Source organism: Lemur catta, chromosome 3 (assembly GCF_020740605.2).
Source record: "Lemur catta isolate mLemCat1 chromosome 3, mLemCat1.pri, whole genome shotgun sequence".
Taxonomy (NCBI): Eukaryota; Metazoa; Chordata; class Mammalia; order Primates; family Lemuridae; genus Lemur; species Lemur catta.
This window is the reverse complement of record NC_059130.1, coordinates 109,212,505-109,356,683: the sequence shown is the minus strand read 5'-3', so window position 1 is coordinate 109,356,683 and position 144,179 is coordinate 109,212,505. Positions and strand designations below refer to the sequence as shown.

General features: G+C 42.7%; 1 protein-coding gene, 3 non-coding genes and 1 pseudogene across 4 annotated transcripts; 3 read left to right on the top strand and 2 right to left on the bottom strand.

The window, feature by feature from the left end:
* The first annotated feature begins 28,589 nt into the window (after window positions 1-28,589).
* CLIC4 (chloride intracellular channel 4) lies at window positions 28,590-102,518 on the top strand. Its single transcript, XM_045545961.1, has 6 exons — window positions 28,590-28,941; window positions 68,472-68,581; window positions 75,638-75,763; window positions 87,421-87,527; window positions 98,029-98,210; window positions 98,970-102,518. The coding sequence occupies exons 1-6, from the start codon at window positions 28,870-28,872 to the stop codon at window positions 99,132-99,134; spliced, it is 762 nt and encodes a 253-aa protein (XP_045401917.1). The 5' UTR covers window positions 28,590-28,869; the 3' UTR covers window positions 99,135-102,518.
* LOC123636117 lies at window positions 44,442-44,559 on the bottom strand. The gene has a single exon (XR_006734331.1). It is a non-coding gene; the product is annotated as a U5 spliceosomal RNA (small nuclear RNA).
* On the bottom strand, window positions 52,652-52,757 carry LOC123636200. The gene has a single exon (XR_006734403.1). It is a non-coding gene; the product is annotated as a U6 spliceosomal RNA (small nuclear RNA).
* LOC123636207 lies at window positions 66,554-66,664 on the top strand. The gene has a single exon (XR_006734409.1). It is a non-coding gene; the product is annotated as a U6 spliceosomal RNA (small nuclear RNA).
* A 25,029-nt stretch (window positions 102,519-127,547) lies between the features above and the next one.
* Window positions 127,548-127,702, top strand: LOC123634878 (annotated as a pseudogene).
* The last annotated feature ends 16,477 nt before the right edge of the window (window positions 127,703-144,179 follow it).

Sequence of the window (144,179 nt, the reverse complement as noted above, 5' to 3'; positions counted from 1 at the left end):
TGGTATTTGAACCTTGTCTGGCATTCCAGGATCCCATCGGGCCAAGAGGTCAAGGGGAGAGGTCAAGAGGGAGGCCCAGGCGGGTGAGTCACAGGGCAGGTGGGGCAGCCCCCAGGCCAAACAGGGAGGGCTGAGCGGCAGCAGGTGAAGGCCAGCTGTCTGGGAGGCCCAGTGGCCGGGAATGGGGCTGTGGCCAGACCAGCTGGCAGGCCCGGCCGAGCCTGCAACACGAGCCCAGCAGCCATCGCCACCCACCCACCTCCCCTCTCTCAGGTTCCAGGTCTCTCACCCAGCCCCCTCCAGGAGCCTGAAGTGCAGATTCAGGTTTGATGGGCAACAAGTGCTCATGGGACAGTGCAGCAAACCACAGACACTTACAGCCCAGAGGCACCTCAAAGAGTTTTGGTCCAATGCCCATTTTCCAGATGGGGGAAACTGACACCAGTCATGCATAAAGGGTTCATGTTTGTTTATTTTTGTCTATCTTATTCACTGCCTCATCCCAAGCCTAGAACAATGCTTGGCACACAGTAGGCACTCTAAACATTTAGAATGACTGACTCGTGGAAGGAATGTGGTTTATCCAAGGCACTTAGCATTGCACAGCAGGCAAAGGCTCATGCAACAGAAGTCTGCTGTCAGAACAGAGCCTCTTCTCCAGCCCCTGATGTCAAGTGAGGAGACCAGGGATCAGAGGAAAGAGGCTATAGACAGTCAAGAACATACTTTCACAAGGACAACAGGCTCTCACAGGCATACAACACTTAATCCATTTCCTCAACACCCGGATGTGTGCAACACACACACACAGAGGCCTCACTTGAGTTACAAGGGCAGACCCCACTCAGCCAGCTTAGGCATAAGTGAGGCACAGAGAAGGGTTACTGGAAGGATCTTTGTGCAACTCAAGGGCAGGAAACTCAGCCAGAGTTTTCTAAGGGGCCAGAAACACCCAGAAAATAAAAAACAGCATTACCCGCCATCATCCTGTCCCTCTGCTCTACATGACTTTCTTCTCTTCGGGGCTCTGAGATTTCTTAGGGCTCCCGGTTGCCTCAGGCCCAGCTTTATGGGTCCTCCCAGGTCAACACCCATCAGAGAACTTTTCTCCATCACAGGTTCTCAGGAGAGTGCACCTGCCTGGCCCGCTGGTCAAGCAGCCACCGCCACCACCCGGGGGGCAGACTCCGGAGAGGGCGAGGCTGGGCAGGCTGGGCAGCTCGTCTAACTCCTTCCCAACCCCCGCCTTCCCAGACTGGAAGTCTTGACTCTCTCCCAGGACGGCGCACTTACTACCCACACAAGCACAACATCATCCATTGTCCCTCATTACTCATGGTGTGAGGGCTCTTAAGTCATCTTTTCTCCTTGTGAACTAGCCATTGCTCATCTGCTCCTGTCTGTGGCTGCGAAACTTACGCAAGCCTCAGTCAAGGCAACGTAACCGCTCCCTCATTTTCCTGCTTTGGCGGCTATAAATAATTTTTACACCTTGATCCCATAAAAGAGAGAACCTGATTGGTTCTCCCGCTCACCAACTTGTCAGGGCTGCCCCTGTTGGCCAGAGCAGTCACACCAGCGCCCCCATTGGCTGCCAGCCAACCTATAGAATGGCTGCCTGAGCAGCAGGGGCCCGCCCATCCCTGGGCAGCCGTGGTTGGGGGCATTTGAGGCTTTGAAAAGTTTTTGCAGACATTTTCTTAGCTCGCTCTGATTTTTCCCTGGGCTTGGGCCAGTTCCCTGTGCTCCTACCCCCACCCCAATTCTTTGTTCATTGTTTACTGAGGCTTATTCTTCTTCTTCCTCGCGTTTCCCCACCTTTTTCCTGCTGATTGCTCACTTTGGACACAGCTCTGCTAGTTTCAAGCGGAGGCCACATATATTACTTTGGGCAACTGCCCTCTCCTTTTTGAGCCTCAGTTTCCTCATGTGTATATTTGGGGTTACCAATTCCCACCTCACAGGGTTATAAAAGAAGTCGATGCACGTGCAAAGCAAGCACTAAGCACACACTGCCCTTCTTTTGGCTTTGGCCGTTACTTAAAGCTGTCGAAAAACCCGAGAGGCAGAATTGGACTAGGAGAGAAGAGACTTGAGTTCAAGCCTCAGCTGAGCACTAACTTGCTGTGTGACCTTGTGACCTTGCAAGTCCCTTTCCCTCTCTGGGACTCAGTTTCCCCATCTGTCAAATGAGGATTGGACTACAAGAGCATTTCCCAAGCTGAAAAACAGGAGTTAATAGCACACCATACAAAAAAGGTAAAGAGAATCTTTGACCACACAATTTGGAAAAAGCCACTTAATACACATTAGGATATTATAAGCTCTGAAACTGTGCTGTCCAATACGGTAGCCACTAGCCACATATAACTATTTAAATTAAAATTAAACAAAATTTAAAATTCAGTTATTTGGTCTCATTGGCCCCATTTTTCTTCCTTTCCTTCTTCCTTTTTGTTATTTATTTATTTATTTATTTTTGAGACAGAGTCTTGCTTTGCTGCCCGGGCTAGAGTGAGTGCCGTGGCGTCAGCCTAGCTCACAGCAACCTCGAACTCCTGGGCTTAAGTGATCCTATTGCCTCAGCCTCCTGAGTAGCTGGGACTACAGGCATGGGCCACCATGCCCAGCTAATTTTTTCTGTATATATTTTTAGTTGTCCAGATAATTTCTTTGTATTTTTAGTAGACAGGGTCTCGCTCTTGCTCAGGCTGGTCTCGAACTCCTGACCTCCAGCAATCCACCCGCCTCGGCCTCCCAGAGTGCTAGGATTACAGGCGTGAGCCACCGCGCCTGGCCACTCTTTTTTTTTTGTTTGTTTGTTTTAGAGACAAGGTATCACTTTGTCACTTAGGCTAGAGTACAGTGGCCTGATCATAGCTCACAGCAGCCTCAAACTCCTGGTCTCAAGTGATCCTCCCACTTCAGCCTCCCAAGGAGCTGGGACTACAGGTGCTCACCACCACACCTGGCTAATTTTTTGCCTGTTTTTTGTAGAGACTTGGTCTTGTATGTTGCCCAGGCTGATTTCAAACTCCTGGTCTCTAATGATCCTCCTGCCTTGGCCTCCCAAAGTGCTGAGATTACAGGCATGAGCCACCGTGCCTGGCCACTAGCCACATTTCAAATGCTCAGTAGACACATGTGGCTAATGGCTGCAGTATTGCACAGAACAGATTAGAGCATTCTGTTTATCACAGAAAGTACTATTTGATGGTGCTTCAGTCAGAGGAGTCCTGTTTCACTTTAATCAAACATTTCCCAAACGCATTTGGCAACACACTACCTCTATGGACTATGACCAACATAAAAAAGAATACCGCTCCCAGAAATGTGGGCTGGAAAATGTTGAGCTAGAGGATCTCTCAGTGAACTTCCAACTCCGAGAGTAGAGGAGGAAACATTCTGGGAACCGAATTCCTTCTAGGGGAGGGAACTACCTATATTCAGCAGTTTTCATGGCTAAAAGGACATTATAATTGTAGAAATAGAACCCCTCAGTGTGCCTGGGATGCACTGGGAAGGAGAGGGGACAGAGAACTTAATTGTTCAAGGTAAAAAAAGTAAGTAGAATTTGGAGAGGGAGATGAAAGAGGAAATGAGAGTGGGCTGAAGGTCAGAGAGGGTCTGGCCACCAGGTGGGGGGATGGTGCCAGGGCAGAAGAGAGGACCACAGGCCAGGATGGCTGAAGGACTCTTGAGAACAGAGAACTCTGATGTTGGGTCTTAAGTCATCTGTACACAGCTGCATTGCAGTGCAACTCCCCTCCCCCATCACCCACATATCAGTAGCTGCCCACCTCATCTTGACACATGGCCTTGGAGAAAATCAAGAAAAAGGGGCTATGCTCTGCCTTTGGGGTGCCAGTGGGGTGGAAAGGGACTTCAAGGGAGTTGAGAGCTGAAGGAGATCGAGAATTCAGCTGAAGCAGGTTATATGGAAGGAGAAACGGTAGAGGATGGCTAGGAGAAACCGACTGCCCTCCCAAAAGTCCCCAGAGAGACTGGGAAATGCAGTGGTTCGAAAACATGGCCCCACAATTCTTTGACACTCTTCCCATCGATATGTGGGGTTTTTTACACCCTTCCCTTGAATATGGGCTCTGTGACTGCTTGACCAATGGAACACTGTGGAAGTGACCCAAAGTTTAAGAAACTGGTAGGTTTCACTTTCTGTTTCTTGGGACACTTGTTCTTGGAATTCAGCTGTCCTGCTGTGCCCAGGGCACATAAAGAGGCCATAGGTAGATGTTCTGGCCAACAGTTCCAGCTGAGTTCCCAGGTGACAATCAGTCAACTGCCAGCCATGTGAGTGAGAAAGCCTCTAGATCACTCTAACCCTATTCACTGTCTGACAGCAACCACGTGAAAAATCCCGAGAGAAGACCACCTTGCTGAGACCAGCCAACCTGCAGAACCATGAGAAATAATAATAAAATGATATTGTTTTAAGCCACTAAGTTTTGGTTAATTCCTTTTGCAGCAACAGTTAAACTGGAATAGGATACGGCCATGAAACCCCTCATAATGGGATGAAATATTAGAGCCAATTTCTCCTGAAATCTTAAAGCATAAGGGTGCATCAGCAAGCTATAACACTTGGAATATGACAGAGGACAACATCTGGATGACCTTGGCGTCAGATAAAGTTTCTACTGTGACCTTGAGGAGTTGGTACAAAGATTATCCAGGTCAGAGAGAAAAAGTTATTTATCAACAATGATTCAGAAATTTCTAGCTTGGGCAGCTGTCCTCAATGACAGCATGAGCTGAAATTGAGAGGAGAGGAAGAGAAGGAACGGGTTTGGAGGAAGACAATGAGACCGATTTGGACATGCTGTTGCCTTTGCAAAATATCTTCTGTAAATGCCAGAACCTGCTTATAGATTAATAAAAAGGAGGAAGGAATTCTTGCTGAAAGCTTCGGCCCATGTTACTAAAGCAAAGGTTTAAGGAGTCTAAATCCCAGATTTCATTCATTCATTCATGCATGTATACATCCATTCACTGAGTCCCCTGTTCAGCAGGGGACTGAACAGTTATGCTTGATAGTGCAGACCCTAGAGCCAGATTGCCTGAGTTCAAAGTCTAGCTCTACCTCTTACTAACTGCATGGCCTTGGGCAGGTGACTTAATCTCGGTTTCTTTATCTCTAAAATGGAGATGACAATAACAGTACCCACACTATTGTAAAGATTAAAGGAGTGCATATATGGAAAATAAAGAGCACTGGGCATGGTGGCTGGCACGTACCTATAGTCCCAGATACTCAGGAGACTGAGGCAGGAGAATTGCTTAAGCCTAGGAGTTCAAGGCCAGCCTGGGCAACATAGCAAGACCCTGTCTCTAAAAAAGAAAAAAAAATCAGAGCAATGCTTAGAACATAAGTACCTATTGTATGTTAGTTTACACTTTAGTTATTAATACACAACACATAATTTTGGGGCATCTACTATGCGCTGGACCCCATGCTGCACGGGGGTGCGGCATGAGGATACAGCAGTGAACAAGACAGGTAGAAGAAGCCCTGCCCCACCAAGCTTATGTTCTAGTCCTTATTCAGCACCTGGGTCCTAAGTTTCCTCGGGTTTTCTTCCAGATATATTGTCCCATTTGATCCTCAGAAAGACCCTGTGAGGTTGGCATAACAGTGATCTTACTTGACAGAGGTGGAAACCGAGGCCCAGAGAGGAGAACTGAGGTCTTTGCACAGTGCCTCAGTCTACTGTCATAAATCTGTCTGTCCCTTAGACAAAGGCACTGGGACATGAGGGGAGGCTCTTTATCTTCTGGTGGCCAGCTGTGCTTCCTCCTCCTGGACCCCCTCAAGGGAATGAACTCTTGCATGTGACCAACCTCTTGCCCCTGAGCAGGATCTCCGGAGCCCTCTCATGGCAGAGGATTTGGCAGTGTGAGGTTGGGGCACTGCATCCATGCTACCCCTCTTCCTCCTCTCCTTGGCGCCGTGGGTGTTTTTCCTCTTGATGTGACTGCACAAAACCCCACCCAATGTCATCTTCATGGATGCCTGAAATTCCACCATTGACGATTCATTCTTTTGGGTTGAGCAACTGCCCCCAGGAATGTCTACGTCTTTTAATATCCCAGGCTCCCTGGAATGGATTACAAACACCTTAGTGAGCTAAGAACTGGCCTTAAAGATAATCGCCTTCCTTCTATAGATAAACTCTGGTCCAAAGGGAGAAGTGACTTGCCCAAGGCCACATGACCTTGGGCAAGCCAGGACCAGAAGCTGGCCCTACTCACACTGCTGCTCCCTGGGACACACACGATGCTCCCAGGTGTCACGTGCTATTTTGCAGCCAGCAAAGAGCCTCCACCCCAGATCTTATTTAATTCAGGCCATGCCTCTGAGCTGGGCATGAATTCCCCTCCCTGACATGGACGTGGGAATGCCACACTATGCCCTCTTTTTCTGCCAACAGGACTTGGCTTATTATTTCAGGGAACTAGCCCAAAGGTGCTGGATCCTTGGAGTGGGGTTTCTGGCCTTCCCAAGGCCTAGTTCAGCTCCTCCTTCAGATCCTTCCACTGCATTCCTTCTTTGTTTACGTAGCGAAAGTGGTTGCTCTTGCTTACTTCTAAAGAACTGTAATTGAAATTCCCACTTTACAGATAAGGAGACTGAGATGTGAAGAGGAGATGTGAATACTAATAAGACACCACACTGTCTATCATGAGCAGCTGGGTCTGAGGAAAGAGATAAGCAGAGAGGAGTGTAAGTGAACGAGCCTAAACGTAGAGAGTATAGTGGTTAATTGAGAGGTTTTGGAGTCAGCAGATCTGTTTGAATCCCAGATCTGTCACTTGTGGGGACTTGGACAAGTAATTTCATCTCCTCAGAGCTTCACTTCCCTCAGGTGTAACATAAGCAAAATAAGACCTTCTTATAGACAGGGACCCATGTGAACATTGTTGGTGAGTAGAGCACTGGGTGGATTTTAGCTTTCACACACCCACCCTTTGTGCAGTGAAAAACCGGGGCAACTGTACATGACAGCCCTGGAGATAATGATACCTGCCTTATATGGATGTTATAAGGACTAAATGAGATAAGGTATGCAGGGTTCTTGGCACTGTGCCCAAACACTTAGTAAGTCCTCAATAAATAGTAGCTCAGTATTGTTACACTATCGCCACAGGCTCAGTCTGGAAGGCTCTGGCGGTCTTTGTGGTGAAACAGCAAATCCCAAGCTCACCCTTTCTCACCACCCACTCCCAAACCTCCCAGCCTCTCCTGGATGGCCTCAGTGTCTTGCCTCTCCCTCCAGGGATCTGTAGGGTTGGCTGGGCCACCAGGAACAGGGTTCTGGCTGTTTCTATCACATCACAGCTCTCAGTTTGGTGAAAACCCCAAAGATGGCAGGACCCAGCTGGAAAACCCTTCCTGCTCCTGAGTTCTAGAGGCTTCAGGGATGAGCCTTAGCTCCCAGCCTCCTCCTTTAGACCCATGGCAGGTGGAAATCAGACCGTAGCAAATTCAGGGGCCCAGCTGTAGCAGGTCCCGAAGCCCCTTACGGCAGCCCAAACCCCCTCGAGCCACCTCCCTCCCCTCCACACAGGCCCAAGTAGCCAGAGCCAGGAATGGCTGGACTCGGGGCCTCTGGGAGAGCCACGTGTGCCAGCCCAATGCCTGCCAGCTCTCCGGCTGATCTCACAATGGCTCCATTCACCAGGGAGCGGAGCTGGCCTGCCTGGAGCCCACAGGGTGATATTCCAGGCCCCAGGGGGATGGGGTGGGAGGTCAGAAACTAAGAAAGGGGCTGCTAAGACTGGGAGAGGAGAAGTGCTCAGCCCCCACCACTACCCCCACCTGCTGACGAGGTGACCACCCCACAGCCAGGGCCACAGAAGATCAGATTCCCTGGGGTCCAGTGGAGGTAAGTGTGGGAGCAGATGGAGGGAAAGAATTAGTCATGGGGTGCTGGGGGGAAGGGAGGCTGTGCCCTTAGCCCACGCTCTTGCTGGCAGCTGCAGGCCCACGGCCAGGGTGTGACGTGGTCTTGGTCCTTGAAGCAGCCTTTCCAGTAACAACTGGGGCATCCCAGCCAGGCATCTCTTGTATCTCCCCTCCTCTCCACGCCTCCTGCCCCAGGCCTCCAGGACCTTTCAAAGAGACTTGCATCTTCTTATAAGAATCTCTGTCCCCATCCCCAAGTGTCTCTGTCTCCACTTACAAAGCCAAGATCTAATCCAAGCTGCTGTGTCCCCAAATTAAAGCCCACACTGGCTCCCCACTGCATAAAGGACCAGACCTGAAATTCCAGACTATCATCTTTGCCCACCCAGCAACGATTCTTTTCCAACTGACCTCCAAATCTCCTTATTGCTGGGACACCAAACCCAGCCGCACTCTCGGCCCATGTGGTTTCGGGGCTTGGGTCTAGGGATAGTCCAAATTGCCAGTTAAGTGTGCCACCCCCCTCTCCTACCACCTCCACACAATGATTGGTTCAGGCACAGTCACATGACCTAAAACAATCCAGTGAGATTCAATTTCAGAACCTGTATATAAGTATTTGAAGAAACGCTTGGAACTGGGAGCCTGGCAGCCTGGAGCTGCTTCCATTTGCAAAGGGCTTGCTCCAGAGTGACGCCAACACAAGGAAAAGCAGAGACATCGGAAGACCAAATTTTGAAAGCATCACTTAAGCCCCTAGATCCAGCTATACCTGAAGCAGATAAATTGAAATTTTGAGATTCTTGCTTCAGTAAATTTCCTTTTCATCTAAGCCTCTTGAAATTGGGTTTTCTGGGTCATGCAACCCAGGAGTTCTGATCAGTGCAGAGGTCCTCCCTACTGTGACCTTAAATTACCTCTGCAATCCCATCTCCCTTGCTCCGAACATGTGGAACTTGTCACTCCCCTGAACACCCCATGTGCCCTGTGACTCCCTACACTTGCTCCTGCTCGGCCCTCTGCTGGGGGTGAACTCACATTTCCCCTCTTGCACTTGCTCAGCTCTTTTTTTTTTTGAGGCAGAATCTCACTCTATTGCCTGGGCTAGAGTCGCGGGGCATCAGCCTAGCTCACAGCAACCTCAAACTCCTGGGCTCAAGCAATCCTCCTGCCTTAGCCTCCCGAATAGCTGGGACTACAGGTACACACAACCACACCCAGCTAATTTTTTCTATTTCTAGTAGAGATATGGCCTTGCTCTTGCTCAGGCTGGTCTCTTATTTTATTATTATTATTTTTTCTTCTTTTTGGTAGAGACGGGGGTATGGGGGTGGTCACACTCTTGCTCAGGCTGGTCTCGAACTCCTGACCACAAGCAATCTTCCCGCCTCGGCCTCCCACAGTGCTAGGATTACAGGCGTGAGCCACTGCGCCCGGCCCATACTCAACTCTTAAGGGTCCAGTTCAAATGCCAGTTTCCCCACAGAGCCTTCCCCAGCTCCTCCCTAAGGGAGATTTACTCTTGCTCTCGTCCACGGCACACTATGGAACCATTATCTGGCTGTATCATAGTGACCTGTTTGTACATCTGTCTCCCTCACTGGATTGTTGAGCTTACCGAGGGCAAGAATTGTGTGTGATTTCTCTTTTTTTTCTCAATGCCTAGTACCTGGCCTGGCACACAGTAAGTGCTCAGGAAATACTTGTCAAATGACCCAAATTGCTGTCAGACTGGGTAGGCCCCAGCTGGGTGTTGGCACTGTGGGGATGAGGTGCTGACTCCGGATCTACGACTGGTTGCTATGTAGCCCATTCCCATCTCTGTGCAAATGCTGTTCCCTCAGCCTGAAATGTCCGCCTCTCTTCAATCTAAACATCCTACTCATCTGTGAAGGAGCTCGACGCCCTGAGTATGTGGAGAGAGGGCTGCTTTGGAGTTGGACAGACTTGCATGCAAGTCCTGGCTCTTCCACGTGGTAGTTTTGTGTGGGGGGCCTCTCGTGTAACTTCCTTGAGCTTCAGTTTCCTTGCAATGGCAAACACGTAGTGCTCATTATATGTTGTAGCATCGTTCCAGGCGCTTCACATGTCCTAGCACTTCTAGTTCTTTTATCCACCCTGTGAGGTGTAGGTACTAGTCTCGTCCTCATCCTAGTGATGAGGAAACTGAGGCCCAGACAGGTTAAGTGTTACCCGAGGCCACGCCTAGGACAGAGCCTTGGGCAGAGCTAGTGGCCAGGCTGCTGCTGGGACCCAGGCAGCCTGGCTCAGAGTCATTGCTCGAACCATCCCACCGTCCTGCCTCCTGCAAAATGGGGATAATACTAGAAGTTTCTTCCTAGGGTTCTTGTGAAGTTTAACCTTCCCATAATGTGCGTGGAGGGCCCAGTGGAGCTGAGCTCTGCTGTTATCACTGGTGTGTTCTCAGCCCAGTGGAGCCCAGTCTTCTGAAAGAATCTCGGATTTTGGGGTCAAGCTAGAGGGAGGGGGGATGTGGCTAGCCCAGGACGGCGTCCACTTGGCTCTGGCTGCTTGGCAGGAGGACTCTCTTCATAATGCTCATTTGTCCAGACTGTGGCTCCATGACTTCTGCATTCTCTGCACACGCGCCCCAGAAGGAATGGAGAGGGGACAGCACAGGCGCCAGGCAGGCTGGGCAAAGCCAGCTGGGCATGAGAGGTCTGGGGCGTCGGGATAACCCAGCGGCAAGAAACCCCAGCTCTACCATTGCCTGGTCATGAGACCCTGTGCAAATCACACAACCTCCTTGCACCTCAGTTCCTTCATCTGTGACATGGGGACCCTACGGGTACTTCATCTGGTAGTGTGAGGATAAAGCAGATGAGGTATTACTCAATAAATGACAGTTAATTATCAGTCTCATTCTGCTGTTTGCTTAGTCAGGCTGCCTGGGCTTCAGTCCTGGCTCTCCTGTTTCCTAGTTGTGTGACTTCAAGTAAATTATTTACCTCTCTGTGCTCGGTTCCTCACAGGTAAATTGGGGACAATGACAAAACAGTAATAAAACAGCTATGTGTCTGGCACATAGAAAGCGCTCTTTCAGTTTTAACACTTATTATCCTTCAGCTGTAAGAACTCAAGCAACTCCCTGTCCTTTCCCAGGTCTCAGTTTCCCTATTTGTTCAGGGAAATTTAGACTTCACTGTACGAGCCATTTGCTAACAGATTCTCGGGCTCTGCCCCACCCTACCGAATTGATACCTTTAGGGGAGGCTGTAATGCCCTTTCTCTGAGGGCAGCTGCTGTGTTCATCTTGTTCACCCTCATGTCCCCAGCACCTGGCCTGCGCCCACGCATGGTGGGCCCTCAGTAGATGTTTACTGAATTTATGTTTTTCATGTAAAAGACACAGACTTAGTGCTCATCATGTGCCAGTTACTCTCTTGAGTGCTCTATGGATACAAACGCATTTACTCTTTCATAATCTTGGAGGGAGCGACTATTATTATCACCATTTTTTTTTAAACAGATGAGGCGATTGAGGCAGAGTTAAAGTAAAGTGCCCAGGATTCGAACACAGGCCCTTCGTCTCCAGGGTTCATCCTCTGACCTTCTTTGATCCTGTCCCCTCTGCTCAGGAGTTGGGGTGCACTGTGTACCCACCCATCCACTGGCATTCATTGCTCATCTCCTGGGACGGGATTCCCCCATCCTCGGGGTGAGAGGCGGTGGCTGGCTGTGGGATGGGGGAACTGAGCGATGGGCCTGGCCTCCACGGGACAGCCTGCCAACACCTGCCACTCCGCCAAGTCTAAAAACGGCCTGGGCGCAGCTCACATCCTGCTGTTCTTCCTGAGCTGGAGACGAGAACAGGAAAGGCCAAGAGGCCTGGCTTCAACGCTGACTCATCGGGAGGTGGGGCCCGCAGCCCAGAGGAGACGGGAAGGCCGAGGGGTGCGCCAAATCCATCCTCCTTTCCTTGGACGCTCACTGGAATTAGGCTGGGCCCTGGAGCCACGGGCCAGAATCTACCCAACTCAGAGCCTCAAGATGCTCACAGACTCCCCGGGGAAGAAAAATATGTGAGATTCAAAACCTGGCCACAGCATCCCTCTGGGGAGATCAGGGTCTTTGCATGGCCAGATATGTTAATAACTTCCTTGAGTAGGAAAGGCACTGCCCTCTCCTTGGCCACAGCCTGGAGCCTGAAGGCTCTGAGAAAGGAAATAGGGCAGGAGGGTGGGAACCTCGGGACCTGAAAGCCGGAGGGACGGATGACAGTGGAGAAATAGGTCCCGAAGAAATAAGCAGCCCGTCTAGAGGCCGTGGAGAAGGCTGGCCCAGGAGAAGTGCCTGGGCTGGAAATGTCTGCTGGACTTTGGAGAACAAGGATGTTTATATTCAGATGTGAAAACTCAGGAGGTCTCACCGCAGAAAATATGCTACGAACGATGTCACAGGTCCCATCTATTTCACAAAGCTCTCAGCACAGTACCTGGCACACAGTAAGCACTCAGTAAATTAAGTGTGAGTTCTGGCAATGTGATCAGGGCAGATGTGAATACCTGACTCAATTAGCCTAAACATTAAGAGAATTTATTATTTCACCAACAGGAAGTCCCAGGGCCTTCCTGTCCTTGGGATTGATTGATTCCGTGGTTCAATGATAGCATAAGGACCCAGGAACTTTCTGTCTCCTCTGTCCGAGGGTAGCTACCCTCTTGGTGGCAAGACAGCTGCCAGCAACACCTGCCAGACCAGGCGTCCAGGCTCTCACCAGCAAGGAAAGAAGCCAGCCTCCTAAGCGACATTTAAGTTCTTTCCTTCAGTCTGATTGGGTGAGCTGGGTTATGTGGTCATCTCGGGACCAATGACAGCACGAGGACAACTCCAGGAACTGACTGGCTTAGACTCCTTGGGCTCCATCCCTGGAGCTGGGGCAGGGGTGGCTTTCCCAGAAGCCGGGGCTGGTGGGGGAAGGTTCTGTTGGGAAGGCCCTGGGGGGCTATGGGAGCAACTTTAAAGGGCCAGTGACCCCTGTTGAGTGGGGACGTGAGGGGGTCACCCCTAGGTTACACAAATAATTTTAATACAGCGTGCCCTCCAGGGTCCAGCGGTGCCGGATCCAGAGGAGGAAGCAGTTTATTTGGACTGAGGGTGGAGGTGTGTTTGTGGGAGATCCCTGGAGGCTTTGCCTCTGCATTCTGAAATATGAGAGATTTCTCCGGCCTGAAAAGCCTGAGAAGGGGGTCAGAGGGCACAGCACAAGTGAAGATCTGCGGGCTTGGCGGAGGGGGTGTCCTGGGAGTGGAGGAATGTGGAGACAGACGGTCCCTCAGAAAACAGAACTGCCTCCTCCCCACCACCTCCTGGCTGAGAGCACAGTACTAACGACGCTGACCTCACCGAGGCTTTCTATGTGTGCACACTTCCCGGGCATTGGATCCTCACGAAAGCTCTATCCATGGGGGAAGTATTGTTACTTCCCCCTTTTACAGATGGGGAAGGTGAGATTCAGAGAGGTTAAGTAATTTTCCCAAGGTCACACAGCTGACAAGGGCAGAGCTGGGTTATGAATCCAAGCAGTCTGACCCCAAAGCCAATGCTTTCAACATGCTCTCTACTGCCCTGGCCAAGCCCCCATCCCAGCAGGGAGGAGAGAGAGGAGTCCCATCAGACCAGTGTGTCATGCTGTGAGTTACAGCAGCTGATGGTAGCCTCAGCAGAGGGACGCATGTCTGGCAGACAAAGGCCGGAATCCAGGTTTTGTCTCTGATGGGCAGGGAGGTGGCCATTGTTTAAGCCTAGCCCCCTCCTCTGGCCTGAGAGCCGGGGACACGGATGTGTAACAGAGGATCTAGGAGCCAGGAGATCGCGCTTCAGAGGACTTAGGTTCTCCAAGTCTCCACGTCTCACTTGAAGAAGTAAGAAAAAGATTAATAATTCTCATTCCTTCAAGCACCACACCATTAGGAGGCGACCAATGGATCGCTGTAGAGAATACAAAGCTACCTTCTACCATGTCATTCAAAGGTTATTTATTTTTCTTATTAAAGCAGAAACCCTGGGTTGAAAATGTGAGCAGGGATTGCCTTTACAGCTTGGCTTTTTGTATGGCTTTTCTACTTTTTTTTCCCCAAAATTCTCTACAACAAACATATTTTACTTTTTAATGAACTCTCAGCCAAAAAAAGAACAATAAAATCCATTATTAAAATTCCTCCACAGGCTGTATGTACATAAACCTATGCATAGATGCACGGAATGTCTTTGGAAGGCAACCCAGGGAACCAGTAAGCAAGCGTGTCGGCCTCGGGGAGGAGAACCGAGAGGGGCTGCCCTTGTGCTGCAGGCTCCATGGAATTGCTGGAAATATTTATATACTTATTGCACCACATGCTTGCTTAACCTCTTGGAAAAGATCTTTTTCTAAGAAGACAAACCAGACGATAACCTGAAATCCCCACTGAGTCCCCTCTTGGCATCCTTGGGATCTATCTCTGGCCCCCGACCCCCTGCCCCATTTCACTGGTCTGGCTCTTTAAGAGACACCCCCTCTGGAGAGACTCCGGCTCTGCCTGGAAGGCCAAGCCAAGCCTGGCTTACCCTGGGGAGCCTCCCAGCCTAGTGGCTGTTTCCACAGCAGTGGATGCCTCTGTGGGGGACAACACTGCGAAGAAGGCCCTCTGCCTGTCCTGCCGTGTGCCTCCCTGCACCTCCCCACCCAGGGAGGCCACACGTCTCAGGGCAGTACAAGGCCCTGCCTGGTTGGCCCCCGCTCGCTGGCCCCTGCCCTCTGGTCCAGCCTCATCCTCCACTCCCCGATCTCAGACCCATGGCTGGGCGTGGAACAGGCCTGCTTTCACTCACCTCAGGCCTCTGCCCAGGCTGTTCTCGAATAGTCCTTCTCCCCACCCTCCTGCTAATATCTACTCATTGTGCAAACCTCATCTTAGATGGGCCCTTCTCCAGGAAGCCTGATCGGTCCTGCCAGGGGCCCCTCCTCTGGGCTCCGATAACACCTTGGCCTTCCCTGGTGCAGAAGTCTAGCTGTAGCCCTTCTACACTTACTGCACATCTCTGGGCTAATGACCTAACTGCTCTGTGCCTCAGTTTCCTCATCTGTAAAACAGTGCTTAGCTTATAGAGTTGTAAAGGTGACATGACTTAATACAGGCAAAATGTTCGAAATAGTGCCTGGTACTTAGTAAACACACAGTAAACATAGTAAAAACTCTCGGTTCTTATCACAATATTTGGAATTGCCTGTTTTTCTGTCTTCACCATTAGACTTTTATGACCTTCATGAACACTTGTCTGGGTCATGGCATCCTGATGTTGGTTTGGAGCCTGGTACATGCTAGGCTCAAAAAAATGTTTGTTAAACAAATGAAACAATCCATTCAAATCAATAAACATTTCTTGAGCCTTTGCAAAGCAAGTGAAGTATCTAACACTTATTCCATGTCAGATACTGTGCCTCTAAGTACTTTCTATGCCTTCATTCTTGTGATGAGGGTTTGAGTTAGGTACTTATATCCATGTTTCACAAACAGGCAGACTTTCCATCTCCTTACCCTATTTTATTTTTTTCATCATAGCACACCTCTTGACATATGTATTTATCTGTTTGTGATACGGCCTGACTTCCCACTAGAATGGAAGTCCTGTGAGAACAGAGACTCTGTTGTGTTCACTGTGGTGTTCACGGGACCTAGAACAGTCTCTGGCACATCCAGATGCTAAGTTTATATCTGTGTTAAACATCCCTGCCTCTGAAGAAACCTCCCCGACTCTCCAGATTAGATAGATGCCCCTCCTCTGTGCTCCCATGGCCCTGGGAATTGTGTATATTTTCCCTAACCTACCAGTTTCATTGATATTGCTTCTTAAATCTGTGATTTTCTTGATGCCCCGGCCAACTCTGGGAGGACAGGGCCTGTGATTAGTAGTAATAATAACCAACATTTGTCGAGAAGTTGGCATGTGCCAGCTCTTTACGTGAGGCATCCCATTCAGTAATTTCGACAAGCCTGGGAGGTAGCGTGTTGTCCCCACTTACGGAAGGAAGGACCTGGGGCTCGGGGAGGTGAAGAGGTGGCTCTAGGTCTCTATTGCTTGCGGACTAGAGACCTGGGGCTCTAGTGCTGGCAGTGCCGGGCCCCAGCAGCCTGAATTTAGAGTTGGGGCCCTTAACCACCACACACACACTGCCTCTTCAAAAAAGCAACAGCTATTTGACAAGTGTCTTCAAATGCTCGCTGACAAGCTGGAAATAGCAAAGGTGGTTCTTGGTTCAGCTGATTCCCAGGCCCACCCAAGACGATGGGGCGGTGGGGAGGGGAAGCGCTGGACCAAAGTATCTGCTCAGGAAGAAATCATCACAGCGTTTCTTCCTCCTCCATTTTCAGACTTGGGGCTCAGAGGCTGAGTCCCTTGTGGGTTTCACTTTGGAGAGATGCAGTGGGTGAGCCGTTGCCTCCTGGTTCCGAGCTGGCCTGCCCGGGAGGCTCAGCCCCCACAGCCAGACACTGTGGTTGGCCCCGGGATGATGATCTAAGAGGGCTGGAGCATCTTCCTGGCCATTAGCAAAAGGGAAACCAACCAACCCACAAAAAGTCCTTGAAAAGAGAGAAGTAATAGAATGAGTTCTGCAATCTCACTTAGCTCAAACAGGAAGGGGGAAACTCCCAGGATTTCAGTTGGGGTCCAGCTTTCCTCTCCCTCTGAACCTCTATGATGTTTATTATAGATTTTAAATAATTTCAAACTAACAGAAAAGCTGCAAGAATAATATAAAAAACTCCTAAATACCCTTTACCTAGATTCATTAATTTTTTTGCATTTTGCCACATTTATTGTTTTTTCTCTCTCTCTCTCAATAGATAGATGAGATATGTAGCTAGATATAGATATATAAATAGATCAGTAGAGAGCTATACATGTAGATGCACACACATATAATTATTTCTGTTTTTTCTGAAAAATTTGGGAGTAAAGTGCAAACATCATGGCCCTTTACCCCTTAACACTTCAGTATGTGTTTTCTGAGAACAAAGTTATCCTCTTACGTGACCACAATATAGCTATTAAATTCAGGAAATTGAACATTGATCCAATATTTTAATCTATCATTCAAATTCCAATTCTGTCAATGGACCCAGTAACACTCTCTATAGCATTCTTTTCCCTCTAGTGTGAGATCCAGTCTGAGATCGTGTATTGCACTTAATAGTCATGTCTCTTTCCTTTAATCTAGAACAGCAACTCTACCTTTCTCTGCCTTTCACGACATTGAACTTCTGAAGAACGCAGACCAATTATTTTATAGGATGTTGCTGGATTTGCGTGTGTCTGCTGTCTCCTCCAGATGCAGCTATGCATTCTGAGCTGGAATATCACAAAAGTGATGTCGTGTGTTTTGCAGGGCATTGCTTCCAGAAGTGCCTGATGTCTGTCTGCCTGAAGAGGGTGATGTTAATTTTGATCACCTGGTTAAGGGTGGGCTGGTTTTTCCACTGTACAAGTCACAATTTTTCCTCTATGCAAGTAATAAGCAATCGGGGGAGGGGAGAGGGACACTTTCAGGCCATGTAAATATCCTTTTCCTCCTGATTCTTTTTTTTTTTTTTTTGAGACAGAGTCTCAGTCTGTTGCTGGGGCTAGAGTGCCATGGCATTAGCCTAGCTCACAGCAACCTCAAACTCCTGGGCTTAAGCAATCCTCCTGCCTCAGCCTCTCGAGTAGCTGGGACTACAGGCATGTACCACCATGCCCGGCTAATTTTTTATATATATATTTTTAGTTGCCCAGGTAATTTCTTTCTATTTTTAATAGAGACTGGCGTCTCGCTCTTACTCAGGCTGGTCTCGAACTCCTGAGCTCAAACCATCTGCCTGCCTCGGCCTTCCAGAGTGCTAGGATTACAGGCGTGAGCCACCTGCTGATTCTTGTAGTGTTTTTTTCTTATCAGCAGGAATTGGTCCTTGACATCCTCACCCCATGTGGGGACTGGGATGGGGGGTGACCTATCGGCATTATGCTATATGAGGCCATTGATGTTAGCAAGAGACGGGTTTGTGGTGGTTGGACCTGCTCACCTGCCCCAGGAGCCTTACGGGGTGAATCCAGGGGCCCTGGTCCCTACACTGGAGGGTGGATCCAGCAGTTGAAGGGTATGGGCAGGTTCAGGGGAAGAACAGACTCCTTCCAGAAACACCTAAAAACTAAGAGGTGAACCAGATGGGAAAAAAAGACAAGCACTGGGTTCAACCCTCAGGACCCTGGCAACATCTGCAATCAGCTCTAACTAGGCTGATGTCCTTCCATCATGGACTGTCCGTGGTGTGCTTGCAGACACAGGAGGGCACCACGCACCAGTACCCAGTGTTCTGCACGAGGACCTGAGGTCCTGGTTCAAATACAGACATCACAATAGGAAGCTTAACTTTACGTGAGGAGATTAGTGACTACTCCATGTGGGAAACAAACAAACAAACAAACCAACCAAGCCAGAGACTCCAAGCGTCATCCAAACCACCAGCAAGTGAGCCAGGTAGACCACCAGGACACAGGACACAGCTGGGAAGACATCAGACCTGCTGCCTTTCCAGGTCCTGTGCTTGCTGCGTCTCTGGCTGCTGAGATGCAGTCCAGCTCGGAGCCAGGGAACTCATTTATTCTTTTGAAGCGTAAAGGGCACTTGTCAGCTTTGAGAAAATACATTTGCCAGCTTGAATTTCAAGCAGCTTAACGTCCCCTCCACTACCTAGCTGTGATCTAAAGCACTGATTGTTCAGGCCTCAAAGTACCAAATAAATGAACCGTGAGCATCCAGTGATGGAGAAGAAATGTCCTTATTCAAACCAAACTTTATGACTGGAAAGTATTGCCAGTTTTTGCTCTGATGTTGCAGGGAAGCAGCTGGGAATGGACCACCCCTGGGATTCTCCTGCAGCAACTGCTGGCTGTCTCTGCGCCGTTAGGCATAGGAAATGGCGCCTCCTCTGAGGAAGGGCCCTCGGCTTAGTGGTGACAGCTACTTCTCTGTGTCGAAGGTCGTACCCATACTCCGAGGTCCAAGGGCAAAGGGCAGAGCAGGCATGTGGGGGAAGACTGCTGTTCGCAGGGCACTGCCCACAGGTGGAGGTGGGTGATGGGAAGGGGGCAGGACCGGACAGCAAAGTGCACCATCTGGAGTCAGAATAGACTTGGGTTCAAATCCCAGCTCTGCTGCCTACTTACCAGCTGTTTGATTTGGGCAAATGATTTAATCTCTCTAAGCCTCAATTTCCTTCTCTGCAAAATGGTAGCAACAATAATGTTCAACCCCTTATTACAGGTATTAAGTGAGATTATATATGCAATGCACTCAATTAGACACATATTAAATGCTTAGTACACCTCTAATAATAATAGTAATGGTGATGATGATGATGATGATTACTCTTCCTGAGCCTCCAGGCTGCTATGCTATAGTTGGCTGGGAAGTTGGAGCTGGGGTGGGGTTGGGGCGGGGATGGGGGCCAATGGAGTAGTTAGTGGGTGGCACTGAGCTGCGGCCACCAGACACAGAATGTCATCATCCTGGTGGCCAACTCCATCCGTGCCTATCCCGTCAGCAGCTCCATTTCCAGCAACCTCCAACATCATTTTTGTTTATGATTCCACTATATAGATGAACTGTGTTTTACTTAAGTGAACTGTAATTTTTAGTAGCTGCAGAATATTTCAATGACGGTGTGGACCATATTCTGATAGGGAAGGAACGTATTATATTGGATTCAGAACAGGCTTTGAAGTTAGAGATCTTCAAGCACTTAGTCAACCGTTTTTGAGCACAAACTTTGAGCCAGGTTGTGTGCTATGTGCTGGCCATACAAAGGGGACGAAGATAAACATGGGCCTCATGGAGCTTACGGTCTAGAGGGGGAACAGGCGTGTAACTAGTCCTAAGTTTAAACCCTTGGCTGTGTGATCTTAAACAAGTCACACATGCTCCCTGAGCCATAGTTCCCTCATATGTGGAAGCTCAGTGTAGACGCTAAGTGTACACTGTAGAGTGTTACAAGTATCATAGGCAGCCAGCAAACATTAGTTCTCTCTTCTAATGATTTGCAGTCTTAAATATTTTTTCTTAGTCTTTTGCTTTTATAAATAATATAGTCATGGATATCTTCCTAAATGCCATCTTTTTCTTTTGGGGATGGGGTTATTGTTCATTCATCATGGGGTGATTTCTATTATCTAGCTAAGTAAAACCCTCTGCTACTCTTCAGTATTCACTAGGCAGGGTGGTGGACAAAAACCACTGAATTGGTGGCAGGAGTTCTGAGCAAACAAATCACCCAAACTCTGGGACTTCAATCTCTCATTTGCATCTTTGCTGTTCCTCCAACATGCCAAGGAAGTTCCTGCCTCAGTGCCTTTGCACTTGCTGTTCCCTTTGCCAGAGCACTGTCCATATATATATAGTTCTAACTTTCTGCAGGTCTTTACTTGAAAGCCAACTTTTTGGAATGGCTGTCCCTCCTTCCTGCCCCTCCCTTCCCTCTGATTTACTCTGCCTCATAGCTCTTATCACTTGCTGACTTAGACATACTTACCTGGGTATTTCCTTATTGTCTGTCTTCACAAGTAGAATGTAATCTTCATGAGAGTCAAGATGCTGTCTGTCCTGGGCCTGGAACAGTGCCTGGCACATGTAGGCCCTCCGTGAAAATTTATGATATTAGTGAACAAAGAGAGTAAACAAGACTACTCATAATACTTAGCGTTTTTACTAGTGTCTGGAAACAGCACAGAGCTGTTCTAATGAAAAGGAGAGTAATAGTAATTGGAAACTTAATACAGTACCTCATGTGGGTGGTAGGCCATGGAAGATCTTGGCTGGGGTATGTGAGTGGGGGCTGGGGTGGGGGAGGAAGTATTTCCTCTCTGCCAAGCTGCAGCAATGGCCTCCACAGGAATCCAATCCAATTAGGGCCCTGGCTTTCAGTCAACTCGGGTTCCCTTCCTGGCTGGAGCAGCTTCCAAGTACAAAATGAAACCTGTAACTTCCCCAAGATGAGACAGTCTGCAGACGAGCAAGCAGGGCAGAAAGGGGCTGAGGGTAGGATTTCTGCTCCCCGGGGAATAGATCTGCATTGCGCCCAGATGGTTTTAATGCAGAGAGAGAGAGAGAACGCCAGGCACAGAAGCTGGATCCTCAAGTTGGCGATGAGAAGACCAGTCCCTCACAGGGAATCAGTTAGATGCCAGGGAAAGGAGTCAGATGCAAAGTGAAGAGATGTGGGTTCTAGTCTTAGTTCTGCTCCTACCAAATTGTGTGACAGGGAAGGAAACCAAATATGGGGCAGGGGGGACAAGGCTTGCCTGAGGTCACATAGCTCCTTATGGCAGAACTGGAAAGGTGACTGTCCCTGAGTTTAGGCTTAATTGCACCCAGAAGGCTCTTTCAACTGTTGTCTTTTTTAAACCAACTTTTGGGTAGATAATACATACCCACAGGACAGAAGTTACAAAATAAAACAGTATATAAGTAAACAGATGTACACCTCCATCCCCAGTAACTCAGTTCCCCTCTCTGGGAGTAAACACTGTTACCGACGTCCTGTGTATCCTTCCAGACAGAAATGAATAGGTAAAATACATTTATGCCAAGACGACACATAGGGATGCAAATGTGATATACAGGTATCACATTAAATATTCTTTTTTTCCTTTTTATTTTTTGAGACAGAGTCTCACTCTTTCACTCAGGCTAGAGTGTCGTGGCATCAGCCTAGCTCACAGCAACCTCAAACTCCTGGGCTCAAGTGATCCTCCTGCCTCAGCCTCCTGAGTAGCTGGTACTACAGGTGCGCACCACCACGCCTGGCTAATTTTTTCTATTTTTAGTAGAGACGGGGGTCTCGCTCTTGCTCAGGCTGGTCTCGAACTCCTGAGTTCAAATGATCCTTCTGCCTCAGCCTCCCAGTGTGCTAGGATTACAGGTGTGAGCTACTGCACCCGGCCTAAATTTTAGATTAATATAGAAAGATCTTTTATCGTAATGATTTTGAGTATCTCTATCCATGAATAGATTATGCCTTTCCATTTATTGAAGTATTTTCAAAGTTTTTTTGTGTGAATATATATATTCTGTCGTATACATATGTTTCTCAAAAGCATTAAAGTTTTTTCAAATGGAACTTGCACATATTAAGATACTTTCCCATTTCTTAGATATTTTTATATCTTTGGTTGCTTTTAATAAGTATGATCTCTTCTTCCATTACAACTCCTAACTGGTAGTACTTTGTCTGTAGGAAGGTACTAATTTTTTTTTAAATATTAACTTTATATGCAGTCACTTTTCTGAATTTTCTTATTGTTGGTAATAGATTTCCAGTTGTTTTTCTTTGGAACTAATGTTGAAGACAGCTAATCCAGTAGATCCTGTGCCCATGGATGCTTTGTGAATAAATTCTTTTTGATGTGAATAATGAACTCTCATATGTGTGTAAACTTTCCCTTCTCTCCCTGCCTCAATACAAATTTTTGATGTATATATTATTCCCCCACTTGATGGGAGAAGAAACTAAGGTGAGACCAAAGATTAACTGAGCAACTATTATATGATAGGTGCAGTGAGAGAAACAATATGAAACTTGGGAGATGGGAGGTTAGAAGGTAATACTGAAATTTATTTTATTTATTCTTTCATCAGTCTGATTTGATTGAGTTCCTATTATGTGCCAGGCACTGAGTTAGGCATAGGAGAGCATTAATAAAAACTAACATTATTGAGCACTCACTATATATCAGGCACAGTGTTATGTGCTTTATATCTATTAACTTGTTTAATATCCATAACAATACTATGAGGTAGACATTATAATTATTAGCACTTTATATGAGGAAACTGAGGTAGAGAAAGGGTAACTTAATCAAAAATGACACAGATGGGAAGTTAAATATTTTAAATAAAGATGTATATGACAAGGTTCATTACCCTCCAAGAATCTCACAGTATACCAAGGAAGAAGACTTTTTTATTTTTATTTTTTTGAGACAGTGTCTTGCTCTGTTGCCCCAGGTAGAGTGCAGTGGCATCATCATAGCTCACTACAACCTCAAACTCCTGGGCTCAAATGATCCTCCTGCCTCAGCCTCCAGAGTAGCTGGGACTGCAGGCACACACCACCACGCCCAGCTAATGTTTTCTATTTTTAGTAGAGATGGGGTCTTGCTCTTGCTCAGGCTGGTCCTGAACTCCTGAGCTCAAGCAATCCTCCTGCCTTGGCCTCCCAGAGTGCTAGGATTACAGGCATGAGCCACTGCGCCTGGCCAAGATGACTTTGACATGAATAGTAATGAAGATTGAGTATCCCTTACTCAAAATACTTGGGACTAAAAGTGTTTCGGATTTTGGATTTTTTGGGGTTTTGGAATATTCTTGGGGATGGAACCCAAGTCTAAACACAAAATTCATTTATGTTTCATATACACCTTATACACGTAGCCTGAAGGTAATTTTATATAATATTTTTAATACTTTTGTTCGTGAAATAAAGTTTGTGTTAAGAACTTACGTGTGGAATTTTCCACTTGCAGCATCATGTTGGTGCTCAAGAATTTTTGGATTTTAGAGCATTTCCGATTTTGGATTTTCAGATTAGGGATGGTCAACCTGTAATAGCTAACACATTAAATGCTGATTAAAAGCTTTATATGGATTATCTCATTTAATCCTCACAATGACTGCTCGAGTTAGGTTCTATTCTTGAGTTTTCCCCCCTTGTCTCTGGTTTTGCTTTCTGCAGTTTCAGTTATCTGTGGTCAACCATGGTCCAGAAGTAGCAAACGAAATATTCCACCATTTATTAGTTTTAAATTGAGAGCCATTCTGAGGAGCGTGATGAAATCTCACGCCATCCTGCTCCATCCTGCCTGGCATGTGAATCTTCCCTTTGTCCATCGTCTCCAAGCTTTTTATGCCACCTGCCCCTTAGTCACTTAGTAGCCTTCTTGGTTACCCTCTTGGTTATCAGATCACCTGTCATGGTGTCACAGTGCTTGTGTTCAAGTCACCCTTATTTTACTCAATTATTCTATTTTACTAGTTGTTAATCTCTTACTGTGCCTAATTTCTAATTAAAAAAAATTTTTTTTTTTAGAGACAGCCTCTCGCTCTGTCACCTAGGCTGGAGTGCAGTGGCTTGATCATAGCTCACTGTATTCTTGAATTCCTGGGCTCAAGCGATCCTCCTGCCTCTTTCCTCAGCCTCCTGTGTAGCTAGGACTACAGGTGTGTACCACCAAGCCCAGATAATTAAAAAAATTTGTTTAGAGATGGGGGTCTCACTATGTTGCCCAGGCTGGTCTTGAAATCCTGGCCTCAAACAGTCCTTCCACACTGGCCTCCCAAAGTGCTGGGATTACAGGTGTGAGCTAGTACTAATTTATAAACTAAACTTGATCATAGGTATGTATGTATAGGAAAAAACATAGTATATATAGAGTTCAGTACTAACCATGGTTTCAGGCATCCACTGGGAGTCTTGGAATGTATCTCCCATGAATAAGGGACTGTATCTGCCATGGATAATACATGGACTATTGTATTTCCTGTTATAGTGGTGAGGAAGCTTACTTGGGTTGAATAACTTGCCCAAACTGGGCATCAGCAGTTTCCTAGGGAGGCCCACACTAGGAACTGCAATATCATCATTAGGTGATGTAGAATCCAGACTAATGCTGCAGAGTGGTAAGAGGAAAGAAGGATAATGCCCCTCTGCATGGTGCATGGAAGCCTCTTAAAGTTGGGGGATATCTGAATTGGGCCTTGAAGGATGGGTAGGAGCCTGCCTTTCCCCACACCCACTTAGTATAAAGTGTAGTGAAGAGGAACACAGGCTCCTGGACAGCCGTGGGTTCACATCCCAGCTCCACCATCTTCCCAGAGGAATGACTTGTGGTAAGTTGTCCTCTGACCATTAGTTTCCTAATCTGTAAAATGGGAACAATAAAAACTATGCCTTGAAACACCACGACGAATAAATATGATTGTATATGAAAGCACCCAGTTAGGTGTCTGGCATGCAGCATGGGAGCTCAGTGACTGGTCGCGAATATGGACAGATGGGTATAATACCAATAGCTAGTGCCTACAGAGTGCTTAACATTCCAAGCACTTAACATCGATTAACTTATTAGATAGGTACTCATTTTAGACCCATTTTACAGCTGAGAAACTGAAGCACAGAAAGGTTAAATAAGTTATCCTGAGCTAGTAAATGACAGAGGCAGGACTGGAACCCAGCCAGTCTGGCTCCAGAGTCCATGTGCGTAGCACCTCACTCTACTGCTGAAATCACAGAAAGTGGGGCTGGGACAGTCAGCAAGCAGCACCACAGAGTCAGAGCCAGGAGGAGGGAAGTGAGTCATCAGGGGAGGCTTGCTGGAGGGGCCATATTGTCCTTTGGAAAACCTGACGCCTTGTGAAGTGACAATCACCAGCACAAACCACCTGGCTTCTGGCTCCTCAGACTGGGAGAACAGGATGGTCCAAAGGGTATGCCAGGGATACATGAAACCATAGTGCAAACAAGTCATGGTCACTCACTCCATAAGTTTTTACTGTGTACATGAGCTGTTCTATGAGCCTGGAATATAGCCATGAACAAAACCAAACTAAAATCACTGCCCTCCTGGAGTTTATGTTCTTGTCGGGGGTGGGAGTGGGGGTGGGGGCGGGGAGACAGATAATCAGCAGATAAATAAGCAGATATATGTAAGAGGGTGGGACAAGTATTATGGAGAGAAAGTGGAGGGAGGAGTGAGACACACCTTGTGATGTTGCATAGGGTGGTATGTGGAGTGTGCTCTCTGAGAAGGTGACATTTGAGCAAAGACCTGAAGGAGGCAAGGGAGTGGGAGTTTCAGGAATTCTGGGGGTAATATGTTCCAGAGAGGGAGAAGAGCAAGTGCAAAGGCCCTGAGGCAACAGTGTGTTTGGGAGATTTGAAAAATAGCAAGGAGGCAGGTGTGGCTCAGGTGGAGAGCAAAGGGGAGAGCAGTAGGAGATGAGGTCAGAGGGGTGTGTGCTGGAGAAGGCCACATCTCCACCCATCTTCAAGATTTCTCTGTGTGTTATAAAAACAAACATGAGGAAAGAATGCAAAATAGGCATGCATGTCAAAGTGCTTATGGAACCTCCCCTGCACAGATATCCTCTTTCCCTTTCTCTCCCTCCCCAGTCTGGCTCTGCCTATCTATGTGAGCCTCACGAGGGTGGAAATTGGCAGACCATAGGTGTGACTGTGACCAGGTTTCTGGGTTGAGCCTCTGCCACCAGGTCAGGAGGGATCCTGGAAATCATTACCATTGCAGGGCTCTGTGGAGGAGAATGCCACTGGCTTCCTCCAGGCTAAGATCTGTGTTTAGTCAATGAATCCTAAAGAACCCAACGAATCCTAAAGAACCTGCTCCTCCTTCCAGGCCTGGGTCATCTCCATACCCTGGTGCTGTGGGTTCAGGTGGGTCCTGCACTAGACACTCACTGCAGGGAATATTTGCTGACTGAAACTGAATATGATAAACTCTCAGGTACTTTGATGTTCTGCTGGATGGTTTTTTGGCTTGGATCGGCTGTGAACTGGTTCATCATTTCGTTTCCTTTTCAGGTAGGGGAGCGGGGGAGGCTGGAAGGAAACTTTGGTTCAGTTCATGCTTCTGTGAAAAATTAACATTGGGTTCTGCTCAGAGTGCAGTTAGTCATTTCAGTTTTTTTGGTTCAAATCTCCATCTAAGGGGGAGCCTCCTAGCATGTATTTCTTTTCAATAAGCCAGCTAGGCACAGAGAGTTGAATATGATGCCATTCTAGCCTGCAGGGGTGGCAGGGACAGAACAGCCATACTGTCTGAGCAGGACAAGCACTGGTAATTAAGCCCACCCTCTTCTGGATAATGAAACCAAGGATTAGGGATTTTAAGGACATTGCAGTGTCAGGATTTGAACTTAAACAATCCTGCTCCAAAGGATGTGTTCCTAACCACTGGGGCATGCTGTCTCTTTAGCAGAGTCCCTACGAGAGAAAACCTGAGCAACTTGCTTTGGGCTGGCAGAGGAAGTTGCAGGTTTCACTGTATTTTCATGTGTACATTCAATGTGTTCAAACATTCTATGTGTTACACACTAAGGATGTGGAGATAAACCTGCCATGTCTGGACCTCTTGGAATTCACTATTCAACCTAACCTGGGAAGTGTGGAGAAGTCGCTGTGAGTCAAGTATTACTGAAAGTCAAAAGAGGGCACAAGTAACTGTTTCCAGAAGAGGTGAAATTTGCCCCAGGCATTCAACAACAGCAAAGCAGGAACAGGTGCTTACCATGTGCCTAGCCAAGGAATCATAGCCCCTGCGCTTGGGGGCTTAAAATATAGTGCAGTTTATCTGGTTTCAGAACCACCTACTTCACAATTCTGCTGTTGCTTGTTAAAACGGGGATTTCTGGCCGGGTGCGGTGGCTCACGTCTGTAACCCCAGCACTCTGGGAGGCTGAGGCGGGTGGATCGCTCGAGGTCAGGAGTTCAAGACCAGCCTGAGCAAGAGTGAGACTCCCGTCTCTACTAAAAATAGAAAGAAATTATCTGGCCAACTAAAAAAAATATACATAGAAAAAAAATTAGCCGGGCATGGTGGCACATGCCTGTAGTCCCAGCTACTCGGGAGGCTGAGGCAGTAGTAGGATTGCTTAAGCCCAGGAGTTTGAGGTTGCTGTGAGCTAGGCTTACGCCACGGCACTCACTCTAGCCCGGGCAACAGAGAGAGACTCTGTCTCAAAAAACAAAAAGAAAAAAACCAAAAAAAAAAAAAAAAACAAAACCAAAAAACCCCGAGGATTTCTCTTTTCCCCAGAGAAATCTGAGAATTGCATAAAGCAGGACTGAGTGTGGCAAACAGGTGATTCTAATGCACACTCAAGTTCGCCAGGTGAGAGGGGGAAAGGAATCGGTCCAGGTAGGGGGAACAACATGGATAATGGCTTGGGAGTCCTTAGTAGCCTTCGGGCACTGGGGTTGCAGTTCAAGACTGTAAGCTCTGGGAGAAGGATCTTGTCAAATTGTTTATCGCCCAGGTCCTAACTCAAAGCCTGGAACACAGTAGGGCCTTATAAATATTTGTGAATATGCTGGCCCCCAAGATTGAAAAGACCTGGAGAGTTAAAAGGAAAAACGAAGTCGGAGGCAGAAGAAAAAGGTGTTCCTAAGGCGATGAAAACTTTCTGGGAAGTTGTCCTGAAAAAAGCAGCTCCGCGTAACACAGGGAGTTGGGAGGTGGCCGCTGCGGGAAAGAGCGATGAGTCCTGGGGGATCCAGCGGGGGAGGAGGCAGGAGGCGCCTCTTTGCCTCCCCAGGCCGGCCGAGGCATGAGGTCACCTGGCACAGTACCAGCAGCAGCTGCGGAGGACGCGCCGGCGCTGCAGAGGGAGGCAGTGTCAGGCTCGGGCCCCCGGGGAATCTCCCTCCGCCCCCTCGGGAGGCGTGCCCAGGAGTCCCGCCCACCGCCCGCCAGAGCCTGAGCTTTGTACCGCTCCACCAAGACCACGCCCTCTAGGCTAGGCCACGCCCATTAGCTGCTTTGAAACGCCGTAGTGGTCCCTCCGCCGCGGCCGGAGCTGTTGCTCCGCCTTCTCCCCTCTAGGCCACGCCCCCGAGCTCCGGCTACCCCATTTACCCTGGAGAGTCCTGAAACGCCGAACCTTGGCCCCGCCCACCGCCCGAGGCCCCGCCCCCGGCACCCCGCCCAGCAGTTTGAAGCGGCTCTGGCTGCAGCCGTCTCAGAGTCGCGCGCGGGGCGTGGGGCAGTGTGGAAGGACCTCGGTCGCGGCCGCTCGACGCCGGACTGTCCAGCGAGCGCAGCGCGGCGGGAGCCCGCAGCCAGAGCAGCCCCAGAGCAGAAGCAGCAGTCGCCACCGTCCGCGGAGCCCAGCCGAGCCGGCCATGGCGTTGTCGATGCCGCTGAACGGGCTGAAGGAGGAGGACAAAGAGCCCCTCATCGAGCTCTTCGTCAAGGTGAGCGCTCGCCTCGCGGTCCCACCCGGTCGGGCCCCCAGCGCCCGCCGGGCCGCGGGGGGCGGTGTCCCGAGGCTTCCCCGAAGCGCCGCCGCGCGGCGCCCGCACCCGGGAGTGAGGGGAGAGCTGCGGGCTCCAGCGCCCCCAGCCCATTGTCTCGGGGCCACCCGCGCCTTCCCGCCTGCGAGGGCTTGTCGAGGGGGACGGGGTGGAGACCCTGGCCTCAGAAAGCTCCAGAACGGGGCAGCGGCCACCGTCTCCGGCGGCGCGGGTCCGGCGTGCGGGTGGTCCGAAGAGCCCGCGGGGTGGGACGAGCCTCCCCCGCCGGCGGCTCCCAGCCCGGGGCGCGCCGGAGTCCCGTCACCCGCCCCGCAGCCTGGCGCCGGCCCCACCCCTCCCCACCCCAGCCCTCGGGGCCACCCCAGCCAGGGAGCCTCGAGCCAGTCCTCAGATGATAAACCCAACTTCTTCGAACCCTTTTTGAAAGAGCATTTGCTCCCCGTCAGTATGAAACTGAAACTTTAATGTTTGATGCAATCTTAAAAAATTTACGAAAGAGCAGACGCTCCTGGACGATGGGAAAAGACCGAGATTCTCAACTAGAGTTTTTCTGTCTTAGGTATTTACCACCATCTGGTTTTCTTGTTTCTCAAGCGCGGAGTGTTTTGTATGATGCAACATTTTGGCTTCTCCCCTCGGTGTTGCTGCCTCGGGAAAGATTGTGTGTGCCCTTTTGTTTTGAAAAGAATTGATCAGGGAAAGAATTCATAACTTGCTTGGGTTTTAAAGGGTTGATTTTCCCCTGTCTCTTTAGCTTTTGTATCCTGGAACTACCTTATTTGCTTACAAATACTACCCCTAACCTTTTCCTTTTTTCTTTAATATTTTTCAGTTTAGCAAGGGAGAGCGAGTAGAAGTTAAAAACATCTGGATCCAGCTACTTCCCTCAAAACTTATTTAAAATCTGTTGAGATTCTCTCAGCCACTTAACTTAAAAAGCCAGGCTCATTCAGAGCTAGGCAACATACTGGAAACTTAACGGGAATGTAGAACTATTTTGTTCCTTTTTTTTTCCCCCCTCAGTTTATTTTAAAGAAAGGGAGACATTGAAGGGTGTGTTTAATAAGAGTTAAAGAGAAGAAATTATCAGCAAATGATTAAACAATGTTTGTCTTAGGACTTTCTTTCAATTATGAGTTTTAAAAACATTTTGGTCCAGGAAACTGAAACAGAAGACAGGTATAGAACTCCCAGAATATCAGTGTCTTAAGTTGCTTTGGGTGGCAGATATGATATGGTACTTTGAGGTGCAGAGAATGTAGGAAGGAATCTGAAATAAGAAAGGAAAAAGAGAAGGCCGGGGTGGGAGTGGACAGCAGTATGAAGAAGGGAAAAAGGTGGGTAAGAAATCAGTAAAAAAAATTTTACTGAGCTAGAAATAAGAAGGAATTTCCATAACCTTAAAAAAAGTATATCCACTAATCTAAAAAACATGATACTTTAATGGTGAAACTTTAGAAGCAGTATTAAAACTTAGCATCAGATAAGGATACTATCAGTATGGCTTCTAGTCAGCATTGGATCGGAGGACCTAAGCAATACAGTAAGACAAGAAAAATGAAGTATAAGAATTAGCAAGGAAGTGATCAATGCTTAGTGCCCTGCTTGCTGTTAATTTAATCTTTCAGTTAGAAGGAGAGGAGTGTGGTGCACTATTTCTCCAACTTGGGTTACTTGCATACCCCTTCCCAGTTTTCCATATCGTAAACCACTTGAAATCATCCTGCTTACCACTGGTTGTAAGGCTTTCTCACTGGGCTTGGCAGCAGAGAGCCAGGGTTCAAGTCACAGTCTGTACCCAGGCTGGGTTACCTTGGGCAATTTGTTTTCCCTCTTTAAATAAATATTTTCCTCATTTGTGAAATGAGAGGTGAAACCTTTTTTTTTTTTTGATACAGAGTCTCACTCTGTTGCCCCGGCTAGAGTGCCGTGGCATCAGCCTAGCTCACAGCAACCTCAGACTCCTGGGCTCGAGCGATCCTCCTGCCTCAGCCTCCCGAGTAGCTGGTACTACAGGCATGTACCACCATGCCCGGCTAATTTTTTCTATGTATATATATATATGTTTTTAGCTGTCCGTATAATTTCTTTTCTATTTTTAGTACAGACGGGGGTCTCTTGCTCAGGCTGGTATCGAACTCCTGAGCTCAAACAATCCGCCCGCCTCGGCCTCCCAGAGTGCTAGGATTACAGGCATGAGCCACCGTGCCCGGCCGAGAGGTGAAACCTTTTCACCCTGTGATTCAACATTTGTACTGATATAGATCAGGTTAGTTGTTTGAAAGGAAAAAAGTGGACCGGTAAAATGTGGTAAAGGATATTCTTGGTTTCTTTTTAAAACTTATGTGTGGGAAATGCAAATGGTGGAAAATACCCTTGTAAATATAGTTATTTTGAAAGCAGTGAGGGGGCAGAGGCTGTGGTTGTCCAGAGTGATGTGTTAGACACTGTTAATTATTCTGCCAAGAAGTATCTGAGTTTGTAGCAGAAATCTATTTATACTTGCACATAGCATGTATAGAAATTTAAAATTTGGTGGTGGTGCAGGGGGCATACAGAGGGGTATGATGGGGTATTGAGCCTACCTGTCAAGGACTGAGCTTTAAATTGAAGAGATATAGACTAGGAACTTCTCAAATAGTGTCACTGGACTCAGAGCTACATTTCCTTTCTTGTGGGTATTGTTTTTGGATTTGTCTGCCCCTGAGCCCTGTGACTCCGTCATCTGTGTAACAGCAGTTCCCCATTGTTGCTTTTTTATCCCAATATCTAGAGGATAGGATACCCTCCCAGTAGTAAAAAAAGGTTTACAATGGCAGACATCCTCAACAGTGGAGATGCTGTCTTCCCCACACTGAGGGGCCTGGTGGGTGTGTGTATTTCCAGTTTGGAACCACCAACCAATAGGGTAAAGTTCAGACCCTTTAGCAAGGGCATATAAGGTCCCTTATAATCTGACCACTACCTGGATTTCTTATCCAATTTGTCCATTTACTAGTTGTGTGTCCCAAGACACATTACTTAAATTTCTCTGTGCCACATCAATATAGTTGGGATATTAATAGACTAACCTTATGGGAATAAATTAATTAAAAATGTAGTATGCACTAATCTTAGAAAAGTGTCTAATACACAATAAACAAATAAATGCTAGTTGCATATCATTTTGTATATAAATATTTATATGCAGATGTCCCCTGGGTGTAGTTATTGTTCAGAGGGCCTGCAACTTTTAAGAGGGTACCAAATGTTTAAAATGAAATTTCAGGGCATTTTATTGTCAATGAATATGTCTACCATGCTTTGGAATTGCAAACCATTTACTGAAATCGTGATGGTTTGAGTGTCAAACCTTGGTGCTTCATTCTGTTTTCTCTAGCCTCCAGACTCCAAAACCCCATGGGATATCACCGCTTTTTTTCTCCGTTCTTTAATACTTGTAATCTTTTCATGTATCTACCGTATTTTCCACCACTGTTTCTTCTTGGCTGTGTTAAGAATTTGGGGAACCAAGATTTCTGTTTGGGTAAAACTAAGTATTAACTTTTGAACCACAAAATGACAGAATTTGAGAAGAGACTGGATTTTTAGATTTTTTTTTTGCTTGTATAAGCCCAGCTTGTATTGACATTCCCTCCCTCCTGTACCCTCCAGGTGGCTTTGATGTGATGGTGGTATTTCTGATCTCAGTTTAGGAAGTAATCCATTCATAGAGTTTCCTTTTATGGACTGGAATATAAACTTGTTGGTGTACCATTATGAATTGAGACAATTCATAATTTTTAATAAAGTTTTAAAACCTAACTTTGGTATTTGTTAATACATACATTTTCCTACCCTTTCAGTCTCCCTACACTTCCCCATTTTTCAGATTGCTGTCTTTTCAACAATTTCCCAGTGGTACACTGTCGGCAAATAGTCACTAACCTGCTGGGATTGGAGCCATGGTTGTAAAAAGTTAATCTGGTGCAAGGTGGCATAACACATGAGAATAACTGTTTCTTTTGAGATATTTGGCAGGAGTTTCTAATGTGCATGGACCCTGGAGCCAGACTGCTCATCTTGAATCTGGTGGCTTCTAGTAATATGTCAGGCAAGTTTCTTAAGCTCTCAGTACTTCGGTTTCCTGACTTCCAATATCAGGATCATAGTAATAATTTCATACGGTTTCTGAGGGGATTAAAACTGGTAATCTGTATGTATTAATTAGGGTAGTTTAAACTGTTAAAATAAGTAATCTCCAAATAATGGTTCAAGTAAGTTAGAAGTTTAATTCTTTCTTACCTAGCAGTCCAGTAGGATATTTTAGATGTGGAGGTAGCTTTCCTCAGAGTCATTTAGAGACCAAGGCTCTTTCCATCTTATTTGTCCAGTAACCCCCAGAGCATTATCCTCTTCTGATTTGTCAAAGCTGACTGCTGACAGGTCCTGGTTGCAGCCAGTGGGAGGGAGAGAATATGGAGGAGTCACCTCTTAAGTGCGCTAGCCCAGAAGTCCTACCTTTCATTTCTTGTCACATTCTATTGGAGAGAACTTAATGACATGGTGTCATCGAACTGCAAGGGAGGCTGGCAAGTGTGTTCTAGCCATATGTGCTGTGTAAAGCGTTAGGAAGAGTGCTTGACGCATGGTAAACACCTGTTTTTGTTGTTGATAATATATTAAATGTAGGCTTCATTATTAGGATTCAGGGGTTTCTGTAAGTCCTTGAAATTACATAAAAAATTCTAGGTGAGTCTTTTTTCTAGGAATTCCTAACCCAAGGGTTAAGAACCACTGTTCTAAAACGAGTAAATTGTGGAATTCTGAGGATTAAGAATAATTCATATATGCAAGGTATAAAAAGAAGGGGTTGGGCTAGATGATCTTTAAGGTCTGCAGTCCCCAACCCCTGGGCCGTGGACAGGTACCGGAACATGGCCTGTTAGGAACTGGGCCGCACAGCAGAAGGTGAGCGGTGTGTGAGCAAGCAAAGCTTCATGTGTATTTATAGCCGCTCCCATTTGCTGGCATCACTGCCTGAGCTCCGCCTCCTGTCAGTCAGATCAGTGGTGGCATTAGATTCTCAAAGGAGTGCAAACCCTACTGTAAACTGCACATGCAAGGGATCTAGGTTATGCACCCATATGAGAATGTAATGCATTATGATCTGAGGTGGAGCTGAGGTGGTGATGCTAGTGCTGGGGAGTGGCTGCAAATACAGATTATCATTAGCAGAGAGGTTTGACTGCACAATAAATGTGCTTGAGTCATCTTGTCCGTGGAAAAATTGTCTTCCATGAAACTGGACCCTGGTGCCAAAAAGGTTGGAGACCTCTGTTTTAGGTCACTTCCAGTTCTGATTATCTGTGACTTAAAGAATTTACTGGCATGAACTACGTGTTTAATACTGAGGTACTATGGAAGACATAAGAAATTATTAAATATTTCATATCTTTAGGCTTATAAATTTTATTGGAAAGAAAACAATACAAGATGGTACACATGTAAGGAGTCAAGTGTGGTTCACATTAAGTTGGACTAGAAGATATGGGGAAAGATAGAAGTAGGCTTAAACTTCACCTTGAAAAAAGTGAATAGGTGAATTGGGAATAGCCAAGAAACGAAATGTTAGTTTTGACATAATTTGTAAACTTAAGCAGAAAACAATTGATAGGACTGATACCTTTGAAAGAAGAAGGAACCAGGAATGATTCAAATCTCTGGTGCCAGGGAGACAAGTTATTTAAAAGTTGAGGATTAGACTTTTAAAACCTAACATTGGTTTTTGTTAATACATATGTTTTCCTGCTGGTTTCAGTCTCTTTACACTTTTTGGGATTGTTTTCTATCAACAACTTCCCAGTGGCATTTGGGAAGGTGCAAATGGATTATACAGATGGAGTCTAAAGTTGGGGTTTCTTTATTTTTTGTCTCAAGGGCAAACTTCAACTTTCCCCTCCTCTTTTTTTCCTTCTCTTTTTAGAGAAAGGGTCTCCCTCTTGCTCAGGCCTGGTCTTGAACTGAGCTCAAGCAATCCTCCTGCCCTGGGCTCCCAGAGTGCTAGGATTACAGGTGTGAGTCACCCCGCCCAGCCTCTTTTTTCTTCAAAGAGAACAAATGGAATAAAGTTTCTGTAGTAAATGTTGCTGAGAACTGTGTTCTAATAATTGAACATCATGACAATGTTACTTTAGATCCAGTTGATTTGCTATTCACTTGAGATTTCTAGAAGAGAAAATTCCGGGGATAGAAATGAATGTAAAATGTGACGTTAATGGAAACTGTATTTAACTTTTGCTCTGAAGACCTAAGAGTGCAACTTTTGGCAAAGACCAAGGTGTAGATTTTGGTTAGATATAAAATTCTGAGAGAAAGGGGCTCAGGCAGAAGTCTTTTGAGCCAAGGGATTGAACATAGGAGATGAGAGGCAATTGAAAGGCCTCACTGTTACTAAAAATCACAGTTGGTTTGGAAAGATGCTTACAGAGGGGCCTTGAAGCCAGTAAAATGGTGAGCAAGACTTTCCCACTTCCTGTTTCATTAGAGTAGTGAAGCCTCTGTTCTGGTGTCTCCTGAATAGGGAATTTGTGAATCCATAAAAGGAAAATGTGTTAGGCAAGATGGGAAGTGTGATTAAGACGTGAGTTAAGATTTCAGTTAAGTAAAGGAGTAGGCTAGGATGGGTTTGCCTATTTTAGAGGCCCTTATAGAGAATGGAAAGGGACTTTCTGAAGGAAAATAACATTTAGGTCATGATAACAAACCATCCAAATATGATTTAACAGAAATCTAAATTTAATTCCGGGCATCAGTTTGTGAATCTTCTTGGGACTTTTAATCTTGTTGTCTTTTTTGACACTTGGCTTTTATCCCTTAGTGGTCAGTACCAAATATTGGTATAAGTAATATCAATTAGCTGTCTTTGATTTTTGTTTTTTCCCTTTAACTTATAAAACCAGGTGATTGTATTAATCCAATTATAAATTTATGCAGTGACAACTTAATGTAGGTAAGACTATTTGAAAATTGTGTCAAAGGTAGACTAGAGTATGTTAAATTTTAACATGTTAAATTTCAGCATATTCTAGAATAAGTAACAATATTAGAACAAGGGCCAGGTATTGACCTGAGTTCATCATGCATATATTTTGTACTTTTAGTTTAGATTTCTTTCATAGATTTCTTTGCTTTTCTTGAAGCTAAAATACAGTGTAACTCTAAGCTAGGAGTATGACAGGTGTTCTTCTATTTTTTGATAATAAAATTGTTACTTCCAACTTTACATGTGAAATAACTTATTCTAATGAAAAGATTTAGTTCTCATTATAATAGTTGTAAAAATGTCAGTCATCTGTGATTACTTAAGTATTGAATTACCACTGTGCAGCATAGCTATTTACTTGTGTGTGGGGAGGAGAAGAAAAAAAGAGAATCTGAACAACCACTGGATAATACAAAACCCAACAGATGAAAGCTGAGGTAGTTAAGAATTTTTAAGGGTTTGTGAGTTCTCTGCATGTTTTCCTCTGCTAACAACCAGTTACTTTATTTTGGAGGTATAGACAAGGAGGTAGATTACTAGAATGAACATTCATTAAAAACTAAAGACGAACCAAGATTAGGTTATTGTGCTACGTAGGAAAACCGGAAGCTTGGTAGCTATGAGAACAGACTACACAGACTAATCGGAGAAAAAAAGAGGGTGGTTAGAGTTAGGAAATTAAATCTTGGCCTTGAACATAATATACCCAATACTGGAATGAAATTTTTTCAAAGATCTAAACTTATGAAGAGTGTGCTGTTTTATATTACATTCTTTTTTTTTCTTTTTTTTTTGAGACTCTGTTGCCTGGGCCTAGAGTGCCGTGGCGTCAGCCTAGCTCACAGCAACCTCAAAATCCTAGGCTCAAGCAATCCTCCTGCCTCAGCCTCTGAGTAGCTGGGACTACAGGCATGCGCCACCATGCCCAGCTAATTTTTCTCTATATATTTTTAGCTGTCCATATGATTTCTTAGTAGAGACAGGATCTTGCTCTTGCTCAGGCTGGTCTCAAACTCCTGACCTCGAGCGATCCACCCGCCTTGGCCTGCCAGAGTGCTAGAGTTACAGGTGTGAGCCGCCTCGTCCGGCCAGTGTTCAGTTTTTGACTAGCTGAGTTTGAGATGGCTGAGATGTTGAAGGAAGATGTCTGATAGAAGGTTGAATATACAGATCTAGTCACAAAGAAGTCTAGGCAGGGCAGAGAAATTTGGGACTTGATGACATATATATGATATGAAATTTATGTGGGATTTAAAGTGTATGAGATCATTCTGTGTATGAGTAAAAGAGCAAGGAAAATGCATAGGACCAAGTTCTGAGGAACTGTCAGCACTTAAGGGTTCAGTAATGGAGGAGAAGTTAGAAAAGGAGAACAAAGAGGAGTTGTGATAGAGCATTAGTGGTGAGAGGAAAACTGTGAGAGCAAGGTACCCAAGAAGCTAAGAGAGTTTTTAAGAAGGAAGGAGTGACTGTTTGTATCAAGGTGAGTGTCTTGGATTTAACCATCTGGAAGTCACTGGTAACCTTAGTGTGAACAGCTTTGGTGACGTGGTAGTGATGGGGGAGCCATAATACAACGGGAGTGGAGTCAATGTGTAAACCAATTCTGACAAGAAACTTGGCCATGTAGAAGAGACAGGTTAATAGCTGAAAGGGGATACATGTCAAGGGAAAGCTTTTTTAAAAAGTGTGAGCTGTAGGAGCTGGGTTGAATGCTGATCTATTAGAGAAAGAGGTGGATGATTAAATGGAGACATGGTTTAATGGATGCACTTCGGGAAATCTCCCAAATGCCACCTATTCCATTAGGTCTCCCTCAGTGGTGTGTATTTCTCCTTCATATGAACCTTCATGCAACCTTTTTTATCCCCCTTTTTTACTTGAGGCCAAACTCTGAGAGAGAGATTTTGTTCCTCATCTTTGTATACCTCAAACCATCCAACACTGTTTGTTGAAAGACCAGGTTTCTCCACTTCCTTACCCCCTCAAGTGCAAACACCATTTTGTTGCTCTGTACTAAATAGAGGATCAAGTACAAATCCATAGTCTGGCATTCAAGTCTATAGCCTTGATAGCTTAGCTTCAATGAGTAGAACATACTTATCTCCTACTTCCTGTGTCTTACACTACAGCCAAATTGAACTCTTCTTTGTTTCCTATTCCACATAGGCTATCCTGTTTGCCTGAAGCAACCTTTCCTATCTATTGCATCCCATTTGTTTTACTCCTACATTATCCTTTAAGTCTCAATTTAAATGATTCTTTATTAATCCTTAGGGATTTGTATTTTATATCTCTTTTATTTGACTCTTCTGTTATTTTCTTTGATGATAGTTTTTCATATGTTTTATCTTTGCTGCAATAAAGTAAGCACCATGAGAGTAGGGTCCTTGTCTTCTTCATCTTTGGATCCACCACAATATTTAGTAGATTGCCTGTTTCATAATAGGCGCTCAATAAATCTTTTTTATTGAATGAGTAAGTATCTTGAATATAATTGATAGACCTAACCTTACTGCTACTAATTTTAGTTGTCTTAAAATATTCTTTAAAAATGCTATCCTTTGAAAAGAAGAGTATCTTTCAAGAGTAGTATTTGGTGGATAGTTGACAGGAAACAAAGCATAGACCAGCTGAGATTGCTGGCAGATGTAGTATTCCACCAAATTTGGCTATGTTAAAACATTAATGATTTAGTGTAGATTTGGAGGGGAAAATTTTACTTTATTAGTTGTCAACTCACCATCAGAAGCCTTTCACTCACTTTTTCTGATGTGACAGTACTTAGTTTGAAAAAGATCCCAGGTCATAGTGACAGACCCTTATTTGGCTCTAGACTTTTAAGCATGGCATAGTATTGCTTACAATTATATTGCTTTTTAGTTACAATATCTTCAAAGTGAAAAGCAGAGTATTAAGAATTTTCTCTGCGAGGGGGTGGGGGAGAATAAAAAAAAAAAAGAATTTTCTCTTGACTCACATGCCCAGTAAGACTGTGCAAGATAAACTCTTCACAAGGTAAATGTTAGGATGGAAAAGCCTAGTAGGTGCTCATGGTGCGGATGGAGAAAGATTTCTCACACAGAGATTAATATACAAAGGAAAATTTATTTTATCCTTTGGAAGGACAGAGAATGAGAGCAGAGAGATGATGTGGCATCCCAAAGAAAGAGATGGGAGATGCCAGCAGCTAGGCCAGGTGGCTTGCTGCTTGTATGGGGATGAAGAGAAAAATAGTTAATTGTTGTGAATTGCAGTATTTGCTCCTTCTCTTCTTCTTAACTACAAGCAGATAATGGAATCTGGTATGTGAAACTGCTACATTGTTCCCTGTGCTTTCCGGATAAAGGGACCTTGCCTTCAAGATTTGTGTGGAGATTGTCCCCCATGCTGTCATCCAGGAACTTCTCAGGTACTACTCCAGGCTGTAGAAACAGATGCTAAAAGGCAGTTTTAGTCAATAGGTCTAGCACTGTAAAACATTTTATATTTCCTTTTGTCTGCTGGGCTCCCTTGAGGTGTTCAGAGCTCAGCAGGGCACCTGTTAGCTAGGTGGAGAGGGAGCAGAGCTGATTTATTTTGCTCACAAGACCACCTCCTTTCAGTAAACATATTGTGTATCTTTCTGTTACCCAAAGATCGCTATTTGTCCCTGAGGCCAAATCGGTGAGAAAGAAGAACCCAGGACAAGTGGTTTGAGGAAAAGGAAAGATAGCCCAGGGCAACAGAGCAAGACACTGTCTCAAAGAAAAGAAAAAAAGAGGAAAAGGAAAGACAAGTTTATTTTGCTGGCAGTTGAGGAGGGCAGCAGCAGACTAGCATCTCAAAAGACTGCCATCCTGCCTTTAAGCAGAAAGACAGGACTTTTTATTTTTTTTATTTTTTGTTTTTTGGGGCATCAGCCTAGCTCACAGCAACCTCAAACTCCTGGGTTCAAGCAATCCTTCTGCCTCAGCCTCCGAGTAGCTGGGACTACAGGCATGTGCCACCATGCCCAGCTCATTTTTTCTATATATTTTTAGTTGTCCAGCTAATTTCTTTCTATTTTTAGTAGAGACGGGGTCTCACTCTTGCTCAGGCTGGTCTTGAACTCCTGAGCTCAAAGGATCCCCCCTCACCCCTTCTCGGCCTCCTAGAGTGCTAGGACTACAGGCGTGAGCCACCATGCCGAGGGCTACACAGGGCTTTTTAAAGGGGGGTTTTCAGCGGTTGGGCTCTGGTCTATGTGACTATGGCTTTGGGCTATTGCTTCACTATAGTTGGTGGTTTTGATTGACCTTATCTCTGGTGAAGAGAGAGGATCTCATGACCTCCAGACAATTCTGTGGAGCTGTCTCCTGTGGTTTAAGATAATAGAAAACAAAGAACATTTTTCTGCTCGGTTGATTACTTGCCTGGGGCAGGAATGCAGGTTTTAATTCCCAAAAAGATTGGGGGATTTTAAATAGTCAAATCCAAATTTGTAAATCATTTTGCCCTTTTTCAGACCTTTACCTCTGTTACATTTTCTCTAACTCTAGAACTAAGAGCAATCTTCCCCATAAATAAAATGAACTTCAAGCCTGAATAAAATCTGACCTTCACCATTTAATTTGACCCGTTAAATTTTTTTCACTGTGTTTCTGGTATCTTCTGGCATTTCTCAGAATTTGTATCTTTGCTTCCTTCCTTTAGTACTGGCAGATAGTTCTTTAAATGTAGTTACTGGCAGATATCCCTTTAAATGTGATAAGAAGGCTGTCATGGTAGGGTATCTGGATTCTTGCCAAAATTGATTCCTTTGTCTTTTATTAAAAATAATATCTCAAGCAAATTTAGGACCCACCAATAAAGCCCTGAATTCCTTTGTATGTATTTACTTTGTATTTGTGCCCTCTCTCACTGCAATTTTTTTGGTAAATATAGAAAAGGTACAAATTAAGCAATCGTTCATTAAACAAACCTTTCTAAGTGCAGACTAAGTACTAGGAACTCCTCTAGGCACTGGGGAAATAAAATGTGCCGTCAAGTTCCAGTAGCCAAGATATAAGCTATAATGTAGGAAGAAACTCTGTACACAATCATCTTCCATGGGAAAATATTTTCCATGGAAGTCGTCTTAACTCACTGATTTTGGAGGCTTTTTTCACTTCTCCGAAGATCTGACGTGTGTATATTTAGAATAGGTGCTTATTCCCACTGACTTATTTTTCTATTGCATTTCTTAAATGCACACGATAGAAGAAATATATAGAAGAGTATTTCATACTTAATTGAACTAATATAAACATTTATGGAGTGTTTTCTATGTGCCAGACACTATCTTAACTGCATTACATGTATTAACTCATTTGATTGTTACTCAATAAAATGTTTGCTGAACGAATATACAGAAGCCTTTTTTTTTTACCCCCTGCACAGGCTTGATTGCAGAGGAGGCTGGTGGGAAAAGAAGAAATAAAAGATCACATGATTGGGAAAAAGCAAATGCCTATTAAATTCATAGAAATATTTTTACAAGAAGCAAGAGAATTAGACTGAGGGGTGATGCAAATCACTGGGCTCAATTCAAATTTGTTTTTGATTTAGCAACTCAATGATTCTTATTTTATTGAAATGAACAGATTTACTTTTTCTTCCTTGCAAAGTAAAAAAGGCTGAATGGAGAGCTGATGATGGTGTTTTGGCTCTGAGCATGTGGCTTGACAGTCATTGGGATTAAGGGTTGTGGTGGCAGTTACTGTCCTGATGACTCAGCAGGGACCCCTGTGTTATAATTGTTGCTTTGATTCTGGGTGTAAAAGTTCTTTCTGTCCTTTGAAATATTTGAGATGTGAGATCCCCAAGTTAGAGCTGGAGGATGATTGTAGAATTTGCAGTATCATTTGTATTCTCTATGTAGGCACTTCAGTCTATTTTGAAAATTATTAGAATTAATATTTATTTCAAATAGGCAATTGAGTTGTCATATAGAAGACTGGCTCTTTAGTGTTATGTTGTTGTTTTTTTTTTTTTTTTTTGTTTGTTTTACAGACAGAGTCTTGCTCTGTTGCCTGGGCTAGAGTGCTGTGGGGTCAGCCTAACTCACAGCAACCTCAAACTCCTGGACTCAAGCAATCTTCCTGCCTCAGCCTCCTGTGTAGCTGGGACTACAGGCATGTGCCACCACACCTGGCTAATTTTTCCTATTTTTAGTTGTCTGGCTAATTTCTTTTTTATTTTTAGTAGAGATGGGGGTCTTGCTGTAGCTCAGGCTGGTCTTGAACTCCTGAGCTCAAGTGATCCTCCTGCCTCGGCCTCCCAGAGTGCTAGGATTACAGGTGTGAGCCACCATGCCTGGCCATGCTGTTGTTTAGTGGTTAAGAGCGTGGACTCTGGAGTCTTGTAGACTGTGTTTGAATCCTCGTTCTACCCTTTCCTAGCTGTCTTGGTGTCTCCACTGGAGGTAATGTTATCTACGTCTTGGGCTTTTGTAAAGATTAAAAGAGTTAATATAAGAAAAGCACTAATATAAGAAAAACCCAGGGCTGGGCGTGGTGGCTCACGCCTGTAATCCTAGCACTCTGGGAGGCCGAGGTGGGTGGATCGCTTAAGGTCAGGAGTTCAAGACCAGCCTGAGCAAGAGTGAGACCCTGTCTCTACTAAAAATAGAAAGAAATTATCTGGACAACTAAAAATATATATAGAAAAAATTAGCCGGGCATGGTGGCGCATGCCTGTAGTCCCAGCTACTGGGGAGGCTGAGGCAGTAGGATCGCTTAAGCCCAGGAGTTTGAGGTTGCTGTGAGCTAGGCTGACGCCATGGCACTCACTCTAGCCTGGGCAACAGAGTGAGACTCTCTCAAAAAAAGAAAAAAAAAAAAGAAAAACCCTTAGCACTTAGTCTGATACATAGTAAGCCTTGTTTGCTTATTCTTATTTTGCCTTTGGGAGTGCAGAGTTAAGCCTGTGTTGGCCTGTGGTTAGTTTATAAATTCAATATACCATATGTGGTTTCAACCTCCAGGGTGTTACTGAGAGAAGTATCTGCCAGGCTGCCACTACAACCAAACAGGGCACTTCCCGTTCTTTATCAGAAGAGCAGGGTTACGGCTGGGCGTGGTGGCTCACGCCTGGAATCCTAGCACTCTGGGAGACCAAGGTGGGAGGATCACTCGAGGTCAGGAGTTTGAGACCAGCTTGAGCAAGAGCGAGACTCTGTCTCTACTAAAAAACAGAAAGAAATTGTCTGGACAACTAAAAATATATAGAAAAAATTAGCCGGGCATGGTGGCACATGCCTGTAGTCCCAGCTACTCGGGAGGCTGAGGCAGTAGGATTGCTTGAGCCCAGGAGTTTGAGGTTGCTTTGAGCTAGGCTGATGCCATGACACTCTAGTCAGGGCAAAAGAGCGAGACTCTGTCTCAAAAAAAAAAAAAAAAAAAAAGAAGAAGAAGAGCAGGGTTAGTACAAAGAAAGTCCAGGGTTAGACTTGGATTTAATCCTGAATTAACTTCAGTGAACCATGATCCTGTTGACACTTACTAGATAACTAAAGGACTGTCAGATTGGACTCTGTCATCCTAGGTCATCTGCCTCAGCAGCTCTTTCTGGACTTATAGCTGAACGGAGAGTCCATTGTTAGGAAGAGTGTTTTCTGTTTTTTTTTTTTTCTCTCTCGCTTTTCTTTCTTTCTTTCTTTCTTTCTTTCTTTCTTTCTTTCTTTCTTTCTTTCTTTCTTTCTTTCTTTCTTTCTTTCTTTCTGTGAAAGAACAGAGGAGGTAGAGAGGAATAATCTATGACATATGGGATCTATTGGTTCTGTAGAAGTACTTTTGAATTGGATTTTGGCTTCCTATGCTACTGAATTTTACTATTTCTTTTCTTTTTTTTTTTTTTTTTTTTTGAGACCGAGTCTCTCTCTATTGCCTGGGCTAGAGTGCAGTGGCGTCAGCCTAGCTCACAGCAACCTCAAACTCCTGGGCTCAAGCAATCCTCCTGCCTCAGCCTCCCGAGTAGCTGGGACTACAGGCATGCGCCACCATGCCCGGCTAATTTTTTCTATATATATTTTTAGTTGTCCAGATAATTTATTTCTATTTTTAGTAGAGATGGGGTCTCGCTCTTGCTCAGGCTGGTCTCTGAACTCCTGAGCTCAAACAATCTGCCCGTCTCGGCCTCCCAGAGTTCTAGGATTACAGGCATGAGCCACCGGGCCCGGCCTATTTCTTGATTTTTAATAGTATTCACTTATAAAGTTGAACTGGGCATATATTAACTAACATTTATGTAATGCTTTCTTTAGGGGAAATATAGACATATTTAGATATTTTTAAATCTTTATCATCCCAGAAAGAGAGGAAGACATTAAGTTCTTTTTATTTAATTTGTAGCACAAGAAATTGAGATTGTGTAGATTTACAGGTTTTTTTTTTTAAATTTTACTTTTTTTATACTTAGCCTTGCTTAAGCAAGACCTCAAAAAATTTGGTTACTAACTCATAACTGTCCCTCTCCAATGAAAATCTTTAGTAAAAGGCGAAAGATTTTTTCATTTTGAAGAGAAACCAGAGTATATAGATTTACAGGTTTTATGCTTAGTAATTTTTAAGGGGTAGGCTAGAGTTGAAGTCTCCTAATTGTTAATTTGTTTCTAGACCCTAAGATTATTATTGTTTTAAAAAACTTTCACCTTATACTACTGCAGTGAGATAAAGCTTAAAACTTTAGCATGGCTATAAGTGATAGATGATGAAATCATAAACAGACTTTAAAATCCTTTTATAATAATGTTATAAACTTCCTGAAACTGCTTAATTTATTCTTATACAGGAAAGAGTAAACTGATATATAAAAAAATTGAACAGTAGGTTTTTGTTTCCCTGTTAAGGCCAGATTAATAGTCATAAGATAATAGAGTTGGGTGCTTGCTATGACCAGGCTTAGTGTGCCAGCCTTTTACCTTATGTTAACTAATTTAACCCTCATATAAACTCCAAAATGGGTACTGTCCATACTGTTTTACACATGAGGATCAGAGAGGTGGTTATTTGTGTATGGTCGCAGGGCCAGTAAGTTGCAGTACTGGGATTTGTACCTACGTCTTTGTGATTCCGGAGCCTGAATCTTAACTACTAAAAGCTTTTTTATTTGTTTATGTTTTTTTGTCTATTTATTTAAAACTTGAAAGTTTACCTAATAGTTTTGTTTTCATTATGTACTATTTTCAGTGACCCTGAAAAGTAAAATTTCTGTGAATACTTAAGGATATTTCTAAAACATACTAACAACCAGTGAGCCTAGATGGTTCTTTAGATGAGTTTGGTTGCTTTCAGTTCTCTTGGTAAAATTTGAAAGGAAACTAAAATTTCCGTTACCTCACCTATTTGCATTTTGGGTGCCTGGTTAATTAGTATTTTAGAAAGCACTTTAAAGGGTTTATTTATAAGCTTGTTAAGGAACCTGATTTGAACATCACATATTTTGATTTTAGAATTGTTTTCCAATTTAGAAATGTCAGAGTGGTTCAAGTTTAACAAAAATTACGTGCTAATTTGTTAATGTTTTTCTCTGAGTTCTCCCGTCCTTCTTTCTTTCTTCTACACCCTTCAGGGGAGTCTATACTTTGCATTGTTGATAGAAAAAAAAAAAGCAAGGAAGTTTCTTTTTGTGGAGAGAGGAAATGGCTGTTAGTTCAGGACTTTATCCATATTAGGTATAAACTAAATATAGACATGTAATCCAGGAGTGAAGTCACATCTATAAAGTTTCTTAAGCAGAGCTAATGAGATCAGCCAGTGCTTTTGGATCTGTTTTTCCCCCCCTACTTTTGGCTCACTTAACAAACTGATTAGTCCTGTGGTCTGCCTGCCTTTACCCTATAAAAACAACAAGGAAAAAAAAATCAAACCATTTACAAGGAATCTTTCTATAAAACAAGCTCCTGAATAAAAAATAGTTGCTTTGTGTATGAAGCATAGTTACTTATGCCTTCTTTTGAGGGGAGGTTGTAAATATATTAGTTTCTTTAATTTCTTGACCCTATTGTTTTTCTATCACTGATTCCTTTTTTTTTTTTTTTAAGTTGGTTTTATCCTTGAGTCTTTGTTACACATATTTTTACTGTTGGTCAAACTCATCTCGTGTAAGTTGTAAGAAACCTCTGTTTTACTTAGTATTTTCTTGGTTTATTCAGTTTTTAATCATTAAGTCAGATCTGAGGGTGGCTAAGTGGTAATAAAATTTCTTCTGATTGCCTGGTCACAGAGATTGTAGTAGAACAGAATGATGGACTAAGTCTCCTGTTTCTGACCAAAGCACATGTTGCTTTCAAAGAAAGACTTTTAAAACTCCCCAAAAGCATTCTTACTCATAGTAACTGTTTTCAACTCTTGTGCTCCTTCTGAGAGCCCTTTGCAAGGTTTTCTAAATACTGAGGCACCTGTGAATGTGCTGTGCTTCTGAAGAGAATTACGTGTGTTTATGGCATATCTTATAAGTATTTTGGAATATAACTAACTCTGTAAAAAGTTTAGCTTAAGATATTTGAAGTGTTTTGGGGGATCAGTTCATGAAACCAAATGTTCTCCAAGGCTCAGTTCAAATATCTTTTGAACCCTTCTCTGACCTTATTGCTCCTTTAGCAGAACTAATCTTTCCTACTATTTGTTTAGTGCATTTTTATATTCTGCCACTCATTTGAATCATCTTTCATCACATCTTCTAGGCTAAAATGTGAATTCTAAGAGATCAGGAATCTCCTATTTTTTTTTCTTCTTTTATATCTCCTACCATAAACCTTGATATTAGGAGATAATTCATTAATATTGTAGGCATCTATTGGTGTTTTTGGGCAAATTGCTATGCATAGTATGGGGATAGAAACATTTCAGAGAGCATTAGGTTTGTTTCTGGTGTTGTGTTCTATATTACCTCATAGTAAAAAGACCAGAGGTAAAAGTAGTATTCAGTTATTGAACTTGAGATATGTAATTTGGGTTTTATGACTAGTTTCTCACTATATAGCCATTGGTCTAAACTTAATAACAGATTGGTTTAGAGGACTAGAATCTTCAAATTATATAACTGGAAGGCCAGGTTCAACTCCTGTATGTATGTATCATAACTGATTTGCTATTGTTTTCATCTTTAAAGTGTGTTTCTTAGAGGTGATATCCAGTCTAGTTTGGATTTATTTTATATACCAAGGTAGCCTTACACTTGGGTTAAGTTTAGGCCCAGACAGAAAGTTGAGACCTGAGATTCCAAAGTCAGATCCAGAGAATTAATTTCTCATAATTAGAAGTGGTCTATTAGAAAACAAATATAAATAGAGCTAATGAAAGTTCTTAGTGATAATGGAGGTTCCTTGCCAGAGAAGTGGAAAATATTTCAAGAGTGAATTCTTTGACCAGAAAGAATATATTGTATTTTCCAGATTAACTTCCTGAAAGATAAAGTTTAAGGAAAAATTTTGTTTGTTGTGTCTAAAATAAAGCAGATAGAACTATTCTAAGTTAGAATTTGTCTTTATTGTATTTAAGGCACCCGTACCAACTTGAAATGGGTAAGTTTAAAATTTCAATAATAAACATACTGTCTTACTATTGAGATATTTGAAGTTTCAGGCTAGCCAAGAAGATAGACAAGGACTCTGAATATTAACTTTTCACAACTGAAATGTGGTATTGAGTACATAATTTTTTTTTTATGATTTTTACCCAGAGCCACACCCAAGAAGCCTTGAGCAAGTGTACTCCTGAGTACATAATTTTTAAAGAAACTTATTTTGTAATATATTTTAATGAACATTTAAAAAATATGTAATCCAAACTAAAATACCCGAGAAAGATTCATTCATGTTTATCAAGTGCTAATATTTTATATTAAAATATTCTATAATATTTTCATGACTATGGTTTTTCATTGTTCATTATCATCATCATTAATCCACTGTTCTTAAGTCATTTACAGGTCTAAAATTCAGCTGTTAAACAATATTGTGATGTGAATTCTTATAGCCGGTTTTCAGTGCATATCCACATCAAGTAATTCTGTTTTTAAAGCCCTGTACATGTCTTATTTACCCTCTGAATTCTTTATTTTCCTTTTGTTTACTTAAAGTGTAATCACTTTTTTAAAGTTATAAAAAGCCTGTGCTTTTCCTCATTTTTTTTTTTTTTTTAAATTCCTTTTTTTGTGGAGATGAGGTCTCTCTACATTGCCCAGGCTAGTCTTGAACTCCTGGCCTCAAGGGATCCTCCTGCCTCTGCTTCCAAAAGTGCTAGGATTACAGGCATGAGCCACCACACCTGGCCTGAGAATTTAGGCTTTTTAGAAAAGGGAGAAATTGAATTTTTGATTCTACTGCTGAACTCTTGGTGGAATGTCTGGTTAAAATTGCTTGGTCTGAGAACTTGTTAGTAAACAGAAGTAGCTCTCACTCATCAAATTTAGGTAGCTGCCATAAGTACAGATGGGGGAAGAGGGGTATTTCTTGAATACTTCATTGTTTTCTTTCACTACGAGGATTCTTTTCTGCATCTAGTCTATACTGCAGCATGTATATTTTAAAACTGCCCTTAGGGAAAATGAGCTGATGGATTTTGACTTGCAGAAGAATTTCACCCATCCCCTTAACATAGTTGTCTTCAGTTGATAAACAAAGGAAGACTCTGGCAGTTATTGAATTTATCTTTGGTTAGAAGATCTTAAAAAAATGAAGGTTAGGGCAATGAAAAATTTAAGATGCACTTTTTTTTGATGTGACCAAAGTGAGAATAACTAATTATAAAGGGAGCATGTTCCTCTTTTTAAATAAAATAATCATAGCTTAATATAGTAAACACAAATTTTAGCGTTCTGTATTTCTGAAACTAACTCATTTAAATGTCAAACATTCAAATTCTACATAGTTTTATCTGAAAATGTCTTGACTTCCATTCTTTAAAGATATTTTTGCTGGATATAGGATTTGGACTTGATTTTTATTGTTTTTCTTTCAGCACTTTAAAAATGTTGTTCCTTGTTTTCTAGTCTCCATTATTTCTGATGAGAATTCAACTGTCATTCAACTCATTATTCTTTTGTATGCAGTGTATTGTTTTTTGTCTAGCTACCTTAAAGATTTTTCTTTGCTTTTTAGCATTTTAATTATGACATACCTAAGTGTGGGTTTCTTTATGTTAACCCTGCTTGATGTTCATGAAGCTTCTTGAATCTGTGAATTTATCTTTATTTGGGAAATTTGGGGCCCTTATTTCTTTTTTTTTTTTTTTTTTTTTTTTTTTTTTTTTTTTTGAGACAGAGTCTCACTTTGTTGCCCGGGCTAGAGTGAGTGCCGTGGCATCAGCCTAGCTCACAGCAACCTCAGACTCCTGGGCTTAAGCGATCCTACTGCCTCAGCCTCCCGAGTAGCTGGGACTACAGGCATGAGCCACCATGCCCGGCTAATTTTTTTGTATATATATTTTTAGTTGGCCAGATAATTTCTTTCTATTTTTAGTAGAGACGGGGTCTCACTCTTGCTCAGGCTGGTCTCGAACTCCTGACCTCGAGCGATCCACCAGCCTCGGCCTCCCAGAGCTAGGATTACAGGCGTGAGCCACCGCGCCCGGCCGGGGCCCTTATTTCTTTTTTTTTTTTTTTTTGAGACAGAGTCTCGCTTTGTTGCCCGGGCTAGAGTGAGTGCCGTGGCATCAGCCTAGCTCACAGCAACCTCAAACTCCTGGGCTTAAGCGATCCTACTGCTTCAGCCTCCGGAGTAGCTGGGACTACAGGCATGCGCCACCATGCCTGGCTAATTTTTTCTGTATATATTTTAGTTGGCGAGATAATTTCTTTCTATTTTTTTTAGTAGAGACGGGGTCTCACTCTTGCTCAGGCTGGTCTCGAACTCCTGATCTCGAGTGATCCACCGGCCTCGGCCTCCCAGAGTGCTAGGATTACAGGCGTGAGCCACCACGCCCGGCCTCTTTTTTTTTTTTTTTTTTTTTTTTGAGACAGGTCTCTGTCACCCAGTCTGGAGTGCAGTGGCATGATCATAGCTTACAGCAGTCTCAACTTCTGGGCCCAAGCGATCCTCTGGTCTTAGCCTCCCAAGTAGCTGGGACTACAGGCATGGGCCAACACGCCCCACTAAACCATTATTTTTTGAAATACTTTTTGCCTCATTTTCTCCTTCTGGGACTCTAATTTAAAATACTGACCTTTTCGTATTTTCTCACAGGTCTTCGAGGTTCTGCTTATTTTTTTCTACTTTTCAGATTAAATACTTTCTTGGATCTGTCTTCAAGTTCATAGACCCTTTTCTCTTTTCTCTATTTTACTATTCTAGTGATTTTTTTTTAATTCAGATATTGTGATTTATTTTTAGATCTAGAATTTACATTTTTTTGTGTATGATTTCTTTCTCTACTGAGATTTCCTGTCTTCCTCTATTATGAGCATATTTTCCTTTTTGTCTTTGAGCATAGTTATAACTGCTTTAAAATCCTTGTCTGGAAACTTTAGAATCTAGGTCATCTTAGGGTATGTCTCCTTGATTATGTTTTTCCTTGAGAATGGGTTATGTTTTCTTGTTTCTTCTATGGGGAGCAATTTTGGATTGTATTCTGAATATTACAAATGATAAATTTGTAGAACTTTGGATTTTGTTATGCTCCTCTGAAGAGTATTGATTTTGTTTCTTTTCTTTTTTAAAGCAGACAGTTAACTCAGCAGAACTCAAACTTTAAAACTGTTCCCTATGTGGTAGGTGGAAGCTCATATTTCAGTTCAGTTCTTTTAGCTGGCCTCCTCAGAGTATGCTCTGTGATATCTTTCAGGGATCAGCCAGAGACCTGGACAGTTTTATGCAGATGTTAAGGTTCCCCCTCACGGGCTCTCTTTTTTTTATAGTGTTCTCACCTTATTTTCCAGTGGTGACGGTTGCTCTGGACTGTCTTTTGTTTCTTTCTTTCTTTTTTTTTTTTTTGAGACAGAGTCTCGCTTTGTTGCCCATGCTAGAGTGAGTGCCGTGGCATCAGCCTAGCTCACAGGCTCACAAGCAACCTCAGACTCCTCGACTTAAGCGATCCTACTGCCTCAGCCTCCCGAGTAGCTGGGACTACAGGCATGTACCACTATGCCCGGCTAATTTTTTTTATATAGATTTTTAGTTGGCCATATAATTTCTTTCTATTTTTAGTAGAGACGGGGTCTCGCTCTTGCTCAGGCTGGTCTCGAACTCCTGACCTCGAGCGATCCACCAGCCTCGGCCTCCCAGAGTGCTAGGATTACAGGCATGAGCCACCACACCCGGCCTGTCTTTTGTTTCTTAAAGACAATAGGATTGTGAATTTTCCATTAGAGTTTTAGCTATCCTGCATGGTGCAAGGCTAAAAGATAAAAATTGGGGGCTAAGTACAGTGGCTCATGCTTATAATCCTAGCACTTTGGGAGGCTGAGGTGGGAGGATTACTTGAGGCCAAGAGCTTGAGACCAGCCTGAGCAACATAGCAAGACCCTATCTCTACAAAAAAATGGAAAAATTAGCTGGGTGTGGTGGCACGAGCCTATAGTCCCAGATACTCAGGAGCCTGAGACCAGAGGATCACTTGAGCTCAGTCAGGAGTTTGAGGTTGCAGTGAGCTATGACAATGCCACTGCACTCTAGCCTGGGCAACAGAGTGAGACCCTGTCTCGGGGTGGGAGGGGGGAAGGAAGGAAAGAAACAAAAGAAAAAGATAAAAATTGGGGAAACTTGTCTAGTGTAGTTACCTTCTTGTGAGTGTCACCTCCCATCCAACATCTGTCTGCTTTTGTTCACTCTCTAGTGTCTTCAGGTGGTTATTTTGTCTAGAGTTACAGCTATTGTGAGAGGCAGAGGGTTGATCCTATAGGAACTACTTGGCCGCACCAGAAGCCTCAAATTGATTTTTTTTTTAAAACCTTTAAGTTGTAGAATAATTTTAGATTCACAGAACAATTGCAAAAATAATACAGAGAGTCAAGAAATTTTAAATGAAAATATTTCTAAAATATATTAGTGTTTCCTTGACATATTAAAATGCCAGATGTAACTGCCAGTTAGCATCAACATTCTGTATATAAATTCAGTAATGAAGCAATGGCCTTGGTAGCTACTGAGGTATGTAAGACTATTTTTGCTTTTCTGCTAAATGGCCTCAGCTATTATGCTTTTCAAACTTAGATCTCTCCTTTGTGTGTGTGCATGTGGGCCTGTGTCTATGTTCTATTTCTTACTTTGCCAACTTAGCTCTATTGATGTAGCCCATTTCCTTGAATTTTATATTGTAATCTTTTGTGGTTCAGTAAACCAGATAGATAAATTTGTTTGAAATAGGAGTAAATGTGCTCTGAGAGCTTGAATGCTGAGTTCATGAGTCAAGTACATGATCTTTAGTACATGGTCTTAGATTACCAGTGGCTTTTTCTCTAGACCTGTGCTGTCCAATACTATAGTCACTAGATATATATGATTGTTGAGTGCTTGAAATATGTTCAGTTTGAATTGAGATGTACTATAAGCATAAAACATACACCAGATTTTAAAGACTTAGTACAAAGAAAAGAATGTAATAACTTTTTATGTTTTTACGTGTTGAAATTATATTTTAGATGTGTTGGGTTAAATAAAAATATTATTTAGATCAATTACACTTGTTTCTTTTACTTCTTTTTTTCAGGAATTTGTGTGTCATTCTCATGCAGGGGCCATGCTAACCTTTTCTGTATAGTTGCAATTTAGCATATGTGCTGTCAAAGTGAGCACTCTTTTTGTTTTTAATATGGCTGCAAGAAAATTTAAGTCTGGGCACGGTGGCTCACGCCTGTAATCCTAGTACTCTGGGAGGCCGAGGCAGGAGGATTGCTCGAGGTCATGAGTTCAAGACCAGCCTGAGCAAGAGCGAGACCCTGTCTCTACTAAAAAACAGAAAGAAATTAACCGGATAACTAAAAATATATAGAAAAAAGTTAGTCGGGCATGGTGGTACATGCCTGTAGTCCCAGCTACTCGGGAGGCTGAGGCAGGAGGATTACTTGAGCCCAGGAGTTGGAGGTTGCTGTGAGCTAGGCTGACTCCATGGCACTATAGCCTGGCCAACAGAGTGAGACTCTGTCTCCAAAAAAAAAAAAAAATATGGTTTGTAATTTATTCTGAAAAGATAATAGACTTCGCTCCTCCTGTTTTAGGCTTTTGATGAATGAATATGAACAAGCAGAACTTGTGTTATGGTTCTGCTGTGCTTAGATGCAAAGTCTGGTCATTGTACACTGACACTTTGTTTTAAAAAATGATTCTGGCTGAGACATTTCAGATTTGATTTTTTCAGATGAAAGCCTTTGTTTTCATCTTCAGCATATGCTAAAAATAAGTGATGGAAGTATTCAAAATAATCTTTCTCAACTGACATTAATCCCCTATGTTATTTCAGCTAGTTTTTGAGTGACTATTTTGCATTCAGCATTTATTTAAAAGAAGTTCTATTATATTTAAACAGTTTAACATTTTGGCACTGATTAGGATCAGGAATGAGATTATCATGTATAAACATTTGGAGCATTTTCTTTTATAATTTTCTTAAAACTTAAAGAAAACAAAAACATGTTCATTATAAAAAGGCAATCAGGACAAAGGTGTATAAAGTTAATACTCCTCTCCCTGAATCTGTCCTGAGGTAATGTTAATTTTGGCTTATAGCCTTCCACACTTGAGAACTATTTTCAAGATGTAAATGCCCGGGTTATACAATTATGGTGTTTCTTGAAGGGATTTGCCTTTCCATCCTCCAGCAAAGTATAGTCCCACTCTCACCCTCATCTTGAGGCTTTCCTTGACCCAGTTGCACAAACCAGATATCTAGGAGCTATTTGATTTCTTTACCTCACTTCCCACATCCTAACCATCCATTAATCTTTAGGATTGTATCATTCCAATTCAATTTAATCCACATATTTCTTTCCATCACTGTTGCCTCTTCTACCTACTTCAAACCACAGTTAACTGCAAATACTGCATTAGGTCTCCCAGCTTCCATTTTTCATTGGCTCCATGCCCCCAACCTGTTTTCCGTATGGCAGAGTGTTATTTATTGTGTTAAATGGAAATTGGCTTTTGCCCTCATGGCCCCACTCAACACAACCCTTCAGTGGTATCCCGTTACCCTGTTTTCTGGCATTCCTCACCCCTTTTTTTCTCCCCGCAGTGGAAACTCCTGTGAAGTCAGGAGTATATTCTCTACTTGGCACATACTTTTTTACTCAGCACTGACTATGTACTGGGCAATATTTTAAGAATTTTTCATCTATTAACCTCACTTAATATTCATAATAACTTTAGAAAGTCTTCCCCATTTTACATATAAGGAAACTGAGGCCCAAAGAAGTTAAGTAACTTGCCCAGTGTCACACAGGTGGTTAAGCAGAAGAACCAATATATCAAACCCGTCATTCTACTTTCAGTCCTTGCTGTTAAACATCGTGTTAACTGGTTTTTTTCTACACAGTACGTACTTGGTAAACATTTGTTAAATGAATGAATAAAATGTTCGCTCTGTGAGAGTAAAGTTCAAACCCTTTAATTTGGTCTAAAACATCTTTCATGATCTGGCCCTGCCAATGCCACTTTCTCTTGTATTCACAGCAATCTAGCCCACACTGGCTCTTTCCACGGCGGCCTCCTCCTCATTCTTTAGGTCTAAGAGATTGTGCATAACCATCTTGTCTAAAGAGTATGTGCTCCATGCCCTTTCTCTGAGTACTTCTGTTTCCCTGTAGGCATTTATTGCAGTTTACAATTTTTAACTTTATATATGTTTCTTCCAAAAAAATCTGAGTTTCATAAGGTCAGGTCTTATCTGTCTCATTCTTTGTGATTCTCTTGGCTTTATACTCATCCAGTGGTGGTTTCAGCCTCAGGCTCCTATCAAGTTGGCCACAGCAGCCACAGGTTTTCCATTCAAGGGTTCCCTCCTCTGGGGTCTTTGTCTCCAGTGAGAAACTTTTCCTAGGAGAATGTCTCATTGCCTAGAACTAGGTCACCTGATGATGCCTAAGTCATTCACTGGCAAGTGGAATGAACTATCATGACTACCTCAGAACCAGTTTGGAATTACCCCTAGAATTGGGGATTGGACCATTATCTCCTGCATTCCTTGTGAGAGGGAGGAATGGATGCCTGATGACAACCAGTTCTATCATCAGAAAAAAGTGGGAGAATGGATCTTGGGCAGGCAAACGTCTAGGTTTGTTAACTGTGTCCCAAGATGATTTGGAGGCCTAATTGAAGTTTTTGAGAAAGATGGTGGCTTAATTTAGATTTTTGAGAAAAATTATTAGAAAAATTTGATACTTTTTTTTTCTGTGCTGAAAAACTGATACACATTCTTTGCAACTTCAAAGGCTTTTATTTTTAGCCAATCAATAGACAGCTAATAAGCAGTAAAGCATCTGTAGCAGGTCCTAAGGGAAGATTAAAAAAATATATATCTCAGTGAGGTTACAGTCTCATGAGATAGGGTACAGAGACAAGAACAGTAAAGTAATAATACACAGTAACAGTTTAAGCAGTCAACAAGGCAAGTCTCCCTTAATTGTTAAATAAATGATACAGGCTTGCTATTTCCTGGGAATTTGTAAGAGATGCTGAATCTTGGGCACCACCTCAGATCTACTGGATCAGAATCCATACTTTTACAAGATCCTTTGATGATTTGTGTTGACAGAATTTGAGAAGCTGGGATAGAAGTTGAGAGGACAGCTAATTGGTTTGAGCTAGAGTGATCTAGAAAGGTTTCTTGGAGATGAGACTTGAGCTTGACCCAAAGGACAGGTGTGGCAGTGGGCATTCCAAGTGGAAAATGTGATTTTATTAAGTGCCCAGATTTACGTGGTCTTACTGTATAGGATGAAAGGGAGGGAGTGTGGAGTAGTGCTGTGGGTCCTCAAGGACATTTGTGGGGAAGTCGTCCTAGGAAAGGAGGAGGGAGACCTTTGTAAGACCTCATTAAAAAATAATTTTTTTTTTTTTTTTTTTTGGCATTTTAGAGGCAGGGTCTTGCCTGTTGCCCAGGCTGGAGTGCAGTGGTGTGCTCATAGCTCACTGCGATCTTGAATTCCTGGGCTCAAGCCATCCTCATGCCTCAGCCTCAGCTTCCTGAGTAGGTGGGACTATAGAAACGTGCCACCACACCTGGCTCATTTTAAAAGGCTATTGTACACTTTTACAGGTTTTTTTTTTTTTTTAAATTAAACTATTAGCTACATTAGGTAGTTGAATCATACTTTGGTCATTTACTGAAGGAAACAGAAACAGACAACCTTTGAAATTACTGGAAGGTGAATCATCTCTCCTATTCAGCAGGTTTAACTATGTATAGATAGTTGTGGGTGGAAGAGGGTGATTTAAAAAGACAGCTATTTCACTCAATCACTCAACTATGACATTTAGCTGAAACAATTAGGTGAATTGTATGTTTAGCTGTTTCTTCCAACAGCATAGTAACTTTGAATCTTGACTTCAGTAATCTAAAGTATAGATTAGTTAGTTATTTCAGATAGATAGTAAGCATGGTAAACTTTAGCTATACTTTTATTTGGCCTCGCCCTTTTTAGAATTTAAAAATAAAATGAAAAGATATATTTTTCTATAGTTTTGAATGATTTCTCAATTTACAGTGGTTTAGACTAAAGCAAGAGAGTGTTAAGTGTACTGTTACAAGCTGAACCACCAACTTAGAGGAGGAGCCACTGGCAAGCCCATAAAACTGAAACTCACAAAACCACGATTTATTGGGGGATGTTTATGACACTTGAGAAGATGTTAAACAAGTGTTATTTCAATTATGATAAGGTTGGGGCATTTATTTAGAGTTTCTTTGTATCCTAAATTGAAATTGTTTTCTTTTAGTGTTATTCTCAAATTATTCAGATTAAACTTTATACACAATAGGTAATACAAAGGGAAGAACCATAGCTTCTCTTGTTCATCACGATCCCTGGTGTGTAGCACAGGTCCTTACCTAATTGGTTGAATGAATAAAAAATAAAAATATTTTACTTAAATTGTCTTTTTTTTTTTTGTAGAGACAGGGTCTTGCTTTGCTGCTTATACTGGTCTTGAATTCTTGGGCTCAAGTAGTTCTCCTGCCTTGGCCTCCCATGGTGCTGGGATTACGGGCATGAGCCACCATGCCTGGCCAAAAATTTTAATTTTGAAAGATTGATTTTTATCTACCTTTAAAGATAATACATAAATAATATAATAAAAGTGAGCTACAATACAGTCAGAAACTATTAGGACTGAAGTGGAAACTATATGAATTTAAAAAAACACTTTATTTAGAAATAATTTCAAATTTACAGACAAGTTGCAAGAATAAGAACAATTCAAAGAACACCCTTTACCCAGGTTAACCTATTGTTAACATTTTACCCCATTTGCTTTATTATTTGCTCTTTCTCTTGTAAGTTGTATACACTGTGATACTTTGCTCCTGAATATTTCAGTGTGTATTCCCTAAGAGTAGGGATATATCTTATATGTGTAATTTTTTTTTTAAGAGATAAGGTGTTCTTACTCTGTTGCCCAGGCTGGAGTGCAGTGGTGTGATCATAGCTCACTGTAGCCTCGAACTCCTGGGCTCAAGTGATCCTTCTTCCTCAGCCTCCCAAGTAGCTAGGTGTGTGCCACTGTGCCCAGCTGGTTTTTTTTAAAAATCTTTTGTAGAGATGGGGTCTTGCTATGTTACTCAGACTGATCTTGAACTCCTGGCATCAAGCAATCCTCCTGCCTCCGCCTCCCACAGCACTAGGATTATAAATGTGAGCTATTAGCCACATTTGGCTGATAAACCAAATCATTTAGTAGTATAATATAGTAATAAAAATTTGTAGTTACTCTTCTAAACCAGATATAACCATCCTACAGCACTTCATGCATCTATAAAGGACTCTGGATCACCAGAATTGTTCTTTTTTCTTTTTCTTTTCTTTTTTTTTTTTTTGAGACAGAGTCTCGCTCTGTTGTCCAGGTTAGAGTGCCGTGGTGTCAAGCTCACAGCAACCTCAAACTCCTGGGCTTAAGCAATCGTCTTGCCTCAGCCTCCCAAGTAGCTGGAACTACAGGCATGTGCCACCATGCCCGGCTAATTTTTTTTCTATATATATTTTTAGCTGTCCAGATAATTTCTTTCTATTTTTAGTAGAGACGGGGTCTCGCTCTTGCTCAGGCTGGTCTCAAACTCCTGACCTCGAGCGATCCTCCCGCCTCGGCCTCCCAGAGTGCTAGGATTACAGGCGTGAGCCACCGTGCCCGGCCCCAGACTTGTTCTTGACATTATATTTGGTCTTAAACTTTTAGAAACAATGCTGTACTGTTTTGCATTATATAACAAAAGGTACTTGCCTCTGCTTCTTGGTTTGTGTAAAGTTCTTAAATTTGAGTGTCTGCATCTTAAGAGGATTTAGGGTGGTTTGGTTTAGGTTTTGATTATGTCTAATTTTAAGGCAAGATAGTGTGGGGGAAGGAGGCTGTTAATTTATCAAATCTGGCCCTAACAAACAGTGACCAGGTTATTGGCCTACAAAGGGTTGAGTCCAAAGGCATCATGAGGAATTCAAAATTTAACCACGGGACAAGCTTCTTTCCAGTTTGGATTTTTTTTTAAACATGTTTTTCCTCTGTTAGTGTTTACTAAAATAATGGTCTACTCACTAAATGCATCAGAATTAGAATTGCTTGAAGTGCTTGTTCAGAATTACAGATTCCCAGACTCTACCGCAGACATAGTGAATCAGGGTATCTGGAGGGGAAACCTGGTATTTGTATTTTAAGCCCATTTCCTGGATGGTTTTTTGTTTCTGCTCCTATCTACTTTTATTACATAGATTTCCTTCATTTTCGGGGTTTTTCCACATTCATGTTATAATTTGTGGTTTACTCCATTTTTGTATGTTTTTGATGGGAAGGTTTTTGTTTGCTCGCTTTTTTTTAAGTGAAAGATTCATGTCTATATTACAAATATCAAAAAGTATGAAATGGTATGTAATGAACAACTCTTCCCATCCTTCAATTTTAGAGCATTATGGTATTCTAAGCCCTTTATGTGTATTCATTCAATTCCCTTAACAATCCAGTGAAATGTAACAACTCATTCAATTCCCTTAACAATCCAGTGAGGTGTAGGTGCTATTATTATTCCCATTTTGTAGAAGAGTGAAACAGGCCCAGAGAGGTTAAATCACTTTTTCAAAGTCACTTAGCTAGGAAGTGGTGGGAGAGTCTGGCTCTAGATTAGTGCTCTTAACCACCATCCTCTCTGCTGAGAGGATATAAGGATTAACTAGATTAATACTGAAGAGCTTGTTTTGGGAGAACAGAGAGTTCATCTTCAGTAAGGTAAATGTTCCATGTGAACTCACAACAGCCTATCCTGCAGTTTCATTTAGGCCTGGTAGTTGGGTATCCTCATGTGATTTCAAACTAATCAGTTCCTTTCTAAACTGCACGGGCTTTTATCTGGAGCGTAGACTTCATGAGTTGGTGATGCCCAACAAGGAAATGGTAGCAACTGAAGTCTTTCCAGTGCCTTGACCTTGGCTGTATTCTATTTACATAGGTAAATAAATATGGGTATGTAGTAATTCTAACATTATACATCATTTGACTTAATTTAGATTTATTGAATTAGTTTAATGATACAGTAATGGCCAGGAAACAGTGATACAGTCTTTGCATGACCAGAGATTTTTAACATCATAAATAAATGATATCTTTGCTTTATTCCATTTAGTGGACTATTTAAACTTTATACAGACTATTTTTTAAAGCATAGGGCCATCATGTATGTCAGTTGTAAGAATTTAATGTGGAAGATAGGTTCTTTCCCCTCTCTTACTGTTATCTGAAAGAATAAAGTAATCTAGGGATTCTAATGACTAAGGGCTTGAACTGAAGAACCTGTTGTTAGGCCTTGAGTTCTTTGCATGAAGTATCTTTAAAGTCAGGTAACATTTATTAAACTCTTACCATGTGCCAGGAACTGTGTACCCTAACTGATTTGATCCCCATAATAACATGGTATAGTAAGTTAAGTTTCACAGATGTTAAGTAATTTACTGAAGATGACACAGCTAATTAAGCAGTAAAGTCAGGATTCAAACCCAGATATGTCAAGCCCAAACTTTGTTTAAACTTCTCTGACAGACCCTGTAGAAGGATTATACTGACTGTTATTATAACAGCTTATTATACTGACTCCAAACCTTGGTTTCAGCATGTGTTAAGCAGAATTTCTGAAGAAATAGGTAATAGAATCCAGGTGACTTTGCCCATTTATCTTGTTGTTTTGTGACTTTTAAGTTAATCTAAATCAAAGCAAGCCATTTTGTGTATTCAGACAGCTAATTTAGATCGACAGAATCCACGCTAAAGGTAAATGGGGTATTTAAATTTTAGAGTTTATTCTTTTAAAAGCAATACATTGCTCTTTACATTCCCTAGAAAATATGTTGAGGAAAATAATTTAATGGTCAGGAACCCATTCTTACCTTCAGGTCCCAAATTCTCTCTATCTTTTTTTTTTTGAGACAGAGTGTCACTCTGTTGCCCAGGCTAGAGTGCCGTGGCGTCAGCCTAGCTCACAGCAACCTCCAACTCCTGGGCTCAAGGAATCCTCCTGTCTCAGCCTCCCGAGTAGGTGGGACTACAGACATGTGCCACCATGCCCGGCTAATTTTTCTATATATATTTTTAGCTGTCCATATAATTTATTTCTATTTTTTTTAGTAGAGACGGGGTCTCGCTCTTGCTCAGGCTGGTCTCGAACTCCTGAGCTCAAATGATCCACCCACCTTGCCTCCCAGAGTGCTAGGATTACAGGCATGAGCCACCGCACCCGGCCCCCAACTTCTCTCTTTCTTCCCCTAGTCATGAACACCCCTCACCCCTAGTCCCATAAACACAAGGAAAGAGAAGAATGAAGTTAAAGCTCTCCTTCTTGGGTGTTTAAAAATCTGACTAGTCCAAAGATTGATTAAACTAGGTTTTCTAAGTGAGCAGTTACTTAATCTTGACTTAGTAAAACATTAAAATATTTATAGCATCTGCCATTGACCCCTCTTCTGCAATGTAGGAGTTAATCCAGCAGTTTCTGATTAAATACCAGTATTATGCAATTCAAGAATTATAATAGAGGTCTGAAGGGAGGGGGTGAGGCTAGTAGTGAGGAATGGTGAGTGTGTGAGAGGAACTCCAGGCAGCAAGTTAAAAAAAATACCGCTTTTATAAAAACAAAACCCAAATGAATGCTAAGATTCTTCCATTATCTGGAAATTCATGACTATTCTGTCTCAGTGGGGTTATTCCAGTGTTTCTCTTTAATTATTTGGGTTTTCTAATTTTTAAGAGAACATTATAGGCATGTGTGTTTTTGTAATATGAAATCATAATTTGGAAGCTTTATGTAATCCGAATTAAAATCTTCTCCAGCATGTGTATATTTATATGTATAATCTGTATCTATACATTTTGAAAAGAGCTTTATTAGATATAATCCATATACCATATAATTCACTCCTTCAAAATGTACAGTTCAGTGGGTTTTGATATATTCATGAAATTGCCCAACCATCATCAGAGACTAATTTTAAAACATTTTTATTACCCCAAAAAGAAACTCTGTATCCATTAGCAATCACTACCCCTCCCCCCGAACCCCTAGGCAATCACTATCTACTTACTGTCTGTCTCTATGGATTTGCCAATTTTGGATATTTCATATAAATGGAATCATATGCATTTGTCCCTCAGCATCCTTGGGGACACTGGTTCTAGGATTTCCTCCCATCCCCACCTCCCCATCCCTGGATGCGCAAGTCCCTTGTCCATGGATGTGGAGGGGCAACTGTAATATGTGGTCTTTTGTAACTGGCTCCTTTCATGTAGCATGTTTTCAAAGTTTATTCAAGTTGTAATTTGTGTCAATACTGTAAGGTTTTTTGGATTGGCTGGCGCCAGAGAAGGAAAGATGAGCAGAGTTGAAAGGGATAAGTACAAAGGCTTTATTGGGGCACTCCTCGGTGAGGGTAACGGATCCCAAGAGAGGGGCCCGGGCGAGATTCTCGGGTCCTGACGGGGGGGAGGGGGGAGAGAGAGAGACCCGAGAAGTCTCATCGCCCAGAAGTTTTGAGTGGGCTTATATATGTTTTTAGGGTTGGGGAATGGAGGTTTCTTCAGCGGGAAGATTTTGGCGCAAAGAGTGAGGAATTTCTTTATTGCAATTTTAAGGAGGGTATTGAAAAATAGGAGGGGCCGGTGGTATGTGTGGACTCAGGAACCGAGACTCTTATCAGGGTAACCATCCAGGTGTGGTCGTCCTTTAAGTTAGCTGGGCCTTGCAGGCATTGTCCTTGGCAGGTCTCATGGGCTTTTTCTTTTTCCATTAGGGAGGGGAGGGGTACCTGCCACCAGCCTTACAAATACTGCATTCCTTTTTATTGTTAAACAGTGTTCCACTGTATGGATATACCACATTTTATGCATTTTTAATTTTGCATTTAAAATTTAATGTATCTGAGAGACTTCTGCTTCTGGGAAGATAGTATAGATGGTAGGTAGTTTCCTGGTTTTTTGCCTTATATATCCCTGACTTGGAGTTAAGGAAGCCAGCATCCTGGAAGCATCAGCAGGTACAAACAAAAATAAAAGCTCCAGCAAAATTCTGCTCTCTGTAGCCAAAGAACCAGGAAAGGGGCAGTCTAAGCAAGACCGAAATGTTTCAGACAAAAACTGTCCTACTCCAAACACCACAGAAAAAACTGTGGCCCCACCCTCACCCATGCTAGTAAAGGCTGAATGGGTGGCCTAGACTTCCATCCTCTGGTGGTGGTCTGTAATTTAACAGATCTTTTACTGAAGGGCTTGGGTGGTCTCCAGTGTTTTGCTATTACAAACTATAATGCTTTAGTGTTCCTCCCTCTTACTTGTATCTTTGGATGTCTGTATTTAAGTGTTTCTACAGAATAAATTTCTAGATGTAAAATTTTGGGACCAATAGCATATAGTGGTGCTTTCAGAAATGGCAGTTAGACGGATAACATCAAACCATGGAAAGTTAAGAAATATTACATTTTCAGTCTACATTTTCTCTGTTGTTTAGACAGGGTGATTTTTATTGTTCTGTCTTCCAGTTCACTGATTCTTTCCTCTGTTTTTTTATTTGCTTCAAGCTGTTCATAATTGTTTGTTGAAGTGTTTTTATTATGGCTGCTTTAGAATCTCTGTCCAGTAATTGTAACACCTCTGTCATCTTAGTGTGTCTATTAATTGCCTTTTTTCATTCAGTTTGATATGGTTCTTGGTATGACAAGTGATTTTCAGTTGAAACCTGGACATTTGCCTACTTAGAGACTCTGGATCTTGCTTAACCTTTCTGTTTAAACTTCTCTGACACTCAGATAAGACTTCTAACACTGCTTTGATGGGGGGTGGGGAAAGAGGGGGGCACACTGCCTTGTTGTAACCAGGTGTGGAGATAGAAGTCCAGGTACCTTACTTGCTCTCATCATTTTTAAATTTAATACTTCTGAGAGACTTTTGCTTCTGAGAAGATGGAATAGATGGTGGTGAGTTTCCTTGTTTTCTTGCCTCATATATCCCAGACTTGGAGCTAAAGAAGCCAGCAACCAAGGTATGGAGGTTCCTCATTACTGCTGGGGGTAGGTGGGTATTCCAGCTCTCCATGTGATCTCACTCATACTCCAGTAGCGGTGGCCTCATTTATTGCTGATTGATGACCAAAGTCCTGTCTCTCTGTTAGGCCTCCTCAGACCCCACCCCAGAGGCAGGGGTTGGGGTGATGGTGGAGGGAGGGGCTCTTGTTACCTACTGGCAGGGTTGAAGGCCCTGGTTCCCTCCTTGGCCTGCTCTGACAACATACTGATAGGGGTGTTACAGCCTCCAGAGGGTTGATTATATTAATTGTAAAAATGTTACAGTGTTAATATATAAAAGTTATATATGAGTTTTAAAAGAAAAATGTAGTATTTACATGGAAAATAAAAATGTGCAAGTCCAGGCATGGTGGCTCGTGCCTGTAATCCCAGCTACTTGGGAGGCTGAAGCAGGAGGATTGCTTGAGGCTAGGAGTTTGAGACTAGCCAGGACAACATAGCAAGACCCCTGTATAAAAAAAAAAAAAGAATATGCTGTTATTAATGACAAAAACATGTGTTTACTATATGTCAAGCACTCTTCCTAATGCTTTACAGAGGGTGGTATAGGGCTAGACCCCACTTGCCAGCCTCTCTTGCAGTTAGATGAAGCCATGTGATTAAGTTCTTTCCAGAAGAGTGTGACAAGAAATGACAGGTAGAACTTCTGGGCTGGGGCATTTAAGATGTTCCTCCTCAAAAAATAAAATAAAATGAAAAATAAAAAAAATGTGGAAGAATAAGTAGCAGATTGCTGAATGGTTTGAGGGCAAGGGAACTCTGAGTTTCTGTAGTGTTTCAGTTTTCATTTATTTTAAAAATGATAAATATACAGTCCTGTTAGAAGCAGCAAAAAAGCAAAGTATTTTTTAAAGGTATACTTTTCTTAGATGCTTGTGTTAGTATGTTTTGTGCTGCTGTCGAGATACCTAAAGCTAGGTAATTTATAATGAAAAGAGGTTTATTTGGCTTATGATTCTGCAGGCTGTACAAGAAGCATAGTGCCAGCATCTGGGTCTGTTGAGGGCTTCAGGGAGCTTCCAATTAAGGTGGAAGGTGAAGGAGGAACAGGTGTGTGGCGTGGTGAGTGTGGGAACAAGAGAGAGGGAGGAGACTCTTTTGAACAACCAGCTCTTAGGAGACCACATAAAGAACTCATTATCTTGGGGAGGGCACCAAGCCATTCATGAGGAATCTGCCCCCATGACCCAAACACCTCCCACCAGGCCCTACTCCAACACTGGGGATCAAACTTCAACATGAGATTTGGAGGGCCCAAACATCCAAACCATATCAGTGCTATTATTAGATACCTATCTGTTAATTTTTATTGTTGTTAGTACAAAATTGGGTGTAGAATAAAGGTATCATGACTGCCCAGTATATACGCTTTCCACTGTATCACAGTGCCTTCTGTTAGTTGTAGCAATAGGTTGTATTCAGTGTAGTTTATACTAAATAGTAATTTTGATTCTATAACTTTGTTGAAATGGGATTTTATTAGTATAACTTGGATTAAAGGAAGAAGTTTTTGGTTTGTGACTTCCAGAAATCTGAATTTCTCCACAATTTTATATACTTTTAAAAAATATCATCCGACTAGTAGCTTGCGATTTTCTAATGTTGTTAAAACTTTGGAAAAATTTGTTCATGGTAATGTTTCTTATTTGACTTGTAATCAGTTTCGGGAGAGTGATTAACAAAAAAAGGCATTTTTTTTCCAGGTCTGTCTTGAAGAGTGTGTATGCTTTTTTTGGTGTGCACGTGAAGGAAAGTACTTATATGAGGATTGTGAGATATGTAAGAAGCTTCTAATTCATCTAAAAGAGATGTAGATTGGGAAAATTTGCCAGAAAATTACAGACAAATGAGGCAGTCAGTCTGCTGTGAAAGCAAAGGGCATTTGCATCCTGACCAGGTCGTCATGGACCAGTGTGTGTCCTGAGATTCTGTCCATGCTTGATATGCTGTGCATTGTAGGGAATTATGGTGTGGTGGCTTTGATCCATAGCCAGTCCTTGTTCATCTCCAGCCTGCTTTTAGTTTAATGTGTTTCCAAGTGCCTACATGTAACATCTTTATTATATCTTCTTTACCAATTTAATGATTTTTAACACTGCTGTGACAGGCAGCTTGATAAATTATAATTTAAATTTATTTTTTATTTTATTTAATTAATTAATTCATTAATTAATTTTTTTGAGACAGAGTCTCGCTCTGTAGCCCGGGCTAGAGTGCTGTGGCGTCAAGCTCACAGCAACCTCAAACTCCTGGGCTTAAGCAATCCTTCTGCCTCAGCCTCCCGAGTAGCTGGGACTACAGGCACGCACCACCATGCCCAGCTAATTTTTCTGTATATATATTTTTAGCTGTCTAGATAATTTCTTTCTATTTTTAGTAGAGATGGGGTCTCGCTTTTGCTCAGGCTGGTCTCGAACTCCTGACCTATAATTTAAATTTAGATTAAATAAATGGAATAGGATGAAGACCTTGAGTCAGACTAATTCTTTGTGTCCCGAAATACTGTTCTTCAGTAAGTCTCAAATTTGGAATACTTTTTCTTGTATTTATATCTCTGCTGCTAAGCATGTTAAAGACAGGAGGGGGAAAAAGTAAAACATAATGATAATAAAATTTGGGTATGTAAAGCTCCAACATGGTGTGAAAATATTCATCGTCAAGCTGTATGGAAAGGTAATGTGTTAATACTTTCTTATCTGTAGTAAACTCATTTTTCTGTTATCAGTGTTCCATGCTATGATGGGTGGCCAGCATCTTCAGAAAGGCAACTTTGAGGTGGGGCACGGTGGCTCATGTCTGTAATACTAGCACAATGAATCATTAATTCCTAATACTGTGCTTGTTTCGGCAGCACATACACTAAAATTGGAATGATACAGAGAGATTAGCATGGCCCCTGCAAAATTAAAAAAAAATTGCTAATACTGTAACTTGTGCAAAAATTTACTCCCTAAAGAAGGCCTAGTTCTTAAACTTTAGTGTGATTAAGAATAACCTAAGGAAAACGTTTAAAATGGAGATTCCTGGGCCTCACATCCAGAGATTCTGATTCAGTAGAATTCCTGCAGTGGAGCCCAGCAATCCTTATTTTGTTATAGGCACCCGAGGAGATCCCAGAGTAAAGTGTCTGCTGGATACAAGGGTATGGGGAAGGTTAGGATGATATTCCTTTTTCAGGGCACAAGTCAGTTTACAATACTAAATCATCTCACTGTAGAACAAATTGGTACTCAAAGTGTCTCATTCTGTTGCCTTGGGCTAGCGTGCCGTGGCGTCAGCCTAGCTCACAGCAACCTCAAACTCCTGGGCTCAAGCAGTCCTTCTGCCTCAGCCTCCCGCTTGGGACTACAGGCCGGTGCCACCACGGCTGGCTAATTTTTTTGTTTTTGGTAGAGACAGAGTCTTGCTCTTGCTGAGGCTGGTCTCAAACTCCTGAGCTGAAGCCATCCTCCCTCCTCCCTCCTCGGCCTGCCAGTATGCTAGGATTATAGGAGTCCAGCCATTACCAGCATCTTTGAAAGACTTGTAGAATTATTTCTAGTGCTCTCCACAGACTTCATGGTGAACAGGTTGTGTTAATATGTCAGAATGTTTTCTTCCAGCATGCTGGCTCTCCTTTTCTCACCCTGTTTTCTTCACCCAATGTCTCCTTTTTAAACTTGGGGCGTACATGATGGAAAAGATTTGTCCCACTCTGATTTTTACGAAAATTCCACCTTGTCATTGAGCTCAGAGAAGTCAACTGCTCCATTCATTAGATGGGATTAGAAAAAGCATATTAAAAAGATATGTTTTGTTATTTTCTTGTTTCCTGAAGAAATGTGTAAAACAGGATTAGGATATTTACAATGAATATATATATTTTTTTTAATGGGAAGAGGATTGGTGGTAATTTAACTCTTTGGAGACAGGCACACTTAAAAGTTTCCCTATTTACATTGCCTTAAAGAATACTGTATGACAGAACAAGAAATGATTTTTACATTTCATAAAACCCATGGTAGACTTTGTCTTTGCCCTGAAGCAAGGATATATGTGACCCCTAGGAATTGATGCTTTTTGTCCAACATAGCAGTCGTTAGCCACATGTGGCTATTTAAATTTAAATTACAGTCATGCTCTGTATTACAACAGACATTTCCATCAATAACTGGCTGCATATATGATGGTGGTCCCATAAGATTATAATACCATGTATTTACTTATGTTTAGATATATAGATACCATTGTGTTACAGTTGCCTACAGTATTCAATACAGGAACATGGTGTATAGGTTTTAGCCTAAGAGCAATAGGCTATACATCTGGGTTTCTGTCAGTACACTCTACGATGTTCATACACTGAAATTGCCTAATGACCCATTTCTCAGAATGTATCCCCATCTTTAAGCAATATGTGACTTTAATTAAAAATAAATAAAATAAAAAAGTTCAATTCAGTCGAATTAGCCCCATTTTAAATACTCTCTAGCCAAATGTTGTTAGTAGCTACCATATTGGACAGTGGCAATATAGATCATCTCCATTATTGCAGAAAGCTCTCTTGGACATTGCTATGCTAGACTGGTCATTTCTAAGAAGAGATAGAGGCAAATGAAAGAGCAAAATAATAAAAACTTAGATTTCCACTCTTCCTTCCACGATGCAACTTTTCCTGTCTTCTTTTACCCTTGACTAAAATTCAGAAAAAGATCTGTCATTTTGAGTATTATCACTTTGACATTGTTTTTTAATGTTTAATTCTATTTCCCAGGCTGGCAGTGATGGTGAAAGCATAGGAAACTGCCCCTTTTCCCAGAGGCTCTTCATGATTCTTTGGCTCAAAGGAGTTGTATTTAGTGTCACCACCGTTGACCTGAAAAGGTAAGACATGGTTACAGTTTGGGATCAACTTAAGTTGAGAGTATATACTTTACTGGTTTTGCAGTTTGATCCTCTCTCCATCCCTCACTTTGATTGCATATACTCTGTAAAGGAAATGTATTGTATTATAATTCTGGTTTATGGGCAAATTTAATTTCTGTAAGTATTACGGACAACTCACAATGTCAGTATGTGGCAGGTGGCCACTCAGTCTTTTTGGGAGCTTATGGTGTGTTTACCTTAAATTTCATGAGCAGCATCAGGAGCTAAGTTTTAGTGTGGATGCAGTAAAATCCTTGGACTTTCCAGTGTAAACATGGAGCTGTGAAGAATTTTCTAAGCAAACATCATCTTGGTCTCAAATGTGCTAAACACGTGACCTGTATAATCTGGATCCTTAACACATTAGCTGCCATATGAGTTGTATTTAACTCATGCTAGTTTTGAGCCTGGGGCCTCATGAAGCATATGTAACTCACATGTCTCTTCCCCTTGGGAGCTGGGAAACTGTTTTTCAAGTTGCATATAACTCACGCACAGAAAGCAATAAAAAATAATAAATTTTTCATTAAATTAGAAAGGATCGCTTTGTTTTCAAAGTTTGTATTGTATTTTTGTAATAAAACACTGAGACCTCAAGGAAAAAAATTTTTTTTCTAGCGTAGCAGTCAGTGTGTTAAGACTGGGATTTTTAGGAGGCTGAAAAATATTGTGGTCTATTTCATTTAATTTACTTTCCAAAAAATAGAAGTGGTTTTCTATAACATGATTTTAGTCATATTTGGTTAAATATATTGTAAAATAAGAGCAATTATCTATAGCCCCGTGATTGTTTTTACTAGTTGAATAGTTGTGTGTAGCTTTCCCCCCATAGACCATAACGGAGAGGGCTGAGAAGAGCCCTAAGAGCCGTAATGAGTAGTAAGCTCTGTTTTATTCAGGAGCTTCTGTTCTTCCTTAGCAAATAGGTATGAGGCGAAGAACATTCATATGTCCCTTTCCCCAAAAGATTTAAGTCAAGGGTTAAGAATAGTTGTACCAATGGGAAAATCTAGGATTTGGCAGTGGAAATGTATTCCTCTTCACACAAATACCACAACATGGTTTGCTACTTATTTTTTAAGCATATCAGTTCATGAATATGAATTGTATACCTTTAGTTGCCCCAAGAAGCATTTTTTAAATGTACTGGAAACCCAAGATTTCTAAAGAAAGCCAAAAAATACAAGCTTCAATTTTAAGTGCTCTCTGCTGTTGACTTTACACAAAATCAACATATGTTGATCAATTACATGTTAAGTGTTTATGTATATACATAATATATGTGTATGTATTCCACACATAAATAGTATCAAGGAAAAAATATTGACAGGCTATCACTTGATGGGTGGCAGAATTCATGTATGTTATCCTGTTGTGACATCACATATTGGGAGTTATCTGAGAGATAATAGTGCCATTTCCAGTTCTAGGTTGGCATATTCAGATCGCTGTCTGTTACTTAAGATGTATTCTTTACTTACTGCCAGTGCATTTATTTGAAATTTTATAGACTTAAAATTTATTTATAGAAAATACGCCATAAAGTTCTCCAGGAATTCCTTTAGTTATTATGTATATAAATGTAGAAATAAGCCTTTGGGGATGGTAAGAGTTAAAACTACAGGCTCTTGGGAAGACATTACCTAGTTCATATTGGACAGAGCTATTGTAAGAATGAAATAAGTCATGAAAGTTACCCTTCTATTACTGTTTTTTTCCTACATGTATTCACAAAGGAAGTTTCCCAATATAACTTCTAAAAATAGACCATGCTACCAGGCACACACCCTTACTGTGTCCTAAAATACATGGATTTCTCCTATTCCATTTTTGGCTTGGAGCAAGTGAGTTGACTGCCATGACTGCCATGCTTTGAAAAAGCCTTCTTTGAATAGCTCAATACAGTGCTTGATTGTGGTACATACCAGCAAGAGTGCCATAAGCGATGGAAATCTAGGTCAGAAAAGGAAGTGAACCCATCATGGCTATTTCAAAGTCATCTATTTCTTTTCATTTACAGATTTTTAAAGGCATTATTCCTATACATTGACTAATATTTGAGGATTTGTATATGTTTATATGTAGAAATATGTGAGTGTATATGTTTGAGTGTATGTGTTTAATTGTATATGTTAAGTGTTTATATATACACATAATATATGTATATGTATTCCACATATAAAAGGTGGCACATGGGAAATATGCATTCAGGACCTCATAATTAGAAAATATCAAAGAAGACATATGTTTATTTCCTAGGGCTTTGTGTAAAATCAACAGTAGAGAGCACTTAAAATTGAAGCTTATATTTTTTGGCTTTCTTTAGAAATCTTCAGTTTCTAGTACATTTAAAAAATGCTTCTTGGAGCAACTAAAGGTATACAAGCAGTACAAAATAATGAGTCCCTTCCACTCCCAGGCCCTGGTCATCAGCTGCTGCTTTACAGAGATAAGATTTTACATTTGGTTTTTATCCTTCTAGACCTTTTCTATGAGTTTATACTCTTACAGTCTTGAGCAAAATTTCGAAGAGAAGGTACCCCAAGAGAGTGAACATTGGCTCAAAAAAACGATGTATACTGAAGTTATCACAGAGGAATAAAACATCCTGTAATAAGTACCTTTCATAATATATTCTTAATTTTAAAACGTTAAATGTGACTCTTTTTAGAAATCTGTGGGGGAGAAAATGCCACTAGTGCTTATTTTCCTGTTTTTCTTGATAATTGCCTAGTTTCTTGGTGAAAAGTACTGATCTCAGAACAAACCAGTGGGGAACTCCTCTGAGAGCTATTTAGAAGCTCACTGTGTGCTCTGAAAAAATGATTGTTGTATGACACTTCATAAGAACAAGTCCATTTCTAGTTCTGGCACTATATGACGTGTTCTTGAATCTCAGTTGGTGTTAATGACTGTGCTGGTGGTTTTCATGTGCCTCTTGTGAGGCTTTGAACAATCTCCCATTACTTTCCTGCCAGTGCAGCCTTGATGCTTTAGCTTTCTAAACCTAATTTTTTGTTCCTGCTGCAATTGTATTAAAGAACTTTTAGATAAAAAAGTGCACAGGCTTCAGAAAAGAATTCAGATTTACATCAATCACTATTTTAACAAAAGTTTCAGATAAATGGAAGTGAAAATATTAAAATTGGGGGCATAAGGATGTTATCACATGTCATCAAATGGGGACCAACCATGGCATAATAGTATCAAGAGTAGAGACCTAGGCTGGGCGCGGTGGCTCACGCCTGTAATCCTAGCCCTCTGGGAGGTCGAGGTGGGTGGATCGAGGTCAGGAGTTCGAGACCAGCCTGAGTGAGACCCCGTCTCTACTAAAAATAGAAATAAATTATCTGGACAACTAAAAGTATATATAGAAAAAATTAGCCGGGCATGGTGGCGCATGCCTGTAGTCCCAGCTACTCAGGAGGCTGAGGCAGGAGGATCGTCTGAGCCCAGGAGTTTGAGGTTGCTGTGAGCTAGGCTGATGCCACGGCACTCTAGCCCGGGCAACAAAGTGAGACTCTGTCTCAAAAAAAAAAAAAAAAAAAAAGAGTAGAGACCTAGTTCTGTATGGAGACAGCCCCCGATTTCACTGGGACTTTGGGCAAGCTGCCTCATCATCTTAGGGAAAAAGAAAGGGAAAAACAAACTAACATTTCCTCACTGTCATTTATGTGGTAGACACTGTTCAGGGTACTTTTTACTATTTTCAAACTATTTTTAGGTCTATTATTGAATAGAATTCATTGTTTTATGACACTTTCTGGCTGACAGGTTTGTTGCAGTAATCAAGGTCTTTATTTGAAGACTTCTGCTATCTTCATTATGCCGAAGTTCCTAAATCAGAGATTAGCATCTTCAGAGCACAGTTAGATCTTAGTTAAACCTTTCAGAGCCACAGATAAGCTTGAGAGGTAGGCAGAGGGAAGGGAAAGAACAAAGTAAATAGATACTGAGATGGTGACCTGGATGTACTTGAGTGTGGCCATATGTTGTAACGTACTTGTTGGGATAAACTTTTCTGGTTTTGAAAAATGGGGATAGAAATGGTAACGTTAAGAAATTAAATTTTTATTGTAAAAAGTTATCTCTGCTACATTACCAGTGAATAAAATCACTTCTCCATGGTATTCTCTGTGAGAATAAATAAATTGGAAAAGACCACTTTTAAAAAATGGAAATGTGTGTTTTTGGCTGGGCGCGGTGGCTCACGCCTGTAATCCTAGCGCTCTGGGAGGCCAAGGCAGGAGGATCGCTTCAGCTCAGGAGTTCAAGACCAGCCTGAGCAAAAGCAAGACCCCGTCTCTACTAAAAATAGAAAAAAATGTTAGCCAGTCAACTAAAAATAGAAACAAAAAATTATCCGGGCGTGGTGGCTCGCACCTGTAGTCCCAGCTACTTGGGAGGCTGAGGCAGGAGGATCGCTTGAGCCCAGGAGTTTGAGGTTGCTGTGAGCTAGGCTGATGCCACAGCACTCTAGCCCGGGCAACAGAGTGAGACTCTGTCTCAAAAAAAAAAAGAAATGTATGTTTCCACTCCCATTTCTACCGTAAACACTGAAACTGTCTCATCCTTTGCATTGTCACTAATGATTTCCTTCTGCTTCAAAATTGTAAACACACCATTTGTAATGTATCATGTGAATCAGACCCCCACGCAGGTTACCATAGTAAGGGACGAAAAGTTTTGAAGATGATTGTGATAGTTTAAATTTTAACAATTTTGTAATAGTTTAAAATGTAACAGTGGAACTATGAAACTGCATTATCTTAAAAGGCAATTGAAAACTCAGAAGAAAACCTGACTCCCAAATAGATTCTTCAGATAGTTTTATTTTCATTATCATGGTTGCACCATGATAATGGTGCACCTTTTGAAAACAGTCTTCAATAAGTTGAGAAATCAGTTCGATTTCCAGGTACATCTTTAGTAGTAGCAGCAGCATGAATGACACATGATGAGAGGCTAAATGGAAAGGCGTAGGTCCTGCCTTTAGAGAAATCATCCATTTCCTGGTGCTTGCCAGTCAGGAAAGTATGGACTTCATTCCTCCCCTTTATAAAGTTGACTTGAGCTACATGAAGCCCTTATTAGAAAAGTCCTGTACTTCAAGATAAATGTGTTTTATGAACACATTCTGAATCACACGTATATCCTGTGTGTGTGAATTTGAGTGTGTGATAGTGGGGAGAGACACACACACAGAGAACTTTGCCACATGTCCTGTGTTCTTTTTCAAGATGATTTCAAAGGTGATTAAATCCTGTTGAGGCTGCTAAGAGCAGAATTAGAAAGATTATTAGTGAATATTTTTCTAAACCTGTTATCAGTATAATCTTTACTTCTACACTGTATTTTTAAAATATGTTATAAAAGCTGTATTTGAAATCTTTTCAAAAAGTGTTGTTTTGTTTTTAAAATGTTGCCCCACAAATTGACATTAAAATAGACTGAGATTAGCAGTTTACCACATTTAATCAAAATCAGTAAAATCTTTATTTTTTTATGTTTTTTTTAAATTTTTTATTTTTTTTTTGAGTCAGAGTCTCGCTTTATTGCCCAGGCTAGAGTGCCGTGGCGTCAGCCTAGCTCACAGCAACCTTAAACTCCTGGGCTCAAGTGATCCTCCTGTCTCAGCCTCCCAAGTAGCTGACACTACAGAAATGCGCCACCATGCCCAGCTAAGTTTTTCTATTTTTTGTAGAGACAGGGTCCTTCTGCCTCGGCCTCCCAGAGTGCTAGGATTATAGGTGTGAGCCACGGCACCCAGCCCTCATTTTGCTTTTTAATCAAGTAGTAACATCCTACCACTCTGGGAGGCTGAGGTGGGAGGATCACTTGAGGTCAGGAGTTCGAGACCAGCCTCAGCAAGAGCCAGACCCCATCTTTACTAAAAATAGAAAGAAATTAGCTGGGCAACTAAAAAAAGAAAATATTAGCCAGGCGTGGTGGTGCATGCCTGTAGTCCCAGCTATTTGGGAGGCTGAGGCAGGAGGATCACTTGAGGCCAGGAGTTTGAGGTTTCTGTGAGCTAGGCTGACACCACAGCACTTTAGCCGAGGCAACATAGTGAGACTCTGTGTCTCAAAAAAAAAAAAAAAAAAATCAAGTAGTTACAACATTTTTTGCTCTTGTGTAACCATAATAGTTTCACCATCTTTTACAGTGTTGTGTAGTATTTTAAGTTTTTCCTAATTAAAAGGAGAAAGATTGTTTAGTTTTAAATTGCTTTGATAATTGTGCTATTTGATATTTTCCCCTTGTGTTTGTTCACTTATCTCTTAGCAGTTTCTTTTGACTCACACCTACTTGATTTTTTGATGACTTTTAAAATGAATTTGGACAAAATCCTTAGGTAATAAAGATTTAAAGCCTTTCTCATTCACTATAATATTTTGTCCCTTCCACATTGCCTTTTACCTTTGGTTATGCTATCTTTTTTGTAGCATATATATATAATGCTATATAATTTTGATATTAGCTAGTTTAATCTGGTGATCTTTTCTTTGTTAAGTTTGGACTTCTATGAAAATGGAAAAGAGGTAGCACCAGAATTTTAAATCTTATAGTTGGAAAGGACTGCAGGAATCAACTGCTCTTCTTTATTTTACAAAAAGAAAAAAAAAGAAGGCTTGGAGAAGTCATGGCTTATCCATCTTTACACAGTTAGTTGGTGCAAGAGTTGAAACCAGAGACTGACTTTCCCTAGTCTTTCCCCCTTCTTCATTGACTACCATCTCTAATAAGCACCATAGTTAAATTTGGAATGAGAAGGACTTTGTTTTTTGGTTAAAAAATCAAAGACTTGATTCTTACCATAAATTATGTACTTTGTAGAAGTTTGCTTCTTATTAGAATATCATTGCAGCTGTTATACTTAATGGAAAAAAGTACTATTTCTTATTTACTTGTATGCACTGTAAAATTTAGAACCACTCTGAGAATTTAAAGTATTGTTACCTTTTTAGTTAGGTTAAAAAATAATCTGATCTTGACCACTATTTTGCCTAACAGGAAGCCTGCAGACCTGCAGAACTTGGCTCCTGGGACCCACCCACCATTTATAACTTTCAACAATGAAGTCAAAACGGATGTAAATAAGATTGAGGAATTTCTTGAAGAAGTCTTATGCCCTCCTAAGTGAGTATCAAAGAAAATATATATGGAAATATTGCTACCTCTTTGAAGCTTTGTCTTATTTGTACTTAGAGATCTTTCTCCTGATGATATTTAAGTTAAATTCTAACAGCATTAATTGAAATGACTAGGACTCTCTTCTGAGTTTCTTATAGTTTCCACTAAATAGATGTGAGAGTTGCTTCTGGCCAGGTGGATAAGCCATGCTAAGAAACGCGGGAATTTGGGCATGGTGAAAGCAAATTTGGGACGTGTGTGATAGGTCAGGAAAGACTGGTTATTTGTGGGCTGTAGATCCCAAAGTGAGAGAGAAGTTTAGGGAGGAGAAGGGATATAGAAGGACACAATTCAGCTGAACCCAGCCAGAATGTCTGAGCAGGAGTTTGGTACAGGTGGGATTTGCTCTCAGTCCATTTTAAAGGTAACTTTCTAAAGTTATAATCCAAAGGAATTGACTTTTCAGACTGTGTCCCCTGGGATTCAGAGTTTTTATTTACTTATTTCTTGAGGTGTTCCAGATCTCAAGGTCCTGCATGTATGGTAATGATAGCTACCTAAATTGCAAATGTGCAGTTTTGCATCATATTGTAATCTTGGCATAGGTTCAAAGCATTAGGCTTTTCTAAGTTCATTATCCTGGAAATTGAGATGTTTCTTTTCCTTTGATCCAAACCTTCCTTGCTAGTTAACTTGACTTTTACTCTCCATGTCTAGATATATTTCTCAGGAATGGGATTATTGGGTCAGAGGGTTCGAAAACAATTACAGGCATACCTTGGAGATATTACAGGTGTGTTCCAGACTACCACAATACAGTGAATATCACAAGAAAGTGAGTGACACGAGCTTTTTGGTTTTCCAGTGCATATAAAAGTTATGTTTATACTATACTGTAGTGTATTAAGTGTGCAAAAGCATTACTGCTCGTAGTTCTAAAATGTGCACATATCTTAATTAAAAAATACTTTAGTACTAGAAAATGCTAATGATTATCTCAGTCTCTGTGAGTCATAATCTTTTTGATGATGGCAGGTCTTTCCTTGGTGTTAATGGTTACTCACTGATAAGGATGGTGGTTGCTGAAGGTTGGGGTGGTTGTGGCCATTTCGTAAAATAAGACAACAATAAGGTTTGTTGCATCAATTGACTCTTCCTTTCATGAAAGATTTCTCTGTAGCATGTGATGCTGTTTGATAGCATTTTACCTACAGTAGAACTTCTTTCCAAATTAGAGTTAATCCTCTGAAACCCTGCTGCTTTATCAACTAAGTTGTGTAGTATTATAAATCTTTTGTTATTTCAACAATGTTCATAGCATCTTCACCAGGTGTAAATTTCATCTCAAGAAACCATTTTCTTTGCTTATCCATAGGAAGCAACTCCTCACCTGTTCAAGTTTGATCATGAGAGTGCAGCAATTTAGTCACATCTTCAGTCCACTTCTAGTTTTCTCTTGCTGCTTCCACCATATCTGCAGTTCCTTCCTCCGCTGAAGTCTTGAACCCCTCAAAGTCATCCATGAGGGTTGGAATCAACTTCTCCCAAACTCCTGTTAATGTTGATATTCTGACCTCCTCCAGTGAATCATGAATGTTCTTAATGGCATCTAGAATAATGACTCCTTTCCAGAAGGATTTCAGTTTAATTTGCCGAGATCAATCAGAGAATCACTATCTTTGGCAATTATAAATAACCTTACAAAATGTATTTCGGAAATATTAATAAGACTTGAAAGTCAGAATTCCTCCTTGATCCATGGGCTTCAGAATAAATACTGTGTTAGCAGTCACAAGAACAGTATTAATCTCCTTGTATATCTGTATCAGAGCTATTGGGAAACTAGGTGTGTTGTCAATGAACAGTAGTATTTTGAAAGGAATCTTTTTTTCTGAGCAGTAGGTCTCAACAGCGGACTTAAAACATTTAGTAAACCATGCTGTAGATGGATGGCTGTCCTTCATGCTTTATTATTCTGTTTATAGAGGACAGGCAAAGTAGATTTAGCATAATTCTTAAGGGTCCTGGGAATGAACATTGGCTTCAGTCTAACTCACCAAATGCATTAGCCCCTAACAAGAGTCAGCCTGTCCTTTGAAGCTTTTTTTGAGACAGAGTCTCACTCTCGCCCGGGCTGGAGTGCTGTGGCGTCAGCCTAGCTCACAGCAACCTCAAACTCCTGGCCTCAAGCAATCCTTCTGCCTCAGCCTCCCGGGTAGCTGGGACTACAGGCATGTGCCACCATGCCCGGCTAATTTTTCTCTATATATTTTTAGCTGTCCATATAATTTCTTTCTATTTTTAGTAGAGATGGGGTCTTGCTCTTGCTCAGGCTGGTCTCCAACTCCTGAGCTCAAACAATCCGCCCGCCTTGGCCTCCCAGAGTGCTAGGATTACAGGCGTGAGCCACTGCGCCCGGCCTCCTTTGAAGCTTTGAAGCCAGGTGTTGACATCTCCTCTCTAGCTATGAAAGTCCTAGATGGCCTCTTCTTCCAATAGAAGGCATTGTCTCGTCTACATTGAAAATTTCTTGCTTAGTGTAGCCACCTTCATCAATTATCTTATCTATATCTTCTGGATAACTTGCCACAGCTTCTATTTCAGTGCTTGCTGCTTCACATCGTACTTTTATGTTATCTAGACGGCTTCTTTCCTTAAACCTCATGAACCAACCTCTGCTAGCTTCAAACTTTTCTTCTGCAACTTCCTCACCTCTCTCAGCCTTCATAGAACTGAAGTGAGTTAGGGCCTTGCTTTGGATTAGTCTTTGGCTTAAGAGATTGTTGTGGCTGGTTTGATCTTCTATCCAGACCACTAAAAAACTCTCCACATCAGCAGTAAGACTATTTTGCTTTCTTATCATCTGTGTGTTCACTGGAGTAGTACTTTTAATTTCCTCAAGAACCTTTCTATTGCATCCACAGGTTGGCCAGCTGTTTGGTGCAAAAGGCCTGGCTTTTGGTATATCTCAGCTTTCAACATGCCTTTCTACTGTGCTTGATCATTTCTATCTTTCGATTTAAAGTGAGACATGTGACTCTTCCCTTCACTTGAACACTAATGACCTCTAAAGGCCCTTGTAGGGTTGTTAATTGGCCTAACTTCAATATTGTTGTGTCTCAGAGGAGAGGGAAAGAGATGGGAATGGCTGATTACTGGAGCATTCCAAAGCAGAGTAGTCATTTTGAATAAATGACTTTTGGGGACCTGGAGAAGTGGCTAGAGCATGGTGTGCAGGATTGGGGTTGGTAGCAGGAAGACTGCTAGAAGTATGAGCAACAGAGCCTTTGCCTGCAGCAAGCCCATCGTCTGTGAGCAGAATTGTCCTCTGGTTAACAATCTTGTGCTAAGCCCAAAATTTTATTTTCTTAATTCTTTTTTATACTAATTCTAAAATCTTGTCCTCTGTCTTCCTTCCTGTTCTTCTAAAAGCCTGAAACTTCTGTTATTTCTGCTTTCTGGAAGTCCTAACCTTTCTTTCATCTTCAGTAAAGTATCTCCAGACCAACATTAAAAAAATATATCTTGATTTTTTTTTTTCTTCCAGGTCATGCATATAACTAGGATACCAATAAATCAAAACTAGGATCTTTGCAAAATACAAATTGAAGCTTTATACCCATCAGTAAGGGACTATCATGAACACGTATTCAACTTACAACTTTTGAAAGATTGTTGCATCATAGAACCAACTAGATCCCCTTTTATTCTTAAATGTCTTGTCGACTCTGATGAAAGTTCCACATTTGCCAACTTGTTCTCAGACACTAATTGAAAGTGAGCTTCCTCTCATGTTACTATAAATCATTGTGTCAACATAAAATGATAGAGAAGCAGTTTGAACGCCTTATTCATTCTCTGTGAACGGAACTGTATTTTTTTAAAGCATTATCTAAAGTACTTAAAATTTTTTATCTAAAGTACTTACTGTGTAAATTCTTTCAAGTATATTTAAGTTTTTAAAATCAGTGTGCTAACACAGCGGTCCCCAACTTTTTTGACGTCAGGGACTGGTTTCATGGAAAAACCATTTTTCCACGGACGGTGGGGTGGGAGCGAGGAGCTCAGGCAGTGATGTGAGCCACTCCCCGTGAATACTGATGAAGCTTCATTAGCTTGCCCATTGCTCACCTCACCTCCTGCTTTGCCCTCGCCCAAATTTCATGGAAGACAATTTTTCCACAGGCAAGAAGGAGTGGGAGTATGGAGCTCTGTGGCCTGGTCCCAGTCCTTGGCCCAGGGGTTGGGGATCGCAGTGCTAACATATATACAACTTCAGTCAATCAGATATTTTCTTATATTGTCTTCTAGTCTTCTTCAACAACAAAAATCAACAATTTTCATTATTCCTTGTTATTTCTCTCAGAGACAATAGACATTAAGAGAAATAGTAGCACCAATATCAAAATATTCTGGGTTCTTGGCATCTAATGCTCTGTAAGACATCACAGCTTTGAATTGGACCTTGAAAATAAACATTTTCACTTTGCATTGTTATATTGAAATTTCAGTCCTGTTTTATTTAAGCATATAGAGATACTATAACCAGAGATGGTCTTTTCTTTCAGTTTGAACACTCGGAAATCTTTGTTATAAAGTGTTTACCATGTGCTAAATTCTCTCTAAGGGTGTTTTCTTTGTTTTTGTGTTGTAGTTTATATTCTGAAGAGAGTTTCTAAATTTTTTAAATTTCACTTTAAGGTGAAGGGATTTTTGATGCTGCCAATGCCTCCACTGTTATTAACACTCAAGAGCTACTTATGTGCCATGCACAGTGCTTTGTGGGTTATATTGTGGATTATCTCAGTTAATCTTCACACAAACTTTATGAAGAAATTTAAGCAATCCAAATAATTTGTCCAAGGTTTCACAGTTAGTGGTGGCAGAGCTGGGATACTTCCAAAGCCATATCAATACGACTTCAAAAATCTGTGTTTCCTCTGTTCTCTGCTTTCTACTTTTCTTTCTTTTTTTTTTTTTTTTTTGAGGCAGAGTCTCACTCTGTTGCCCGGGCTAGAGTGCCATGGCGTCAGCCTAGCTCACAGCAACCTCAAACTCTTGGGCTCAAGCAATCCTCCTGCCTCAGCCTCCCGAGTACCTGGGACTACAGGCATGCATCACCATGCCCAGCTAATTTTTTCTATATATATTTTTAGCTGTCCATATAATTTCTTTCTATTTTTAGTAGAGACAGGGTCTCGCTCTTGCTCAGGCTGGTCTCGAACTCCTGAGCTCAAACAATCTGCCCGCCTCGGCCTCCCAGAGTGCTAGGATTATAGGTGTGAGCCATCGCGCCCGGCCTGCTTTCTACTTTTCATTTCATTGGGTTTAGCTTTTATAAAAGAGGAAAAATGTTAAGGCTTTAATTGGGATTGTGCTTTAGTGAGCACAAAATTTAAGGCTAGCTCAAGTTTAGAGATAAGGGTAGGAGAGAAATCAAAGATAGTTTGCTTGACTATGAGCAAGTGGGACTGGACTGAAGGTGGTTATCAAACTTAATTCAGTGAATCCTTTAAAACAGTGGGTGAGGCTTAACTTCTGATGAATTTTTATTATATATGTAGAAACAGCATGTTTGGATTGGAAGTTTATTCCCCTTAGTGGGTTCTGCAACCCATAATGTGAAATGCTAACCAAATAGCATAATCTCTTTCATGCAGAATTTTTTCCAGGGGATGAGTAGAAAGAGGAAGTGTTTCTGGGACCACCACCTTCCTTTCTTTTCCTTTTCTTTAGTCTGTTTTTTTTTTTTTTTTTAAATGAGACAGGGTCTCACTGTGCTTAGGCTGGTATCGAACCCCTGAGCTGCAGCTATCCTTCCGCCTTGGCCTCCCAGAAAGCTAGGATTACATCGTCTGTTGTTCTATGTTGTTGTAGGGCACCCAGGGACCATTCTGGCTGTCTTTTCCCTCCAGGACAGGGTGGTCTTCAGGTCTTTATTGCTGATGCTCTGTCTGAAAGCCATCTTGTTTCTAGATAGGATGAGGAGAAAAGACAGAAGAGTTGTGCAAGCTGGTGGACTAGAATTGGCATTTGGTTGTACTGAGAACAGAGTGTTTTTATGTGAACACTTCCTGATTTAATCATGACAAGTATAAATACAGGCAATTGTCTACTCTAGAGTTGTTTAAAATTCAGAGAGTAATGGAAGGCTTAAATCAAAGAACTTTTGCTAATGTTTTTTGAGACAGTCTCTCTCTGTTGCCTGGGCTAGAGTGCCATGGCGTCAACCTAGCTCACAGCAGCCTCAAACTCCTGGGCTTAAGTGATCCTCCTGCTTCAGCCTCCTGAGTAGCTGAGACTACTGGCTTATGCCACTACGCCCAACTAATTTTTTTTTCTGTCTTTTTTTTTTTTTTTAAGTTGCCTGGCTAATTTTTTTCTATTTTTAGTAGAGATGGGGTCTCATTCTTGCTCAGACTGTTCTCAAACTCCTGACCTCAAGCAATCTTCTCGCCTCAGCCTCCCAGAGTGCTAGGATTATAGGTGTGAGCCACTGTACCCAGCCAACTTTTGCTAATGTTTGTATTAGAACTACAGGTTTTAACATGAACTTTCTCTTTCTTCTCTGAGGAAAGTATTTTTGTATTTCTCTTAGTTGAATGAAGGAACTACTTTGCCAAAAAGCTCTGAAACTTGGGCTTTTCACTGAAACAGCCTTGTATATTTGGCTAACTTACTGATAAAATGATAGAATAGAAGGAAGCTAGTTAAATTCGGAGGAGAGCTCTATAAAGCATTATTAAGCATTTTTTAAAAAGCAAGAAATACAATAAAAGTATTTACGAGGATAATTTAGTAAGTTGTATAATCAGCCTTTATTTTTATATTAACATAAGAAAGGAGAAAATATCTGATATCTTTCCCCAAACCATAGAAATATTCTTAGCTAGTCTACCATTAAGAGTCTATGATGTAATACTGAATAAAGAACTAAGTCTAAATACCCTGGGTGCTCATATCTCTTCTGTCATTGACAAATAGCCTTTTATGAGTTATTTGCCTCTTTTTTGTTAAATGTTAAAGTGAATATTCACAATAATTGAAAGTTATTGCTTGATCTAGCTATTTGCTAGAACTAATAATAATGGATGAATTAAAATGTAGTGTTTGGGGAAGATCCAAAAAAATTTAGACTAACTGGTTTAGAATTTGATTCATCTTTTAGAGAGAATCTGATCTGTAATAGGAAAAAAAAAACTGCACCTGTGGACAAAATGTCTGAGTTTTAGTGTGTCCATCTTTTTAACTAATTGACTTTGGGGCCAAGTGTATATGCTTTCTGGAATATAATTTCCTTTTAGGCAAAATGAGAGATTTGAGGTGAATATTGTCTTTTAGCTATAGTATTCTTTTTAAAAAAAATTTGTGCAAATATATGGGGTACACAAAATGTGTTATATATATAATGTGTAGTGATCAAATCAGTTTCAGGGTGTGCACCACCTGAGTACAGCACTCTTTTGTTAAGTGTAGTCATCCTACTCTATTATCAAACCTTGAATTTATTCCTTTTTTCTTACTATGTGTTTATACCCTTTAACCCACTTCTCTTCATCATTTCCCCTACCCCTGCTCACTTTCCCCAGTCTCTGTTATTTTTTCATCCTCTACCTCCATGTGTTCAAATGTTTTAGCTCCCACATATAAATCAGAACATGTGATATTTGTTTTTTCATGCCTGGCTTATTTCACTTAAGATAATGACCTCCATTTCCATCAGTGTTGCTGCAAATGACATGATTTCATTCTTTATGGCTGAATAATATTCCATTGTGTATATGTATCATTTATCCATTCATCCATTCATAGACAGACACTTAGGTTAATTATATATCTTAGCTAATATGAATAGTGCTGCAACAAACATGCGAGTACAGGTATGCCTTTGATATACTGATTTCTTTTTCTTTGAGTAAGATACCCAATAGTGGGATTGCTGGATTGAATGGTAATTCTATTTTTAGTTTTTTTTTTTTTTTTTTTTTTTTGAGAAATCTCCATATTGTTTGTTTTCTACAGTGGCTGTACTAGTTTACATTCCTACCAACAGTGTTATACTGTTCCCTTTTTTCTGCATCTTCTCCAATATCTGTTATTTTTTGTCTTTTTCATAATAGCCATTCTGACTAGAGTAAAATGTTATCTTATTGTGGTTTTCTTTTGCATTTCTGTGATGTTGAGCATTTTTGGTATACCTGTTGGTGTATTGTCTTTAGAAATGGCTATTCATGTCCTTTGCCCATTTTTAATGGGATTATTTGTTTTTTTTTTTCCCTGTTACATTGTTTGAGTTCATCAGTACATGGAACATTCTTTAGGATAGAACATATGTTAGGCCACAAAACAAGTCTCAACAATTTTTTTTTTTTTTTGAGGCAGAGTCTCACTCTGTTGCCCAGGCTAGAGTGCCGTGGCGTCAGCCTAGCTCACAGCAACCTCAAACTCCTGGGCTCAAGCAATCCTCCTGCCTCAGCCTCCCGAGTAGCTGGGACTACAGGCATGCACCACCATGCCCGGCTAATTTTTTCTACATATATTTTTAGCTGTCCATATAATTTATTTCTATTTTTAGTAGAGACGGGGGTCTCGCTCTTGCTCAGGCTGGTCTCGAACTCCTGAGCTCAAACAATCTGCCTGCCTCGGCCTCCCAGAGTGCTAGGATTACAGGCATGAGCCACCATACCCAGCCTCAACAAATTTAAAAAAATAGAAATCATATAAAATATCTTCTCAGACCACAATGGAATAAAAGTGGAAATCAGAACCGAGAGGAACACTGGAAACTATACAGGTACATGAAAATTAAACAGCATGCTCCTGAATGACCACTGGATCAATGAAAAAATTAAGGTGGAAACAAAAAAATTTATTGAAACAAATGAAAATGGAAACACAATATACCAAAACCTGTGGGATAAAGCAAAAGCTATGCTAAGAGGGTATTTTATAGCAATAAATGCTTACATCAAAAAAGTAGAAAGACTACCAATTAACAATCCAATGCACCTCAAAGAACTAGGAAAGCAAGAATAAACCAAACCCCAAATTAGCAGAAGAAACATAATAAAGATCATAACTAAATGAAATAGCTAAAGTATTCTATGCATTAATAGTACAAATTTAATAATTTGTCTCAGGGGGACAATAGGGCACGTTTAACCTGATTTAGAGAACAGTGTTTTTTTCCCAGAATTTTAATACCATCTGTTTTTATATGATTAAGGATATGCTGATAGCAAGTCCTCCTTCATTTTGCCTGTTCCACCAAAATATTTCTCTAGTTGGAGCTCTTGTGTATTTTGAAAGTACAGTGGGAAATATGCTTTTATATGCTCATCGTTACATCCCCAACACTTAGTACAACAATGCCTGGCACACAGTATTAATAAATACTCAATAATTATAAGAATTATAGAAATGAATATATAAATGATTTGTAATTCAAGCCTGCCCTCCTGTAAGTTATTTGGAGAATTAAGAGGTTTACCTCATTAGAAAAAGTAGGCACAGCTAAATACTGGTTGGGGAAAAGAGGACTAATTTTGGAAACTTGGCTAGAGGAAGACATAGATGTTTGGAAAGGCACTTATGTTCCCTGCACTATTTTGTATTTGAAATGAGTCAGTGAAGGTGCTGTATTACAAACAGTACAAACATTTAAGGAGGCTGGTTGTTTTTATAGTCAAGGGAAATTCAGCGTTGTTGGACTTGGGTTTAGCTGTTTTAGCTCAGGCAGAAAGAAAAAATGAGAAAGAGCGAGAAAGTGTAAAGATTTCTATAGTTAAGTAGTTAGGAGGAGGGAAAATATAGACAGACATAGATATATAAACTTGGGTGAAACTCATTTACTATAATTTATCACTGAAAAACTGTATGTAAATAAATATATTTATAAGAGAAATCTTTTTTTTTTTGAGACAGAGTCTCACTCTGTCACCTGGGCTAGAGTGTCATGGTGTCAGCCTAGCTCACAGCAACCTCAAATTTCTGGGCTTTAAGTGATCTTCCTGCCTCAGCCTCCCCAGTAGCTGGGACTACAGACGTGCACAACCACGCCCAGCTAATTTTTCCTATTTTTACTTGAGATGGGATCTCGCTCTTTTTTAGGCTGGTCTCAAACTGATGACCTCAAGCAATCCTCCTGCCTCGGCCTCCCAGAGTACTAGGATTACAGGCATGAGCCACTGTGCCTGACCAAGAGAAATCTTGAAGCTTAAAAATTGAGAGATATTTGGAGACTAGGTAGACCTATTAAAAAGAAAGATATCTTGAGGATATTTGTGTTCCACAGATATTTTACATCCTCCTTACCAATATAGTAAGTACTTTGCCCAATTTTTAGAAGATATATTTCTTCCTGAATTCAAAATAGTAAACATAAGAAATACGAATAATGTAAAAACTAAACTGAAACACAACTTGCAACCGAACTAAATTTCTTTTAAAAACTACCTCACCATTTTTCATTTAAAGAAAACTGGCAAGACAGTGTCTTCAATAAATGGCAATAACTAGTTCATTGTAAGATTTTTTTTCTAAAGCCTTACTGCCCCCAAGTTCATTTTCTAGTGACATTTTGTAGGACCTTTAGCTGATTAATCTTTCCTGAGTGGGACTAAGAATCTGAATTCCTCTAGCCCTGACTCCCTGAAGCTGATGCAAGCCCTGCTGAAGAGAAGATGAATAGTTGAGCCTTTTCACATGTGTATTCCAGTGTGAGGAAGAAATATGCACTGAGTACGTGTGTTTGAAATCTAAATATGTAAAATGTGGAGGGGGTTTAAAAGTCTGGTGTGTCATGTCTGTTCCCAAAGTAGAAAAACTTTGTAACAACATAACAGAGCATTCCTCAGTATGATTTCTGACATCCTATTTTTCTGTTGCTCAGTGCTACCCTCAAATATACTATATAATATCTAATATATGGGAACTTTTGGAAAATCCTGGGTATAGGTTTGAAGTGAATGATCTGCCGCCTGCTGTTTTTGTCCTTACCTTGCTGTGGATCCTCAAAATGTTTGACCAGCATAGGTTCTTTTCCTCCTGTCGGGTTCTCTGTCCCTGCTGCATAGTGCTGGCTCAGAGCATGGCATACTAAGGATCTGGTTGACATCACTAACAAGGCTCTAGAGCTGTGCTGTCTGGTGACTGCTGAGCACTTGAAATGTGACTAGTGCAACTCAGGAAGTGAATTTTTAATTTTATTTGTGTTTAATTTTAATTTGTATTCAAATAGCAACATGGAACTAATGGCCACCATATTGGACCATGAAGGTATAGAACATTTCCATCATCACAGGAGATTCTCTTGGACAGCACTGCTCTAGATATCTCATTCTAAGACGCCTGTTGGCCTGGGCACAAATCTCTGAACAACTCGACTGTTTGCTCAGCATCCTAATTTATCAAATGGAGATGGAGTATGGATGCCCTTTAGTTGCCAAGAATATTAATATGTGAACAAAATCACTGTGCAGAGCTTTGTTTCCTAAGGAAAAAACACCTTTAAATAATACTGTAGAAAACAGCTGATGGCATTTCTTAGAGTAATAACTGTTAAAAGATGTCTAGTAACTGCTAGCAGAGTGGTTTGTTGATCGAGAAAACTTAATGCTAGTGTATCTTTGAAGGATTTGTAATCTATCTCCTTTCCTATATAGGTACTTAAAGCTTTCACCAAAACACCCAGAATCAAATACTGCTGGAATGGACATCTTTGCCAAATTCTCTGCATATATCAAGAATTCAAGGCCTGAGGCTAATGAAGGTAAAAAACAAAAAATTGAATTGACAATTGCAAAAAACTCCCAAACAACAACAAAAACCTATTATTATGACAGTGATTATAATAATCACTTTTTAAGCATTCCTACACATTAAAAACTGTCTTTCAGAGTTGATCAGAAATTTGATAATAAACTAGGATAAGTCTTCAAATTGCTGTTTCTCTGTGTTTCTTCTAGTGGCATAGTGCCTAGCATATAGCGGGTTAGTGATAAAATGTATGTTGAGTGAAGTTGTTCTCGCAGTCTGTTGAGAAGTTACTGTGAAGATTTAACAGTACATCAGAACAATGGATTATGTGGTTGTGGTGACTTGGAATAGATTGATGGAGCTTAATTTAAACAATCATGAAATCTTTTGTTTACTATTTAATGCCTAAAATCAGCCTGAATGGTTTTTTTTGTGCTAATTACCCTTAAAGAACAATTTTTGGAGTTGCTTTAAGAAAGTAATTAGACTCTCACTAACCTTCCAAATTTCTCTGCATCCTAAAACTAGAATTTTATTTTCAAGTGGTATTTTAATGGTGAGAATTATTTAGGTAGTACAGACATAATTTTCTTTTATTTATTAAAGGCACTATTTTATCATTTCATTTGCCAAATGTACATATAGTGAAGGGAAGTCTCTTTTAAAAGAGGTTCCATTTAATGAACTGTGTCTTAACTATAGCATTCAATAATTTCCCTTTCTCTTCTCTTCCGAGTGCTAAGCATTGTTCTCTCTGGGGAAAACTGTATAGAGAACCTTAGTATTTATTTAAAAGTAACAACAATAACCAATAAAGCTAGCTCTGAAAAATACTGTAATTCATCATAGTTTTAGCTAGTTTGGTAGCTTGGGTATGGATCTTTTGACTGAAAATTTGTGGCAGCAAATGAACAAGAATACCAAAGGGGAAAAATCAGTGCTGGTTAAGCAAGAATAAATATCTTTTAAAAACTGACATACTTGCTGATTTCCTACATTATTTCAGCAGGAAGATTTCCAAGCTATTCGGGCTATTTTTTATCATTAAATTTAAAAATTGCAGCATTTTATAATATAGTATTGAATTTCAGTGTCTTTTGCTCTTGGTTTCTGCAATAATAGTCACTGCATGAAATGTTTTTCTACAGTGAAGGGAAGGGAAAATTTTAGTACTTAGGCCTGGCTTAAATCTATCAATAATGTGTTCCAGTAGCCGCCTTAGTTTGGAAGCAATTTTCTTTAGTAATTGGCTTTTTTTCCTGACTAATGTTTCTGTCTAAGCAATTTACACACTAAGTAGATGGTTATATTGGAGCCCTCCTTTCCACAATGTCTTTTCTGTTCTACGCTTCCTTCATGCAGGCTAACTGTACTTTTCATGAAACTATCCTTTTCTATCCAGATTCTCTTGCTGCATAGCTCTTTGAGTAATCTTAGTTAAAGTTAGACTGTTTTTATTTCTCTGTGTGGCTTTTGGAAGCTGGAAGATGGTTGAATTTCTTCTAACACTTGGTGGGGAGGAGAAGGGAATACAGTGTGTTTGCTTTTGCTTTGGGAGATGAGAGAAGAAAAGGGAAAAAGTGACTCATTTAAGTATAACTTTGTATTCTATTTTTTCCTATCAATTTGTTACTGTCTTAAGTAGCCACCTACTCTTTAACTGTCCTCAGAATGTTACAACCAATAAGAACAAACAACATAGTGCATTACACAGTGCATAACCTGGAAGGCTTTTATATTAAATTACCTATTGGTAAATAAAAATTCCAGTTGCCAAGCAACTTCCTTCCACAGGGACCTGTCACTGCCATGAGACTTTAGAAGGCAGTGTTCTAAATCACTTTGGAGCTTAAAGGGTCCCTCCTTATGTATGTTTGTTGTAGGTCTCATATCTGTTTGGTGCAATTAAATGCCTTTAATAATGCTAGGAAATTAGTGATTCACCTCCTTATTTCCCCAAACATCCACTCCAATATTGACAGTTTACACGGAGATGGATTTGTCATTTTACATGGTAAATCAGAGTAGACAAGTCTTTGATTAGTTTTTACCAGCCTATTATATATTTCACAAAATCCGGTATGTTTGGAAAATTTTAAGACTTTTTAGGACCTAATTCTAAATAAGGGATTAGATGTCTAGATGCTACGGTTTGGGACTAGTGAAAGTGAAAGTGAAGGGCCAATACTTAGATTGGGGTATAAAGTAAATAAGATTTAAAGAATAAAATAAAAGGAAACATTGATGATAGATAAGATATGTAATTCTTTTAGTAACATGTTCAGGTTGGGAGTAAAAGTTTGTGTAACCTTTTAGGCATTAAAAGAAAAACCAGTGGGTAATTCCTTTGATGGGGATGCATTAGGTATAATCTGTCCGAGATCTTCTGTTTTTTCAGGTCTGTGATATTATTAATTTATATAATTTACTAAGATATCAAATGAAACTAGTCTGGTGTTTATAATATTCTTTAGAGAAATGAATTTGGCATCGTTGAATATACTCTGAGACATGTTTCATAATGTCCAAGTTCCTATGTTTAAGTGGAGGCAAGGACTCTAGAGGTCCTGATTAGTTCCTTTTTATTCAGGACCCCCTCTTGTCCTTTCCCTCTCCCCTCTCCCCCATCCCTGTTCTCCGTCTTTTTCTCACTTGCTCTCTTGCTTTCTCTCAGGAAAAGTGTAGGAGTCAGAGGATGGTGGTGTTCATCATTGTAGCTGTGAAACTGCATTGTATATTTAATCACCTCAAAATACCTATTACCTCTCTCCATTTCCCATGATGGAAACCTAGGCTTTAAGACTTGTCTGTATAAGATTACCCTTTATTAAAACTAGCAGTAACTTTAAAATATAGTTTTAGCCATGTAAATGCTTGTAATCTTTAGCCTTTGTTGTCTTCATCATAAATTGCATCATTTTTCACTAACAGAAATACTGTTGTTACATTTAATGTTTTCTGCCTTGAATTTTATTCATTCAAATCATTTAGGTAATAGAGATACATGCTTGTTGAAGTTAAAATAGTATAGCAATAAATTTAATAAAACTTCATTGCCCCTCCTTAATCATATTATATGACCTCCAACAGTTTTGTGTTCATTCTTTTTCTGTGTAATTTTGCAAACATTTTATGTAAATGTGTATTATGTACATATTCACATGCAGCTGTCTTTTTCACTTATGTGGTAGAAATCCTTCCATATCACAATGTAGATCTACCTCAGTTTTTAGAAATTCTGCTTAGTATTCTTTAATATGGGTTTTTATTGAGCCATTTCCCTGTCGATAGACATCTAGATTGTCTTTTTACTGTGACAAACAATGCTGCCAGTGAATGTCCTTGAGGTAGGTTCCAAATAAATCAAAAGATTTGTGCATTTTAAATTCTCTGTTTTCATCCAATTGTTCTCAAAATCTATACCAGTTTATATTCCCGCTAATATAATAGTATTCATTTTCTCACACTCTGACCCTGGTGAATGTGTATGAATGACTTTAATTCTGTTGTATTCTCATAGGCAAAAAAGGGTGTTTTGATTTTCATAATTAATTTTTATTTATTTATATTTTGTATTTTATTTTGTTTTGTTTTGTATTGTGTTGTGTTGTGTTGTGTTATGTTATGTTATGTTATTTTATTTTTTTGAGACAGAGTCTTACTCTGTTGCTCCAACTAGAGTGCCGTGGTGTCAGCCTAGCTCACAGCAACCTCTAACTCCTGGACTCAAGCAATCCTACTGCCTCAGCCTCCGAAGTAGCTGGGACTACAGGCATGTGCCACTGTGCCTGGCTAATTTTTTCTATATATTTTTAGTTGTCGGGCTAATTTCTTTCTATTTTTTTAGTAGAGATGGGATCTCACTCTTGCTCAGGCTGGTTTTGAACTCCTGAGCTTAAATGATCCTCCCGCCTTGGCCTCCCAGAGTGCTAGGATTACAGGCATGAGCCACCGTGCCTGGCCCATAATTAATTTTAAACTGATTGTGTCACCTCTGTTGCACTTACTAATTTTTTTAGAGCTTTTCAAATAGCTTTTTAGAAATATCAGCATCACTACAGCATGGGTATTGGAGAATAATAGTTATGAATGACAAAGAGCTACTTTCTGATGGCCTGCTACTGCCTTCTAGTGGTTAATCTTGACATTTTCTTTATTTTAACTAACCTTATTATACTCCTTTACCATAGTCTTTAAAACTTTGTTTATTGAATGGTGCTGTTTAGTACCTCTTGGTACTGCTGATTTTGTTTGTTTTATTGGCCATACCTTATGCCGATATATAAAAATTATATCAAACTAATTCATCATTCTTTGTTTTTATTAATATACTCTTTATTCTGACATTTTTTTCTTTTCTTTTTTTTTTTTTTTGAGACATTGTCTTACTGTGTTGCCCAGGCTAGAGTGCCATGGTGTCAGCCTAGCTCACAACAACCTCAAACTCCTGGGCTCAAGCAATTCTTCTGCCTCAGCCTCCCAAGTAGCTGGGACTACAGGCATGTGCCACCATGCCCAGCTAATTTTTTCTACATATTTTTAGTTGTCTGGCTAATTTCTTTCTAATTTTTAGTAGAGACGGGGGTCTCGCTTTTGCCCAGGCTGGTCTCGAACTCCTGACCTTGGGTGATCCTCCCACTTTGGCCTCCCAGAGTGCTAAGATTACAGGCGTGAGCCACCACGCCCGGCCTGTTCATTGTGATCTGATCAAAGAACAAGTCCTTGTATTCTAATACGTATTTATTCTTGTTCACTGTTTTTAATAGGAAGCATACTGAATCTTTTAGTTCTTTTTTAGTTCTTTTAAAACCCTGAGATTCTGCCTTTTTTTTTTTCCTTTTAGTACAACCATGAAAAGTTTTCATCATGCCCTTGATTCCTTACTAACCTAGCTGTTTCTCATACTGTATTCTTTTGTTAATTTATAAACTTTACATTTCAGTTAACTGTATGCATTATCACTACCTTGCATGTAATTAATAAAAAGTTGTATCTGGTGCTTTGCATTTTTGATCTTTTATTTTTAAATGGCTTGATTCCCTGTCACTTCTCTAGTTCCAGCTGAGCACTCTTAATGCATCAACTTTATTTTACTGGGTTCTAGCGTCTTTCTGCTTACGTTTCCTCTAAGAAATAAGCTAGCTTAATCATGGCTATGGGTAGGGTGATCTTTTATTAATAAAATAGGTAAATTTTTGATCTTGTCACTTATCACTTGAGGTGACACACTCCAATTTGTTTGGTATTTTCCTAAGTCAAAAATATTACCGGCTGGGCACAGTGGCTCATGCCTGTAATCCTAGCACTCCGGGAGGCCAAGGAGGGAGGATCACTTGAGCTCAGGAGTTCAAGACCAGCCTGAGCAAAAGTGAGATCCCCATCTCTACTGAAAATAGAAAAATTATCCAGGTGTCGGCTACTGAGGGGGTGGGGGACTGAGGCAGGAGAATCACTGGAGCCCAGGAGTTTGAGGTTGCTATGAGCTAGGCTGATGCTACTGCACTCTAGCCCAAGCAACACAGTGAGACTCTGTCTCAAAAAAAAAAAAAAAAAAAAATATATATATATATATATATAGTACCAATTCTTCTTTACATGTTAAAAGGCTATTGTGTTCTATAGCAATATGCAGTGTCTACCTCATTCCCACTCCCACAAAAGAGGTAACAACAGTCAAGTACAAATTTCTAAACTTATCTGACTTTAAAGTAATTCTACATTTTCATGTATTCATTCTATGTTTTCTTTTTTCTTTTCCTCCCCTCCCCTCCTCCTTTTCTTTTCTTCCCTTGGCAAGAAAGATATAGCAAGTTAGAATAAGAGATATTAAGAGAAAACAAGAGATAATAAATTATTTTTAAATAATGGGGAAGCCATCTCAGAGTGAGCAAGAGAGAGGAGCCCTGTACACCTATAGTTCCTTTGCTCGTTCTCAGTTTCCTGGATCTCTCACAATTGTGTGGATCATTTTTGCTGAATGTGATTCTAAAGGTTCGAGATTGTCTTATCCCGCTTTCATCTCACCAACCTCCCATATAACACAGCTGCTAAAAAGCACTTCTTGAGCTGGGTGAAAGAAATAGCAATCTGGCACTTATAGCCTTTTATCTCACTGGTTTTATGTATTGTGTGTTTCACCCCTACTAGAGTGTAAGCTCCCCAAGGGCAAGCATTTTTGTCTGTTCATCCCTATGTTCTTAGCTCTTGGAGCAATACTTTGTACCTAGCAGGCATTTAATAAACATTTATAGGAGGAAGGAACAGTTGCAGGAAGGAGAGAAAGGAGACAGAGGTGGCACAAGAGGAAGAATGGAGAGAAAGGAGGAGGAAGGAAGGTGGGGGAGGAAAGAAGGCAGGTCAGTTTTCTCAGCCTCCTCATTCTACATTTTCAACTAATTTCTTTTTGAATCTTCTTCATATATTTTAAGAAACCCAAAACTTTTATACATAATCATCAGCCTTTCTGAGTCTTGGCCAAGTGTTCACCAGTCCAATTTGTGCTTAAGTAAGTTTTATGAATTTTAGGGGATATAGAAGAAACACAAAACACAGACTGTACTTTTAAAGAACATATAGTCAGGAAAGCAAGAATGATGAATTACTTGAATAGCAAGAATTAGAAGGAAGATGTATATGATTTTGTTTAATATAAACTATCCCTGAGTTTAAAAGTTTAACAACTTAAAAAAATCTGTTAGTGTTAGGGCTCATATCATGTACTAAACATAACTAATACATTTTAAAAACTATATTATAAACTAGAAGGTATTCAGTTACCAGACACTGACTTTACAATAACTTTAATATGCTCAGAAAATAAAAAAACAAGATGGAGAATTTCAGCAAAGTGGAAATTAAAGAATCAAATGGAAGTTCTAGAATTTAAAAATACAGCATCTGAAATTATGAACTCAATAGAGAAATTTAACAGTTTGGACAATAATTAAAGAAAGAATTAGTGAACTAGAAGATTGGTCAGAAGGAGATATCTAATAGAAGCCCAAAGAGACAAAAGGACCCCCCAAAAAAAAAATACAGAAGAGTGATAAGACATGGAACACAATGAAAAAGGTGTCTGACATGTGTAACTGGAGTCGCAGAAGGAGAGAAGAAAATGGAGTAGAAGCTGCATGTAAAGAATTATTGCCAAGAATTTTCCAAAATCGATGAAAGATGGTAAGCCATGGAATCAGCATTATAAAACCCAGCAAGCAGCACAAATATTAATATAAAGAAAACTGTACCTTTATACATCATAGTCACATTGCTGAAAACCAGAGACAGAATCTTAAAAATGTCAGAGAAAGCCCTTTAAGAGAATAGCAATAAGACTGAGCACTGATTCTCAATAGGAACAGTGGAATTCAGAAGACAATGGTATGAAATCCTCAGTGAGCTGAAAGAAAGCAAATTAGAATTCTGTAAGTAGTGAAATACTAAGTGAAAGCAAACACATCTAAATATTTTATCTTTGCTTCAAGATGTGACATTTATGTTTACAGCCCTGGATTGATATACTTGCTAAACTAGTCAGCCTTTTCTGAGGATTTACCATCCAATTTATAATTCCAAGTCATAACAAGTTAAATTCCAGGATGTCAAAATCTCTTTCCTTTGATGCTGAAAATAAGGCAAAGTTTCTAGTCTCTTATTTCTGGATCTATAAGGTAGGATAACATCTCTTCCTATGCCCTGTGGTTACTGTGAGAATCAACTCTCTTAATATATATTCACCAAGGTTTTTAGCTGAAAAAGAATGTAAGAATGTGATGATTTTTATTTATGAATTTTAAAAAGTAGACATTTTCAAACAAAAACTGGTAGAACAAAATTGTCACAAGAAGGAATTGAAAATGTGAATAGTCTTATGTCTGTAATTTAAAATCTGTAAGTTTTCTTACAATTAAAAGGAAAACTCCAGATTCAGATGGCTTCATTGATGAACTAACTCTTCCAAGCATTTTGGGAAAAGTAACATCAGACTGGCACATACTTTTCCAGGGAACAGAAGAGAGGGAATACTTTCCAACTTGCTTTTTGAGCGCAGCCATGATACCAAAAGCACACAAAAAGATCAAAAGAAAGGACATTTTCAGGCCACTCTCTCTCTTGAGCACAGATGCAAAACTCTGACAAAAAGTGTGCCAAATTCAGCAAAATGAAAAAAGATAATGCACACAATTTAGTTGGGTTTCACTCAGGAATGGAAGATTATTTAAACATTCAAAAATCTGAATAATTTGTCAGATCAATAAAGGAGAAAAATTATATGACCATTTCAGTAGAAGCAGAAGAAAGCATATGATAAAATTTATTACTTTTTCACAGTCAGCATGATATTCATTGTTTCTTAAAAGAGTCTTAGCAAACTAGGCATAGTGGGGAACTTCCTTAATCTTGATAAGTTCTACAAAGAACTATAGCCATCATCATACTTAATGAGAAAATAGTGAGAGATTTCACCTCAAGATTGGGAACTAGGAAAGGATCCTCACTGTCACCACTTCTACTTAGCATTTTACTGATAGTCTTAGCCAGTATAATAAGGCAAGAAAAAGAAAGGCATGAGAATTGTAAAGGAAGGAATAAATATATCAGTATTCTGAAATAATATAATTGTGTTTGTAGAAAATCCAAGAGAATCTACAGATAAACTGTAAGAAAAAAGTGAATTAGCAAGGTTACTGGATATGGGGCCGTTATAAAAATCAGTTGTACTTTTGCATAGTAGAGTAATCCAGTGATACGGCACTTTGTAGGAGTCTGCCTCGTATGAAAGATTGAGCTGGGATTCGAAGGCATTTCCAACCTTGAACTCCGAGATTCTGTAAGAGTGTATTTCTTCCCTTTTAATCTTCTTCAAAGATTCTTCTTCCTACCTGTCCTTTAAATGATGTTCCTTAGTACTTTCCCTAGGCCCTCTGTGTCTCCCCTACTCCACGATTTCATTGTTCATTTATGTTCTTAGAACTTCCAAATGTTCCTCCAGCCCAATCTGTGCCACTGAAACCCTGTCTATTGGACATCTCACATGTCTTTATAGGCACCTCAAACTCAGTATATTAACTGAACTCATCTCCACATCCTCTAAATCTGCTTCACCTCTAGGAAGGTAAATATTTCAGTAAATGGCACCAGCATTCACCCTGGGTAGTGTTAGTTTGTTGAACAGCTTCTCTGCGCTACCCCATCTCTCCAAGATCTAAACTCTCTGGGAATAGGAACATTTTATGTTCTATTCAACTGAGAAATTTAACAATGCTTAAAACAACCCTTGGCACATAGTAGGGACTCAAGTTACATTATGTTGAATACATCTATTCCCCTTTCTCCATATTCACTTTGATGTCTGAGCTCTGTTGGTTTATCTCCTAAAATCTCTTCATTCCTTTTTGTGCCTACAGCCCCTTACCTAAGACTGCCACCTCTTGCCTGGACTACCACGAGGGGACCAAGGGATGAGTGGGTGGCAGCAGTTTGGGAGAAGAGGTATTGGGTTAGGATATATTTATGTTGCTGGTGAAATATCTAATATGGAGCATGTAAAACTTCACCTTTTTCCTTTAAGGACCCAACTTTATTCAAACTTACAACTACGTGGATGGTCACCTAATGATATTTAACTTTCTTTTATGGCAAGTTACCGTAATCATCAGTGTGAGTTGATCTATTCTGAGCTTGAGAGGGGAAGGTGGATTGGGAAGTAAAGGGTAAGAAGGGATAATAGAAGATTTATCTGTTGTTAGTCCATATTTCTTTAATGACATTCCCATTCCTTTCTGCTAAGGGTCACTAACCTTGACTTTCCAAATGTACAGTGCTGGTGCATGGGTGATTCAGGGGTAGAATTCTCAGTTGCCAAATGTACAGTGGTGGCTCTGTCCCTCTTCTCTCTGAATCATAATAATCATAGCATCTTAATATATTTGGCTAAAGAGGTTCCTGCTTCAGTATTGTAAATTGAACTCTCTAATCTCACCTCTGTGCTTTTTGTATAAGATAGTGCCTTTCTTGGCTTCTTCTGTGAGACAGTGCAAAAACCCCAGGGTTTCACTTGGATTGTTTGTATTGGAGTTTCTTAACATATTTCTTAGTGATAAATCCAAATATCCTGGGGGAGTAGGAATTAAAATTGAGAGCAGGAATCTCTGTCTCTGCAAGATTTTCTTCCCTTGATTTGAATTAATGTTTGCCTTTTCCCACCCATTTTTCCCAGTTGAAATGTCGACTGTGTAGGGCTAGCTGTGTTCACGTGTGGGGCATTTAGTTATTAACAAGTTTTTACAAATATCACTGTCTGAAACTATCTTGCTTATTATACACTTACTTCAACAAATTTGTCTCATCCCCCTACCATGTAAACAAGGCGCTAGGAGAGCAGGAACCCCGTCTGTCTTGTTCTACATCTGCAGTACCTAGCGCTAGAGTAACCATTTGATAAACAATTACTGACTGAAAGAGTAATGCTTCTACTTTGGGGATTGGGGCTTACAGTGTTCTCATCTGTTTTTCAGCCTTAGAGAGGGGTCTCTTGAAAACACTGCAGAAACTGGATGAATATCTGAATTCTCCACTCCCTGATGAAATCGATGAAAATAGTATGGAGGACATTAAGTTTTCTACACGTAAATTTCTGGATGGCAATGAAATGACATTAGCTGATTGCAACCTGCTGCCCAAACTGCATATTGTCAAGGTAGGCCTATGGATGTGGTGTGACATTGCTATTACCCAGCATTGTATTTACTAAGGTAGCACTTCCTTTGTGCTTAAAATATTTCTGATCTCATATGAGTAGCAGCCCCCCAAATAGTGTAACTTAATGTGATTTAGGCAATATTTGAAACATTGTGGAGTTAATTAAATGGAACATTATGTCTTAAAATCGAGACATATTAGAAAGAGGAATTTTTTTTTTTGTGACTGCATAAAAATATCTTTCAAAGATGTAATAGATGACTTTGAATTGGAGTTTGCTATAATGATTTATATTGTCAAATTCTGTTCTGTGATCACCTGGCCTTTTCTATTCAAGGCAAAAAATATTGATTATTTATTATGTGAGACACTGGGTAGGCACATTGCTAAGTATATAGAATAGTAATAACCACTATTGTGCAGCAAAGATCTAAGATAAGGAAAACAGTGATTTAACGTGTGTGTGTGTGTGTGTGTGTGTATTAAAGTATTTATCTAATGATTACACCTGGCAGTCTTTCTGGATGTCCTAGGCAGGCATTTGCAGTCACTGTTACACTGGGGGATCTCTGGGGTAGCTTGCAGTCTTGGTCGTTATTTAAAACTCTAGTTAGAATGATAGCAACAGACTTCTTTTCAAATAGAAGCAGTTCTCAAAGATTTATGGCATCAATAATTGGCTCTAAAATCAGAGATATGTCTCATTTATAAGCCATGGAAAATAAATCCGTTAACTTTTGATCTCTTTGTATTTCAGGTGGTGGCCAAAAAATACCGCAACTTTGATATTCCAAAAGGAATGACTGGCATCTGGAGATACTTAACTAATGCATATAGTAGGGATGAGTTCACCAATACCTGTCCCAGTGATAAGGAGGTTGAAATAGCATATAGTGATGTAGCCAAAAGACTCACCAAGTAAAATAGCACTTATGACAGAGATATCTTCATGTCTTCCCCTAAGAATATGCTTTTCCTAACAGACTGCTTCTCTTCCTAGAGTAGAAATTATATTTTGCATGAACATGCAGTTATTCAAGATTAGGATCAAGGATAGACAAGGTATAGTAGTTATCTTAAAATATACACTCCTAAGCAGTATTATTTTGAAATCCTTTTACCCTGCCTACCTCCCCCACCCATATCCTCCTCTCCTCTAATTAGGAGACACTCCATCACAAACTTTCCACTTTAGAGGTAGTTTGCCATCTCTCGGGAGCCCTAACCATTGTGTCCATTCACTGGATAGATGGCAGAACTTTGGAGGTGCAATGTGTAATGTTAAAATAGTAGCCATGACTTCATCAGGCAGCCCCAAACTGGTGCATAATGCATGGTACAAGGAATATTTATGTATTTTTTGAAATTTTGTAATATTTAGTAAGAGTATATGAAAGGATTGCTACTGTATCAGAAATACTCTGTTTCAATTTAGTCTGTCCTGGATATGTACTAAAGAATATTGCCACCAGAGAAGAGAGCCTTCTACAGAAAGTCACTACAGATTTTGCTATTTTGCTTTGTAGATATATTTTTACTTTTGCTTAAAAGCATTTATCCTTCATACCAATTGAAACATCTGACACTATGCAGAAGCTAAAAGTTTAGAGGAAGAGATGGTTTTTTCAAGATCTTCTGCAAGCATTTTATACTTACAATCTGATGGGCATCTGAGACTCTGTCTTAATGTGTTTGTTATATATATTTTGCCCAGTGCCATTCATTTGGAACATTATTGCTTTCTTCCTTTATTTTAAAAAGCCCCTTTTAGGTAAGCATAGAGCATGCTACTTGTAGATTTTTTGAGCAACACTACATAAACTGATACTTAGTTGATTTAGCTATAGCAGTACAATGACTAGTAATGTAAAAATTAACACAAATTAACCTACAGAATGAAGGGAGGGTTTGTCAAAATATGAAGTAAATTTTTGTTTCTAAAGCATATTTAATGTAGATGGTCTAAAGAATGCATTATCCTTCCTATATTAAAACAAAATAAAACAGACTACCAATTTTCTTTTTTCACCCATTAACCGTGCTTAGAGGATTGTTCACTCCTGTTGGACTAAATTATAGTTGTTATGGTGAGTGACTGTTTGCTGCAGTTTTGCCTGATCTCAATCATTATACTTCCTTGAGTTAAATTTTTCTACAGCCATGTTGAGGAATAGCACCCTGCATGTGTTTTTGTTTTGTTTTCTTTTTAAATCAAAGTCCTAAACAAGAATTCTTTGTGCTCTAACAAAAGAAGATAAAGTTTGTGAAAATAAAAATTTACTATGCATTTATTCTTTAAAAAAACAAAACGGACTTTCTGAGTACAAATCTGAAGACTGTGCTTGTGACTATAATACATTTTTTGTAATTTTTTATACCTAACTTGTGCAGAAAGTGCTATTTCTCATGAGCTATTTTTTGAAATTTTAAGTATATTGCTTTAAAATGGCAGTGGTTTCCCCCCTTTGATATGCTAATATTTAGTAAGTACTGGCTTTATGGAAGCAGCCTGATTTTTATAAGCATACTGCTTTTTTAACCTATCAGTAAATTAGCTTAGTATAGAAAGATAAGAAAAGCTCCATATTGTATCCATTTGGCTCAGGGAAATTCCTTTGCCTTACCTTTCTTAGAACTCCTGTTGCTGATCAAAAGTTTGAGTACCTATCTTTTTGTTAGTTAAATATTGGATGATGATTTATCTGGTTCTAGGAAGAAGCACTATCCAGTTATTTATTGAGAAATTATATTGCAGTAGCTTCAGTAGGTGTGTCCAATCTGTATCAGTACGCAGGCAGGTATCATCACTATTCATTTACATTTTAAATAGTGGCAGCTTGGCATTCAGGTGATATTGAACCTTGTGTCATAGCTTAAGGTATGAAAACCATTTGAGAGAAGGGGATATCTGTTCTTTCTAGTGAATGGTGGACTAAGTGGTGCAGAGTGAAGGGCTAACAGAGGAAAGAGCTCCATTCCTCAAAATAGAGTGATGGAAAACCCATTCTGAAATGCAAAGTATTTTCACTTTGGATATTTATTCTCTTCATTGTTTTTTATTTATCCAGTGATTACACCTGGTTCTCCCTGGATGTTGAAGAAAGGCAGATAATATTATGACTTTGACAAAGGCAGAATTATTTTCCTCTGTATAAAGACAGATTTTATTATTACTTTATCAAAGAAGTTAGTTGAATGAAATTGAGATTAGCAGGTGGACAAAAGCTAGTAGAAAGGATGATCCTACAGCATTCTTTTACCTTATTAAATGTTTGTGGAAAGATCATAGCTTAAAATATTGAAAGATTGGGGACATAAAAGTTTTCATGGCAGGCAAGTCATGTAGTGTATGGGTTGACATAATGCAAACATCTGATTTTATTTCTACAACTAGCAAATCATTCCCCTTCATTTAAACACCCTTTATGTTTTATTACTTCAGTAAGGAGGTTAGAGTCTGAATGGAAGATCTCACTGTTTTCCAAGGGATTCTGAGAAATTTTTGTATTTAACCGTTGGAAAGCTCTCTTCTATTCCAGTTGATATAAATTCCCTTTTCTGATATAGATGCAGATTTTCTATACAGGTCTGTTATCTTTTTTTACTAGGATTGTTAACTTTTGTGATGAAATTCAAATAAGATTTCTTGGTAACCTTGGCTTTCACAATTTATCTTTAAACCCTTGAGCAATCTAAATACAATTAAGAGATTTCTGACATGTATTCATACACTAAGTGGACCCAACTCTAGAATATAGGTATTTTAACTTCTGTTGGGTTTTGAATCTCTCCAGAGTTGTATGTAGATAGCTTTTTATTTCTGTGCACTTAAAAACCCATTTAGAGAATACTACAAAGTAAAAATGAGAGGAAATAGAAATATTTTTTCATGAACATTTTGATACACATTTTATCAAGGTTATTGATTCACCAATTTCTTAACAGTGGTTATAACCAGTATTTTAATTCATAGAGAGGGAAGCATTCATTATTGATATGTGGACTTTTCTTTACTTCATCCTTTATAAATGATCAAGGTTTGGGCCACTAAAATTTTTATTATGGAAAAAAATTTCAACCCCTCAAGCCATAATGTTGAACAGAATTGGAGTATTTTCTTTAGAATTTCTTCAGCAAGCAAATGAAAGCTTATTGTAGAATGCTTGTGTTTTCTTTTCTCTCTGGAACATCAACACCAGTATATTGCTGGCAGCTATTGTATTAAAAAAATAAAGTATATTTTCACTATCATAAAAGGTTCTTTCTTTCCTCCCCTCATGAAAATAAATAACAACTTTGGGTAAAAGTGTTTTATTTGAGACTGCTTTTTTCCTATGGGTGATTTAGCACATTTAGTAGGTTTAAAGGAGAAAAACCATATGATCATCTCAATAGGCACAGGAAATAATTTGACAAAAACTTTCATGATTCTCATTCTTAGCAAATTTGGACCAGAGGTAACTTTTTTTAAAAACCTGGTAAATATTTCTACCAAGAACCTACAGCAAATGTCATATATATGTAAGAAACATTAAAGTCAGGATTGCCCTCTGTCACAGGTGCTATTCAGCTACTTTCCACAACTACTTTAGAGACATACTGGCCAATTCAGTAAGACCAGTAAAAGGAATAAGGAATGAAAAAGAAGTGACAAAATGATACTTTTTGCAGATGATGATGTGTGTTTAAAATCCCAAAAAACCTACAAATTAATAGAATTCAGCTGGATTTCTAGATACAAAATTGAGGAACAAAAATTACTAATAGTTACTAAATACAAATATTAACTACATTAAAAGTTAATAGAGAAATTGGTAACATTGGTATTCTGGAGGAAAACTGGATGACTGAGGAAAATGGGTGGGAAATTATCAATGTGTACTTTTTTGAGCTTTTACAAATTGATGAATCTGTTACCTATTCTGAAAAACAAAAATTCCTTTAAAAACAAAAGATCCTAAGTTATTTAGGGTCAGATCTAAGAAAGAATGTGCAATTCTTTTATGGAGAAAAGCACAAGACATCATTGAAAGAGTTAATATTGTAAAAATCTGCTCATTGGATAGGTATACCATGTTCATGGATGGAGATGTCAAAAGAATGAAAATTTCAAATTTTTGTCAAATAAATGGATTTCAGAAATTCATATGGAAGAGTTATATGCCCCTGAATAGCCAATATATGTCTTTTTTATTTTTTTTTTTAGCCAACATATATCTGAAGGTGGGGGAAGAAAGGGAACTTGTCTTACAATATCTCAAGACTTAGCAGAAACTTACAGTAATTGATGAGTAGGGTATGGGTCACAGCAACACAATATTCCTGCCGCAACGAGCAGAAAAAACTATATTAAAACACCAATATAACATTTTAAACACCAGAATATGTGCTAGGCAATAAGGAATTGGAATTTCAGAGGGACAAACCCTTCTGAGTGGAACTGATGGTCTCCTGAGGGCATTTGCTGATTCTGGGCCCAGAACTGAGGATTGGGTGTGGCTCAGGCAGTGGGGGCTCTACTGGAGAAAAGAAAATCACAGGGCTCTTGGTTATAGAGTACATTGGAAACCAAGACACCCCAAATACATGACTGATTTTCTCACAGGACTTTTGCTGAACTCCAGAGCAGTGCATGGCATACTGGAAGCTAAGCCTAGGGCTTCTAAAAAGCAGAGCAAAATCTCCCTTACGTTCACAATACTTAGCAGACAAATTTTCATTAGAGGGAGGGACTTGCCCAGACACACAGAAAGCATGTTAGTGGTTGCCTGACACTAGGTTTCCTGGGGGTGGGAATTGACTACAAATACGCAAGAGGGGTCTTTATGGAGTGATGGAATTGTTCTAAAAATAGATTGTAAATAGGGTGTAGTGTCCAGAATATATGAAGAACTTTTGCAACTCAAAAAGGCAATCCAATTAAAAAGTTAGCAAAGAATTTGAACTGGCATTTCTCCAAAGAAGATACACAAATGGTCAATAAACACATAAAAAGTTTAATCATTAGGGAAGTGCAAACCAAAACTACAATGAGATATCGCTTCCACTAGAATGGCTATGATCAAGGTGGACAGTAACAAGTGTTAGAAAAGGATGTGGAGAAAACTGGAACCCTCACACATTGCTTGTGACAATGTAAAATGGTGCAGCTACTTTGGAAGACAGTTTGACAGTTCCCCCAAAAGTTAGGCATACAGCTCAAAAAGTTAAATGTAGAGCTACCATATGACCCATGAATTCTAATGCTAGGTTTATACATAGGAGAATTAAAAACATGTCTACACATCTTGTACACGGATGTTCCTAGCAGCATTATTCATACTGACCTCAAACTGGAAATGACCCATCGGATGTTCATCTGATGATTGGATAACCAAAATGTGGTATATCCATGTAATGGAAAACTATTGAGCCATAAAAAGAATAAAGTAACCTGCTCAAAGAAGCCAGATACAAAAAGCCACATATTGTATGATTCTTATAAATGTCCAGAATAGGTAAATCTATAGAAACAGATTAGTGGTTGGCACTAACTAGGAGCTGGGAAGAGGAGTGACTGCTAATGGGTATGGGATTTCTTCTGAGGGTGATGACAATGTTCTGTAACTAGATATTGGGAATGGTTGCACAACTGTGAATCTACTATTAATAAAAACCACTGAATTGTATTCTTTATAAATGTCAGCTTTATGGTATATAAATTCTCAATAAAAATTGTAAGGGGGCAGTTTGTCTTGCTACAGTTTTGAATAATCTGTGTTGACAGGTTGATTGGCAAAAGTAGTGATGTAGGTTTCCTTTCTTGCGTTAAAATTCAATTTAAATGTCATCCAAAATATATTCTTAAAAAGGAAAAAATGTTCTGATGCATGCTCAACTCTAAATGTACTAAAAACCATTTAATTTTGTTCACCTAAAATGTGTGAATGCTATGGTTTGTGAATTATACCACAGTAAAACTTTCTTAAAAAGGGAACTAAAAAACATCTGATATTAAGAGCTCATTGGATGGATTTAACAGCAGAATGAACACAGCAGCAATAGGATTAGTGCTTGAAGATAGGGCAATAGAAACTATCTAGACAAGCAAAAAGAATACAAAAATAAAAAAAGCAGAACATATGAGACATGTGGGTCACAATCTAAATATATGTGTAATTGGAGTCCCAGAAGGAAAGAGAATGGGGTGCAACCAATATTTCATGAAGTAATTTAATGAGAAATTTCCAAAGCTGAGGAAAGACATCAACCCACAAATCCATGAGACTCAGCAAAGTCCATGTGAAATAAAAACAAATCGCACCTAAGAATATCATAATCACACTGCTGAAAACCATAGAAAGTCCCCAAGACAGGCAGAGAGAAGTAGCACGTAACCTTTGGAGGAACCACAATAAAACCAATGGCTGACTTTTTAGCAAGAACTTTGGAAGCCAGAAGATGAGAGAATGAATCTTCAAGGTGCAAAAAAAAAAAAAAAGAAGAAGAAGAAAGAAAATTTTGCCAACCCAGAATTCCTTACTCAGTGAAAATATTCTCGACAATGAAGGCAAAATAAGGCATTTTCAGACAGACAGAAGCTGAGAGAATTTGGTGGCAGCAGATCCGTGCTGGAGTACAGGAAGTACTCCAGCCTAAAGGAAAATGACCCCAGATGGGAGTATAGAACCAAAAGAAAGAATGAAAAGCAATGGGAAGGGTAAATATGTAGGCAAATGTAAAAGAATATTGACTATTTAAACAAAAATAATGTCATGAATATGCTTTTATATACTTTACGAAATATGTAACAGTAATGGAAGAAAGGTACGTAGAGTTAAATATTTTTAAGATCCTTACATTATTTGGGAAGTGGTAAAAGTACTAATTTAAGAAAACTAATAAATCATGGATATTTATTATAATCTCTAGGGTAACTACTAAAATAATTACAAGAATAAATAACTCAAAAATCTAAGATTCAAGAAGGAAATGGAAGTTTTAAAAAATTCAATTAATCCAAAAGAAAGGACAAGACCAAAGAAACAAAAGATAATTGGGAAAATAGCAAAAGATTAACTAAACCCAACACTGTTAGTAATTATATTAAATTTAAATAGGCCGAACTAACTGTAAAACTAGATTTAAACAATCAAAACCCAATATGTGCAATTTACAAAAGACAAATGTGGGCACAGACAGGGTGAAATTAAAGGAGAACAGCTAATAAATACATTGACACAGCAAACAAAAAGAAGATGTAGCTGTATATCAGACAAAGGCTTTGATGCAAAAAGTGTTACTAGAGATACAGGACATTTACATTGATGAAAGGTTTATTCGGTAGGAAAATATAACAGTTTTAAATTCCTATGTATCTAACAAAACAGGTTTAAATACAATGAAAATTGACCAAGCTAGAAGGAGAAATAAACAAATCCACCATCATAATTGGAGAGTCTTAACATAGCTCTCTCAGTAATTGAAAGAACACAGGAAAACACAAAAACACACAGAGCAAGGAACAGCAGCAAATCTGAGTAACAAAACCATTTGACCTACTTGACATATATGGAACACTATATCCAACAATTGCAATGAACATTCTTTTCAAGTGTAGGTGGTGCACATGGAACTTTTAGCAAAATAGACCATATGCTGGCCCACAAAGCAAGCCTCAGCAAACCAACAGATGTCAAAGGATTGAAATACAAAGTATGTTCTCTGACCACAGTGGAATTAACCTAGAAATCAATAATTGAAAGATAGTAAGAAACCCCCAGAATAAGGAACTATTTACAGCAAGTTCAGACAAGCCTACACTCCACACTGGAATCTAATTTTTTTAATTTAACAAACATGTATTTATTATGTGCCAGGAACTATCCTAAGCACTTTACATGTATTAACTCAGTGTTTCTAATGATCCTATGAGAAGAGACTGTTATTCCCATTTTATGGATGTGGAAACTGAAGCACATGAAGGTTAAGAAATTTGCCCAAGGTCACATGGGTAGTAAAGTGACAGAGCCAAAAATTAGGGAATATAGCAATATGCAGATAGTACTTGGCAATCTTTAGAAGTGTGTCTGCTTTTCCCTTTAGGTGGACCTGGCTCCCCGACCCCAGAGTAAGGTAATCGGGTTGCCAAGTAAGCACATGTTTAGCTGGAGCACATCTGTTCTTGTGCTTGTCCTCTGTGGCAGATCTCTTGCAACAAGCAGAAGGTAGAGGCCCCAGGCCCAGGAAACCCCTGCGTCCCCCAAGACAGCTTTACCACCTGCTGCTGTGAGCGGCCTTAGCTGGTCTCTGTCCCTAAAGACCTTGCTCGCTTTCATGTCACCTAATGGGTGCGGTTCTCCAATGACCAGCAGGGGGCGCGGTTCCCCTCCTTTGGGCGCCACTTCTGCAAACAGGGCTGGGACAGCTGCAGGTCCGCGTCAGTCTGGGGAGCTGTCAGCGCGATCAGCAGCGTCGCCGGCTTCCTTCCTCTTTATCAGATCTGTCAGGGCTGCTGCGTGTCGTGAAGGCACCTCCGGCCTCCTTCCCTCCTTCCTGTGTCGAACGGACGTTCTCGGGCGCAGCTGCCAGTCGCGCCTCCGCGCCTCCGGGCCGGGGCCGGGCCCGCTCCCGCCTTGCGGGGCGGGGGGCGACGCCGCGCTCTGACGTCAGGTCGCCCTGGGCTGTGGCGCCGCCGGGCCCGGACGTTCGCACTCCTGCACCCCCTCGTTCTCGCCGGCGACCGCGCAGCTGGGGGAAGCGCTCCGCCGCGCGGCTGACGGGTCCGGGTGGCAGTTGCGTCCGGGCAGGCCGAGGGGCTCTGCTGCGGTTAGTCCCCGGGCTGCCGCCCCCGCCCAGGGGCCCCCGAGCGCCGCGGGGTGACTCGAGGGCGTGCGCCCGCCACTGCGCCGGGCCGGCGTCCCCGCGCCCCCAGCGCGCACAGGGGGACAACGCAGACGCAAAGCAGGTCCCAGCGAGCCGGCGCCTGGGAACAAGACAGGCCGCTGTAGTGGGACCCGCGGGGACAGCCCCTCGGAAGAGGTGACTGCGCTGAGCCAAGTGGCGCCCTTGCAGCTGGGAAAAGGGTCACCCGTTCCAAGTGGGAACGTCCCCGCGTCGCTGACTCTCAAGGGACTTGCTGCCCTGCCGGGAGGAGTGGCGTCCATTGAGGAGAGAGATGGCCTTGGGGCCATCCCTTGGGGGAAAAAAAGGAGTGTCAGTGACACATTTCCGATCCCATTTCTTGTAAGAAATGAATAAACCTCAAATTTTTCAAGCGTTCCTTGTTTCTCTGATTTCCTCAAATAATAAAAATAAATAATTTTCATGAAACTCGATGTGCCAGCTGCCGAGCTAAGGTTTTATATACGTGTGTGCGGGGGTGTGTGTTTCAAGTCCTGTAATACTCTCGACAGTCTATTGGAGGCGGGGCTATCATCACCCCTATTTTTTTTAGATGAGGAACTTACACTGAGGTTAATTTGCCCAAGGTCACACAGCTAGGAACTGAGAGAGGTCGTCTGGCTCCAGAGCTTAACGTGGGCACTGAGAGCCAGCTGCCACCTTCCCTGTGCTGGGAGGGGCTCAGGCGAGGACCCCGGGAGGCCGATTTCCTGGCCCAGGGCTGGAGCAGCCGGGCGCCCCCCACGTGGGCTTTTCTGGCGGAAGCTCAGGAGCCGATGCGCGAGCAGAACTGACCGGCTCCCATGCTGCGCACCAGGAGGGGAAGAAGACCTCCTCGTCTCAGGGATGTTCGTGCAACTCCCTGCTGACTGCAGAGGTCACTCTAAGCCGGCAACATTGGCCGGCTAGGAAGGGGCAGGAAAAGGAAAGCCCGTTTCCCTCCTTCACGGGACACACTTTTAAAAATATGATTTCATCTTATTCCTTCAGGTAACTTACTGCAGAAGAATTGCTCCTAATCTTTACAGATCCTCCAAGAATTCTATGGTCCTTGCTAGAATCTTGAGATTTACTATTTATTTTTGATAAAAATTTAAATAAATGTAAATAAAAGCAGAGCCTAAATAACTGGTGTATGGTATTGATTTGATTATCAATAGAGTCTTGTCTTTCTAAAAGAAAAGTTCTGCAATATTCTAAATTCAAATTTCAACTTGGTATCCTAAACCAATACTAACGATCAGAGGCTTTTTAGAAATCATGGTGACATCAAGCTGCGAATACTTTAGCACCCTGTCTCATTGATGAAAGAACTAAGAATGAGTGATTTGCCTGAGGCTCTGTAGCTAGTTTGTTGCAGAATGGGGACTCCTAGGACAGCGTTCTCAGGACTAGGCATAGACATGTGACTGCCACTAGGCAGGGACAGGGACTATATCCTTATTCCCTCTCGTTGGCTTTCAGGGGTTCCCCCGACTGCATAAGGAATGGGTTTAACAGATAATCCTTGCAATCCAGAGTTTTGAGCTCATGTTTAAAAATATGTTTGTCTTATATTAAAGTACAATTAACTATATGGGGTGTTCCATTCATTAAAAAGTAACACTGTTGGCCACATACAGTAGATCACGCCTGTTATCCCAGCACTTTGGAAGGCCAAGGCAGGAGGATCACTTGAGGCCAGGAGTTTGAGATCAGTTTGGGGAACATGGCAAGATCCTGTTTCTACGAAAAATTTAAAAATTAGCTGAGTGTAGTGCACATGCCTGTAGTCCTAGCTACTCTTGAGTCGGAGGTGGGAGGATCTCTTGAGCCCAGGAATTCAAGGTTACAGTGAGCTATGATTGAGCTACTGCACTCCAGCGTGGAAGACAGAATGAGATCGTACCTCTAAAAAAAAAAAAAAGGAACACCGTTGAGTGTCTCCTCCTAGGTACAAGGCACTGGATGCAAATAAATGGAGACTCACGATTTCTGCCTTTCAGGAGCTTCCAGGATCACACGGGAGAAAAGACAAGAGCACAAATTAACCAGGCAATAAAAGTAGAAGATGAGAAACAAGAGACTGAAAGTGCTATTCACTCATTCATTCATTCACAAATATTTATTGAGCCTACCTTGTGCAGATTCGTAAAGGAAATGTTTCCCTAGGAAAATGAACAGAGTTTCAAGGAGAATGTTTTTTAACAGGTTTTTAACTGTTTAAGTGAGTATCAAAGTAATTCTGCTTATTGTAGAAATTCTGGAAAGTACAGAAAAGAGTAAAAAAACACGTACACAAATTTCCCCCAAATTCACCACTCAGAGGAAACCTATTTATAGTGTTTTCCAGCCTGTTGCCTAGGGTTTTTCTTTTTTCTTTAAGAATTTTAGAGCTTACTTTCTATTATAAATCGGTTATAGTGTAAGCATTTCCTCCATCCTTTAATTACTATTATTATTTTATTTAAAAATTTTAAGGGGGTAAAAATGTTTTAAGTTACATGGACCACTTTTGTAATGCTTGAGTCCCAGCTAAAGGTGTGCCTGTCACCCAAACAGTGTTCATAGTACCTGTTAGGTAGGTTTTCTCCCCTTCCCCTTGTTCCCCTCCCCACTGGTTGATTTCCATTGAGTGTATTTCCCTCTGTGCACCTGTGCGCTCACCGGTTATGAAACCTGATTATTGTAAGACTATTTGCCCAATGCTTTGTGTCACAAGGATCTGTCATAACTTCGTCACTCACTCCTGGCTGTAGGACGTTTAGGTTGTTACCAGCTTTTCATCATTGCACATTGACATTGCGGAGGACACCTTCGAACATACCTCTTTGGCTGTATTTCAACTTAAGGTTTTAGAAGAAATAATCAGAAATACGAACCAAAAGAAATATGAACATTTTAAGTAGATTGATAAATATCACAAAATTATTTGCCAGAAAGTTTCTGAGGAAATAGGAAAAACGAAGCGGACAAAAAGTAGCTACATTTTCAGGCTTTTGATAAATATCACCAAGTGGCTTGCAAAACTATTTTATAGGTTTAAACACCCCCAGAGCCTTACAAACACCATCTTTCTGAGCTTCATCGAACAGTGAGCAGGATCTTTGCTAACTTAATGTTATCTTGTTGCTATTTGTACTTCTTTGGCCCTTAGAGGGGTTGAGCATTTTTAAACAACTCTATAAAGAAGAGAAAGGACAAAAAAAAAGAAAAAAAGAGAGGTTGCACACTCTCCCCCTCCCAATATTTATTGGTCATTTATATTTGTTTTATTGATTATGTCCTTTGCCCTTTTATTCATGGACATCTTTGTCTTTTTTAATCCATTTATGTGGGTTCTTTGTAAATTAAAGATTCTAACTATTGGTTTGTGGCATTTGCTGCAGACATTTTCCCAGTCGTTTGTCTTTTAATTTTGCTTGTATTTTTAAGTCACATTTGAATTTTTTATTTTTATGTGGCACAGATCTGTCCAACATTTCCTTTGCAGTTTCTTCCACAGCTTTGAAGAAAGCCCTTTGCCATGTGAACATCAGTTGGTGGAGGGAGGTCCCAGATGAAGGGTACAGCGGGGACTTGGCCTGGAGGCCAGAGGTGACGCTGTCTTGGGTGCATGGCGGGTTGAATCTGTGCTTTGGGGCCTGATCAGGGATGCCTTTAAAGGCTGTCCTGTGGGATCACAGCAGGGCAGAGCCACTGAAAATTTTTGAGCCAGGAGATGGCACATGGGAGGGGCTGCAAAACAGATTCTGTGTCTTCACCACAACACCTGAGTGTTGGAATGTTCGATTTCTACCGAAAACAACATGGGAACTGTTCTGGAAACCTATTACGGGGGATCCAAAGTTCTTTGCTCAGAGAAACTTGAGAATTCTCTCCGCTTTCTTCTGAGTCTGCAGCTGTTTGGGGGTTTGGGGATGATGTTTCTGCTCTGATTCTGCGCTCCCGGCACCAGGAAGGATCCTCCAGGCCCTCAGATTTCCTTCTCACTTCCCAGCCGATTGACACTTACAGCTTGTTTGCCCACCGTGTCACCAACACCTTCTCCCTCCGTGTGGCACGGCTTCCCTCCAAGCCCGCCGCCCGCGAACCTTGCGAGTTAGACTCCACTTCTCAGCCCTAATGAGAACGGTAGTTTCAGTAACTGGTTCTGCTGGAGAAACCGCACTTGAACAATTTGTAAAATCTCTGGTAAGGACTTATATTCTGGGTGGCCAAATTTTTGGTGAATGGAAAGCTTACTCCTTTGAGGACTGTATTTTACTCTCGGGTTAGACGTCGCGTGGAAATGGATTATCCCTCTCGGCCCTTTTTTTCATTCTCTTTGACAAGACACTATAATACATTCTTAAATGAAATACTCAAATATTTAAAAATTACCTAGAATCCTTGGCTCCCAACACAAACATTCCGTTTCTTTCCATCCTGCCTTCCGTGTGCACATGCATTTCACAGGGCTGCAAATCCCTGTGCGGGCTCTTCTGTGGCTCTGCCCTTTTTGCCCGACCACAGCCTGATCAGATGTGTCTAGATTTTATACAGTGGGTACAAAATGATAATTTAAAAACATTTCTTATTGAAATACACAATAGTCTGTATATACACAGCACACATCCTGGCTAACGCACAAATCATACATGTACAGCTTGAACTCCTGCAGACAAAGCGCACCCATGTAACCAGTCCCGGGATCAAGAAGGAACATCACCAGCATCAGGATGTCCCCCTTCCCTGTCCCAGTCACTAACCTCCCCCTTCCAAAGGTAACTGCTACCCTGATTTCTATCTGCATAGATTAATTTTCACAGTTTTTGAACTCTGTATCAATAAAGTCATAAAATATGTTGCTATGGTTTGAATGTATCTCCCAAATTTCATTTGTTGGAAACTTAACCCCTAAATTCTTATGTTGATGGTGTCTGGAGATGGGACTGTTGGGAGGTAATTAGGGTTAGTTAAGGTGAGTGGGGTGTGGCCCCCACGATCAGACTGGTGGCTTATGGGAAGGGAGACCTGAGCTGGCAGGCTCTTGCCCTCTGCCATGTGAAGATCCGGTAAAAACGCCATCATCAGATGCAGCCTCTCGACCTTGACCTCCAGAACTGTAAGACCTAAATTTCTTTTTTTTATAAATTGCCCAGTCTGTGATATTCTGGCATAGCAACAGAACATAGACTAAGACGTATGTGCTCTTCAGTATTTGCTACTTTTGCTCAACCTTACGTTTATAAAATCCATCCACATTGTTGTGTGTAGCAGTAGTTCATTCACCACCTATGAATGAACAGCATATGAGGCATCTCTCTATTGTATTTATTGCTGTGAACAAGCTACCCCAAAACCTGGTGACTTAATAACATTTATTCTCTCATAGTTTCTAGGGGTTAAGAATTTCCAGAGAAGCTGAGCTGGGCAGTTCTGGCCCAGGGCCTCTCATGAGGCTACAGATGCCCGGCTGGGGCTTGAGGACCTCCGTCCCCAAGAAGGAGCACTGGCATGGCTGTTGTCTGGCAGCCTCTGCTCCTCCCCACGGGGGCTCTCCAGGGTGTGGTTGAGTTTCCTCACAACATGGTGGCTGGCTACTTCCAGAGGGAATGATGGAGAGACTGAGGCAGAAGCTGCAACTTCTTTCATGAGCTCTCCTTGGAAGTCACACAAGGTCACTTCCATGACATCCTGCTGGTCACTACGTCAGGCCAATCGAGTGTGCAAGGGAACTTCCCCAGGGTGTGACTACCAGGAAAGGAGGCTCGTTGGGGGTGCTTTTAGAGGCTCCTGCTGCTGATCCAGGATTTATAGCATCTCCCATCACGTGATTGTATTGTAAATTATTAGCTATTGTAGTTAATATGGACACAAACATCTTCATGCACATAGCCTCTTATTTCTGAAGCAGTTCTTAGAAATCCATCCCTAGGAATGAGATGCGTGAGTCAAAAGATCTCAACCCCTTTGTGGTTACTGTTTCCATAAGGATTGTACCGATGTTCAGCGCTCCTCACAAGCAAATGGCAGACCGAGTCCCCCTCAGCTTGGTCTATGCTGGGCGATGAAGCCGCCAGACAAAACATTGTACCGGGAACACAACATGATCCGCTGTCATCATGAAAATGGCAAACCGTAAACACCACTGTTCTGGGCTCCCACACAGCGATGCCTGTTGCTTTGTCAAAAACTGGAGACTCTTCTGGATATTTTCAAACCAAACTGGTTTTGAAATTGCCTTTCCTGCCACATCGTGGAAAGGCAGCAAGGCGAGGTAAAAAGAACAGGGGCTTGGAGGAATTTTAGCTCTGCCATGTTGTACCAGCTGAGTTAACTTGGGCAAGTCTTCGTCCTTCTACGTGCCTCAGTTTCCCCCTGGGTAAATGGGGAGTGTAGCACCCAACTCCAGGGTAGTAGTGAGGACTGAGGAGATAATGGATGTAGAGTTCCTGGCACCATATTTGCCGCAGAGTAGGCACCAGCACATTTTGGTTTCCCCCCTCTCTACCTCCCATTTCCTCTTCTCAGTTCACACATTTTACATTCACTGGCTAAAATACTTCCTGTGATATGTCTTTGGTTTCTCCTGAAGAAAAAAAAAAAGTATTTTTCTATTTATAACGACAATGCATGTTCACCATAGAAAAATTTGGAAACTGTGGGAAAGTACAAAGAAGGAAATAAAAAGTACCCACAATTTCACGCCCCAGATCTGTCACTGTTAACACTTGGGTGTGTCTCCTCCTGGGTGTTGGGCCACTTCTTATTCTCAGAATTCTAAGGTGTGGTGCCAGGGCAGTGTGACACCTCTGTCCAGGCCCCAGTGATGCTGGGGATGGGGTGAGTGCCGGAGTCCCCTCAGGTCCCAGCTCTGACAGGGGTCCCCGAGCAGGCCACCCCATGAAAGCAGATAGGACTTGAAGACTCAGTCCTCACCGCCTGCAGAAGGGAAGGCCAGGAGTCCCCCTTTCCTCTGCAAAGCTCTGGCCTCAGGGATTGGCCGCCCCAAACTCATCCACACTTTGGGCACTTCCTGTTTCTAAGCCTCGGTTTTCTCATCTGTTAAATGGGCCACTGGGTCTTGAATTCCAGGTGTAACATTGTGTGGCATGAGAGGCGCCTGTGAAAGGGAAAGTGTGTTGTAGCTGACGTGACCTTGTACCATGTGTACGTCTTTATTTCTCTGGTGTCCTTGTCTTCTTCTAAGAAGAGAAGACAAACTCCCACCAGCCTGCTGTCACTTTGGTACCTGAACCATGTCAGCCTCGCCAGCTCTCCTTTTGGAGGCAAGGAGCCCCGAGAGAGCTGCCGTGAGGACGAAATGAAACCATGCAGGTCGAGGTCCCCAAGGTGAGCGTGGAGTTGTAGTGGCACCGTCGGTAGAGAGGGACTGCCCGGGTTGAAACCCCAGCTCTGCCACTTACTGGCTGTGTGAGCCTGAGCAAGTTACTTGACGGCTCTGTGCCTCACTCACCTCTAACCTGGAAAGACGATAATAACCTGGGATTCAGTTGTGTGCAGATTAAATGAGTCAATAGGCACGAAGGCCTTAGAACAGCACTTGGCACACAGTAGGTGCTATGTGGGTGTTAGACAGTACTGTTACAGCGCCGGAACTGCAGTAAGTGCTCTGAGATGTGCAGTTAGAACTGTAAGCAGATTCCAACACGTAGGCCTGTTTGACATGAAAAGGGAAAGTGTCTCCTGCCCCACCTAATCTCCCTCTCCAGAAGAAACCACTGTGAACGGTTCCCTGAGCCGCTTTCTGGATCATTCTCTAGAAATACACAATGGTCATTTCCATATAGTATTTTATTTTTAAAGCATCGTATCGTACATATTGTTCTGCAACTTGCTTTTTAATTCCCAATATCATGGACAAGTTTTCATGTCACGATGTACAAATACACAGCTGTTCGATTTATGCCACCAGCCCCTGCTGATGGACAGTGAGTCTAGTTCCATTTTTTTTCTCTTTTTTTGGTGATACAAAATTCATCAAAGAACATCTTTCTGTGGAGTTTCTCACCCCAAAAGGAGCAGCCCATAGCGGTGACGGGGGCGTGAGCCAGGCATTGTCAGCTGCTCTGGGAGCGCAGAGTAAGAGGCAGTGACGGGCCTGCCCTTCTGAGTGGCTCTAATGTGTCACCCTGGGAAGACCCCTCCTCCCAACACCCAGAGGGGACAGAGGTCTGCCTGAGTGCTCCTCTTGGAGGGAAGACAGGAGTGGAGAGTGGGGCAAACACAGTGAGAACTTAGATGGCCCTGGAGGCCCTTTCTCACCAAAAATTATTCATATATTTTTATTATAAAAAACTTTAAACATACAGAAAAAGTGCAGGAATGGTCCAACAAATATCTACATTCCCACCCCCTAGATGTAATAACTGTTGAATGTGGCCATATTTGTTTCACCTGTCTATCTCTTACATACATGTACACACACACACACACACAAGGGGTCTTCAAAGAGTTCATAGAAAATGCATACTAATGAAAAAATTGTGCATGGATATCAAGATTTTTTAGCACCAAAATAAACTCTTGCTAACTTGTTATAACATATTTCAACAGGAGCTAGCTTGGGGCACTACGAAGGATGAGACATCAGTTTGGAAACAGCCCCTATCTGAGAAACGTGAATTCTGCTAAAACTGAAGCAAGAACAAACATCAAATTTATGGTGAAGCTTGGGTGGGAGAAGAGTGAAATCACTGATGCTTTATGAAAAGTTTATGGGGACAATGTTCCAAGGAAATCAGCAGTTTACAAACAGATAACTCATTTTAAGAAGGGATGAGACAATGTTGAAGATGAAGCCCGCAGTGACAGACCATCCGCATCATTTTCAAGGAAAAAAATTCATCTGGTTTGTTCCCTAATTGAAAAGGACCGATGACGACTAGCAGAAACAGTAGCCAGCACCACAGACATCTCAACTAGTTCAGCTTACACAATTCTGACTGAAAAATTAAAGTTGAGCAAACTTTGCACCTGACAGATGTCAAAACTGTTGTATCCAGATCGGCTGCAGACAAGAGCAGAGCTTTCAATGGAGATTGCAAACAAGCAGAGTCAGGTCCTGATGTGTTTCTTCAAAGAATGAACAGGAGATGGGACACGGCTTCACCAGTACAATCCTGAAGACAAGTCACAATCAAAGCAGTGGCTACCAAGAGATGGCCATAGTCCAGTCACAGCAAAGGTGGACCGGTCAAGAGCAAAGGTCATGGCAGCAGTGTTCTGGGATGCTCAAGCCATTTCACTTGTTGACTTTGGAGGCCCAAAGAATGGTAATATCTGCTCAGCATGAGGATGTGTTTAGAAAATCAGCCAAAGCTTTCATAGGATAACGCCTGGGAAGGCTTCAACAGCGAGTCCTTCTCCACCACAAGGCTCCTGCTCACTCCTCTCATCAAACAAGGGCAATTTTGTGAGCATTTTGGTAGGACCTCACCAGGCATCACCTACAGTCCTGCTTCAGCTCCTCTGGCTTCTTCTTGTTTCCTAATTTAAAAAATTCTTTAAAGACCACCCATTTTTCATCAGTTAATAATGTGGAAAAGACTGCATTGCTGTGGCTAAATTCCCAGGACCCTCAATTCTTTACAGATGGGCTAAATGGCCAGTATCATCACTTACGAAATTGTCTTGTTGAGAAATAAAATTCATAATTTTTTAAATCTTTTAATTGCATTTTCCTACAAACTTTCAAAAGTCTCCATATTTATGTCTGTTTTTCAAAGTAAGTGGTAAACATCATGACACTTCAGCCCTAAACAATTCAACATTCATTTCCTAAGAATATGGCAATTCTCCTACGTAACCTAAAACCTAAGAAAACAACTATTTCTTAATACCATCTAATAATAAGTAGAGTTTTAAACTTCCCAAGTTCCAGTGCATCAGCATTCTCTTCTCTTCCACACACCTGAAGCTTCTTCCTCGCCTATCTGGGCCTGGGCCTGCAAACCCCGCCAATGACAGTGGCCACGTCAGGCAGAGACACCAGAGATTCCACAGCCTGCATGTGGGGTGGAGTTGGGGCGTTTCCTATCTGGGAGCGAGATGGTGGCCACACCTCCTCAGGGTGGCTGAGCTGGAGCTGGAGACTGTGCCTGGCAAACACTGCCCACGTTCTGGGACTGGCAGAGGCTGGAGCCAGCTTAGTCAGGGCTCCACAACACCAGTTGTGACCTGTGAGGTGCTTCTGGGCAGATCAGAAAATGTTCTCCTTATGGACACAGCTCAGATGCCAGTGTACACTGCTTAGTAGTGGAGTCAAGTTGGATTTTGGCCTCAATTCCAGTGCCAGCACTTTGTGCAGTGCACAAGCTATACAACCATATGTGGCAACCCTGACTGGCAGGGGTAATTTGGCCAGCAAAGTGGAGCAGACAGAGATTCCAGCCTGGAGGCAGGCAAGGTAGTAGCGAACAGTGGGCTCCCTGCGTCCACACAGCAATAGCAATGCAGTAGCTGGCGTTTATTGTGCGTTTAGTCTGTGTCAAGCCCTGTGCTGAATTATCTCATGTTCTTTTTCATGACCTCTATGGAACGGATGCCAGTGTTATCCTCACTTTAGGGATGAGAACATAGGCTCAGAGAGGTTCAGTCATTTGCTGAAGGCTGCACAGCTCATAAGGGCTCCATCCTGGATCTATCGGCTCTTGAGATTGTGTCTGAAGAAGCGTGTCCCACATGACAATTGTTAGGGGGGCCCAGGAGCCCTATCTTCTCTTTAGTAGATCTGGGGTGGGTTCTGAGCACCCTGATGTTCTCCCCACTTCTGGTTAAGAATCATTGGATGGGAAAAGCACGTGGAAATTCAGGGCCCCAGCCCTCTCTCAGCCACTGTCGGGGACAGTTTGCTGACCTTTAAGTCTCCAAGGGCAGAGATCATGTCACCCGGAGGTGCAGAAGAGGATGAGGCAGGCATCAGGGGTTTTGTGGAATTCTCCATGCCACACGGGGCCCCAGTCCCAGAGGCAGACGGGCACCCAGCCATCCTGACACCCTGGTCAGCCAGCCGAGTGGCCCTGGATGGGCTGCAGAGCATGACTTGTCTTGGTCTCCCCCAGATCATGGGGTGATGTTGGTCACTCCTACCCTGGCCACGGCCACCCACTTGGGCCTGGGCGGCTGATGGGGCTGCAGAGCTGGTGGCCACTGTCTGAAGCCTACAGCTCACGTCCCCTACAGGAGCAGGAGAGCGTGGACCAGGGGCGGATTCTGACAGCGCCGGGCCGTTGCTGTCCTCACAGGCCCACCCTCCAGACAAGGGACGATTCACAGCACCCTTGCCCCAGAGGTGGCTGTGGGCACTCAGACAGGCACCCCCTTCTGGCGGGACCTGCCGTCAACTCCAACACACCCACCGCAGAGGCTCTGCAGGTTGGAGAGGTGCTGAGGAGGGGTGGGGTGCAGCCCCGAATAATGACAAATCTGCACCCGCCAGTCTGGGGTTGGCCTGCTGCCTGTTCTCCAAAACAAACCCCTCACGGTGGCATCAGAACTCAGCGGCTGTTTCCCAATTGTCAGATAAGGTGATGTTTTTGTACCTAAAAAGAAATCAGACTGGGCTTCAAGAAGATCAGGCAGCAGACCACAAAGACACGTACGTTGTGACTCCTTTTGGTTTGTTTGTTTTGGAGGGAGAGGCAATCAGTAGAAATTCTTGGCTGCTGCCAACCTAAGACCTATGGAAGCTTTGATGGCAGTCTCTTTTTTTTTTTTTTTTTTGAGACACAGTCTCACTCTGTTGCTCAGGCTAGAGTGCAGTGATGTCCTCATAGCTCACAGCAACCTTAAACTCCTGGGCTCAAGCGATCCTTCTGCCTCAGCCTCCCGAGTAGCTGGGACTACAGGCGTGCACCACCATGCCCGGCTAATTTTCCTATACATATATATATATATATTTTTTTTTAGCTGTCCATATAATTTCTTTCTATTTTTAGTAGAGACGGGGTCTTGCTCTTGCTCAGGCTGGTCTTGAACTCCTGAGCTCAAACAATCCACCGGCCCGCCTCGGTCTCCCAGAGTGCTAGGATTATAGGCGTGAGCCTCAGTGCCCGGCCTGATGCCAGTGTCTTGAAGGAGGCGGGGAGGAGGAGTGGCTGTGGGGAAAGGACACTGTGGGTAGGGACAGTTGGTAGCATCCAGTGGAGCCATAAATCTGTGGGAGATGGGGACCCCCAGTCTCCCAGAGCTGAGAGGAAATAGGCTGGGAGTGGTCGGTGGTGTGCCAGGGTCAACAGTGGGAGGCAAAGTCTCTATGCACGAAGGAGTGGACACCAGGCATCTGTCCAGGCCACCTCCGACCCCGCCTCCTGCTGACCAGACCCACATTTCCCCGCCCCCAATATTCAGTGTTGGGTGCACTGACCCACCCTTGCGGGGTCCAGGGTGTCCACATCCAGTTTTACTTTCTGGCTAGAGGACCTGCGGTGACTTCAGGCCCCTCACCAGCGGGCTCCAGCTGCCCCCCAACCCTACGGCGATCCCTCCTCCAGGTCCCTTGCGGCAGGCCTGGGCTCTGATGGGCCGCTGACCCATCTCCGCACTTCGGGCTCTCGCTCCCCGACTACCCCGGCTCTGTCTTCCTCAGCCCTTCCTTTCTTCCCTCCCACCCGTCACACAGGTGCTCCTGGGTCCTGACCTGTGATGGTGACAGTGACGTTGAGAAGGAAAGCTCCCATCTACTGAGGCTCTGAACCAGGTGCCGTGCTAGGAACTCTGCGAGCTTCACTGAGGCCCTCGCACGTCACACGTGCTCGGGAACAGCTGCCTCCTACCGCAGCCCGAGCGCTGGGGCTGGCGAGTGTGCAAACAGAGAGTAGACACAGGCCACCTCTTGGCGGTTGGTCAAAGTGTTCCCCCCTCCAGAGGAAAAGAAGTTAAAGTGGCATGTGAGTAAATGAGCGTGCATATGAGTGAGTGTGTGTATGGGAGAGAGAGACCATGTCTTGCACCAGGCCCAACTCCTGGGCCCTTTGGGAGGGGACAGTGGGGACAAGGAAGTGACACCCGTGCTCCCTGCTGGTGGGCATGATGCGGGGGGCCCTTGGCAGCTGAGCTAAGTGTCTGACAGTGGCCATCTCCCCCTTGTCGCCTGCCGCCAACCACGAAGGGTCTACACACAGGGACTCATCTTGGGTTTTAACCTTGTAGGGTACAGGGGCTCTCCCCACCCCTTTTCCTCCCAGAACAGCTGTGTGCGCGTGTGTGTGTGCGTGTGTGTGTGTGTGCGCGTGTGTGTGTGTGCGCGTGCGTGCGTGTGTGTGCGTGTGTGTGCGTGTGTGCGCGTGTGTGTGCGTGCGTGTGTGCGTGTGTGTGCACACGTGTGCCCGCACACACCCAAGCACACGCGCTCTTTCCTCCACATTGATCCGATTTCCCTGCGTCTCCCCTGACTCCCGTCCTAGACTTTGCGGAGTCGTCCTCGTTAGCGGCTGTGATTCATTGTGCGAGGGGGATTTAATGCCGCTCGTAAAACACCACTTCACGTTCTGTTTTCTTTTCTCCCCTTTCTCTCTCGGCTCCTCCGCTCCAGAGCCCGGCTTTCTCCCCTGCATTTGGCCAGATATATAAAATAAACACACGCACTGCGCGGGAGGAAATGACCCTCGGGTTTCGGAGGCCTTCTTAATGGGGCCTGAGCGCTGCTGACAGGCCCCGCTTCCCCGGTTCACCATCTCCCGGCGTGGGACCTGGCCCGAGCGTCCTGGCCGCCCGCAGAGCCCGCGCCGCGTTCTCTCTTGGCTCTGCCCTGGGCTCACCTGTCTGTGGGCCCCACGGCTTTTGTTTTCTTATTTCTTTTTAGTAGCAAAAGAAATTGTCTCTAACACTATAAACTGCATAGAAATGAAGATCCCTCTCCCCTGCCCGGCCCGTCTCTCTCCCCACCAGGGCCCAGCACCGTGTGGGGAGCGGCCGGGACGCGAATTGCACAGGCCACTGCTGGAATCTTGCGTATCCCGGCAGGAGGCCTGGCTATGGCCCCTTGGCAAAGGCGGAATGAATGGATGAATGAATGAACGAAGCTGTGCTGCGCAGTCTGGGTGGTTGATCCCAGAGGACACATCTTCAGCCACCTGGGACTGGAAGATCCTGATTTGGGAGGTGGCCCCTTCCTCTCTGTGTGACCTTGGGCAGATGTCATTTGCTTTTTGGACCTTCAGTTTTTCCATCTGTGACATGGGGATGTTGCCTGCCCGGCTCACCCCACAGACCTGTGGAGGTCCAGGCAGAAGGCGAGAGGGAAAAGGATCCTTAAAAGGTAAAGCGTAGGGACGGAACACAGCAGAGGTGAGGCACATTGTGTGCCACAGGGACATGCAAGGACCCAAGAAACGCAGGCAGCTGGAAGTAGGAAGGAGAACTCAAACTCAGCACCAGGCTGTTGATGCACACTGAAAACACCCATGTGGCAAAGAGACATAAAGGAGGGTGTTGGGATGGCTGGTGCAATGGGCGTCATATTGTGTCAATGTGAACTCTCCTGAATGTGATCATTGTTCCAGGTTGTGTAACAGGCCCTTGTTCTCAGGAGGCCCTCAGGGAAGGGTCCTGATGTGTGCCCCAAAGTTCCATGTGGCACCACAGACAAACCGTACTTAGGTACTCTGAGAGACAGCACCAGTGGAGCAAAATGTTGACAATCTGAAAGCTTGGGTGAAAGGGGTAGGCTAGTTTTTTGTGTTTTTCTTGTCACTTTTTGTTTTTTTTTTTTTTGAGACGGAGTCTCTGTCTGTCACCTGAGCTAGAGTGCTGTGCCATCATCGTAGCTCACTGCAACCTCAAACTCCTGGTCTCAAGTGATCTTCCTGCCTTGGCCTCCCAGAATGCTAGGATTACAGGCATATGAGCCAGCGTGCCTGGCCTCTTGTCAGTTTTTGAGTGCTTAAAATTTTTTCAAAGTTAAAATAGAATACTAAAAAATTCAGCACAATGCCTTTGCCTTTCTGGACAGGGGTAACCATGTGGCATTTCAGGAGTGTGATTAGCGTCACCCACTGCCCCTGCAGGCGCTGGAATCCGTCTGAAAGGACCCAGTGGGAATCAGTGTTGCTTTGACTCACTGAGTCTCTTTCCCCATCTGTCACATGGGGAGAGTCACAGCACCGCTGCTACCCCCCAGCATGGCGCTTGGCCCATCATGAGGACTCAGCAAATGGAGGCTTTTACCTTCATTGCCCCTGTCCTGGGTCCTTCAGTCATGAAATCATAGACTCTCAGGGTGGAAGGGCCTCTAGAGATCACAGGATCTACCCCTACGTCCTGTGACTGACTCACCTCTACAGCATCCCGGCTGGGCAGCACCCAGCTTCAGCTTGATCTCCTCTGATGACGGGGCACTCACTCCCCTACCTCTCAAGGCAGCTCATCCCATCCTGGGCAGATGTATTGGCAATTCTTCCTGATACAGAGCTCCACGCCATACACTGGCGGCCCCCTCCCACGGGCCCACGTCCTTTCTCTTGGGTCTGCGTGGAGCCCCTCACACACCTGATCCGCTTGCACGTGACAGCTCTCTGGACCCTCCAGCCCCTCACCCTCCCCACCTCCCACTTCCTAACCCTCTCACTTGTCCAGATCCTTCTTCCATATGGGGTTCAACATAAGATTCTGGGTACAGAAAGCAGATGAGATAGCAGGGCTTTGACCTCCCAGTTACACAGCACAGGCTGGGTTTACCTGATGCCTCTGCCATCGCCAGCGCTCAGCCTCTCTGTCTGTCCCCGTCCGCTGGGCATCCTAAGGGCACGGCTTTCCGCAGCACGAAGGTGGATCTTCTTGCCTCCCTGCCTCCGCCCCAGGGGGGACAGGCGGGACCAGTCACACATCGGGAGGCCAGAGGAAACCCCAGTGAACCATGGGGATTTTTGAGACTCTAACAAACCATGGGGATTTTTACTGAAAAAAAAAAATTCTTTTTTAATTAATAATTCCAAAAATAAACCAAGTTCATTGTAAACATGTGAAATGATTCAGAAGTGCATAGAGCAAAAGGCAAAACCGCTTTTCATCTCTGCCCCTCTCCGTTTGGGGCAGCCCCTTCCAGGCATTTTGTGTGAGCGCCATAAATCTGTCTCCTCCCAACGTGCGTATTGATCGCTCGTCTGTCGGGGACGTGTTCCCACGGCAGCACATCGCTCAACTTCACTCTTACTGACTTTTAAAATCAAATATTGAAAGCAATGTTATTAACTGTTCTCAGGACACTGCCGTGCCCACTGCGGCCTCCAAAGGAGCTCGACCTGCCACAGCAGCACCTAAGCTGCCCCCTGGAAGCCTGCCCTGATGTGCAGAGTCACCAGCGGCCCTGAGCACCCCTGTTTCCTGGGAGGCCGGGCCAGGGGCAGGGTGAGCCAGGGAGGCCTGGGTTCCAGCCCCAGCGCTCGCCGCCCCTCGCTGCCTGGGAGTCCTTGAGAATGTCACTTTCCTTGTCGGAACCTCAGTTTCCTCACCCTCAAATGGGGATGCTGGCTCAGAAGGGACTGGAGGCCTTTCCTGACTTGCAGGTGGGACACCAGTCTACAGAGCCACGGGGCGAGGCACTGTCCCCGCTCTCTGTGCAGTTCTTCTGCCGTCAGACATAGCTCTCTCTGCTCCAGGCAACGAGGGACTTTTCTAGCAGTTTGGGGTGGGGGGTGCGGTTTCTGCTCCCGGACCTCGGCCTGAATGGGTGGAGCCTGCCTGTCCGTTGCCCCCGCAGAGGGAAGTTGGGTAGGATGGGAGGGGGCCATGGATGCCTGGGTGACCCAAAGCTGAGCCCAGAGTCTCAGACTTGCAGAGGACCTTCCAGATCAGCCTCGTGTCCACAACTCGAATTCCTGTCACGTGGCATCAGGAAGGACTTGTATCCCTTAGGGTCCCACCGAGAAAACAGAAACGCTCTAGGTATTTCAGACGGAAGGACTTAATACAAGGCGTTAGTCACACAGGTTATGGCAGAGCTGAGAAGCCAAAGAGGTCATGCTGAGTTGGCCCAGAGATTAGCCACTACGGGAAACTGTCACCACCCCCAGGACGGAGGGGCTGCGGAGGTTGTGGGGATGGCAGTGCCCGGGATCTGGGGCTGTGCGGGGCCAGCCGCAGGATGACTGGGGGGAGCTGGAGCACGGAGGAGACACACCTGCTGCTGAGGTCGCCAAAGCAGCCAGCGAGGGGGGAGCACTTCAGCTTCTGTCTTCAAGCCTCCCCACCTCCGACATCCTCCAGCACCCTGCCCTGGCAGAACCTGCTGGAAACTGGCCAGCAAGAGAGCCTGGGAAACGCAGCCGGCAGGCATCACCCCCGCAACACAGAGAGAACGTATTTGAGGTTAGTGGACCAGGACTGTCCCAGTGACTATTTGTGTTTAAATGCTCTGGGCCGAGGAGCTCACTCTCTCACACTAGAGGTGGCAGCGAAAGCCCATTTTGCTGCCAGCTGAGTATGAGGGTTCGGCTCAGAATAAGGAAGAAATATTGGTTTCTTGTGACTCCCAATCTGAAGACGAGGGGTTTGTCTTTGGAGCAGGAGCCCTTTGTGTGTTGCTTCCTGCCGTCACGTCTGCCAGGAAGGCCTTTTCCACCCCCACCTGCCAAGACCCGGTTCTCCCAGGAGACTGTCCCACATCCCCATGCTCAGCGACAGTACCCTGTGTCCTTCCATAGCACCTGTGCTTCCTGCTCCATTTAGCACAATGTAGTTAACGTTACGTTCATTGTGAATTTCCTTGCTTGTTCCGCCTAAAGCATTAGGGGTACAGAGCTCGGTGAACTTGACTTTGCCTTCCCAGTGCAGGCACCAAGTTCAAGAGACATCTGCTGACCTGTGTGCCAGGTCTATCGAGTGCTTGGCGTGCATTATCTGATTTAATTCTAACAGCCCCGGAAACAGGTATGATTGTCTCCGTTTCTCAGCTGGGAAATCTGAGGTTCAGAGAGGAGGGTGGCCAAGGCCACTTGGCTAGTGGGGCAGAGCTCGGATATGAACCCGGTCTCTTCTGGCTGTGAAGGCCACGTTCCTGGCCACGGGGCCACATGGTCTTGCCACAGTATGGCTGGCAGCAGGGTGGGATTGCGTGAGATGCCTCCCCGGGAATGGTTCCAGTTCCGCGTCTGGTACCTTGATCCCCACCCTCTGTCCAAGGCCCTGCGTCAGCCCCTTGCAGACAAGGCAGCCATTCCCACAGCCACTTCTCCATTCTGAAATGACCAAGAGGCCGGGCTGGGAGAGCAGGTCTGACCGCAGATTGGCAGATGTTTCCACATGTGGAAGTGAGCTGCCTTTTTGGAGTCCCCAGCCTGCCTCGCGAAAGCATGGCGATAAACCACTCTGCACACAGGGTCCCAGTCTTCACAGCAGCCCCAGTGAGGTAGATACTATTATTATCTCTATTTTGGAAGTGGGGAAACCGAAACTCAGAGAGGACAACTGAGGTACAGAGGTCAAGGTCACACAGTGGCAAATCCAGACCTAGAACTCATCTCTCAGTCTTGATTCCTGGTTCAGTGTCCTGACCAACTATTGAAAACACCCATAAAACTTAAAAATTTATATTACGATACTTCAACAAATCTCTGACATCATTGACTATAGATGCACTGCCATTTTACAGACCCTGGGAAATACAAACACTGTCAACTGAACTGGGACACGATACTTTCTTAGCACTTAGAATTTTTTATTTTGGGCTGGATGTGGTGGTTTACGCCTGTAATCCTAGCACTCTGGGAGGCCGAGGCAGGAGGATCGCTCGAGGTCAGGAGTTCGAGACCAGCCTGAGTGAGACCGAGACCCCGTCTCTACTAAAAATAGAAAGGAATTATATGGACAGCTAAAAATATATATATAAAAAATTAGCCGGGCATGGTGGCATGTGCCTGTAGTCCCAGCTACTTGGGAGGCTGAGGCAGGAGGATTGCTTGAGCCCAGGAGTTTGAGGTTGCTGTGAGCTAGGCTGACGCCACGGCACTCTAGCCTGGGCAACAGAGTGAGACTCTGTCTCAAAAAAAAAAAAATTTTTTTTTATTTTATACTTATTAAAAGAGCTCTTTTATATTTATATGCATGCTTGTCTGGACATGAAAGGAAAATTTACATGAAAATCAATTTATAGGAAATGAAATTTATATAAAAATAAACTTCTTCACATTCAAAACCCGACTGACTCAGAGTAGCCGAAGCCACACTTTTTCCACACAGCGTTGTCCTCTGTGCCAGCGAGTGCCGGCGATGAAGATCTCTCTCTCACTCTCCTTAAAGATATTTTACTGAGGTCAAGCTTACCTCTGGTAAGTATAGTTGATGAATTTTTATCCCCGTAAATACTCATCCATAATCAATGGTAGGCCGGAGCTAGCTCCTATTAGGATTGTTAAATACTCAGAAATTTTGCAAACCAGTTTTTAAACTATCGGCCACTTAAAATCAACAGTAACCCCCTTTCTCCCTGCCCCTGCCATCGTGGTGTGTGTGGTTGACTCCGTTTCTCGCCATGTCTTCTCACAAGACTTTCAGAATCAAGCGATTTCTGGCCAAGAAACAAAAGCAAAATCGTCCCATTCCCCAGTGGATTCGGATGAAAACTGGTGATAAAATCAGGTACTATGCGAGAGGAGACATTGGAGAAGAGCCAAGCTGGGTCAATGAGGAACTGCCCGTGAGACGATGACATATTTATGCTGCATCAAGGTCACTATCGCCTCACCATGTCAAGCTGAAAATGTCACTACTATCCCGACAGTCAGACACATTTCATTGGGAAAATGATTTTTCTCTTTGTTTATATGCTCCGCACTAATAAGCTGGTTCAGTAATAAATATGAGAGACCTTTTGTTTGAAAAAAGAAACAGTGGTAATGGGAGTGTGTACGGCATGGAAATTGGCAAATGCTACATTTCAGGGGTTCCCTGCCCCCTGCCTCAGCGACCTGGTGTCCCAGCACACTACTGAATTAACTGCCACCCGGACCAGGAGAGATTCCAGCTCCCCGGAAGGTTCCTCCGTGGCCTCCCCACCCTCCCACCAAGGGAAGCTCGGCTTGATGCGGCCTTTCTTACAGGAATCCGCGGATGGCGACAAGCCACTGGCATGGGGCTCTCCGCTGGCTGTGCCACCATGCAGTGCGGCCCACCTTCGGCTCCCACGTGAGGAATGCTGCTAAACACGTCTGGCTGACCACCTTTCTCCACCCTGTGCCCACAACTGTTTGGTTCCTAGAGGTTAAAAGAATACTCCTCTATTGTCTCCGGGACTTTCTTCCAAGCCACAGAATCCCACAGGAGCTCCGATGTTCGGCATGAGCAGGCAATGACACCTCCCTCGACAGGGCCCCCGGCCAGCAGTTATTGTAAGACACACCCTGATTTCGGAGACATTAAAGTGTGAAAAGCATACCTCTCAGAATCACCGAAACACAGTGCTTTAGCTTTTTGAACATCTTCTTTAGAGGCGGTTTTATTCTGAGAAGCAGCTTGTCTTGATCATTAAGCCCCAGCAAGCAGATGAGCCTGCCCTTCCTGGTGGCCGGCAGGCCACTGGTCATCACACCCCACACAGGTGGAGTCTGCCCATCTCTGGGGGGTCAGCCACCTGTCACCACCTCCCGTCCCAGCCTGGAAGGACAGGGCCGGATGCTGCGAGGAGCCTCAGCTCACACATCAGATGGCTCTGGACAGTGGCTGCAGGTGAAGACTGGGCTTGTGCCCTCTGGGGGCTCTTCACGGTGGTCTCCAGGGTGGACACACCCCTGTGATGAGACTGTGCCAGGGCAGCATTGCCTTCTCAGCCTGACCGTGAGCTGTCACAGTGTTTTAATCACCCTCGTGTTCTCAAAGCGCAGCACGCCTCTGATATGGAGCCAACACGCAGTAAATATTTGAATGAATGAGCGAGTGGAAGGCCAGGAAGGGGAAGCCTTCACCTGAAGCCTGCCTGCCTGATGCCCTGGGAAAAGGCATTTTCTGTACAAGTTACAGGAGCAAATGAGACAACAATGCAAAGTGGCTTTGCACCAGCTCTGTGGGGTTAACTGGGAGTGTCTTATGTGACCCTCTTGAGACCTCAGGACCATCCCTTCTGTAACTTGGCTCAGGCTGCCCTATGTCCATGCAGCCTGCTGGGGCTAAGGCCTGGGACCAGTGGGGAGTGGCAGGAAGGACCCAGCTGAGACCTGCCCTGGGTCCCAGGCAAGGGAGGTGGCAGGAAGCAGAATCCACAACTGAAGTAGATCCAGAGCCAGGCAGAGCAGCCTTAGATAAAATCTCAGAAGGGGCTGGGAGATTGGAAGGAGTTGGCTGAGGACAGAATGAGAGGGTTGGGGGGTTGGGCTTGTCCCCAAGCACATTTCACTGACTGGGAATTTAGAGGGAAGCCCGGTTGCTCCAGGCCAGTGGAAAAGCCTTCAATGTAAGCTCAAGTTCCAGCTCCGGCACTTCCTGTCCTCCCTCATGACCCCCAGTAGTTACTGCCTTCTCTGGGCCTCAGTTTCCCCAACTGGAAATCAAGGTAATAACCCTGGTCCTGCATGCCAGGTAGTTGGTTGTGGAAATAATCGAGATGTGCTCACATGATGTTGAGCCCCTGCTCTTGGCCAGACACAGAGCACTTTACACACAGTTGATTCTCAGAGTCTGATCCAGGGACTAGCAGTGCCAGCATCACTTGGGAACTTGTCAGAAATGCAAATTCTTAGGTTCCACCCGCTAAATCAGAAACTCTGGGGAAGTGACCAGCATATTGTATTATAAAAGCCCTCCAGTAGCCTGGGCAACATAGCAAGACCCCGTTTCTACAAAATATTTTAAAAAATTAGCCAGGTGTGGTGGGTGCATGTCTGCACTTGGGAGGCTGAGGCAGGAGGATCACTTGAATCCAGGCATTGGAGGTTGCAGTGAGCTGTGATTGTTCTGTGTGATTTTTTTTCTCAAAAAAAAAAAAAGAAAAAAAGAAGAAAAAAAAAAAGGAAAAGCCCTTCAGGAGATTCTGCTAAAAGCTAAAGTTTGAGAATCATGGTATGAAATTCTGCTCACCAGCCCCACGAGACAAGGACTGTGATATGCAGAGTAAATGTTGTGCTCATCCCAGTTGGTTCCCAACTTCTCCAGACTTGAAGACAGTTTTTTAAAGATATAATTCATATACCATAAAATTAACCCTTGTAAAGCATGCAGTGCAGTGGCTTTTAGTATTATTCACAAGGTCATATAACCATTACCACTAATTTCAGAACATTTTCATTGCTCCTAAAAGAAACGTACCTCTTAGCAGGTGCTCCCCATTCCCCTCTCCTGCAGCCCCTGGCATTGCCCGACCTACTTTCTGTCTCTGTGGGGTTGCCTGTTCCGGATGCTTCATACGATGGAATCGCATGATATGTGGTCTCTTCTTTCACTCAGCCCAGTGTTTCCAAGGTTCATCCATGTTGTGAACTGGATCGGTACACGCCATACTGATGACACATGCATGTTGCAACGTGGTTCTTTCTCTTTTAAAAAAGTCTTTTTAATTAAAACTTTTTTTTTTAACTTTCAAAGTTTTTTTTTTTTTTTTTTTTTTTTTTTTAAGAGCACTTTTAGGTTGACAGCACAATCGAGAGGAAGGTACAGAGATTTCCCATGAGTCCTCGGCCCCACACGCGCCCAGCCTCCCCATTGTCAACATCCCCCACCAGAGCAGGGGAGCAGTTACAGCTGATGACGCTATGTGGACATAACATCACCCTAAGTCCAGTTTATGTCAGTGTTCAGTCTTGCTGTTGTATATTCTGTGGGTTTGGACAGACGTAGTGGCGTGCACCTGTCATGACAGTGTCACACACAGTGTTTTCACTACCCTAAACATCGTGTGTGCTCCACCTCCTCCTCCTTCCCTCCTCCCTAATGCCTGGAAACTACTGATCTTTTTACTGTCTCCATAGTTGTGCTTTTTCCAGAATGTCATTGTCTTAATACATTTTCTGCGGCTATAACATAGCAGCACAGACTGGGTAATTTATAAAGAGAAGAGATTTGTTTGGCTCATAGTGCTGGGGGCTGGGAAGTCCATGATCGAGGGACCACGTCTGGTGAGGGCCTTCTTGCTGAGTGCTGACACGGTCAAGGGCAGGTGAGTGTGTGAGATGGAGACAGGGAATGAGGCCAAACTCACCCTTCTTATCAGGAGCCCACTAGCTCGGTAACTCCCCCACACCCCAATAATGGCATTACCATGCGTGAGGGCAGAGCCCTCATGACCTAATCACTTCTTAAAGGCCCCACTTCTCAATGTTGTTACAATGCACTACAACTTCAGCATGAGCTTTGGAGGGGACATCCAGACCATAGCATTTCACCCCAGGCCCCCCAAACTCATGTCCTTCTCACATACAAAATACATTCTTTCCGTGCCAATTAGTCCCAAAGTTTGAACTCATTCCAGCACCAACTCAAAGGTCCAAAGTCCAGAGTCTGATCTAAACCAGACATGGGTGAGACACAAGGCACGATTCATCCTGAGGCAAATTCCCTTCAGCTGTGAACCTGCAAAATAAACTTTTTGCATTTTAAATTTAGGTCTATGATACATATTTTTTTTTTGAGACAGAGTCTCACTCTGTCTCCCCAGGTAGAATGTAATGGCATAATCATAGCTCACTGCAATCTCAAACTCCTGAACTCAAGTGATCCCCCTGCCTCAGCCTTCCAGTAGCTGGGACTACAGGCCTGTGCCATTATGCCCAGCTAATTTTTCTATTTTTAGTAGAGACAGAGTCTCATTCTTGCTCAGCCTGGTCTTGAACTCCTGACCTCAAATGATCCTCACTCCTTGGCCTCCCAGAGTGTTAGGATTACAGGCGTGAGCCACCACACCCGGCCTATGATGCATTTTGAGTTAACTTTTTTGAAGGGTATAATATCTGTGTCTAAATTCTTTTCTTTTTGCATAAGGATGTTCAGTTGTTCCAGCACCATTTGTTGAAAAGACTATTTTTGTTCCATTGTATTGCCTTTGCTCTTTTGTCAAAGATCAGTTGACTATACGTGGGTCTGTTTTGGGTTTTCCATTCCATTCTACTGATCCATCTATTCTTTTGCCAATATCACACTGTCTTTATTACTATAGCTTTAAATATTGAAGATTACTATAGCTAGTGAGTCTTGAAATCAGGTAGTGTCTGTTCTCCAACTTCGTTCTTCTTCTCAATACTGTGTCACTTATTCTGGGTCTGTCTCTCCACATGAACTTTAGAAACAGTTTGTCAATATCCAGAAGATAACATGCTGGGATTTTGATTGGTATTATCTTGAATCTGTATTTTGGGAAAAACTGATACCTAGACATTATTGAATCTTCCTATCCATGAACATGGAATATCTCCCCATTTATTTAGTTCTTCTTTGATTTTGTTCATCAGAATTTTGTAGTTTTCCTCAGATAAGTTTTATACATATTTACTTATATTTATAGCTAAGTATTTCCTTTCTTTTGCTATTAATGTAAATGGTATTGTGTTTTTAATTTCAAATTAAAAATTGTTGGTATATTGGAAAGTAATTGACTTTTGTATAATAATCTTATTTCCTATAAGCTTGCTATAATTGCTTATTAGTTCCAGGAGTTTTTGTGTCTATTCATTTGAATTTTCTACATAGACAATCATGTCACCTACAAACAAAGGCAGTTTTATTTCTTCTTTCCCAACTGGTATACCTTCTACTTCCTTTTCCTATCTTATTGCATTAGCTAGGACTTCCTGAATGCTGCTAAAAAGGAGAGGAGACATCTTTGCCTTGGTCCTGATCTTAGTGGGAAAGCTTCTATTTTCTCATCATTAAGTATGATGTTAGCTGTAAGATTTTAGTATTAATAAATATTCTTTATCAAGTTGAGGAAGTTCCCCTCTATTTGTAGTTTACTGAGGGTTTTAATCATGAATAGGTGTTGGATTTTGTCAAATGCTTATTCTTCATCTATTTATATGATCATGTAATTTTTCTTTTTTAGCCTACTGACGTGATGGGTTACATTAATTGGTTTTCAAACACTGAACCAGCCTTGCACAACTAGAATAAATCCCACTCGGTCATGGTGCATAATTATTTTTATACATTGTTGGATTCAATTTGCTAGTATTTTCTTGAGGATTTTGCATCTATGTTTATGAGAGATATTGATCTGTAGTTTACTTTTCTTATAATGTTTTTGTCTAGTTTTGGTATTAGTGTAAGTGTTGGCCTCATAGGATGAGTTAAGAAGTACTTCCTCTGCTTCTGTCCTCGGAAGGAGATTGTACAGAATTGGTATAATTTCTTCCTTAAATGTTTGGTAGAATTCACCAGTGAACTGATTTTAGCCTGATGTTTTTTGTTTTTGAACTTTATTAATTATCAATTGAATTTCTCTAGTAGATATAGATCTATTCTGATTGCCTATTTCTTCTTTTATGAGTTTTGGTGGATTGTATCTTTCAAGTAATTTGTTCATTTTATCTAGGTTACCCAATTTCTAGGCACAGAATTATTCATAGTATTCCTTTCTTATCTTCTTAATGTCCATGGGATCTGCAGTGATGTCCCCTCTTTTATTTCTGATATTAGTAATTTGTGTCTGCTCTCTTTTTTTTCTTAGTCTGGCTAGAGGATTATTGATTTTATTGATCTTTTCAAAAGAATCAGCTTTTGATTTCACTTATTCTTCTCTATTGATTTTCTATTTTCAATTTCATTGATTTTTGCTCTAATTCTTTTCCTTTTTTTTTTTTTTTTTTTTTTTTGCCTACTTTGCTCTTCTTTTTCTAGTTTCCCAAGGTGGAAACGTAGATTATTGATTTTAGATCTTTCTTCTTTTCTAATACATGCATTCAATGCAATAAATTTTTCTCTAACCATGGCTTTTGCTGTATACTACAAATTTTGATAAGTTGTATTTCACTTTTCATTGGGTAAAATATTTTAAAATTTTTCTTGAGATTTCTTCTTTGACCCATGTATTATTTAGAAATGTTTTGTTTTAATCTCTACACATTTTGGGATTTTCTAGTTATCTTTCTGTTATTGATTTCTAGTTTAATTACACTGTGGTCTGAGAGCAGACATTATGTGATTACTGTTCTTTTAATTGCTAAGGTGTGTTTTATGGCCCAGAATGTGGTCAACTTTATTCTAGTTTATGACCCAGTAATATTCCATTGTATGGATACACCACATTGCATTTATCCATTCATCTGAGGATGGACATTTGGGTTGTTCACACCTTTGGCTATGTGAATAATGCTGCTATGTACTTGCACTCACTGTACATATTGTGTACATACACTTGTTTGAATACCTGTTTTCAATTCTTTTGGGTATATACCTAGAAGCAGAATTGCTGGGTTATATGGTAACATTTTGAGGAATGGTCAAACTATTTTCCAAAGTGGCTCTACCATTTTACATTCCCACCAGCAAAATATGAGAGTTCCAATTTCTCCACATTCTCACCAACACTTGCTATTTTCTTTCTTCTAAATTATAGCCATTCTAGTGGGTATGAAGTGGTATCTCATTGTAGTTTTGATTTGCATTTTGACTAATGATGTTAAGCATCTTTTCATGTGCTTTTTGGCCATTACATATCTTCTTAGGAGAAATCTCTATTCAAATCTTTTGCCCATTTTAAAAGGGAGTTATTTTGTCTTTTTGTTGTTGAGTTGTGAAAGTTCTTTATATACTCTGGATTCTAGACCCTTATTGGATATATGATTTACAAATATTTTCTCCCATTCTCTGTTGTCATTTCACTCTCTTGATAGTGTCTTTTGATATATTCTCTACTTTTATTTTGATGAAATCCAATTTATCTATTTTTACTCTTGTTGCTTATGCTTTGGTATCATATCTAACAGTTCACTGCCAAATCCAATGATGAGTTACTCCTATATTTTCTTTGAAGAGTTTTATAGGTCTAGTTATTACATTTTGGTTGTTGGTCCACTTTGAGTTAATTTTTGTATATGGTGTGAGGTAGGACTCTAACTTCATTCTTTGGTATGTGGACATCCAGTTGTTCCAGCACCATTTGTTGAAGACATTAGAAAGAAACATTTTAAAGAAAAATGTTATGTAAAATACTAGTGTAATGTGTATGTGTATACTGAGCTGATCCTCAGATATGGCAAAAAGTGTTGAGGTGGTACTTGACTGAGTGAAGTTTGGGCAGTGCTATTTCTAATGGATTTTTTCCTTCTTGAAGGTTTCCTCTGGCCTAGGGAGATGCTTCATTCAGTAAAAGATGCCAGGAATGAGGATATATGGCCACTGGTCTCTCACCCAGAGGGCCAACTTGTCAAGACCCCAACCAGGTTCCCCTTCCCCCTCTGCTATTCCTAGACATGTATTCATGGACAAGGGGTCTCTGGAACAAAGGAGAGTGATTCCCAGCTTGTCCCCCCACAACCTTTCCACCACTTACCTGGTACCCAGCCACTCCCTCCTTTTTCCCTAACTAGGCCTTGGTCCAACTGCAGACCCGGCACCTCTCCCATTTAGCCAGATGCAGTTCCAAAATCAACCTCAGGAGCATTTGGATATGTTTTCCAGCCCAGACTAATGGTGCTGCTGTCCATAGCCTGGACCCAGGTTTATTTCCTCTGGGTGGGGCTGCAGCTCCTCACCTCCTGGAAGGTTGTGGAAGTGTGGTTTTTGTTTTTCTTTTTTCATTTTGCTTTTGGAACACAAGCACATTTCCAAGTCTTTCTGGCCAAATGATGACGTTGTGAGCCTGTTGGCCTCCCTGTCAGTGCTGAGTGGCTCCATATGCTGCCCGTTATCCACAGCCCAGATGCGCTCAGCTGTGTGTGTTTCCTAGGGGTGCCAGAGCACAGTGCTACAAACTGGGAGGCTCGAAACAACAGAAATTTATTCTCTCACGATTCTGGAGTCTAAAAGCCCAAAGTCAGGGTATTAGGGTTAGTTCCTATTGGAGGCTCTCAGTGAGAACCTGTTCCATGCCTCTCCTAGCCTCTGTTGGTTGCTGGCAATCCTCAATGTCCCTTGACTTGGAGATGCATCACTTCAATCTGTGTGTTCACGTGGCATTCTCCCTGTGTCTCTGTCTCTGTGTCTCTGCTCCTTATTTTCTCAGGGCACCAATCATATTGGACTGAGGGCCTACCCTAGTTCAGTATGACCTCATCTTAGCTAGTTACATCTGCAGTGACTCTATTTCCAAATAAGTTCACATTCTGTGGTTCCAAGAAGGACATGAGTTTTGAGGGGGACACTATCCAGCCCAGTGCACCAGACAACGCCAAGGGCATAACTAGGTAGGAGGCCGTGGTTGACACTCCCCTTCTTGTGAGTTCCTCCTCGTCTCCTCTGTGCCTTTCCTTCTAACAGCTTGCACCTGCCACCCGCTTTGGAGGCCCCTACTGAGCTCCAGAGTGGCTTTTCTCCCGTACACAGAAGCGCACGTACACACACACACACACACACACACACACACACACACACACACACGGAGCCAGAGTGAGCATTTATGTGCCCTGGGGCTGCCTTGGCATGGTAATGACCAAGAGGTGCACAGGCAGAAGCCCAGGTCTCTGGCCTGGAGCTGAGAACAAACTCTGAGGTATAATTTACATTCCAGAGCCCCCCACAGGTCAAGTTTAAGCTGACTTCTTCCCCTCCCTGTCCAGCTGCCCTTCTTCTGGTACTGGCTTGTCCTGGGAGCACTTCCTTCAGAACTCACTTTCACATGAACCCTCTTCTCAAAGTCTGCCTCTGGGAGGCCCCACCTGAGACAGGTCCCCATACATGGAGCTGTTGCAGCCCTGACTGGTACGCAGGGACTGTGCCCCAGGGAGCCACGACAGAACCCCCCTGCCAGGATTGTGAGGGCTCAGAGATTCGGGGCGATGCTGCTCTGTAAATGAGAAGGCCTCTGTGAGCACAGGCAGGCCGTCCCCAACCACGCGGTCCAAGATCTTCTAATCGTGTCCCTTCAGGCTGACCAACTAGGTGCTGACATGTAGCACTTCCTCCATAGGATGGAGGTGACCAGATCTGTTGTTCACAGTCCTGTGTGCCAACCATGAACCAGGCCTGAGTCCTCTGCTCCTCTGACAGCTGACTGTGGGAAGCCACCATGAGGCCACAGGTGCGTGTTGAGGGACAGGTATAGACACAACAGATGTGGGTGGCGTGGGGTCTGGCACATCTCTTTGTGTCACATACTTGTACCCCTGGACTTGCCAGTCCAGATTCCAAATGCCATTGTACCATTTTCACTGACAGTGGGTTGCTGCTGTGCCCTCCTCATTATGATTTGGTGGATGTGATATCACCCAGCTCATGATGGGAGGCTCAGGTGGCATCGTCGCTTGCTGTCTCTGAGTGTCTGTACAGTTCAGTGGCGTGTCAGAAATTGTTTTTCAAAAGGAGAGTAGTTCTCTGCTGCAGAAAGTTCTAGGGGTCTGCACTGGGACGCTTGTACTGGGGTTTGTCAAAGGCTCCACCCAAACTCCTTATCTGGCACTGTGGACTCTCCTTGTCATGTGGGTTCAACAGCACATTACTGGCTTGGACCTCTGCAAAGTTTATCTTTTGCTTGGTCTCAAAACTGGTAGTTTTCTGAAGTGTGGGGTATGCTGTTTCGAAATTCAAAGAGGACAGAGAAGGTGGGCGTTAAACAACAGGAACTTATTTCTGCACGGTTCTGGGGTCAGAAGTCTGGAATCCAGGTGCCGACAGGGCTGTGCTCCCCACAAAGGCCCGTTCGCCGCCGCTGCTGCTGGCTCCAGGCTCTCCTTGGCTGTGGCTGCATCTCTCCAGTGTGCCTTTGTGGTCTCTTCTCTGTGTGTCTCTCCTCTGTGGGTCTCTTACAGGGACATTTGTCACTGGATTTAGGACCTGCCTGGATAATCCAAGATTATCTCCTCATCTTAAGATCCTTAACTGAATTACACCTGCAAAGATCTGTTTTCCTAATAAGATAATATTCATAGATCCTGAAATTAGAACATGGACTTATCTTTGGGGGGGCTATCTTTCATCCTATTGCATGTGAAAGGCGCAAAATGCAGCAATTTGTCTTCTGTCTTAGCAGGGATGGCTTGGCATGCCTCAGGTCACCAGTTCCTTAAGGTCTTCAGCAATACGGGGCCCTGAATCTTCATGGGCTCCATCCTGCCCTGCATGACGAGCACACGTTTTACTAAGGCCACCTCCTGTCCCCCAGGCTCACAGCAGCAGGGGAGGGAGGCACTGGCCCAGTGAAGGGGACTCGCCAACAGTGTCCTAGAGCATCTTGACGTTGCACAGACACCACCCGGGTCCCTCGTGTCGACATCATGTGGGGGTTGGCTGCAAACAGCTCCTATCTGCGTCCTTTGCCGGAGAACTGCTCTCTGCCAAATGGTAGGCAACTCACACGGAGGTCACGCCCTTCATGGGGTACGGGCGAGTCCTGCTGACTGACAGGAGGGTACAAAAAGCTGGCTCCCCAAGGGCGGCAAGCAACTCAGCGGTGCCAGTCGTGCCTCACGGGCTCCTGTGAGACCAGAGTGAGGCAGCCTCCGGCCCAAGGACAACAGGGATGAGCTTTCCTCCCGTGCCCTGTCTGGCTTCCCTCATTCTACTTCTCCCGAAAGCCCGCTTGCCCCAAATCCCCATCTCTGGATGTGCTCCTAGGGACCCTGACCCGAGGCAGTCCCCGGGACTGCGGTGATGGTGGCGAGTGGCGTTCGCGTGGCGCAGCGGCAGGACTGTGCAGGCGCCGTGCCACCCCCGCTGTGCACGGGCGAGCTGTGGTGGCCCCTGCCGTGTCACGACGGAGGCGTGTGCTACCCCGGCCGCTGCATCCCAGGCGCTGTGCTCCTCTGCTCTAGTCGAGATGCCACGTGCCGCACGGCAGGTGACACTGGGCTCCACCTGGCTGAGTTTGTGCTAGTCTGTCCTGGATTTCGAGAGACCTTCCCTGACTACCTTATCCAACGTTGCCTTCCTACTCCCGTCCTCCAACACATTATCCTGTTTTATTTTCTATAGCGCTTACTACTGTCCGAAATCATGTAATATATTTATTTGTCTGTTCGTGGCCTTTCTCCCCAGCTAGGGTAGAAGCTTTGTGGGACTAAGGACATTGTCTAACGTACTCATAGCTGTAACTCAAGCACCCAACGCTACAATGGGTGCTTAACCAGTACGTGTTAAGTGACTGAAAGAGCAGACCAGTGGAGCCCTTTCTGGGGGTCACCGGGGTGGGAGAAGGCAAGTCAAGGTGGGCCGTCTTCCAGGTGGTGAAAATCCTCCTGGCCTCGGCCAGCCTCTCGCCGGCCAGTCTCCTTGTTGGGTCTGGCACGGACCTCGAGGAAACATAACGTTTTTAATGAAACCTCAGAGTCAATAAAGGCGAATGGTCTCGGGTGCCCCTCCCGCAGGCCCCAGCTGTTGACTTTAGAAGTCAAGGGGTTGGGGTGTTGCCCAGTTCCCGCGTCGTACAGGGAGATATAAGCTAGAAGGGCCTGGTCCATTTTATATGAAAAAAACAAAACACAACAAAACTCACTGGGCCCTGGAAAGATTCCACCGCCAGCCGGAATCAAAGGTCCATTCAGAGCGACAGAACTCCGCGCAGTCGCCGCTAATGAAAACCAAATTGCTCACCGCTCTGGGCATTTCCAGGGGCTGCAACTGCAGGGGCTGGCGTGGAGCACTCGGCCGCCCCTCCCGCCACCGAAGGGGCTCCCCTGCGTTAAAATCGTTTTATGATAATACGGGCCTCGTATTTTTCTAATTTCAGGCATCAGTGATTTAGGACTGAGTTGTTTTCATGGAAAAAGAAATAGAACCTGTTTGTGGCCGAGAAAGACGCCACCTCGGCAGATGGCCCCATGGTGTGCGTGTGGTGCGGGCGGGGGGAGCCTCGAAGAGGCGGGACCCAGGACGGGCTGGAGGGATACAGGGACTGTGATTTCTGTCCTTCGTCCGCGCTTTGGGACATCGTAGAACCACATCTCAGGAAGGTAGACGTGTCCCTCTCAGAAGCAGACGAAAGACCATAAACCGATGTCCTTTCTGCTGCTGGTTTTAAGAAAGGACATTTTCTCATTTCTTTTTTTCTTTTTACAACTGCTCCCCCCCACCATAATCAGCCTTCATAAGCAACTATGTGTCATAGGGCACAAGCTCAGGAGCGCAACAAATAATCACCTTTTCCCCTAAAGTCAACTTAATTTTTATTTTCAGTCTCCAATATCTTTAGCTGGTGGAAAACTTAAACCCAACCTTTTCAGCGAATGCTCTGCCTTCATCAGGACTGAGGTGGAAGTCTGTCCTTGTTCCTCAGTTTTCTCATCTGTAAAATGGGGATAACAATCAGACATACCTTAATGGGCCGAGCTAAAAATGGCAAAATATATAGACTAGTGCCTGGCATGCAGCAAGTATTAGTGAGTTTTTTTTTCTTTTTTTGAGACAGAGTCTTGGTCTGTCACTTGGGCTAGAGTGCAGTGGTGTCATCATAGCTCAATGCAGCCTTGAACTCCCTGGGCTCAAATGATCCTCCTGCCTCAGCCTCCTGAGTACCTAGGACTACAGGCGTACACCACCATGCCTGGCTAATTTTTGTATTTATTGTAGAGACGGGGTCTTGCTCTGTTGTCCAGTCTTGTCTAGAACTCCTGGCCTCAAGTGATCCTACCACGTCAGCCTCCCAAAGTGCTGAGAATACAGGCGTGGGCCACCACACCTGGCCTAGCTATTATTATTATTATTATCCCAAAGGTAAAAAGAATGCATCAAACTCAGCATGGGAGTATCAGGTAAGGCAACCTGGAAGAGGTGACATTTTGGCTGACAGGTGAATTGGTCATGATCTTGAACTCTAGCATGATCTTGAACTCTTCTGCTTGAATATTTATAAGTCTAGAAGTGTGATATACTACACCACTAACAAATGTGCTTGTTTTAGAAAACTTGGAAAACGCAGAAAAATATAAAGAAGAAAATAGAAAACAGCCCTTAATCCCATCTTTCTAGTGATTTCATTCTAGATTATTTTTATCTCTATTTTTAACTACATCGATAAACTGTATATACAGTGTGTATCTTGTTAAAAAAGTTTATTCCTGAAAGGCGTTTATGTATTTATAGAAAATAAAGACCTGGATGGGGAGAAAAGCTTCAAAATATTGAGTGTGGTTATCTTTAGAGGGTGGGGTTGGGAGTTGTTTTTTCTCGTACTCTTTTTGTTTGTCTATATTGCCTACGTTTCCTCCTGTGATTATGTATTATTTTGTGTCATTTACAAATGTTTTTTAAAATTTAATACATAAAACTTGGGAACCTCGGACTCTCAGTCGCATAACCTCCACAGCCTCAGACCACGGAGGACAGTGGGTGGCCGGACCAAACTGCGCCGTGGACCTCCTAGTCTGACAGGCCGGACGTGGCCTCGGGTGTGGTCAGCAGATTGCCATGAAGAAACTGAGGCAGGACATAAGGCTTTATTAAAAACTTGTGGGATTGGCCAGGCCCAGTGGCTCAGGCCTGTAATTCCAGTACTTTGGGAGGTGAGATGGGACGATCGCTTGAAGCCAGGAGTTCAAGACCAGCCTGGGCAACAGCGAGAACCGATTTTTATAAAAAAAAAAAAAAAAAATTTAAAAATTAGTGAAGCGTGGTGGTGCGCACCTGCAGTCCCAGCTACTTGGGAGACTGAGGCATGAGGATCGCTTGGGCTCAGAAGTTTGAGGCCACGGTGAGCTATGATGACCGTATTCCAGCCTGGGTGACAGAGTGAGAGCCAGTCTCAAAAAACAAACAAACACCTTGTGGGGACAGAGGGAGGGAGGGGGCAGTAACAAAGATTAAGACCTTTCCCCAGTGGCTCTGTTAAATGCCACTAGCCCTGAGGGATCAAGAGACACTGAAGCCCAAGGTTCGGGGTGTGGCGCTCTTCCTGTGACGCTAGTGCTAACAATGTCCAAGGTGCTGCTTGGCTCCTCTCGCTGGCATTTGGCACAGGTTTCACCCTCCGCTGCCTGGACTCAGCCTGTGAACAGCTCTGCACCCCCAGCCCCAGCCTGTGCCATCATGGGGCTCCCTCCAAGACACGCTCCTCAGCGTGGCTCCCCCGTGCATCCACGACCTGCCACCCACCCCAAACCCCTGGCCGCTGCTCTGTCTTCCCAAGTGTCCCTTCTGCTCAGCCACCCTGGTCCTCCATGGGAGACGGGCACATGGGCTCCTCAACTCCCCACCTTATCTGGGGGGAGGGACGCCGCCTCTGAGAAGCCTCCCACCTCCACCTCATCCACACCTCGTATCCCACAGGTTAGCGCCCCACGAGCTCCCCAGGGCATGGCTGTGACTTCTTCACTTTGTCCTTCCTGGTGTCTGACACCTGGGGATGGGGTGGGGCTCAGGTCTGTGTTTGGAGAATGAGTGAATGAAGAATTCTGGCCAAGGCCTTGAAGACTTGGGGCCCAAAGAGCCTAGTGGAGTGGGGTGGCCCCAAACGGCTGCCACCCATTAGAACGCCAAAGAGCAGTCGGGGGCAGGGGGTGGCAGAGGGAAGGGGCTCCGGAAAGCTGGCTCTGGGGCTGCTCTGCTCCCCTTGGCATGACGGATTCCTCTGGGCCGGGCTCGGGGCAGGCTCTTTCTGCGGGTGAATATAAATATATAAAACAAACAGCACGCTCTTAGCTGCAAAACTAAAAATAGGAAGCTCGGAATCCGGCTCCCCGGGCTCCCCTAGGCGCTGGACCACACAGGTGTGGCTGCGGATGTGGGGGGGTGGGATGTGGCCCCTCACCCCGCCCCTCGCCGCAGCCCTCCCGGGGAGGATGAGGGGCATTCTGGGTCTCCGCCAGGAACAGCTCATTCGTTCACTCCGGCCTCCCCCGCCCCTGTCCCTTTTGACAGCTCGTTTCATTTATGACCCTAAAATGAACTGCCCCGCCGAGGTGCCTTCCCCACTTACGTGGCCAAGCTGGGGTGTTTGGTGCTGCCCAGAGCAGCCCCCTGGGCCGGGCGGGGGGCCTGGCTGGCTATTTACGGGGGTGCAGTCTGGGGCAGGGGAGGGGTCCCGGCTGCATCCAGCCCTGCCCTGCCCGGCACGTGGCACTGCCCCACACCACACTGTCTCCTCGAACGCTCACAGCTTCCCCATGGGCACGTCATCAGCTCTGGCCTGTGACCGTTTCCCAGGCCAGAGCCCTGCCGAGGCTGGGCTGCTCCCTGAGGCTGGCAAGGTGGCCCCGTCGACTTCACCCACCAAGCACAGCCCAGGGGGGCGCTCTGGGAGCCCTGAGGCCAGCAGCACCTCTCAGAACGTCGCCAGGCCAGCCCCAGGCTGAGGGGACTCCCAGGGCCTCTGGAAAGGAATTCTGGAGCCCAAGGGCTCCCAGACCCTGGGACCAAGAGGCCTCCTCGGCCCGGACTGGCTGCTTCACGTCCCAAGCTCCTGCCGAGCGTGGCTGCAGGACTACGGAAGTCAACCCTTCCCTCCAGCCAGGTCCCTGTGATCCTACTACATACCTGGCACACAGTAGGTGCTCATTCAATGTGAATAAAAATGGAGGCTTAGAGAGGGGCGGCCACATAGCTCAGGGAGGAAAAACCCTTCCTCTACATCGAGACTTTCCCCAGGCCCTTTTGGGGATAGATCTCCTGAGGTTAGGAAGTCCTTTCTAATACCTAACCCACATTCTGGCTGCAACTGAGGCGGCCCCTTCCCGCCCTTCTCCAAAGGTGGGGTGCCCACCTGCCGCCCGGCTGTGCCCACCCTGCCGCCACCTGCAGGCCGCTGCGGCTACTGCAGCGCTCCCACAGCCTGGGGCCTCAACTAGCCTGGGACTCCTCCAGGCCTCGGTTTCCCCCTTGGCAAGCTGGGTGTCCCTGTCTCTCGGGCACAGGTGAGGGAGATTAGAGTCAGGGGCTCTGGGGTCACAGCACCTCTCCCATCTGCCGTGGCACAGAAGCATAGCTGGTGGGGAGGGGCGTCATTCCCTTCAAAGTGACTCCAAATAAACAAATAGAAGCAGCACTGGCCATGTAGACGCTGCCCTGCTTATCCCTGGCAGATGCCACCCAGAGCAGACCCACAGAAATTCTGCAGCTATGGTCGGGTCCTGCTAAGAGAGGAACCCGCTGCCCCTGGGAC

What these genes read in the sequence shown, in the direction of transcription:
- CLIC4 (XM_045545961.1), top strand. Translation starts at nt 28,870, where the DNA reads ATGGCGTTGTCGATGCCGCTGAACGGGCTGAAGGAGGAGGACAAAGAG. An exon ending in GAAGTCTTATGCCCTCCTAA is followed by an intron (nt 75,764 to 87,420) that starts GTGAGTATCAAA and finishes TTTCCTATATAG; the next exon opens with GTACTTAAAGCTTTCACCAA. An exon ending in CCAAACTGCATATTGTCAAG is followed by an intron (nt 98,211 to 98,969) that starts GTAGGCCTATGG and finishes TTTGTATTTCAG; the next exon opens with GTGGTGGCCAAAAAATACCG.